Here is a 144179-nt window from a genome sequence, read left to right as displayed (position 1 = left end):
ATAAATTCTGTCACAAAAGGCAGATTGCTTAAGACCAATGTAGTTTAGAGCAAGCTTTTCGCCCAGTCGTCATCAACAGACAATTGGAATCAGCAATGCAACATACAGTTTTAAACCAATGATAAAGCAAGGAAAACAGATGTAAGAATTGAAATGCTGATGAAACCATAATCTTACCACTGGAGACGAAATTCGACACCCAGGGCAATCACAGATTGGGGGATGTACCTGTAAGATTCCTTTGGACATAAGGGTCTTTAAACTTTTCCCTGGGAGAGAGAAAGAGTGAGAGAGAGAGTTAGAACGAGTTATAATACAAAAATAAACCATACTTATACAGGACCCGTTGATATCAGCAACTTTAAATCAATGACATGTAATAACCTACACATGGAGGTGATTACAAATGACAGGACCTTCAAGAGCCTTATATAGGACAATATATTTGTCTAGCGAACATATGTTAACAGAGTCTACGCATAAACATAAATAAAACAGTTTGTGCAACACAAAACGTGGATAATTGTTGAATAATAACTCAAACATAAACATTACATTTGGAATTGCCAGTTTTTCAAACTAAATGACCTAGTTTCACCGATGAGTTCTAGTTGAGCCCCGTGTGTTAAGATACATGACAGTAGGCTATTGTCATTGTATCTAATCTCAGATATGAAGCTATCTTTTATCCGGCTAGCATGTTTTGCCTGAGGGCAACACCCTCTCCCAACAGAACTTGGGGTGAGGTGAGGTTCTAAAATAAGTGCGCACGCGGCCAGCGCAATAACCGGTAATTATTCAAATAGGCCCAAAGTTAGTCAATAATATCAATTGTTCTAGTAATAAATCAATGAATAAACATCTTCTGGTCCGTTTGTTTTGTCTGAGCCAATGTATAACTTTTGAAACCAAAATAGTAGCCAGCCAATAACATCATTATTTTGGATAGTTGCAACGCAAACATAATCTACCCAAAACCAAAAGAGTAAGGAATAGCCTACAACTTCAAGTCAAACATTTTGTTCCCTGTCTCTAACATCATTCTGGTCTTTTGAGATGTCAACACCCATTTAGCCTTCTGTTATACACAACACTCAACGGAATGATACCCGCAACGTCTATCAACTGCCATATAATGTTTAAACAATTCTGTACTCAAATATGAACGTTTTTCACCTTAGTCCACGACTCCTTACGCCCCGTTTTGCGAATGGTCGCTGCCTGTGAAGATACAGTGAGGGTATGTGCCTTTTCTCATCTCTCTTCTTACGCGCTGTAGTTGGTGTACTGCTGAGTAACCCTTTAACTACGAAACGCAGAACCAAACCAGGGAAACCGAATTTCCACTCACCAAACAATGACAAAAACCTTAAATTGGGTATCCTCCTCAAAATGAACATACTTAAAAAAAAATAATGTTTTATGTTGCCTACCTTTGTGCCGTATACTTCGTTTCCAATCTTTGGCGGTTTCCCTTCCACTGACAAACTGGAACTCATTCGGGGTGAGCCACTCGCCCCGGTATTTGATTGAGGGTCCCTTACTACCTTGGCACAGTTTGTTAATGTATAGTAAAGCCTTGTTCTCCCCGCACTCCACCTCGATGCATGGTTCCCCGTTCTCAAAAAACGGCTGAAAGTCGGGGATGGAGGAAAACCTCTCCAGCATTAAGTCGTCCGGGTGATGGTGAAGGTGCTGGTGATGCAGTGCCGAGTCGTGGAGCCCCAAGTACAAGCGGTGATGTCCGAAAATATGGTCGTACTGCGGTGGGTGCGGGGTCACCACAGTGATAGCGGTGTCATTTAAAGGGGCCAGGTATTCGGACTGGTTGAAGGCAGCCAATGCCAATACGTCCCCATCCAGTCTCTCCTTTTTGATGGCAGGCATGTTACTGGGAGCGAAGCGCCGGTAACAAGTGATTAGCAGCTAGCCCGAGCCAACTTGTGTGTCCTCTTTTCGGAGTTGGTCAGCCGTCCCAGACTTGAAGACGAGCGACTTTGTTTTAGGCAGGGCTCCGGTGTCGCTCTGTGACAGCGGTCTGTTGAACTTCCCGGACAGATTGCCATTCACTAGTTTCCAGCTCTCTGTAGTCGCCACGCTCTCTGCCGCCACACTCCACCACTCACCACTCGCATGACGGTTCTCGCCGCGCTCCTGCCTACCACCCGCGCTCCTGCCTACCACTTTTAATCGGACTTGCGCTACTAATACCTGCTACGTTGGAGTGGTCATACCTTAGCCATGGACATCACGTTATCCACAATGATCATTGACACTTCCCCACATCTCTTCAGTTTAGTATTTTCTAAACAGTAGGCCTATTGTTATGCTGTTGGTTTCTCTTATTTTACCTGCCTTTATTTATTGCAATTAACAGGTTTACAGTCATTGTGCCTTCCAATATGCTGGTATTACGCAAGACGGTCTCTACCTGAATAATAAAAAATACTTGGCTATGCAACGTCTTGTTTGATGTATTAGAAGTAGTACAAAAAGATGCAGGTATAGGCTCCTTTGCTTACATACTTTCCATATGCCATAAAACAAGAGCCTATGGCTATCTGAGCATTGCAAACTTCCCTATTTTTCAAGATATTTCAAAGTATTTGCGTGGAACAAATTCAACTGATGGGACGTTTGAAATAGTTGTGTTTTAACCCTGTGTATGCTATATCGTTAAAGTCACGGTGAAGTTCACAGACCCAGACCAAACAAGATTTGCACTCTCCGCCGCTTCTCAACTTGGCCCATTTAAACAGCCGAGGTTTTGCGAGCGCGAAAACTTGAAGGGGGGTGCGCGACGGACGTCATTATTGCGCAAAATATAGCCTAAACACAGTCACATATTCCTGACACATACTGTAGCCTACGGATTATAATAATTCCCTATTCTTAAATGATTATAATATTCATGTTCATATATCAGCAGGTCCATATAGCCTACAACAACAATACATACTGAAACAATACAATTCAATGTCAGTTGATGGTTAGACCTACCAAGGTAGGGATACATTTTTTGATAGGCTACGCTAACATAGAAGTAGACCCCATTGTCTCGCAACAACAAGCAAACGCGTACAGGCCTATAGATTATATTCCATTCAATTCAACAACAGCTTTGAGCACATATATGTTCATTCTCTTTCATTTGTATTCACTCATAGTTCTACCCTTCACAACCTCGGAGGTTCAGAATGTGGTGGGTGTTCTCTGTTGTGCCCTCAGTGCTTGAAGTCAATATTTGTCTTGTACTCTTTGTAATCATCTTCCCACTACTGTAATGGTCACTCTCCTTCGAGAAAAACCATGGTCATTTTAAATATCTGGAAGGGATATTAAAATAATAGAAGATTTTATTCACATTTGTTCAGTCAAAATATCAGCAATTTCTCAAAACCTGACTGCATTTGTGAAACTTCAAATCAAACACACCAGACTAAATGTTGTGTGTTTGACCTTACCAAACTTATATGACCTAGAAATACCAATCACATACAAATCTAATCCCACACAGGTTGTTGTGAAATGAACAAAGGCGTGAGTGCAATTAGATAATGAATAGAAAGACCTGTACATGCTGTTCGCCTTCACATAGTCCCATAGTGGTAATATCTTCCATTGAAGAGGGCAAGGGCATGATCCAATGGACCTGGAAAAAAATCAGAGTAGAAAGTCACATCAGGAACGGTACTCAAAGCTGATCTAGAATCAGGTCCCCCTGATACATATATTCTTATTGATACATATATTCTTATTCATTAGGATCTGAAAGGCAAAACTGATCCCGGATCAGCACTCCAGGCCCTGACCCGTCAACTTATCACCACCCAGGTTTCTCCATCCTCCACACCACCACATGGAATAGCCATTCCACAGCAGAGGTTGGGCCCAGAGTCCTGTGTGTCAGACGCATATAAATCACACCGAATGCCCCCTGTCACGCACAGGAAGGAGCTATGCACTGCAAAGGGGCCCGAGCGCAGAGGGCCATAGACAAAGCATTGCTGGATAGCCCTACTGCTTGGGTTATACACCTATAAGCAAAAACATGCATGCACACATACATTACCCATATACCGTATACAAACACACACACACACACACACACACACACACACTCACACACACACACACACACACACACACACACACACACACACACACACACACACACACACACACACACACACACACACACACACACACACAGATATCTCCTTCTCACACTGAAATTCTCTGGTCCCTGATTCAATCATGTCAACCAACACAACACAATAGGGTGAATGAGCAGCATGGGTGCTTACATGACATGGTAGAGGGAGACCATTCTCACCATCACCTCTGCAATACTTTATGAACCATCACCTTGTTTACTGACATTAAAGGATATACACTATATATACAAACTTATGTGGACACTCCTTCAAATGAGTGGATTCGGCTATTTCAGCCACACCCATTGCTGACACGTGTATTAAAATTGAGCACACAGCCATGCAATCTGCATAGACAAACATTCGCAGTAGAATGGCCTTACTGAAGAGTTCAGTGACTTCCAACGTGGCACCGTCATAGGATGCCACCTTTCCAACAAGTCCGTTTGTCAAATTTCTGCCCTGCTAAAGCTGCCCCAGTCAACTGTAAGTGCTGTTATTGTGAAGTGGAAATGTCTAGGCGCAACAACGGCTGAGCCATGAAGTGGTAGGTCACACAAGTTCACAGAACAGGACCATCGAGTGCTGAACCGAGTAGCGCGTAAAAAAAAAAAAGTCTGTCCTCGGTTACAACACTCACTAGCGAGTTCCAAACTGCCTGTGGAAGCAACGTCTGTACGTTCAGGAGCTTATTGAAATGAGTTTCCATGGCCAGGCAGCAGCACACAAGCCTAAGGTCAACATGCGCAATGCCAAGTGTCGTCTGGAGTGGTGTAAAGATCGCTGTCATTGGACTCTGGAGCAGTGGAAACGCATTCTCTGGAGTGATGAATTACGCTTCACCATCTGGCAGTCGACGGACAAATCTGGATTTGGCGGATGCCAGGAGAACGCTGCCCGAATGCATAGTGCCAACAGTAAAGTTTGGTGGAGGAGGAATAATGGTCTGGGGCTGTTTTTCATGGTTCGGGCTAAGCCCCTTAGTTCCAGTGAAGGGAAATATTAACACTACAGCATGCAATGACATTCTAGACAATTCTGTGCTTCCAACTTTTTTGGCAACAGTTTAGGGAAGGCCCTTTCCTGTTTCAGCATGACAATGCCCCTGTGCCAAAGCGAGGTCCACACAGAAATGGGTTGTCGAGATTGTTGTGGAAGAACTTGACTGGCCTGCGCAGAGCTATGAACTCAACCCCATCAAACACCTTTGGGATGAATTGGAACGCCGACTGTGAGCAAGGCCTAATCGCCCGTCTCACTAATGCTCTTGTGGCTGAATGGGAGTAAGTCCCCGCAGCAATGTTGTAATATCTAGCGGAAAGCCTTCCCAGAAGAGTGGAGGCTGTTATAGCAGCAAAGGAGGGACCAACTCTAAGTTAATGCCCATGATTTTGGAATGAGATGTTTGACGAGCAGGTGTCCACATACTTTTGGTCATGTTGTGTATGTCTTCTGTTAGCGGTGGGTCAAGTTATAAACCCGGGATTCAATCTGATTAGCGGTAGATATTGCGTTATTGCGCTCTTGACATTTAAAGGTATCTTCTGGTTGAGCCAACCTAATTCACATGGACTGTTCGCCATATTCCAGTCCAACAGGCGGTACCGGTGCATCAAGGCTCAGATTAAACAGCTTCTATCCCCTGGTCATAACACTGTTAAATGACTAACAACTACTGCTCTCCCTCTCCTACAGACTATCCACACGGACTCTATGCCCTTCCACGGGTCTCTACCCACTCACCCACTCACAGCATTTTTGGGAAAGACCTCTCAATGTAAGAATTTCACTGTGCTGTTTTTACACCTGTTGTATCTTGTGCATGTGGAGAATAAACGTTGAAACTTGAAATACATGCAGCCTTTCCGTGGGAGCATTGCCTTTAACAAGTAGGCCTCAATAGTCTACAAAGCGCGATCGGATTGAATCCCGGCCTAAATCAAAAGTGCTTTTTAACTAGTCTGAACCATAGATGACCGTGATGATGATATCTGATCTGTAAAAGACTGTAGATATCATTGCCTTGGTTCATAGCAATATTACAAAATGGTGTGGTAGGCTAATTTCTCCAGTGTCTCTAAATGTAGGCTACATCTAATCAAACAGGGTATTATAGTAACAGGCAGGAACAAAACCTTGCATAAGCAACAGACCTTCAAGGTAGAATGAACAACTGTTTCTAGGAAGGCGACTTAGTAGGTGAACGTTTTATTTGAATCCTCTCTTTTCGCCCCCGTCACCTCAGAAACACCTCTGTGGAAATGTGGGCTCCGGTGTCGATAAGGGTGCTGGGGCGGACCTTTAGGAGAGCCCTGGGGAACCCTGTCATCACTGTCATATCGGGGATACCCATGCCCCCTCACACCCACTCCCAGCCTGTGACTCATTGTCTCCATTGCATTACTGCACCCAGACACCCACCATGGAGGGGTTCCCCCAAACTCCGACTGACATGGCAACATCTCGGCCTCCAGCAGTTCTCTGAAGAGGGTTGGCTGTTATTGGGCGTATGATTTCGTTATTGTTCGACCACCACCACCCTCTTGTTCTTTCTCTTTCATCCTATATCCACGTGTGGACATAATTAAAACATCACCTTTGATAGCATGTGCTACTAGGCACCCTCTTTTTTTCACAGAACAAAAATGGGATTCAATTATATTTTTGTTCAAATAGAAATTACAATCAAATTCTGTGTTATTATATTCAGCGAATGGCGTTTTGTTTATTCACTCCACGTCGGCCATACAGATCCCCCCTAATGACGCCCCTGCTTCTGCGTGGTTGTTGGCAGCGGCCCCAGAGCCGCTGCGCTGCCGGCGGGGGAGAGAGGCAATAAATAACCCGGGGAGAGGAGCGGAGACCCCCGGGCGGTGCACAGCCTGACCTGACAAATACTCACTGGAAAACCATCACAGAGTGAGAGCCCACCCCTAGTGCTTAGAGCCAGCCTTTCAGACATGAGCTGCAATATAGGCCTACCCCTATTGGAAAAAGCGGCGTCTCTCCCTCCATCTCTCTCCCCAATCGATAGCCAGACACTGTCTGAGACACGGCGTCAGTAATTAACTATTTAGAGAACTGTTTTGAATTTCTTGCTTGCACAATTTTATAAGCCTCTTATCTTATTGCCCCCACCAAATAAATGTGGCCCCAGACTTTAGCACCAATTTGAGCTTGATAAGTTCTTGTCCTGGTTCAAATAGGAAAGGTCATAAGTGTTCCCACAAGGTAAACTATTAGTACAAAAATAGGTAGAATGTTTTCTGTGTGTGTTTCCTGGTTGTCCTTATAAAACATACATTTTTACCGCCTTCGCCTGAAAGCTCACTGATTCGCTCTTCCAAAGACATCCAAAATGTGGTTTCAGATTAAACTGACAGTGGCACCAAGAGAGCTCTTTGACTTCCAATATTTCAGCACAGCGAGGGGACGCTGTAACAGGACCCGCAGAGGCTCATAGAGTTTTTGCTGTCGTGCCGGCGCCTTTCGTCTCTCTCGCAGGATCTAAAGGGTCAGGATGCTGTCTGTGTGATCCCACACGGCTGCTCTTCCAAATGGATTTATTTCCTTTCTGGACGGCCAGGCAGGCAAGCAGCCCAGGAGGATACTCATTTTAGACCAGCGTCTGTAGCTGTCAACGCAAACAGAGGCAAGGACACCCAACCTTTTTCCAGTGGAACCCCCCTTCCTCCTGCAAGAACACACACTCAAGCATGCCTGTATGAACACACATACACCATCCACAAACACAAATCAAATTCAATTTTAATTGTCACATGCTTCATACACGACAGGTGTAGACTAACAGTGAAATGCTTACTTTACAGCCCTTCCCAACAACTCAGAGAGAAAGAAAATAGAGAAATAATAGAAAAGTAATAGCACATAACAATACAAATAATAATAAATACACAATGAGGAAAAATAGCTTGGCTACTGGGGTACCAGTACTAAGAAATGTACATATAACTAGGAATAAAGTGATGAGGCAACAGGATAGATAATAAACAGTAGCAGCAGCGTATATGATGAGTCAATAAAAGGTTAGTGCAAAAAGGGTCAATGTATATAGTCCAGGTATATATTTCGTAACTATTTAACAAACTATTTAGCAGTCTTATGGCTTGGAGTTAGAAGCTGTTCAGGATCCTGTTGGTTCCAGACTTGGTGCATCAGTACCACTTCCTGTGCGGTAGCAGAGAAAACATTCTATGACTTGGGTGGCTGGCATCTTTGACCATTTTTAGGGCCTTCCTCTGACACGGACTGGTATAGAGGTTCTGGATGGCAAGGAGCTCAGCACCCAGTGATGGACTGGGCCGTACGCACTACCCTCTGTAGCGCCTTGCGGTTGGATGCCAAGCAGTTGCCATACCAAGCGGCGATGCAGCCAGTCAAGATGCTCTCAGTGGTGCAACTGTATAACCTTTTGAGGCGAATCTTTTCAGCCTCCTGAGGGGGAAGACGCGTTGTCGTGCCCTCTTCAAGACTGTATTGACGTGTGTGGAGTGGACCATAATAGATCCCCAGTGATGTGGACACCGAGGAATTTGAAGCTCCCCACCCGCTCCACTACAGCCCTGTCGATGTTAATGGGGGCGTGCTCTGCCCTCCGTTGCGTGTAATCCACAATCTGCTCCTTTGGCCTGCCAACATTAAGAGGTTGACCTCCTTGCACCATACTGTCTGACCTCCTCCCCATAGGCTCTCTCATTGTCGTCGGTGACCAGGCCTACTACAGTCACTTAATGATGGTGTTGGAGTCGTGAGCAGCCATACAGTCGTGGGTGAATAGGGAGAACAGGAGGGGACGAATAACGCACGACCGAGGGGACCCCATGTTGAGGGTCAAGGTGGAGGATGTGTTGTTCCCTACCCTCACCACCTGGAGGTGGCCTCTCAGTAAATCCAGGATCCAGTTGCAGAGGGAGGTGTTCAGTCCCAGGGTCCTTAGCTTAGTGATGAGCTTGGAGCACACTATGGTGTTGAACACTGAGCTGTAGTCAATGAACAGCATTCTCACATAGGTGTTCCTCTTGTCCATGGTGTGGATGTGAGCCATGACCAGCCTTTCAAAACATTTAATGTAAGTGCTATGGGGCGATAGTCACTTAGACAGGTTACTGTGGTGTTCTTGGGCACAGGGACTACGGAAAGGGGGATACCTAGTCAGTTGACCAACTGAAATGTATTTCCCACATTTAACCCAACCCCTCTGAATCAGAGAGGTGGGGCTGCCTTAATCGACATCCACATCTTCGGCACCCGGGGAACAGTGGGTTAACTGTCTCGCTCAGGGGCAGAACGACAGATTTTTACCTTTATCAGCTCGAAGGATTCGATCCAGCAACCTTCCACTTACTTGCACTTACTTGCCCAACGCTCTAACCATGAAATATGTAGGTATTACAGACTGGGTCAGGGAGAGGTTGAAAATGTCAGATACCATATGATAGCAAAATGTGTCGAATTGCAGGAAATTAGCTTTAAAACTGCAACATTCTCTCTCAGCCTCATGGCAAAATGTTTAGAATTGCAGGAAATTCGCTCTAAAAGTGCACATTTTTCTCTTCGCCTTTGACAAAATGTGATGAAATATTATTATAAAACTACACGTTACTCTCTGCATCATGGCAAAATCAGTTTCCCTCCCCCCATTTTTTTTTTGTTGTTGCAGTTTTATAGCTAATTTCCTGCAATTCTAAACAATTTGCCATGACGGGGCCCCCTGGAGTATGGTGCCGTGGGGCCCCAAATACGGTAGTCTGGCCCTGCGCACGCACACACACTCAAGCATGCCTGCAAGAACACACATTCTGTACACACTCCCTCAAAAGCATGCAAGAACACACATTCTGTACACACTCCCTCAAAAGCATGCAAGAACACACATTCTGTACACACTCCCTCAAAAGCCTGCAAGAACACACATTCTGTACACACTCCCTCAAAAGCATGCAAGAACACACATTCTGTACACACTCCCTCAAAAGCATGCAAGAACACACATTCTGTACACACTCCCTCAAAAGCATGCAAGAACACACATTCTGTACACACTCCCTCAAAAGCATGCAAGAACACACACACCAAATGTATCGTATGAAAAGCAACCATAGAATTAAACAAGGAAGCTTAGAGGAAAACAAACATGTCAGGAGGTTAAGTGAAATCTTTGTAGATATTCTAATCAATGGTCAAAATGTCAATAGTTTGTTCTATGATTCGAAGATTTGACCTTTCCAGTCTTTATCATGCACAAATCACCATGGCCCCATGTGTCCTCCAACCAGCCCCTATTGGTATAAAACACAATGTGTTCCCTTTTCATCTCAATGGAAGCTCTGTTAATAATTTGTGCAATAAAATATAGCTTGCCTCTCTAAGTTTCTGGGAGTTATTGGCACAATATTCCCCACACAGGAGGTTGGTGGCACCTTAATTAGGGAGGACAGGCTCGTGGTAACGGCTGGAGCGGAATTAGTGGAATGGTATCAAATACAACTATGTGTTTGATGCCATTCCATTCGCTTCTTTCCGGTCATTTTTATGAGCCGTCCTCCCCTCAGCAGCCTCCTGTTATTCCCCTCCATATTTGTGCGAGGCAGTGATAGGAACATAAATTATTTCTTATCTCTTCCGCAATCCATTTTTCAAAGGGTTCACCATATTTGAAAGGTAGCAGCGCCATCAGCCAACCCCAGATAATACTAGGCTAGCATTCAAGAGATTCCATTTACAGATTTGAAATTAAATTATATTATAACCCTCATTAAAATGGTCGGTCCTTAGGACTATTCAACAACCAATAAAACCAAAATAAGGTTATGACAAGCAAACATGCATTGTCTCACTTGTTTCAAACAGCCAATGAATGGTTGCCATGATAGCCAATCAACAAGGAAATAGACATCCTTGGGCTTCTTCTAGCAAATATGTGTGGAAAGTATTAGTCTTTAAAGTCAATGTTGGTTGGCCCCCAACCAAGAATCAACATAATGTTAGGCATTTTCTTGCCTTACTAAAATGTTATAGGCTAGCCCTGGCTGTAAACAAAGAACAGCTTCAAAATATGTTAGATTTTTTTTTATGGACTGTCAGTCTTGTCCTCCATTTGGATATAAGATTGAAACAGGATTGAAACAGGAATTAAAGATATAGTTCAGAAATACAGTACCAGTCAAGTTTGGACACACCTACTCATTCAAGTGTTCTTCTTTATTTGTACTATTTTCTACATTGTAGAATAATAGTGAAGACATCAAAACTATGAAATAACACACATGGAATCATGTAGTCACCAAAAAAGTGTTAAACAGATCAAAATATATTTTACATTTGAGATTCTTCAAAGTAGCCACCCTTTGCCTTGATGACAGCCTTGCACAGTCTTGGCATTCTCTCAACCAGCTTCATGAGTTGGTCACCTGGAATGCATTTCAATTAACAGGTGTGCCTTGTTAAAAGTCCTTCCTTCTTAATGCGTTTGAGCCAATCAGTTGTGTTGTGACAAGGTAAGGGTGGTATACAGAATATAGCCCTATTTGGTAAAATACCAATTCCATATTATGGCAGGAACAGCTCAAATAAGCAAAGAGAAACAACAATCCATCATTGCTTTAAGAGATGAAGGTCAGTCAATCTGGAAAATTTCAAGTACTTTGAAAGTTTTTTCAAGTGCAGTCGCAAAAACCATCCAACGCTACGATGAAACTGGCTCTCATGAGGACCGCCACAGGAAAGGAAGACCCAGAGTTATCGCTGCTGCAGAGGATAAGTTCATTAGAGTTACCAGCCTCTGAAATCGGCAATTAACTGCACCTCAGATTGCAGCCCAAATGCTTCACAGAGTTCAAGTAACAGACACATCTCAACATCAACTGTTCAGAGGAGACTGCATGAATCAGGCCTTCATGGTCGAATTGCTGCAAAGGAACCACTACTAAAGGACACCAATAATAAGAAGAGACTTTGCTTGGGCCAAGAAACATGAGCAATATACATTAGACTGGTGGAGTCCAAATTTGAGATTTTTGGTTCCAACCGCTGTGTCCTTGTGAGACACAGAGTAGGTGAACGGATTATCTCCGCATGTGTGGTTCCCACAATGAAGCATTGATGAGGAGTGATGGTGTGGGTGTGCTTTGTCAATTTCCTGACCTCAACCCAAATTAGATGGTTTGGGACGAGTTGACCGCAGAGTGAAGGAAAAGCAGCCAACAGCTCAGCATATGTGGGAACTCCTTTGAGACTGTTGGAAAATCATTCCAGGTGACTACCTCATGAAGCTCGACCCTACACATGCTAAACATGTGTACATGTGTGCTAAACATGTGTATGTGACCAATAATATATGATTTGATTTGAGAGAATGCCAAGAGCATGAAGCAGTCATTAAGACAAAGTGTGGCAACTTTGAAGAATCTCAAATATAAAATATATTTTGATTTGTTTAACACTTTTTTGGTTACTACATGATTCCATATGTGTTATTTCATAGTTTTGATGTCTTCACTATTATTCTACAATGTAGAAAAGAGTACAAATACAGAAAAACCCTTGAATGAGTAGGTGTGTCCAATCTTTTGACTGGTACTGTACATATCTAAATACGTAAAATAATTGAACTATCCCTTTAACAAGTGTGTCTTTAAATAAGACAACACCTTTAATGTTGTTCAATGCATATGCTGCTAGTGTCACAAAGTTTGTCTTGAAGTGTTGAAGAAAGACCAATTAAATGTACTGTTCACACCTGAGTCCCTCCAACCTACAAAAAACATCAAATCGACTTTGTAAAGAGGTAATATCTGCTTGCAAAGAATACATTTCCTGATCTCCCTGCCGATATTGAGTTTTGTTCCGTGCGATTTGAAACCAGCAATCAGCACTGCGGTTTGAAATAGCCCTGAAACCGGAGCCAAGACGTCGATGAGTCGCGGACACGTTTCAATTAGAGAGCCGCCCTGGCCGATCTATCCCCCGGGGCGTCACAGCTCAGCGGTCACGCCCCACACCGACTCCACACGAAAAGGAGTTTAGGGGCTCAAGGAGTTTGGAAAGCTTTGGTAAAAGAATACCTTCTGTGTTTTTAATGGTTTTAATTACACATCATAACTGTTGTTTTCATCACGATGCTAGAGGATTAGAGATTTAGGCATAGTTGCTTGTTTGTAGTGCTTGGAATCATTTTTATTCCACAGCAAGTAATAAAAGCCTTTGAATATTCCTGTAGGCATTAAAATGAAAACACGGTTGGTTTCAATGTGAAAACTACATATTTTTTATGACATGAGTAGTCTGCTGAATTTGTGCAAACAACATTCAATCCCTTAAGAGAGTTCTATGAAAAACAAATTTTTCCATATTTTTGGGCTGAATTTGGCCTCCATAAACCATAACATTGCACAAATGACTTCTGATATGCCCAATCCTGTATGTAAAAGTACATTTAGCATGGTCACTGTCATAATGGTCAGTTTAAGGAGGAAGTTCAGTATTTTACAACTTAATATTCGATGGTTCCTCACCCTGAAAGTAGTTCTGTAGAGAAACCGTAATCCATGGTTCGGTTTTCTTGAAACAGACACTACAAACTTTGGCTAACTTTAGTCACTGCTAGTTAAGGCCATATTGGCGTTTTGAGCTGTATAATTTCCAGACCATTGAAGCAATATGTGTGGTATGAGAATTTCATCATTCTAAAACCTTTAATGTATGCTATCTAATGATAATTTCAGCTCTAGCCAGCTACTTAATTTGGTGCTGGGATCAAACGTTTTTAAATTAGACTAACGAGTAGCAGACAAGTTCAAAGCCCAGCCCATCCCCTTCTGAAAAGTCTAGTATACAATCAGCCCAGTCATACCATACCACCACCTCATCCAAATCATGACTTGCCAAAATAATCAGTGACACCAATCCACCACACTGGAATATATTTTTCTCCCATTTATGAAATGTGCATATGAGAATGGAATTTTATTCAAATTTGTATTTGTAGAATCTTCGCTGTAGTATAGATCTTAACGTTTTGGTGCGTTAATTCAATGATTCAATACATTTTTTATAGAGGAAAATTACAGCATAATTGGATCTTGTGTGTGCACTGTGTCGAGATGTGTGTGTGTGTGGATGTGTGTATGTGTGTGTGTATATGCGGTGTGCAATATGGATGCGAGGCAGCCTTGGGGTCAGCACTATCCCTGCCCCTGAGCCATGATGCACGGCTCTGACAGTCCTCATCAACAACAGTAGACTGCACATTGTGGAGGAGTGTGCAACGGGGGCTGGGGGGTTACGGGTGAGCCACGGGGGCTCAACGACAGCTCACTACCCCCATACCCCCCACTGCCCGCATCTCCTCCTCCGCCTCCTTGGCTGGATTGCAGCCCTGCATCAGGCTCACTGCAGGCGCTGCTCGCCTTCCCCACAACCCCCATACCCTCCCCGTCCCCCGACTGCCCAATCGATATGGCTCTTCGCCTTTCATCTGACCAGAGCTTTGGAGGAGCCGCACTTCCTGGAGAAAACCCAATACAGCACTCACTCTCGGAGTAGCTTACTGTTTATGTGTGTGTGTGTGCGTGTGTGTGTGTGCGCGTGTGCGCGTGTGTGTGTGTGCATGTCTGTGTTGTCTGCGCACGAGCGCATGTGTGTACAGTGTCTGTGTTTGTGTGTGTGTGCACGCAAGCATGTGTGTGTGTGTGTGTGTTCGAGAGTTATAAATCAATTAACACACAAAATCAATTAATACAACACGTTCAGATTCATACCTTTTATTACTGTCAATACTATTTTCTCTTTAAACAAAGGAACGAATGATGGAGTGCCTGATTTAAAGGGATTTTAAGACATGAAGTTCTCAGGACCAATCTAGAATCAGAACTACCACCTGGCATTATATGGTTAACATTCATCAGGATGTGTGTTATGAAAACGCCTAATGGCTATTAGAGTGACATGCTAACATGTACAATATCCTCATGTTGACGATTGGTGCCCTGATTCTGATCACACAGTACGTCTACCAGTTGTTGAGGTTTGCTTGTTGACGAGAAGTGGCTTAAGATAGGTGAGGTGTAGTGTGGTAGCTTACTAAACTAAGCTCTCACGATGAGTCACCTTGCCTTAAAGCTATAATTCACTCCTAATCTCAGCGCGCTAACTCAGTCTTTAGTCAGACAATCACACATGTGTGGTATCACTGTTAATGGTCATCATTATTGTATTTTATTATGCAATTTAATTTTATATTGTATTTTGTACTCTCTTACTGTTTCATGTTTATGTTCTGTACTCAGTTATCATTCGAAAAAGAGATCACAGATCTCAATAGAATCTCCTGAATAAAAAATAATACAAAATGATACTGGAACACCCAGAAATGTATTATGACTGGTTTCATAAAGGTGTTATGATTGTCTAATGTCTATCCTCTATAGTAAAGTGTTACCTAAAAACATACTGTTTACACACAGATGTTCCTCTGAGGTACCTTGGGTAGCTTCATACTATACTGTGTATAATAGTGTTACTTCCCGAGAGGGAAATTCACAGTCAAAGATCCTCCTCATAAATACTCAAAAAGCTGGAGAGACAGCATAATCCATCTCTCTTCCCTGCCTCTGCAGACAGTTTCCTGACTCTTGTTTGGGAATTCCTAGCTCTGCCTTCCTGTATTAAAAGACACAGGCAGTCTGTCCCAAATGGCACCCTATTCCCTATTTAGTGAACTTCTTTTGACCAGGGACCACAGGGTTCTAGTCAAAGGTAGTGCACTATGAAGGGAAAAGTGTGCCATTTGGTACGCAGGCACAGACTGATCCTCCTCACTCCACAGCAAAGTGCTAAACAGGGGGAGCTGGATTGGTCAGGTCACACAGAAGCCAGATATAAACCAACCAAGGAACGTTCTTCTGGAGAAGACAGAAAAAGTACACTTCTGCAGGCCTGCAGAACAAAACACTTGGATCCCAAATGACACCCTAGGGGTCCTGGTCAAAAGTAGTGCACTATATAGGGAATAGGGTGCCATTTAAGACTTACACTAAGAAAGTCTATTGCTCCGATGCAATAGATTCATTACAGTAATTAGCTAAGCTGTCTTCATCAGCGTTTAACATAAAACCAAGGAGCAACCACAGGGAACTAGGGTGAAGCACAATTGAAAGGGTTATATAAAATATAACTCAAATCCCATGGTGTTGAATTAACATGGTGGTCATGTATCCTGCTCTTTGTTTAGAATGAGTAGATATTCTGTGAGTCCAGGTATTAATTTATTATAAATTACCTCTAAGTGGTTCAGCCCTCTTCAGGTCTTGTGTGTCTCAATTGGTAGAGCATGGTGCTTGTAACTCGAAGGGTTGTGGGTTCAGTTCCTGCTGGGACCATTTATACAAAAATATATGCATGCACTTCTGTGAGTGGCGTTGGATAAAAGCCTCATCTAAATGACATATATCTTCACTTCCTGTTAAGCTGAATCTGGATGGGATAGGATATAAACACACACGCAGCACCTCAAGGAGAAACTACAGTCAAGACGCTGTCCAAACAGATGTTTAGTCTGCCCAAAGCGGAGCGGCCCACTGCCTTTTTATTTGCCGCCCTGAATCATCGCCTTTCGTGTAACCATAGAGGCTCTGTCGCGGGGGTCAGCTCTTTCAACCCCACATGGCAGCACAGAGATGTGGCGGCAGCATCGAGACAGGGAGGAGGAGGAGGAGGAGGAAGGGGAGGAGGGCCACAGCTGCCAGACTCATGGGGACCGACCGAGCCCTGGCCGGCCCTATAAACATGACGCAGTGTGGCCATCAGGGACTTGTCTTTAAAAACGTCCCTCTGGAAAAAGTCTGCAGCAGAGTGACTCACCGTCCGAAGAGGAGGAGGAGAGAGAACATGAGGGGGAACTGTCCCAAACATTTCCAGACAATCGAAAACAGGCACAGTTTGTCCCTGACTGATGGTAACCAAATGTTGAATTAAGGGTAACGTTTTGCTGTTGTGTTGCCATGACAGAATAGAAAACCAAAGCTTCTTTATAAGCTCACGTGACCAGGGATAATGAATACGTGACAAACATTTTTATTCAGCATTTACGTACCATGGGAGTTGGTCAAGTGACGGGATGGGATTTCATTGCAGTGTGTGTGTGTTCCCTGTGGTCAAGAAGTGGTTTGTGTGAACCACTTCTTGATCCAGATTGAATAGAACTCAAATCCTATGGAACACTATCCCCACTTTTAAAAAATATATAAATCCCAACTCACTGTTATTAAAACACATGAGGTAAAAAGTAACACATATCCAGCTCCCACATTTCACTGAAGAATTTCTCCAAACAGTATTGACAACCGGCTTCCGTTCCTAACATCCAAATTAGTACCAATAGCCTACTAATGGGGATAGAAACACATGGCTGTACGCTGCTAAACTGTTACACAGAACCAGACATTAGCCCTGCTAATTCCCAGTCGGTATACAATATGTCTGGTGTGAGTTAAGGAAGCTGGTGCTCCCTGTGGTCAAGGGGGAGAGGTCGGGGAAGCGCTACAGAAACGCTCGGTGAGGCCGCTGCCTTGGCAGGTAGATGAAGTGTGGATCACACGGGGCGGCGTAGGGGTGATTCATGCTCAAGGGAATGCACTGTAAAGAAAACAACGCCATAAATCAGCCCGCCCAGCTGCCATGCTAATTGTAATTGAAATGAATTTGTCTCACGCCCAGTGCCGGGAATTGCAATTGGTATTGACCAAAAAAAGTCCACCGATGGTTGTTGGGAAATGTAACAGTGATTTGTCTCAAATGGCACCCTATTTCCTATATAGTGCACTACCTTTGACCAGAGCCCTACGGACCCTGGTTAAAAGTAGTGTACAACATTGGTTTTGTGCAAAATGGGAGGGCTATTCCTTAAGGAGCACGCTAAGAGCGATGTGGGGCCTAGCATTTGTGACGTCAATAAAAGGAGGGAAGGAGAAAAGAAGGGGGAACATGTAACAGGTGAGTTACGGTTGTGCCTTGTTTGTGATGATGTGTTCAGTCAAAGTGTGATGTCTTTCTTTTCGAGGGATATCAGAGGTTGTGCCATGGCATAAAACGTAACATGGCTCATTGAATCTCACTTAGGCCGAGGACAGGTTGCATACTGAACATACACTATGCCTCATAACGAAGAGGTCCACTGTTACTATGTGCTTTTGGTTTAGTTTGAGATTGACCTAATACTTTGATTTTCACATGGTAGTAGCCAAATGTGGTCTATGAATTATGATTTAACACGCATCTGTTTACAAAGAATAAAAAAATATATTGATTATTAAATTATGAATATTCAAATTGCATTGGCTGTTTACCTGGCAATAATTTCACCTGATAGTATCTGATTATGTCAAGTGCAGGTCCTATGTGCATAATTTTTCTCCCCACTTCAAAAAACTAGTGCAAACAACCCCACCGTCCCCATGCCCCCTATTGGTCGGGTCAGCCCTATGGGCTCTTGTCAAAAGTGGTGCACTACCTAGGGCAAGGATGGCTGTTCAATTCCAGTCCTGGAGGGCCGAAACACTTCTGTTTTTTGCCTGGCACACGAAGTGTCCCGGGCATGAATTAGTCCCTGAATTCGGATGAACAGCCCTGACCTAAGGATTGGGGTGCTGTTTGGGATGTAAAAATTATGACTTTTTTTATGCCAATATATTGAGATTTGTCTGGTTCTGGCTCACACCACACATAGCCAGGTACTTATTCATTAAATCAATCTCTCGCTAGCTAATTGGGATGTGAACAGACCTGTGTGTGGACTGGAAATCAGCTAGAAGAGAAGAGTGAAAGGAAACATATCCTAAATAGGATAGACAAATATTTCATTGGATATTTTGGGACAAGGTTTAGAAATTTGTGGAGGAAGACAAGTCACAGATATCCAGAGATATACATTTCACTACCAAATGCATAGGACCTAGAATCAACCATTCAACAGTGTACTGTTATAGTGTTGAGAAATTGACTAGGTTTCCAGGCAGTATTTTCAGTTTTTACTTCTGTATTCAGCAGATGGGACCAACAGTATAATAAAATAGTGCATTGTTTATATGACAGATTTTTGGACAGTTCAGATTTTTGGACATTCTCTCTGTTGCAATGACTATGGATGTGATAGATAAACCAGTTGTGAAAGCTACCATGCCTCAAAATGACACAACGCTTCCAACGTGAAGCCCAGAGGACTCCACACAGTCGGAGGAGAAGACCACAGGCTTCTCTGCTCCACCGCACCCCCTCCCTCTCCGGCAGGCAATCTATATTTCATAAGCGGGCTGTGGAGCTCCAGTGCCCAATTATCAGCAGATAAGGCACAGGAAGCCCTGCAGCGGTGGCAGAGCTATTTAGACAGGGGGAAAGGAGGGAAGGCAGGCAGGGACTCAAACCCCCAGGGGCACTTCACCCTCCCTCCCTCCCTCCCTCCCTCCCTCCCTCCCTCCCTCCCTCCCTCCCTCCCTCCCTCCCTCCCTCCCTCCCTCCCTCCCTCCCTCCCTCCCTCACTCCCTCCCCCTCCCTCCCTCACTCCCTCCCTCACTCCCTCTCTTCCTTCCTTCTCTGACAGCCTCCTCCCTTACCTTACTGCAAGGGTTCAATTAGCTGCGGCGGCGGCTACACTAGCACCCCAAGCCCTCAGCCAGGGAGCAGGGAGGGAGCCATTATATCACCGCCATCACCACCACGCAACACTGAACTCAACCTCTACCCAGCAACCTCAGAGTAGGCTCTGGGTTGATCTCCCACACACACTCTTACAGGAAAGCTTTGGCTTCCTCAGCCTGGAAAACAATAAGGTCATTCGTACACACGTGAACTTAGCACTGAGGAGAATGTGTAAAAAATCAACAAAAGACGAGGATGGCTTATCTTTATGATTCCTAAATCTTTATTTTGCAGTCGACAGCAAAAACAACACTGTGACCTCATAGTGACTGACTCTGGAGTCAAATTGTATCCCGTTTTCTGAGGCTTTGACCTGTATACCTCACATTAAGTAATTCCTGTCTCTGACAAAGTGCTTCCTGTGAACTCGTTTCCTAAATATTACAGCATCATCGGCTAAGCAGCCTCGGCTATCAGTTAAGCACTTTAATGTCAGGGTTTTTCACCCAGAGTTGATTAGTTTGAGGTAAAGCTCTATGCCATGTTGGCGTCACACTTTATTTTGCCTCTGTCTGCTCAGAAGAGGAGCTCCAGGAACTAGTGCCTCGCAAGGTCGGACAAAGATCAGGCACGACTCATGGATACGAGACAGATATCGATTTGGAGGGACAAGCGACACACACACTCCGCAGGGCAGGGCAGCCCATAGATCAGCCAGGGACAGGATGCAGGCTGGGTCAGAGAGGAGGGTGTGTGTGTGTGTGTGTGTGTGTGTGTGTGTGTGTGTGTGTGTGTGTGTGTGTGTGTGTGTGTGTGTGTGTGTGTGTGTGTGTGTGTGTGTATGTGTGTGTGTGTATGAACGCACTCACATGCATGTGTATGCACGTGTGTCAGTGCGCACTCACATACAGTACCAGTCAAAAGTTTGGACACACCTACTCATTCAGGGGTTTTTCTTTATTTTTACTATTTTCTACATTGCAGAATAATAGTGAAGACATCAAAACTATGAAATAACACATTTAGAATCATACACATGTGCGTTCATACACATGTGAGTGCATTCATACACACACACATATGAACGTGTGTGTGTGTGTGTGTGTGTGTGCGTGCGTGTGTGCGTGCGTGTGTGTGTGTGTGTGTGTGTGTGTGTGAGAGAGAGAGAGAGAGAGAGAGAGGGAGAGAAAGCGAGAGGCCAAAGCGAAAGAGGCCAGGCAATGCTCACGGGCATGGAAAAGCAGGCCAACTCCACCCCCCACTACAGAGACACTCCAGACTCCCTGCTGAACGGTCATGTAGAGGTACCAGGGAGTAGAGGTATCTTTCGCTCTCTCTCTCTCTCTCTCTCGCTCCCTCTCTCTCTCTCTCTTTCTCTCTCTCTCTCTCTCTCTCTCTCTCTCTCACATTCTCGCTCTTTCTCTCTCTCTCGCTCTCTCTACCTACCTTACCTTCAAACTTTCTTCCCGCATGAAAAAATACTATAGTATACTATGGTATAAATACTATAGTATTCACAGTAGTGTTTTTGCGGATTGTAGTATACTGTACAATTTACTGTAGGGTTTTTGTAGACCATAGTATAGTGTAGTATTTACTGTTGTGTTTTTGCAGACCATAGTATAGTGTAGTATTTACTGTAGTGTTTTTGCAGACCATAGTATAGTGTAGTATTTACTGTAGTGTTTTTGTTTTGTTATATTTGACATAGAAGTGGACACCTACTGGTGAAATACTAAAAGAACAGATTTTCCACAACCACTAGGTAGGTAGGACTGGGGGCTGAAAGGATATTTCAAGGTATATTCAAATCAAATACTATAGTTTTTTCAGACATTACTGTTGTATTTACTACAGTGTTTTTTATATATACACTAACTGGACAGTTTCTTAGGTACACCACCCTGTTCATGAAATTTGACAGTGAGTCACATGGCCATGGCAGATAGGCATCGAGGCATTCAGTTACTGTTCGATTGAATGGGCAAAACAAGTGACCTAAGCAACTTTGAGCGTGGTATGATCCTCGGTGCCAGGCGCGCTGGAAACGAATGACCTTTTGGGGTTTTATTGCATGACACTGTCTAGAGTTTACCGAGAATGCTGCGACAAACCAAAAACATCGAGTCATCGGCAGTCGTGTGGGTGAAAACAGTTTGTTGATGAGAGAGGTTGAAGGAGAATGGCAAGAATCAGGCAAGTAAACAGGTGGGTCACAAATAGACAAATAACAGCACAGTACAACAGTGATGTGCAGAACGGCATCTCGGAACGCACAACTCCTCGATCCTTACCATGGATGGGCTATTGCAGCAAACCGGGTTCCACTCCTATCAGCTAAAAACAAGAGGAAACGGCTCCAGTGGGCACGCAGTCATCAACACTGGACAACTGAGGAGTGGAAAAACATTGCCTGGAACATGACAGTGAGTTCAGTTTACTTGAGAGGCCTGGTCAGTCCCCAGACCTCAACCTAATAGAGCATCTTCGGGATGAGATGAATGGGATGTTGGCAGCGCGAACGTAACACTGTCCATTCTGCAGCAACTGTGTGATGCCAATGCGTCAGCATGGACCAATATCCATGTGGAACGTTTCTGACAACTTCTAGAATGCCTTGAAGTGGGGTCCAACCCGGTACTAGAAGGTGGTAACTAATAAACTGGCCGGTGAATGTGTATAGTAAAATAAAACATTTTATAGCAAGTACTACACATGATCTTGGGATACTACAATGTGTAATATAATTCTGCAGTATACTACATTTTACTGCAAAATTCTATAGTAAGGACTGTAGTATTCTATAGTAAATTGTAGTATTGTTGTGGGTTTAGCTCTCTTTCTCAATAGATTGTCTGCCATCTCTTAACTGCCTAGTGCTCAAGCTGTAGCCTTTCACAGAGAGAGAGACTGCAAAAGAGCAAGACAGAAAGAAAGAGAGCAAGAGAGAGAAGTTTCCCTTTTTTGAAGTGCATGTTCCATTGCGAGAATACCCCGGCAGCGGCAGCCCCAGACATCTGGTTAGAGTTAACACCGTGACGTGTTTCCTGTGCCAAACCGGGCCCCGGTTCACGAATAGCTATTTATAAACCCTCCGACATAAGCTGAGGTCTTTGGCTTTGGAGACCACTTTAACACTTTCAAAACACTGTTCCAGAGTACGAGTAAAACCCATGATAACGCCATCACAGGAAACGTATCTGGAAGTACAACTAGAGATAACAGGAGATGCACCATACAGTGTCATTCTGCACTTTGAGTATGATCTTGATCAACCACTGAGAAACTGAGCACATTATCAGTGTCATACAATTCCAGTCACTCTATTCCCGGTAACGATGATACTGATAAGTCATACTACATAGAACAGTACTAATGGCATGACTCTCCATAGGTTTTTTTTTTTGTTTGTCCAGGACTAGGCTTAATCTGTGTCTGTGATACCAGACCCAAATAATCCGTTTGCAGATCAGTGTTAAGCAGATAGGTCCTGCATCATAGTCTTTATGTGAGATGGAGGAGTGGAAAAGTGTGAACCCAGAGAGTAGTGGTGGAATGTGTAACGGAGGTGAGGGTTGAACCCACACACAGCCATGCTCTACAGGGAAACCCTGTGTACTGTGTGGGCCACGCCGGGGCTTGTGGGTAACGGAAGCGAGAAACGAGGGGGAGAGACCCAAGTCTGAGAACTGAAAAAGCAAAGAAGCGGAGGTGGAGAGATGGTATAGGCCTTAGAAGGGATTTCCTGCATTGGAGGGACACCATTTAGACAGATTTTCTTTTCTAAATAACACGAATTTCAGTAACCACAAAAGTAAGGGCACTGTTGTAGGCTACTTCTCAAAAGAGAGGATGTTGTTGAATTCAGTTGGAAAGTTCATACTCCACACACTGAAAAGACAAAAACGTAAACAGAAACGTATCAGTGTCATATTGCCTACCGAAATCCTTGTGTCATAAACTTGTCATAAATTCTCATTCTAATGTAGTGTAGCCTCTGAACTTGACTCCTGAAACATCGCTTGGTTGGTAAAGGATCAGTGCAGTCAAAAATGTGATTTCTGTGTTGTATATCTATTTCCACACTATGAGGTTGGAATAATACTGTGACATTTTGAAAATCATGATAATGTCCTTTTAGTGTAAGAGCTGTTTGAAAAGGCCATCTGAAACTTCAGCTTGTTTTACAAGGATGGAGTTTTGGTCTGTCTGGCAACATCACCAGGAGGAATAAGTTAGTAGACCAATAACGAAGAGCGTTTCAAACATTTCTGCCAATAACTAGTTTTCAGGTTACATATCACTCCCGTTACTCTCCAACTAGGCTCCTGCAATTGTGCCCCTCACTCAGACCATTACCAGACAGTCCTAGCAAAATTCTTGCTCTGATTAATTGCTTTTTGCTAAGAAGCTATTTTTGTTTCTTTTTGACCATATTAATTGAAAACAATCAAAATAAGGGTACCCCAAAATAGTTTGATATTGAGATAAAAACATCTGCATTGGACCTGTCGTACCCATATACGGGTTGAAAATGGAAGATTGAGACATTGATACGTGCCTAAATTGGAACACAGTGGCTATACATGACGTCAGAGCTCAGGGTCTCTACTTCACAGCTCTGTATGGGTTTTAACTGACAGTCGTTCTGAACTTGAGCACCGCACACGACAAGGAGTTGCCCCCGGATCCTTCCTGCTAATTGGCCAACTTTTGCACATTTTCTGCTGTCTGAGTGAGAGGAATGCTGTGAATTACGAGGACTCTATGTATTTTGAAAGATGAGACACTGAGGATCACAATAAATACCGCCTGATGTCAAACAAGCAGGCCAACCACCTGGGAGTCCAAATGTGCACTTCTCATTGCCATACCATAAAACGCATGTAATATACATTGTCAACGTTTATGATCACTATGTTTGATGTACATTTACAAGATGACATGGCGTTGTACCCTGGGTTGTCCTGAACAGAATGAGCCTGTTTGTAGTATTGTGAAGAAAATGTTCCGCAGGCCGCACTTCTGAATGCACTCATGACTCCATTTTATGCGCACCAAAATGACCTTCTGCTGATCTGAATTGCCTTGTGACACTTCATACCGTAAGATCACATTCTGTCATTTATCTAGTCATGGAACAAGCTTTCAAATTATGCCCACCTCACCCAAATTGCGATTTATAATGGGCTGTTTTTGGATTGCATGAACAACAACAGTGATTGTGTGATGGCTGGGATGCAGGGCTATGTTCAAAACAACTGCAGGTGTGCTTGCTCTAATTCCTCAACGGCACAAAAGAAAAACACCTTATAGTTGAAAACTCTTGTTTGGATTGATATTACGTAGGAACTGTGCAAACTTTGGAGAGGTGTGTGGCCACTTGGAAACACCAGTTAGACCTCTCACTCAAACACACTCATGTTGCACCTATCCAAATGATCCAATAATATTATTGTCATGTTACTGAATGTATCCAAAGGATTTTCAGATTTCGTTATCAACAAATGCAGCGAAAGGTACAGTCAATGTAAAATGCACATAAAATCAACAGTTTAATGTTGGGATTCAGTCATGTGTCAGATGAGCTGTTGTGTCCTCACCTTTAGTCTAATAATTTCCCCATAATCTCCAAACGGATCCCTTTTAATTGCTGCCATAGTTATGCATTTGCTTTCCATATTTCTTCTGGAAGAAACATTTCAATTTAGCCCTATCCATATAGGCCAATTCCCACAAGCATAAGAGGTTAAGGATTCAATCATCCCACTCAAATTCCAATATTCCAATAATTGCCTAGAGATTTAAAGGATATTGAGTGGGGTAAATGGTTCTAACCAATCCAATCTGAGCTGAAAATACATGTTTAGGTGTGCAATTGAATCAGAAGACGACAAACGAGGACAAACGAGGACAAATGAAGGTTTAAGGAGAGTGTATTGATCTGTGTGAGGGTCACGGTGAGGTCAGTGCTATCTAATGATAAATGAAAGGGTCCTCGGTGTGGACAATCACCTCCTGACCCACTCTACCTTTACCAGGGTGAATGACTCACAGCTGCACCTGCCCGCCGCACAGGATGCATGTGGGTGACTAAGACATGTGACTATGACGGTGGAGCTAGCTGACGCTTTATCGCTGGAGCTAACTGATGGCACTTTTTAATCCTATATGCACTCTTGTTTGTCTCTCTCTCTCTCTCTTTCCATCTTGGTCTCTTCTTCCCACTTGAATTATCCCTCTCTCTGTCTAATTTAAAAAAAAAACATTCCTACCATTTCTCCCTCTCCACTCTCTCCATGCCCCATCTACTCCCTTCCTCCCTCTCTCCCTCCATCCCTCTCTCCCTCCATCCCTCTCTCCCAGGCAGGCGGCAGTAACCGCCCTCCAGCATAATATCCTGCAGGTGCCCTCGGGTTCTAACCTGTCAATAACCCAGCGTTTTAGTATTTTTGGCACAAATCCATTTCAAGTCATGGTACCGTTATTAGCATTTTTCGGGCCATTTGTGACAAAACAAGGGACCTCCCGTCCCTCAGCCAACCCGTAGTGCCGATTAAGGCCTGTTCTCAGTTTACTGCTGAGTTAGATACATGGTATGAGGGTCAAGTCTTGTATGGAACAGTCATAGGAATTACAGAACTGGAAATGGACCTGCAGGAATAGAGTGAAAGCTTTTGGTTGAAGTTTGAGTGAGAGCCAATTGGATCTGCAACCACGAAATGTTTATCTATATACATTTCCAGCGAGATACACAATCTATGTTGTTTATTTGATTTGGGAGTAAAAATAAACAGGAAGAATGACTGCCCCCTCTCATTGAAGCCACGGAGGTTCAAGGCCGACCACCATACTGCAGGCATTGTTTGCAGAAAACAGGATCCCCATTATAATGACTGGGAAAATGGCAATCTTCATGGTCAGTCTTCATGTAAAAACAATTATAAGAAGACAGACAAGGTACCAATAATTGCTTCTCATATACCACAATATAATCTGGAACAGATTATTGTAAAATCGCACACAGAAGAAGTTCAAAGGATAGTTGAGTTGCTAATGGCAGCCTGCTGCACCCCGGTCGGCCTTCAACTGGAGTTACTCAATGAGAGGGGGCAGCATTGAGATAGCCTGCAACGTCACTTCCTGGAGTAGCTCATACTGCGCATGTTAGAGTATGTCTCCATGACATGCCATTTTACCCAACCAACTTCATTTGTTTCAATGTGCTTTTGTTAATTTGTGGAATTTCTTTCCTTTTTAATGCATTTGAGCCAATCAGTTGTGTTGTGACAAGGTAGGGGTGGTATACAGAGGATAGCCCTATTTGGTAAAAGAACAAGTCCATATTATGGCAAGAACAGCTCAAATAAGCAAAGAGAAATGACAGTCCATCATTACTTTAAGACATGAAGGTCAATCAATGCGGAAAGTTTCAAGTACTTTGAAAGTTTATTCAAGTGCAGTCGCAAAAACCATCAAATGCTATGATGAAACTGGCTCTCATGAGGACCGCCACAGGAATGGAAGACCCAGAGTTACCTCTGCTGCAGAGGATAAGTTCATTAGAGTTACCAGCCTCAGAAATGGCCAATTAACTGCACCTCAGATTGCAGCCCAAATAAATGGTTCACGGATTTCAAGTAACAGACACACCTTAACATCAACTGTTCAGAGGAGACTGTGTGAATCAGGCCTTCATGGTCGAATTGCTGCAAAGAAACCACTACTAAAGGAAGCACTAAATGTTAGTGGTTCTTACACCAATAAGAACTTTGAATAATCTAAAATCTAAAAATATTTTGATTTGTTTAACAGTTTTTTGGTTACTACACGATTATACTTTTGTTTCAAAGTAGATTTGTTTTGAACCCTTATCGTATATAGTATTTAGTATTTATTAGGATCCCCAATTAGTTGTTGCCGAGGCAGTGGTTACTCTTCCTGGGGTCCAAACAGGAATCAAAACACAACAAATAAAATACATAAAATGCATAATATACATAGCTCTACATTTACATCACAATTTAGCCATTCAGCAGGTGCTCCCATCCCAGAGTGACCCACAGCTAATAAATTCATCCCAAGATAGCCACTTGAGACAACCCCATATCAAAGTTGTATCACAATTATACATATCACATCGCTACATAATACAATACATAACACAATGCAAAATACAATACCAAATACATAAAAATGTACTGTGTCTCTTCACAGTCCCTGTCGTGCCGTAATGTGTTCTTTTGTCTGTTTCTTGAATCTGGTTTTATTGCTAGTTTGAGTTACCCTGGGTGGCAGAGAGTTCCATGCAGTCATGGCTCTATTTAATACTGTGTGTTTCTCAGCCTCTGTTCTGGATCTGAGGACTGTGAAGGGACCTCTGGTTGCATGTCTTGTGCTGTACCGATGAGTGTCCGAACTGTGTGTTCCAACTGTTTGAACGGACAGTTCGGTACCTTCAACACATCAACACCTCGCACAAAGACCAATAGAGATGCAGTCAATCTCTCCTCAACTTTAAGCCAGGAGAGAATAACATGCATGTTACTTACATTCACCCTCTGTGTACATCTACTTGAAATACGCGCTGCTCCCTTTTGGACCGACTGTAACTTCCCTATGTCCTTCTTTGCTGCACAAGACCACACAACTGGGCATTAGTCCATGTGTGACAAAACTAGGGCCTGTAGGACCTGTCTGGTCGACTGAGATGTCAAGAAAGCAGACCAACAGCCTACCATGGGCAGACCTCTTCCAATTCTAGAGACCATTGAGTGTATACAGTTTTGACCATGACAGCTTGCTATCTAGGGTTACAGTTTAGTCTCCTCAACTTGCTCAGTTGCCACAATCTTCAATAATAGATCTAGATGAGGTTTAGGGTTGAGCGAGGGATTTGTCCCAAAAAAACGCGACTTTTTATTTAGCACCAGCCTATTGCTAGTTACCTATTCTAAAACTGACTGTGTTAAGGGTGTTAGTTCGTTATTTTACTGCCGTAGCCGATGTGTGCACCGTTGTCGTCGGCGTACACCGCAGAATGGTGAACTTACTAAACGACTGAGAGTTTGACTGTGTGATATTAGATTGCTTCTTGTGTAAATGTTTTCTGACTGGATTTTAATGATTTATTCAAGACTATATTCAAGGTCAGTGGAAGGTCATTAGTAAAAAGAAGTAAACAGTAACGGCTCAGAGCATCTACAGAGGGACTATCTGGACAATCCAAATCATGTGTGACCCAAACTGTACACACAGAGGACACACAAATGACGCATGGCACTAACAGTCTTGTGAGGGCCTCTCTCCAGTATGGGATGAGGGTCCTCCCTAGGCCACACAGTACTCTAGGTGTGCGAGGAGTTCATGTCATCTTGATCCCAGCCGTAGCATGTGGCAGCATGAATACCATCCTCTCCTAACTGGGGGGCAGCGCGTATTTCTCCTGTTACTGCGGTCAGCGGCAGAGACCTCATCTCCTCTCTACTGTCGGGTTGCCATTTTGCTAGGGGTGAGGCGGCTTGGCAGCGGCTTGATCTACAGCGTCTGCCTGCGTCATCCCCCAGGCAGCAGCATTCAGAGTAGCGCTACACCATGCCATCCACTCCAGGTACAGGTATGATTTAAACACCCGAGTACACCCCCTCCCTCTCAATCACTATACACTCAATGTAAAGGGTTTACTGTGAATTTGACAGTAGCTTATAGACAGCTCGGTGGCAAGTAAAATTCTGTATTTCATATTACAGTACACCTACTGTATCAAAGCAAGTACAGTGCAATGCCACACAGTAAAACTGACTGTATTATACTGTAAAAGTGTAAATGCTACCGTAATCGGAAACAAATGAATGAATGAAGGGGAGGGGTTTGTACTTCACAGTATTTTACTGTAATTACAAGAGATTGGTGCAAGCAGGTTGGCTGTTAGGTAAAGTGTTTACACATTACAGTATATTAATAAATATTTGGTTTGTTTGTTTTATATCACTTGCACTTCCAGAGGCCTTAATAAAGGCTTGCAAACAGGAAGCCACTACAGAGCAAAACAGAGCAAAACAACACAGCAAAATGCTCAAGTGTTTTAAGGTTTTAGACTTGCTGCCACTCCAATCTGTCACCTATGTAAATTGACGGGGCACTATGACCACATAAGAGTTAAATTAGTACAGCATTCTCACTCACAGGTGCAACAAATACAGCCTCTTACAAAGCACGCCTCAAAATATGTTAATGAGCCAGAAACAGTAATACCATTCAACCACTGTGGTCGAAAGTTTTTTTGGTGCTCCAAAGATACGATAAGGTACTGTATTCTGTGGGGTGGAATTACAGTACCATTCAAAATACAGCAATTCTTACCCTACCCACAACATTTCCCCACAATGCACAATCGTTTACAGTATGCTGCAGTAAAACGTTTCAGAGTATTTTACTGTTGATAATACCCCATATTTCTGTATAATTTACAGTTTTCCATTACAGTGCTCTCACACTCTCTTAGGTTTTGCGATTTACTTGAGATCTGTATTGAGTGAACCTGCTTCTTGCTTTACTTGCCTGAAAATGAATTAGGGCAGTTGATGGCTGCAATTAGTGGTGTTTCCATGATTCTGTTTCAATTGCATTGTTATGTAATGTTTTATAAGCTGCTGCTCTCCTTATTTTTGCCACACTTACAGACTGGTCTGCCCAATATACCACACATCTGTGCCACAATGTGTTCCCCAAACCTGCTCAGTTGTCATCACTCATTGTGTCATGGCCGCTTCTATGGAACAGATCATCCTGGGGGAGGTTGTTGTTGGGTCGTCCCATTGAGGTGAGGTGCACTCGAGGGTCAGCAAAGAGGGGACCCTCTAACCGCGGCGAGGGTGCGATGGCTCTCCCGCTCAGCGTGGAATGGAATGGCACTCATGAATGATGCATGGGGGACATCTGCCACCACTGAATTATAGATCTGTGGAGCCCAAGCATATGGGAACAGCCTAGCATGTGTTCATAGATGTGGCATGTGGCAGATATCATGTCAAACACATACAGTACATATCCACGGTGAATGGAAATAACCAAGACACCCCACATTGTAGTCTACTGTAGTATTTACTGTCGTGCTTTTGCGAATTGTAGTATTTACTGTATTGTTTTTGCGGACTGTGCTGTACTGTATTATTTACTGTAGTGTTTTTACAGACTCTAGTATACTGTAGTATTTAATGCAGTGTTTTTGCAGACATTACTTGAGTGTTTACTGCAGTGTTTTTGTTTTATAATCTTTGACATAGAAGTGTAGGAGAAATACTAATAGAGCAACCAGTATGTAAGTAGGAAGGTAGGGCTGGGGTCTGAATGGATACTTACGTATGGTCTATACTTGTTATGTGGGTTTCTCTCTGATGCGTGGCATAAATTGCGATATGGGGGAGGGGAATGGGCAGGGTATATGCAAATTAAATACTGTAGTAATCACTAGTGTTTAAAAAGTGTCGTGTTTTTTGGGGACTGTGGTGCTTTTGTGGACATTACTGTAGTATTTACTACAGTGTTTTTTTGTGGATTCTACAGTATACTACAACATAATATAGTAAGTAGTACAAATAATCTCGGGAATACTACAGTACAGTATGTAGTATAGTATTCTACTGTATAAACCAGGTCCAATGGCAAGAGCAGTGGTGTAGTGGAGGGTAAACACACTTCAACACACATAAACGAAGTAATTGCCGTGTGCGCACCTTATTTACGGGAAAATGGGACCATTATTTTCTTCACAGTGAAAGGCGGTCAGTGTAAACCCACATATATTTTTACCACTACGTCACTGGGCAGAAACATTGACAAAATATTGGATGTGCCAATGTAAAATGTACAAGTGGTGATGATGCATTGCGTTTGGTTTGACATTTGCTCAAAATCATTGACCCAATCTAAGGGATATGACTCAGTGAATACCAGGGATGGACTCAATCCCATTTCAAATTAGGAACTAAACAGAAATTACAATTACTATTTCAAATTTTCTTTTACAGAACGTTGAGAAAATTGGAAGTTGGAATTTCAGTTTGGTTCCTACAATCGGCTGAAGTCCAATGGAATTGACCCCAACTTAAAAAAATGACCTCCAATTTCCTCATGCTGGTAGTTTGTAAAGGTTAAAATGATGGAGCTAGTCTTCTAGGCATCCCTCTCGCTCCTTAACTCAGGCCTGCTTGAATAGTCTATACTCTCTGCTTACAAATCCGCCTGTCTTTTAAAGAGGGCACATTTCAACTCTATATCTGAGATGGTACAGGTGTCTTCTTTTCTTAAGCCCATAACTATTTGTGTGAGATGTATACTTTTGTTTCAAAGCAGATTTTTTTTTAACTACCAAGAAATACCTTGTCTGACCCTGATTTAGCCCACTGCAGTAAAAGGTTAATTAACCAGCACCACCACCCACATCTCACTCAGGCGTCTTTTAGCTCAGCTCTACCAGAGTAAAAGGCGAGTGATCAGAAAAGGGCAAAGTTGACATCGGTGTAGTAGATGAACTGAAAATTGCACCATACGGAACCCCCTCGCCCTCACACATATCTACACCACAGGTTTCATACGGAACCCCCTCGCCCTCACACATATCTACACCACAGGTTTCAAAGGGAATCCTCTCGCCCACCACTGTTCCATGGCGACTCCCTCTGCGTGTGCGCGCGCGTGCCTGCGTGCTCCCGTGTGCGCATGCGCATGCGTGTGAAACTGTGCTGCCACTCACTCACCAACTTTTTTCATGGCCATTGATTCCTTCTGATACCTGACAGTGGAAACAGGCGTAGGGTGTAGATGGGAGATTGGTGATAGGAAACACCAAGAATTCCTCTGAAGTTCAGAGCACGCAGAACAGAAACATTTAATAAAACTAAATACTGATGAACTTGTCTTTCTTGCACTCACACTTGTCTTTTCTTAAAGGGAGCGTCCACTCAAACAATTTTTGGGTATTTTTTTCATTAGTCCACTGTTAATACAGTCCCAAAATGTTTTCCATGTCAGCAGTCAAGTTTTTTTGACAATACATTTGGCATTTTAGTAACCTAGTAGACACTCTCATCCAGTCAGTGCATTCAACTAAAACAACCACATATTACAGTCATCGCAATAAAAGGTCAAATTCACCCCAAAATAATTGACAAAAAAATCGTTTCAGCAGTCAATTTTTCAATATATTGGACTTTCAAGAAGCAGTATCACTGGCCAAATCATCATGACGATACAAAAAAAAAGGTGTTCTCAGAGTCAGAGATGGCCCAATAGTTTTGTACACACCTACAGCGGGCTAATTATCTGGCTAATAGAATCAGCGAGCATGGGGTCAGCTGAAGGCGAGTGTGAGCTCGCTGACTGCTGCAGATGAAAAAGATGGAGGGGAGAGAGGGAGGGAGGGAATGGGCGGTGCCCTGCCCTGGCGATTGCCAAATGGCGGGGCTGGGGGGTGTGGGGTAGGCCAGAGCATTTATACATTAGCAGGCCCCAGCACACTAATTGCTTCTCACTTAGACAAATCTCCCGCAAATCTCCCGCAAATCACAGCTGCACCAGCAGCGCTGCTGAGACCCCCTGGGACTGGAGACGGCAGGCAGGCAGAGGAGGAGAAGAGGAGGGAGGAGTGTAGGAGGAGGAGGGGATGGGGGGTGGTTGCCGAGTGGAGCGTGTGCACCAGAGGCGCCTCAGAGCAGGAGGAGAGGAGGAGGGAGGAGTGGAGGGAGGAGGAGGGTTGCTCCCCTGAGAGAGTGGAGAGAAAAAAAAAAGCTCCAACACTTCAAGAGCACCTCTCTCTCTCTTCTTCTCTCTCTCTTCTTCTCTCGCTCTCCGCTCATGAACAGTCCAGGCTGCACGCGCCCCACACCCCTCAACCCCTAACCTCCCCTATCCTCAGAACCCCCACCACTTCTCCATTCCCCAACCACCCCTTCCACAAGCTCTCAGATCTCTGCCCTACCCCCATGCTTAGCCATCCTCTCTCTCTCTCTCTCTCTCTCTCTCTCTCTCTCTCTCTCTCTCTCTCTCTCTCTCTCTCTCCATCACTCCTCTGAAAAGAGCGGAGAGTGGAGGAAAGACGAAACTCTACAAAGAGGGAGAGAAAAAAAAATCAATAACACAGATGGATAGCCGGATAACAGGGTCCGGCATGCTCCGGCAGTGAGGCAATCCAGAGGGTGCCCACACAACTTCCACACAGGCGGAGAGACGAGGAGACGAGAGGAAAACAACGTGCTGTGAAGAAGGTGGTGGTGATCTGCTGAGGCCTATATAACACACACACAAACCTAAACGCACACACACACACATGCACACAGAAGCAAACACACACAGTCAGACACACACACACACACACACACACACAAGCACATAGACACACACGCGTGCGAACACACACACACAGCTTTAGTACCCATTCAACCTAATCAGTGAAAATGATGTACAGTACATTAGAGTTAACTGGTCAAATGAATGGCTACCTTACAAAATGCCAGTGAAAGAAAGAAACCATTTGGCCTGCCAACTGACTCTGGAGGTAATCTGAAATACTGAACGGCTGGTGGCAATAGCTTTCTTATCATCTGTAGTATACTGTACATTGTACACATACAGTGTACTCGCTGAGCAGTACCTATTATGACAGCGCCCACACTCATCAAACTCATTTCTGCTTTTCTGATATAATTTATATTTTTCACATTTGAAACATGCATGGCAAGCTAACGACACAAGGAAATGTATATACTGATGTGACGTCTTGTTATAATACAGTTCAAATCTTAGACCTATAACTAAAGGTAATATACTGGGAAGGGACATTTGTATGTGAACAAGTGGGAGATTAGTCTGAAGCAGGGTTTCCCAAGCTGGGTCCATAACTTTGAGGATGCTGCCCTCTTGTGGAAATACAAGATACATTCTGCTTTCTTTGGGTATTTTTCATGTCAAGGAAGGAAAGTGCAGTCATCACCTTAAAAAAGATTAAGAATGAATTTCATATGGCGCTAATAATACGACTTTCTTTAGCCTCTTTCACAAAAACACTGCTAGGGCCTAATAATATCTTAGCGTATGAGGCTGTATGGACATGTACATTTGCCTACATGTACACACTATGAAAAGAGGGTTCCCCAAGGGTTATTTAGGAAGGGTGAAGGTAGAATAGTAGAATATATATATATATATGGTTGAGCATCACCAATTTTTATCTTATGGCCGCGCTGCCTCATAGACTAGACGTAACTTAGTACATGTAAATCCACAACACTCAAATTAGTATGATATGTTATGTTTGGTGTGGTTAGTTGGGGTGGGGGGTGTATAACGTGAACGTCTAGGAACTGAAAGGTTGCAAGTTCAAATCTCATGAAGGACAACTTTAGCATTTTAGCTAATTAACAAGTTTTCAACTACTTACAACAATTTAGCTACTTTTGCAACTACTTAGCATGTTAGCTAACCCTAACCCAAACCTTAACCCTTTTAGCTAACCCTTCCCCTAACCTTAACCATTTAACCTAACTTCTAAACTTCCTAACCCCTAGCCTAGCTAACGTTAGCCAGCTAGCTAACGTTAGACACCTAGCCACCTAGCTAGATTTCATAAAATACTATATGTTGTGCATATTCATAACATATGTAACATATTGTACTTTTTGCAAATTCATAACATAAAATACAATATGTACTTTGTATCATATCATACGAAATGGGTGATTAATTAATTCATGCCACAAATGAATTCATGCCTTTCGAAAAGTAACATCTCACACTAAGTGGAGTGTCACGGATTCACGTACAGAATAACACAAAATGCTCTGAGACCAGGTTGTTCAGCAGAACAGTTGCTTACCGAGTTGCCTAGTTACAGTTTTGACTAAGTCATGATGTTTTTATAAGTTATACTAATCAAGAATCAATGGGTATATGTCATTCATTTTAAAGGATGTATCCGATTTATAGATTTTATTGGCGACAGCTATTCTTCCTGGTGTCCGACACGTGACGAAAAAAACCCCAATACAGACAAAAAGACTACAATATACATACATTTTAAAACATGAACATAGACATTACAGATTTACACACATATATATACAGTGGGGCAAAAAAGTATTTAGTCAGCCACCAATTGTGCAAGTTCTCCCACTTAAAAAGATGAGAGAGGCCTGTAATTTTCATCATAGGTACACTTCAACTATGACAGACAAAATGATTTTAAAAAATCCAGAAAATCACATTGTAGGATTTTTAATGAATTTATTTGCAAATTATGGTGGAAAATAAGTATTTGGTCAATAACAAACGTTTATCTCAATACTTTGTTATATACCATTTGTTGGCAATGACAGAGGTCAAATGTTTTCTGTAAGTCTTCACAAGATTTTCACACACTGTTGCTGGTATATTGACCCATTCCTCCATGCAGATCTCCTCTAGAGCAGTGATGTTTTGGGGCTGTTGCTGAGCAACACAGACTTTCAACACCCTCCAAAGATGTTCTATGAGGTTGAGATCTGGAGACTGGCTAGGCCACTCCAGGACCTTGAAATGCTTCTTACAAAGCCAGTCCTTCGTTGCCCGGGCGGTGTGTTTGGGATCATTGTCATGCTGAAAGACCCAGCCACATTTCATCTTCAATGCCCTTGCTGATGGAAGGAGGTTTTCACTCAAAATCTCACAATACATGGCCCCATTCATTCTTTCCTTTACACGGATCAGTCGTCCTGGTCTCTTTGCAGAAAAACAGCCCCAAAGCATGATGTTTCCACCCCCATGCTTCACAGTAGGTATGGTGTTCTTTGGATGCAACTCAGCATTCTTTGTCCTCCAAACACGACGAGTTGAGTTTTTACCAAATTTATATTTTGGTTTCATTTGACCATATGACATTCTCCCAATCTTCTTCTGGATCATCCAAATGCTCTCTAGCAAACTTCAGATGGGCCTGGACATGTACTGGCTTAAGCAGGGGACACGTCTGGCACTGCAGGATTTGAGTCCCTGGCGGCGTAGTGTGTTACTGATGGTAGGCTTTGTTACTTTGGTCCCAGCTCTCTGCAGGTCATTCACTAGGTCCCCCTGTGTGGTTTTGGGATTTTTGCTCACCGTTCTTGTGATCATTTAGACCCCACGGGGGGAGATCTTGCATGGAGCCCCAGATCGAGGGAGATTATGAGTGGTCTTGTATGTCTTCCATTTCCTAATAATTGCTCCCACAGTTGATTTCTTCAAACCAAGCTGCTTACCTATTCAGATTCAGTCTTCCCAGCCTGGTGCAGGTCTACAATTTTGTTTCTGGTGTCCTTTGACAGCTCTTTGGTCTTGGCCATAGTGGAGTTTGGAGTGTGACTGTTTGAGGTTGTGGACAGGTGTCTTTTATACTGATAACAAGTTCAAACAGGTGCCATTAATACAGGTAATGAGTGGAGGACAGAGGAGCCTCTTAAAGAAGAAGTTACAGGTCTGTGAGAGCCAGAAATCTTGCTTGTTTGTAGGTGACCAAATACTTATTTTCCACCATAATTTGCAAATAAATTCATGAAAAATCCTACAATGTGATTTTTCTGGATTTTTTTTCTCATTTTGTCTGTCATAGTTGAAGTGTACCTATGATAAAAATTACAGGCCTCTCTCATGTTTTTAAGTGGGAGAACATGCACAATTGGTGGCTGACTAAATACTTTTTTGCCCCACTGTATACATATGCCTTAACTAGGTTAACTGTGTTAGATAAGGGAGAGGCGTGTTGTGAGGTGTTGTTTTATTTGTTTTTTAAAGCTACAGTGAGCTCAAAGTATTGGGACAGTGACAAACATTTTGTTGCTCTGGTTCAGTACTCCAGCACTTTGGATTTTGAAATAATACAATGACTATGTATTTAAAGTGCAGACTGTTAGCTTTAATTTGAGGATATTTTCATCCGTTTCGGGTGAACCGTGTAGAAATGACAGCACTTTTTGTACATGGTCCCCCATTTTAGGGGGCCAAAAGTATTCACTTATATGTGTATTAAAGTAGTCAAAAGTGTACTATTGTTCCCATATTTCTAGCACTACAAACAGCATTTGCTGTCACTTCTACGGTAAATAGGAATATTATGTTTGGATAATCCTGAATGAATCGTGAATAAGGATGAGTGAGAAAGTTACAGAAACACACGAGACAGGGGGGACGGGGGACAGGGGAAGGGGTATGATTTCTTTGCCTCTGTAACATTTTTGAACCCTTATCGTAGATATATATAATATGGAGAGAAAACAACTAAGCAGGAAAATAACATTGTTCGGCTAAGGCTTTCAGTGTAATTGCACAACAAGCCTCCGTACATTTGTAACAGGTAATACTCCTCCCATTGCAACCATATACGTTTCAAATTGTTATTATAACAATATAACATATATGATTATTATTGAATGAGGGGTCCAGAGGCTTGGCAACTTAATATTTCCCCCTAACAATGAGTGAATTATCAACCAGTATATCTCCTACACTGCATAATGAAAGTCTTCACATCCTGTGCACAGTTGTCACATATTGTTGCCTTATATTTAATTCTAAAAAGGGATTAAATGGGATTTATTTTCTATTTATCTACACAACCTACTGCATATTTACAAACTAAAATAACAATTATTTACAAACTGAGAAGTGTTCGGGAACAGATCTGTTGTTTTCAACTCTTGTGAACCATTTAGTAATGTTATTTTTCGCTGCAAAATAAACTATGATGTCTAGCATGTAATTCTGTAATTCAGTGAAGTTGTACACTGACCAAAAATAGAAACGCAACATGTGAAGTGTAGGTCCCATGTTTCATGATCTGAAATAAAAGATCCCAGAAATGTCCTATATAATTTCTCTTAAATGTTGTGTCAAATTTGTTTACATTCCTGTTAGTGAGCATTTCTCCTTTGCCAAGATCATCCATCCACCTGACAGGTGTGGCATATCAAGAAGCTGATTAAACAGCATGATCATTACACAGGTGCACCTTGTGCTGGGGGCAATATTAAGGTCAATCTAAAATGTGTAATTTTGTCCCACAACACAATTCCACAGATGTCTCAAGTTTTGAGATAGTGTTTTGAGGGAGCTGACTGCAGGAATGTCCACCAGAGAATGTAATGTTAATTTCTTTACCATAAGCATCCTCCAATATCATTTTATAGAATTTGGCAGTACGTCCAACCGGCCTCACAACTGCAGACCACATGTATGGCGTCATGTGGGTGAGCAGTTTGCTTATGTCAACGTTGTGAACAGAGTGCCCCATGGTGGCGGTGGGGTTATGATATGGGCAGGCATAAGCTACGGACAACGAACACAATTGCATTTTATCGATGTCAATTTGAATGCACAGAGATACCGTGACTAGGTCCTAAGGCCCATTGTCGTATGATAATGCACGGCCCCATGTAGCAAGGACCTTCGCACAATTCCTGGAAGCTCAAAATGGCCCAGTTCATCCATGGCCTGCAAACTCACCAGACGTCCCCCATTGAGTATGTTTGGGATGCTTTGGATCGATGAGTAAGACAGCGTCTTCCAGTTCCTGCCAATATCCAGTAACTCTCAGTGCTGGTGGCGTCACTACAGACCCTGGTTGTATCACAACCGGCCGTGATCGGGAGTCCCATAGGGCAGCGCACAATTGACCAAGTGTTGTCCAGGTTAGGGGAGGGTTTGGCCTTAACTGACTTTCCTAGTTAAATAAATAAAAATGTAAATCCAGAGATTAGGGCCTAATTCATGTATTACATGTTTGATTTCCTTGAAATCACATGTGAAATGTCACATGTTGCGTTTATATTTAAGTTCAGTATAGTAATAGCCTAAACACAATCCAGTTCACTGCTTCAAGCCAAGCCCCCTCCATGTCCACCCCTTTCTCCTCTCTCCCTACTGGTGAAATCTTGTGCCTGTGCCAAATCAGACCAATCAAACATTTAAACAACTAGCGTACGTGTTCCATAGCGAGCTTATTTAGCTGTGCTAATGGGTCGAGTAAATTCATTTGCTTTTTTGTAAAAACTATGTTGATTTCACAGATTAAAAAAGAACTAAAAAGAACGATATGAACCGTTACTTTGTTGGGGTTTTAACCAGTTAATTTTCTGCTTAGAACACTGGAACACAAAAAAAAAAAAGGGTTCTGGAAAATGATTTCGATTCCAACCACAGGTGCCAACCATGGCTCAGCCTCCACTTTGAAATTCTGGGGAAAAATTGAAGTTTCTCTCTCCTCCAGAGGAGGCAATATTGTGAGAAAATTGATACAGAGAGAGGCATTTAGGATCTAAACTTTTTTTGGCTGCAAATAGTTAGATTTTTTCATTTTCAAGCCCCTCAGTTGAGCACCTGACAAGCTTTCTTTTCAACTTACTGCATTTGTCATGGTTGTACACGGTATAATAGGCAAATATATCTACCTAAAGTATCTTAATATCAGCAGATATTATGTAGGCTACAGTAAATGTATTAAACATGGCATCTTCCATTGTCATTAGAGGGATCGGTGGAGAGTATGGACAGTCTCATGATTGTGCTGCTGGAGAAGTTGGGAAGGGTGCCACAGGAAACACCATCCTGGGAAGAGAGGCGTTTACGGTGGATGTCAGTGATGGATGAGTCACCAGTGTGTGTCATAAGGGGATGTCTTAAGTCAATGGGAGACACATTACTGTGATTAACAAGCCAGGGCTGTTTGACACAGACATTGACAATGTGGAGTTCAGGAAAGAGATCTCTATGGCTGCCACAGGCCCCACATCTTCCTCCTGGTCCTAACTGTGGGAGCATGCTTCACTCAAGAGGAGAGAACAGCTGTTAAGATAATCAAGAGCATGTTGTAATACTGTTGTACTATTCACTAGAGGAGATGACCTGGAAGGAAAGAGCAACAGCATACAAACATTTGTTGAAAAAGCAGAACGCCACATAAGGTAAATAACTTTAAATGTGGGAACAGATACCATTAATTTAACAACAATTACAAAATCACTCTCAGATCAGGAAAGGGAGGAAGAGAGAATACTGAAGGAAAGGGAGGAAGAGAGAACAAGAGAAGGAAGAGTTGAAGGTCAAACAAGAGGAAGAAAATGCAAATATGAAGAGAATAAAAAAATATCCGATTTCAGTTATGACCCAGATGCAGACAGTGTCGAAAGAAACAAAAGTTTATTTCTAGTACAGAGGCAGGCAAACGACAGGTCAAGGTAGGGTGCAAAAGGTCCAGAACGGCAGGCAGTCTCAGGGGCAGGGCAGGGGTCAATAATCCAGTGAGGTGGGGCAAGTTATTGAACAGCAGGCAGGCTCAGGTTCAGGCAGAACAGTCAAAACCGGGAAGGACTAGAAAACAGGTGCAAGAACAGACAGGAGCAGGGGAACAAACGCTGGTAGGTTTCACGAAACAAAAGGAACTGGCAACAGACAAACAGAGAACACAGGTATAAATACACAAGGGATAATGAGGAAGATGGGCGACACCTGGAGGGGGGTGGTGACACGCACAAAGACAGGTGAAACAGATCAGGGTGTGACAAAAAAGAAATACGTGAAAAAGAGAAAGCTTCTCTTGAGAGGAAGACTAAGACAGAAGCAAGAAACCAAGCTGTAAATTAATTTAGTGCAAAATTAGTGTAAGAATTTGCAAAAGCTGGAGCGCAGGGGTATAAGGATGCCCAATCTAAACTATTATTAGTTGGACAAATTGTGGGATTCACTTATGGTGCTCCGGTAGCAGCTGTCGAGGAGCTGAGCAAGCAGATTTTTAGAAAAAGGAACAACAACAAAATCTGACTTGCATGCATAAGATACTAAAATTATGGATAGGATATGCGATATTTGAGTCTCTCTCTCTCACTAATTGATTGTACAATTGACACAGATATTATTTCAACTTGTGTGATATGGGGGTTGGAGACAGAGAGAGAAAAAACTTTTATTAACAATGGCAACACTGCCATGTTGATCTGTGCCTTGATTTTAGAAAACCAAATTAGTGTCTGACTTTCTTCTGTCGCAGTTGCACCTCCCCCGACATCACTCCTTGACTTTCGTCTACAGTCGGTTGCTTGAGCCTTACCACTTGAGCGCCCAATGCCTCTGAGGGTAAACATTATTTCTACTCAGAGACAATCAAATCCAAATGAATGCAACCGTTCCCATTCAAACTCGAAATCCAAATCGGAAGTTCGCCAGACTTCCAATAGTCGAGTGTACGAGACGAGAATTGGGGAGGCTGGCTACGCAAGATAGACAAATCAGTTTGCATCCACGTTTTAGAAATGTTGACTCAAAAAAGGGAAATAAGAAATACAAATATCAAGAGTCAAGCTGATAGGAGCCATGAAGATTCCTCTGAGGAAGAACTTTAAGCCAGTTGAGTAAAATGAAAGAAACCTGAACAAGAGAAACAGCAGACTGTGAAAAGCAACACATGTCTAAATAAGATGTTGCAATTTGTCACATGTACTGACATATAATCAGTGGTGGAAAAAGTACTCAATTGTCAAACTTTAATAAAAGTAAAGATACTTTGGGATTTTGGCAGAGGCCCTTTATCTAAATGGTATCCACGAGTTTGTCTGAGGAAGTAGATTAAGGGCCTCATTTCCAAAATCCTGAAGTATCCCTTTAATACAAAATGACTCAAGTAAAAGTGAGAGCCGCCCAGTAAAATACTACTTGAGTAAAAGTCTAAAAGTATCTGGTTTTAAATGTACTTAAGTACAGTGGTGGAAAAAGTACTCAATTGTCATACTTGTGTAAAAGTAAAATGTAGTCTTACTTCAAGCAAACCAGACAGCGTGATTCTCTTGTTTTCTATTATTTACGGACAGCCATTGGCACAGTCCAACACTCAGACATAATTTACAAACACAGTATTTGTGTTTAGTGAGTCTGCCAAACCTGCCGAATATCTGGTGTTTCTATGTCAAACGGTTTTCATAATTGTATAATTAATAAATAATTATCATTTATTTTAAACCCGCCGAAGATCTGGTGTTTCTATGTCAAACGGTTTTGTTATATTTCAGTCTATGAAGTGTAATATTGGGATGCACACTCAAACTTGAATATATCTGGCATGGTACAGGTGTCTTCTGTACTTTCAGCCCATAACCATGTGTGTGAGGTGTATACTGTACTTTTGTTTCAAAATAGATTTGTTGAAGACTACCATGATGCACTCTGTGTGACCCTAATTTAGCCCCCTGCACTAAAAGGTTAACTTTTGTTTCAAAGTAGATTTGTTGAAGACTACCATGATGCACTCTGTGTGACCCTGATTTAGCCCCCTGCACTAAAAGGTTAATAATGTTGGTGGAAAAAATATTTAACATTCAATATGATATCAATATGAGCCAGGCATATCGTGACTTCGGTTTATCCTTCCTGCTAACACACACTATTATGTCAACAACAACAAAAAAACACCTGGCTGTTCCTGCATGCACAAAACCCTCTCAAGGGGCTCTCAGTATAGAGAGCAGAGCAGGGAGAGAACGAAAGGAGAGGTGCTGCACTGCAACCATGCACACCACCAAGACACCCTCTATTTCCTCCCTCTTTGATCCCTCTCAGTAACGTATTGAACAAAGCTCTGTTAAAAGTCCACAGAAAAGATTTAGATTGTTATACACTCAGGCAGAGAGGACCTGACCTCTAAAAAATAAGGTGGCAAAGATCCATGTTTAATACAGTTATAATGCATTTTGTATGTGGGGTGTTAAAACAAAGAGAATTAAAAGACAACAGATACTATTCATTTTCTATGGTTGTGTTTGCCTAATGTTATTCCAGTATGGTTCGCTGAAAATGTTCATGAATCAAGAAAATCTAAGCTAACAAGTAAATTATTAAGCAATTTACTCTTTTAGGAAAAAAGTTTGGGGTTGCCATAATACATCTCTCTCCCAGTAATACTGAGAACTTTGACTCACAGTTGAAACGTTGATGTGCAGTAACAATTAACTATGTTTATAATCAGCCATGGGTAAGTCAGAGGTCAAGATTGCCCAATCCTGAATGAGTAGGATTGCTTGGCTGTCTCCTTGACTGAATATCCTTGTTTTCCTGATACTAACTGTTACCTGGTCTGGGTACCAGTTTATTTCACTACATGGAGTGGCATGTTAGCGAAACAGAACGGTACACAGGCTAGCTTTAAGCCTGTAGTCAAAGCCCCAGGAATGAACCTCATTACTGTATACAGACATGTAAGCAGAAAGACATATGGGCTATACTCTTTGCAAATTATCTTATTATAAGGGCACAAGGCGAGACCCAAATGCAGACACAGGAGGCAGATGGTAGAACTCCAATATTTATTATAACAAAGGGAGTAGGCAAAGGCAGGTCGGGAACAGGCGAGAGTTCATAAACCAGGTCCAAACAGTACCAGACGATAGGCAGTCTCGAGGTCAGTCCAGGCAGGGTTAAGAAACCAGATCAGAGTCCAAAAACAGTACAAGGGGATAGGCAGGCTGGTAGTCAGAACAGGCAGAGTGGTCAGGCAAGTGGGTTCGGAGTCAGGACAGGCAAGGGTCGAAACCAGGAGCACTAGAAACAAACAGAGACTGGGAAAAATAGGAGCAAGGAAAACCGCTGGTTGACTTGGCAAACAAGATGAACTGGCACAGAGAGACAGGAAACACAGGGATATATACACCGGAGATAATAAGCGACACCTGGAGGGGGTGGAAAAAAATCACAAGGACAGGTGAACCAGATCATGGTGTGACAGTTACAGTGCCCCTAAAACTCAACTCTTGACCTCAAAGCCACTTCCACTGTGTTTAAAAAAAATGGTTCCCCCTTTAATCAGCTATGGATTTAAACCTGGGACACCAGGTGGGTGCAATTAATGATCAGGTAGAACAGAAAACCAGCAGGCTACGGACCTCATACGATGAGAGTTGAATACCCGTTATAATGGATGGCGTGAAAATAAAGAAAATGAAGATGGATATTCTAGGGAGCTTAACTTCATTGCTTGGCATGAACAACCAGGAACACAGTTATTCTTCTACAGTATCCGTAGTTATACACCACACATGCAAGAACCGACTATTTGTGAATTATTTGCATTGACCCCCCCCCCTTTTCATGCTGCAGCTACTCACTGTTTATTATCTATTATCTATACATAGTCCCTTCACCCCTAACTACATGTACATATTACCTCAATTACCTTGACTAACCTGTACCCCTGCACATTGACTCGGTACCGGTACCCCCTGTATATAGCCTCATTATCGTTATTTTATTGTTGCTCTTTTATTTTTTACTTTAGTTTATTTTAGTAAATCTTTGTATTTATTTTTCTTAAATCTGCATTGTTGGTTAAGGGCTTGTAAGTAAGCATTTCACGGTAAGGTAACCTGTTTTATTAGGCGCATGTAACAGATACAATTTGATTTGATTTGAAATGGTATTACGCTGTAATTACATAGGTCTGTTACTGACATCTACAGGCCCAAGATGGTAAGGCAGGACAAGCAAGTATCTCTATGGCAGTTATTTCAGTTAATGTTGAAGTCTGCATATATCACAGACAATCTGAGTCAGTCGCCACATTTTAAATGTGCTCCAATCTCCAAAGACAATCTCACAACACACACACACACACACACACACACACACACACACACACACACACACACACACACACACAGAGACTTGTATAACTAACCTTGTGGGGACACACAATTCAGTCCCATTCAAAACCACTAAACCTAAACCTATTTCTTACCCTAACCCTAACATTAACCCCAAAAAATAACCTTAAACCTAACCCTGCTCCTAACCCTAAAACTAACCCTAGCTCCTAACCCTAACCCTAAACCACCTAGAAATAGCATTTGACCTTGTGGGGATGAACAAAATTGGTTTGTTTACTATTCTTGTAGGGATTTCTGGTCTCCACAAGTATAGTTAAACATGTCTACACACAGCCTGACTGACTGACTGACCGCCTGACTGACTGACAGCCTGAACTGGCCTGACTGAAAGCCTGAACTGGTGCTCAGAACCAACCATCTGCTCCACCACTGAGCCAGCTCCTTTACCAAAGGGAGAGGGATAGCAGGATAACAAGAGCAGCCACCAGAGGGGACTCTTGTTGGATAAATCTGACACACAATTCATTCTCACCAACCAGCATCAGTTTCCTAGTCACTGAAGGACTATAAACCATAACTCACCATTTACTGTATATATATATATGTCTCCCTGTCTGATCGTATCTTGTGATATACTGTATGCCCTGTGATGTAGGCTATCGGAAGTGATGTGTATGCAAATTATGTCTTATTTCCTTCCTTTTTCCCCTTCCTTCCTTCCTTATTTCCTTTCTCCTTTCCGTTCTTGCTTAATTTCTTGCTTCCTTCCTTCATTCATTGTACCACCAACTACTGAAACACTCTGCCTATATAAATAATAGGCTGTTCTAACTATGACAATTTTAAACACAAACTGAAGACATGCCTGAAAGCAAATCAACATTGTAATGATGACTAGTTTGATCCATGCATCATTTTTAGAATCTGTCTAATTTAACATGTCCAGTGGCTATATATATAAATTAGATTCCTAGAAGAAGAAAAAATAACAGTTTATTATTATTATTAGCAAGTCGTTGTTGGCGATAACTAATTACCTACGAAAAGTTAATTAAATATGTAACACGGGAACTAGTTATGTAGATTTTAAACATGTTGCCAGACTGGTGCATGGATTTGTCTTCAACGTGCTCCGGCTGGCATTGGAAGTAGTTCCGGTGGTTTAGCAAGAGAACGGAGTCAGGAGACGCGGCGGGATCCTGTTGTTGGAGAAGCAAACGCGAATAGCGGGATGAGGAAGTCTCCAATTCATGGCACACAATTGACCACAGAACCGGTCAATGTGACACGAGTATTGCATGGGGCATGCAACTTCAGTGACAGCCCTAGATGGTGAAGAAGCTCAGTCCTCGGAGGAAATGTTCAAGTGCAGCGCTGGAACCGCTGAACCTCTGTAAAATTTTAACCGGTTCATAACCATCCACCCGGGTAAGTAAACTGAAGAATTGGGGAATGTCTGTAAGCAAGGCCGGTGAGAAAATATCTCACATAGGCAAATAATTTTAATTGAGCTTTGGGGTTGCGTTGCGTACAGGCCTTGACAGGTTTTCTCTCCCTGTCTTGCATATAGACAGCCCATGTTATTTGAGGATAGCTTTGAATTAAACTTCCACAAGTTTTTTTTCCAGTGTGATCCTGGGTCGTGCTTATCTGATTGATTGTGTTGTTTAATTGCCTTGCAAGGAGCAGAATGACTATGACATTGAATTTGGAAATGGATCGAAACTGTTGCGCAAACATTCTGACATGTATGCATCAATGCATGCACTATAGGCTACTTTTTAGACATGCCTGAACTTCTGAAGTGGTGACATATGGTAGGGTCCAAAATAAAAAATCATCAGAAATTGATTGCATAAAATAAATAATTATAATTCAAATGCTGAGCTATTTTGTTTGCAAAAAATGGGAAATTATATTATTTTATACTTTTCTTTTTCTCTCAAAAAGGTAGGGGTAAAATGATTGACACCCCTGTTTTCAATACATTTCAATACCTCATCTTGTCTTCAATACCTTTCAATACCTCACCATGTTTTATGAGTTGGAAAACACATGGGGAGGGATTTTAGACAATTCCTAGATACAGAATCTTTCCAGATCCTTGACATCCTTCATCTGCGCTTATGGACTGCCCTCTTTGATTCAAACCACGGTATTTCAATGGGTTTCAAGCCCGTAGATTGTAGGAATAATCTGGCTGTAATTAATTGGTATATACAGGCAGACACATTGGGGTGTAAATGTTCCTTACAAGCCAGAATATTTAATGAAAATACATTTAAACTTACTCAAAAAAAAAAGGTCTGTGTGGTTTGTCCTTCAGACGCTCAAAATTTAAGACAAAATATCCACAGAAAAGTATTGTTTACCCAACTTTTTAGAGAGCCGGTAGGTATACGGTTCTGTCGGCTTGTATTTCCGGTTTGTATTTTCAATCTACTGACGCCTGCTTTGTGTTGTAAACACTTGCACAATATGTAAATCATAAACAATAACTGAGCATAACCAAACCATGGACCAAACGTTGCTCGCATTCAGCTGGCAGTGGCAAACCTACCGGCACTCTAAAAAGTCTGGTAAACAGTACTTTCCTGTGGATATTTTCTCTCAAATGTTGAGCGGCTGAAAGAAAAACTGCACAGACAACCAGCAGAGTAAATTTCAATGTAATTGTATTAAACATTCTTGCTTGTAAGGAAAATGTGCAAAATGTTGCACTCCAATGTGTCAGGCTGTATATACCAATTAGTTGTGTATGACAGCGTGATTAATCAGACAAGTCCGGAGACTGAGAAGGCCATGGCAAAATTTAGATTTTGTGGCCAATTAAACCATTTTCTATGTGGATTTTGATGTGTTATTGGGGTTATTGTCTTGCTGTTTCAGCCTTTTGGCAGATGCAACCATGTTTTTGACTAAAATATCCTGGTCACTGGCCTACACACAATATCCTATACTGTCAAAGTTGAATTGTGTTCTCAGAAAATTTATAAAAAAGGAAAATGAAAAGTATTAATCCCCTTTTTTATGGCAAGCGTAAATAAGTTCAGGAGTAAAGATTTCCTTAAGAAGTCACATAATATGTTTCATGGACTCATTCTGTGTGCAATAAGTGTTTAACATGATTTTTGAATGACTACCTCATCTCTGTACCCCAAACATACAATTATCTGTAAGGTCCCTCAGTCGAGCAGTACATTTCAAACACAGATTCAACCACAAAGACCAGGGAGGTTTCCCGCTGCCTCGCAAAGAAGGGCACCTATAGTTAGATAGGTAAAAAAAGAAGCAGATATTGAATATCTCTTTGAACATTGTGAAGTTATTAATTACACTTTGGATGTTATGTCAGTAAACCCAGTCACTACAACGATACAGGCGCCCTTCCTAACTGAGTTGCCGGGAGGGAGGTAAACGCTGAAGGATTTCACCATGAGGCCAGTGATGACTTTAAAACAGTTAGAGTTTAATGGCTGTGATAGGAGAAAACCGAGGATTGATCAACAACATTGTAGTTACTACACAATACTAACCTAAATGACAGAGTGAAAAGAAGGAAGCCTGTACAGAATAAAACATATTCCAAAACATGCATCCTGTTTGAAATAAGGCATTAAAGTAAAACTGCAAAGAATGTAGTAAAGAAATTAACTTTTTGTCCTGAATACAAAGCGTTATGTTTAGGGCAAATCCAACACAACACATCACTCTTCATATTTTCAAGCATGGTGGTGGCTGCATCATGTTATGTGTATGCTTGTCATCGGCAAGGACTAGTGAGTTTTTTATTTGGATAAAAATAAATGGAATAGGGCTAAGCACAGGAAAACTCCAAGAGGAAAACCTGGTTGAGTCTGCTTTCCAACAGACACTGGTAGACAAATTCACCTTTCAGCAGAACAATAACCTAAAACACAAGGCCAAATAAACACTGGAGTTGCTTACCAAGATGACATTGAATGTTCCTGTGTGACCTAGATACAGTTTGACTTAAATTGGCTTGAAAATCTAGGGCTGTCTAGCAATGATCAACAACCAACTTGACAGAGCTTGAAGAATTTTTAAAATAATAATGTGCAAATATTGTGCAATCCAGGTGTGGAAAGCTCTTAGACTTACCCAGAAATAATCACAGCTGTAATCGCTGCCAAAGGTGATTATAGCATGTATTGAATACTTATGTAAATGAGAGATTTCTTTATTTCATTTTTTCAAAAACATACATTTGAAAATGGGTGAAAAAAATAGAATTCATGCAGCAATGTGATTTTGGAGGTATGGCAACAGCAAAATGAGACTACTTATTGGACATGAAAAAACTATTTTTCAATATCAAATTCTCCAGTGGAAATGTGATTTTGGAGGTATGGCTAGGAAGTGGAAATGTCTAGGATAAACAACGGCTCAGCAGCAAAGTGGTAGGTCACACAAGCTCACAGAACTGGACCGCCAAGTGCTGAAGTGTGTAGCGCGTAAAATCATCTGTCCTCGGGTGCAACAGTTAGTATCGAGTTCCAACCTGCCTCTAGAAGTAACGTCAGCACAAGAACTGTTCGTTGGGAGCTTCATGAAATGGGTTTCTATGGCCGAGCAGCCGCACACAAGCCTGAGATCATCATGCGCAATGCCAAGAGTTGGCCGGAGTGGTGTATGGACTCAGCATTAATTGCCAATGGACTCTGCAGCAGTGGAAACCCGTTCTTTGGAGTGATGAATCATGCTTCACCATCTAGCAGTCCTGTGGACGAATCAAACAATGAAATTCTAGATGATTCTGTGCTAAAGGTCGACCGATTAATCGGAAAAAAAATATATATATATATATTTTTTTTACACCTTTTTTAACTAGGAAAGTCAGGTAAGAACACATTCTTATTTTCAATGACGGCCTAGGAACGGTGGGTTAACTGCCTTGTTCAGGGGCAGAATGACAGATTTTTACCTTGTCAGCTCGGGGATTCAATCTTGCAACCTTACAGTTAACTAGTTCAACGCTCTAACCACCTGCTTTACATTGCACTCCACGAGGAGCCTGCCTGTTATGCGAATGCAGTAAGAAGCTAAGGTAAGTTGCTAGCTAGCATTAAACTTATCTTATAAAAAACAGTCAATCAATCTTAATCACTAGTTAACTACACATGGTTGATGATATTACTAGTTTATCTAGCGTGTCCTGCGTTGCATATAATCGATGCGGTGCGGAAAAAGGACTGTCGTTGCTCCGACGTGTACCTAACCATAAACACCAATGCCTTTCTTAAAATCAATACACAGAAGTATATATTTTTAAACCTGCATATTTAGCTAAAAGAAATCCAGGGTAGCAGGTAATATTAACCAGGTGAAATTGTGTCACTTCTCTTGCGTTCATTGCACGCAGAGTCAGGGTATATGCAATAATAATAAACGTTTTGTTTTCGAAATGATAGTTTCCGGATTCGACCATATTAATGACCAAAGGCTCGTATTTCTGTGTGTTATGTTATAATTAAGTCTATGATTTTATATTTGATAGAGCAGTCTGACTGAGCGATGGTAGGCAGCAGCAGGCTTGTAAGCATTCATTCAAACAGCACTTTTGTGAGTTTTGCCAGCAGCTCTTAGTAATGCTTCAAGCATTGCGCTGTTTATGACTTCAAGCCTATGATGACTCCCGAGATTAGGCTGGTGTAACCGATGTGAAATGGCTAGCTAGTTAGCGGGGTACGCGCTAATAGCGTTTCAAACGTAACTCGCTCTGAGACATGGAGTAGTTGTTCCCCTTGCTCTGCAAGGGACACAGATTTTGTGGAGCGATGGGTAACGCTGCTTCGGTGGCTGTTGTCGATGTGTTCCTGGTTCGAGCCCAGGTCGGAGCGAGGAGAGGGACTGAAGCTATACTGTTACACTGGCAATACTAAAGTGCCTATAAGAACATCCAATAGTCAAAGGTACATGGAATACAAATGGTATAGAGAGATTTCTCAATACTATATTAACTACAACCTAAAACCTCTTACCTTGGAATATTGAAGTCTCATGTTAAAAGGAACCACCAGCTTTCATATGTTCTCATGTTCTGAGCAAGGAATTAGCTTTTTTACATGGCACATATTGCACTTTTACTTTCTTTTCCAACACTTTGTTTTTGCATTATTTAAACCAAATTGAACATGTTTCATTATTTATTTGAGGATAAATAGATTTTTATTGATGTATTATGTTAAGTTAAAATAAGTGTTCATTCAGGATTGTTGTAATTGTCATTATTACATATAAATAAATTGGCCGATTAATCGGTATCAGGGTTTTTTGGTCCTCCAATAATCGGTATCGGCGTTGAAAAATCATAATCAGTCGACCTCTATTCTCTGCTTCCAACTTTATGGCAACAGTTTGAGATGGTTTGTCAAGATCAGTGTGGAAGAACTTGAATGGCCTGCACCTTTGGGATGAATTGGAACGCCGAATGCGAGCCAGGCCTAATCACCCAACATCAGTGCCCAACCTCACTAATGCTCTTGGGCAGAATGGAAGCAAGTCCCCGCAGCAATGTTTCAACATCTAGTGGAAAGCCTTCCCAGAAAAGTGGAAGCTGTTATAGCAGCAAAGGGGGGACCAACTCCTTAATGCCTATTACATACTTTTGGTCATGTAGTGTATTTGATTTGGAATTGTAGGACCCCTATACGTACAGTTGAAGTCGGAAGTTTACATAAACTTAGGTTGGAGGCATTAAAACTCATTTTTCAACCACTCCACAAATTTCTTGTTAACAAACTATAGTTTTGGCAAGTTGGTTAGGACATCTACTTTGTGCATGACACAAGTCATTTGGTTGTTTACAGACAGATTACAGACAGATTATAATTCACTGTATCACAATTCCAGTGGGTCAGAAGTTTACATACACTAAGTTGACTGTGCCTTTAAACAGCTTGGAAAAGTCCAGAAAATGATGTGATGGCTTTAGAAGCTTCTGATAGGCTAATTGACATAATTTGAGTCAATTGGAGGTGTACCTGATGATGTATTTCAAGGCCTACCTTCAAACTTAGTACCTCTGTGCTTGACATCATGGAACATCAAAAGAAATCAGCCAAGAGCTCAGAAGAAAATTGTAGACCTCCACAAGTCTGGTTCATCCTTGGGAGCAATTTCCAAACGCCTGAAGGTACCACATTCAAATCAAAGTTTATTTGTCACGTGCACCGAATACAACAGGTGTAGACCTTACAGTGAAATGCTTACTTACAGGCTCTAACCAATAGTGCAAAAAAGGTATTAGGTGAACAATAGGTAGGTAAAGAAGTAAAACAACAGTAAAAAGACAGGATATATACAGTAGGCTATAAAAGTATCGAGGCTACATACAGACACTGGTTAGTCAGGCTGATTGAGGTAATATGTACACGTAGATATGTTTAAAGTGACTATGCATATGTAACGGATGTGAAACGGCTAGCTTAGTTAGCGGTGCGCGCTAAAAAGCGTTTCAATCGGTGACGTCACTTGCTCTGAGACCTTGAAGTAGTAGATCCCCTTGCTCTGCAAGGGCCGTGGCTTTTGTGGAGCGATGGGTAACGATGCTTCGTGGGTGACTGTTGATGATGTGTGCAGAGGGTCCCTGGTTCGCGCCCGGGTATGGGCGAGGGGACAGTCTAAAGTTATACTGTTACACTTATATGATCACCAGAGAGTAGCAGTAGCGTAAAAGAGGGGTTGGCGGGTGGTGGGTGGGACACAGTGCAGATAGCCTGGTTAGCCAATGTGCGGGAGCACTGGTTGGTCGGTCCAATTGAGGTAGTATGTACATGAATGTATAGTTAAAGTGACCATGCATATATTATAAACAGAGAGTAGTAGCAGCGTAAAAAGAGGGATGGGGGGGCGGCACACAATGCAAATAGTCCGTGTAGCCATTTGATTACCTGTTCAGGAGTCTTATGGCTTGGGGTAAAAACTGTTGAAGCCTTCTTGTCCTAGACTTGGCACTCCGGTACCGCTTGCCATGCGGACGTAGAGAGAACAGTCTATGACTGGGGTGGCTGGGGTCTTTAACAATTTTAGGGCCTTCCTCTGACACCGCCTGGTATAGAGGTCCTGGATGGCAAGCAGCTTAGCCCCAGTGATGTACTGGATCGTACGCACTACCCTCTGTAGTGCCTTGCGGTCAGAGTCAGAGCAATTGCCGTACCAGGCAGTGATGCTCCCCAGGATGCTCTCGATGTTGTAGAACCTTTTGAGGATCTCAGGACCCATGCCAAATCTTTTTCTTTTCCTGAGGGGGAATAGGCTTTGTCGTGCCCTCTTCACGACTGTCTTGGTGCGTTTGGACCATTTTAGTTTGTTGTTGATGTGGACACCAAGGAACTTGAAGCTCTCAACCTGCTCCACTACAGCCCCGCCGATGAGAATGGGGGAGTGCTTGGTCTTCCTTTTCCTGTAGTCCACAATCATCTCCTTAGTCTTTTTTTTACCCCTTTTTTCTCCCCAATTTCGTGGTATTCAATTGGTAGTCTTTAGTCTTGTCTCATCGCTGTAACTCCCATACGGACTCGGGAGAGGCGAAGAAGGTCGAGAGCCATGCGTCCTCCAAAACACAACCCAACCTAGCCGCACTGCTTCTTGACACAACGCACATCCCAAACCAGAAGCCAGCCGCACCAATGTGTCGGAGGAAACACCGTACACCTGGTGACCTGGTCAGCATGCACTGTGCACGGCCCGCCACAGGAGTCGCTATTGCGCAATGAGGCAAGGATATCCCTGCTAACCCAGACGCCGCTGTGCCAATTGTGCCGGGACTTCCCGGTCGCGGCCGGCTGCGACAGAGCCTGGGCTCGAACCCAGAATCTCTGGTGGCACAGCCACGTGTCACTGGGCAGCTCGTGGCTGTGCTTCCCTTTGTAGTCTGTAATAGTTGCAAGCCCTGCCACATAAGACGAGCGTCGGAGCCAGTGTAGTATGATTCAATCTTAGCCCTGTATTGACGCTTTGCCTGTTTGTTGGTTCAGGATTTCCTGTAAGCTTCCCGGTTAGAGTCCCGCACCTTGAAAGCGGCAGCTCTACCCTTTAGCTCAGTGCGAATGTTGCCTGTAATCCATGGCTTCTGGTTGGGGTATGTACGTACAGTCACTGTGGGGGGGACGTCCTCGATGCACTTATTGATAAAGTCAGTGACTGATGTGGTGTACTCCTCAATGCCATCGGAAGAATCCCAGAATATGTTCCAGTCTGTGATAGCAAAACAGTCCTGTAGTTTAGCACCTGCTTCATCTGACCACTTTTTTATAGACCGAGTCACTGGTGCTTCCTGCTTTAATTTTAGCTTGTAAGCAGGAATCGGGAGGATAGCGTTGTGGTCGGATTTACCAAATGGACGGCGATGGAGAGCTTTGTACGCGTCTCTGTGTGTGGAGTACAGGTGATCTAGATTATTTTCCCTTGGGTTGCACATTTAACATGTTGATGGAAATTTGGTAGAACTGATTTAAGTTTCCCTGCATTAGTCTCCGGCCACTAGGAGCGCCACTTCTGTGTGAGTGGTTTCCTGTTTGCTTATTTCCTCTGTACAAACAATAGCACGCAAGTATAAACACCATGGGACCACGCTGCCGTCATACCGCTCAGGAAGAAGACGCGCTCTGTCTCCTAGAGATGAACGTACTTTGGTGCAAAAAGTGCAAATCAATCCCAGAACAACAAGAAAGGACGTTGTGAAGATGCTAGAGGAAACAGGTACAAAATTATCTATAGCAAAGGACCTTGTGAAGATGCTGGAGGAAATCGGTAGAAAAGTATTTTTATCCATAGTAAAATGAGTCTTATATCGACATAACCTGAAAGGCCTCTCAGCAAGGAAGAAGCCACTGCTCCAAAACTGCCATAAAAAAGCTAGACTACGGTTTGCAACTGCACATGGGTACATAGATTGTACTTTTTGTAGAAATGTCCTCTGGTCTGATGAAACAGAAATGGAACTATTTGGCCATAATGACTATCGTTATGTTTGGAGGAAAAAGGGGAAGGCTTGCAAGCCGAAGAACACCATCCCAACCGTGAAGCACGGGGGTGGCAGCATCGTGTTGTGGGGGTGCTTTGCTGCAGGAGGGACTGGTGCACTTCACAAAATAGATGACATCATGAGGTAGGAAAATTATGTGGATATATATTGAAGCAACATCTCAAGACATCACTCAGGAAGTTAAAGCTTGGTCGCAAATCGGTCTTCCAAATGGACAATGAACCCAAGCATACTTCCAAAGTTGTGGCAAAATGGCTTAACAAAGCCCTGACCTCAATCCCATAGAACATTTGTGGGCAGAACTGAAAAAGCTTGTGCGAGCAAGGAGGCCTACAAACCTGACTCAGTTACACCAGCTCTGTCAGGAGGAATGGACCAAAATTCACCCAACTTATTGTGGTAAGCTTGTGGTAGGCTATCTGAAATGTTTGACCCAAATTAATCAATGCTACCAAATACTAATTGAGTGTATGTAAACTTCTGACCCACTGGGTATGTGATAAAAGAAATAAAAGCTTAAATAAATTATTCTCTACTATTATTCTGACATGTTACATTCTGAAAATAAAGTGGTGTTCCTAACTGACCTAAGACAGGGAATTTTTACTAGGATTAAATGTCAGGAATTGTGAAAAACTGAGTTTAAATGTATTTGGCTAAGGTGTATGTAAACTTCCATATACAGTATATATATATTTGATGAAATATTGAATTTTGCCTTTCTGCTATTAGCCCATAGAAACACTTTGAATAACATATTAATTCATGGAAAATGGATTTAAGTGAAATTAAGTGTTCTGAAGTGTCTGTCCTGTATCTGAGATGTAAGAAAATGCAGGATTTTTTTTTTTTTACTGTGGAATTACTTGTACACCATTGACATGGAAATGCCTTCTTCCGGGTTACCTTCAGACGAGTCCCATGACACTTGTGGGGGTCATAGAGCAAAATGGAGAACACAGTCTTTCCATAGAGGAGTCATATTAAGTTTTAGGCCAAACCGTACAGAAGTTTTCGTGAGTAGACCGATTTTCGAGATGTCTCCTGGTCTGACATATCGATGTAGCTCAGACACCTTTGATTGCAGACGAGGAAGGTCGGCATCGGCGGATGCGCTGGATTGAGACACAGCCCATGCAAAACAATATCTCTAGCTTAAACAGACAGATTTGGATGATTTTATTTATTTTTTAAATATTTTTTTTATGCGTCGAGCGGAGCATGGGAGGCCTCAAGCGGAAAATAATTTTTGTTATTATTTTTATTTTTTTATGCTCAGTTTATGAGGACCCTTGTTGATGTAATTGATGCCTGAGGCAATTGACTCTTCTACCTAATGGTATTTCCGCCAGTGGATTTATCTCGGAAGACAGCAGGAGTGGGGCAGGTCGTTTTTTTTGTTACAATTTAGCCACGTACGAACTCCATGGTTGAATGTGACATAGGCCTAGGTCCACATTATGATTTAGTCATTTTGAAAGCATCTTAAACTAAGCACAAGGAAGTTACGTGAAATACAAGAATGATGATGCAATTGTGAAGTGTAGGCTATTCACTGGTAGCCTACTCAAGTCCACGACAAGCTAACATCTGTAGCCGACAATAGCCTATATTGGCAAGTTTTTGTTTGAACAATGACCAATAGCATATTCAGTCCATGGCGTGTATGTCTGCCTTTGAATACAGACCCTACTACTGAAATCCTATTGCATTAGGCTATTTCTTTAGAAGTGCATTCGGTCTATGGGTCATAAAACGAGCCTTGTTGGGGTTTTGTATGTTAAAACATTTTTTTTTACATGTATTTAAATCTGAGAAAATCCAGTTTGCCATAGAGCAGTTGGGAATGACTCCTATCACAACACACTGCAGCTTCCAGCTACAGTACTGTGGAGACCCACATGATATATCATTGAACATAGGTCGTCTGAAAGAATGTCATGCTTAATCTTAACAGAACTTTAAGTGAGAGGTTGAAAGATGCCTGGTTCCTGATTTGGATGCGTCCCAAATTCCTATCAAGATGAGAGTTGTCTGAACAGATTTTTCTCATCATTATTTGTGCTGAGATTTACATTCTGTCTTAAATAGTGTTGATTGAGGGTAATTTGGCGTTTTAATTGCAGAACAGCTGCCACTCTCTCTCTGCTGATTGCCATTGTAGACATTCTCAATAGATCACTCATAGACCCTTAAATGCCTCATTAAAATATGTTATGCAGATTCCCATTAAACTTTCTAAAAAGGAACCTTCATAATGTTTTCTGATTTCTATTTTATTCTCAGAGGTCATTATAATCACTGTCAATGTCAGCAAATGCATCACCAAGAAATTAGGGATGCAGAATCAACCTACTTTTATTAAGTGAAATTGGAAATTATGTTTTGTCTTTGGGTAAATCCACAGTAACGGAATTGTGCTGAGACTTATATTTTGAAGTTTAAAATGTATGCTAAACAAAAATCATTGATTTTGAAGTTTACAAACCATACAACTTTAACAATTTCGACTGAACATTTTACAAAAACACATTTACAGGAAGAACTGTGCAGATACAATGTTTGCATCTGCATTGTTTTTCCAGTAAATTAATGTATATATTTTTTACTGTGTAAAGTGTTCAAAGTAGCCATTGTTCATAGTGTTGTATGGTTTGTAAAACTTTTAAAATCAGTGGTTTTTGTACGGTTTACATTTTTAAAGTGAAAACTCAGTCTGTGTAATTCCGTTACCATGGAATTTCCCCCTTTGCAGGTCTATGAATTGAAATGGCAAGTTCCTTTTTGTTTTGCTAGGCGTTGGGAAAATTATTAATGAACTGTAATTTATTATTTACTTTCTATAATCCCATTGATAGTATAGAGCTTTGAGCCCCTGACTGGGCTGAAACACAGGTTCAAAGGCAGCGCCTGTAACCATTGCTTCAATTATCAGTCTTATGAACAGCAGATTTGTTACACTATCCCCACCAAACCGGAGATCGTATCCAACACTTCTCTATGCTAAGTTCCTCGTGTCTACATGCATCGCTGATGGCTATACCAGAGTGGTATACTACAAAGCAAGCTAGATCTACCCAGGCTTTTATAAAGCTAGCCAGCTTCAGTTAGCTAGTTTCAGTTAGCTTCACATTCCAGGTCAGGCTTCATCCGTACTACGACAGTGGATATTGCTCATCCGCTAACTCTAGCAGGCTTGTAACTCCGCGTCCATGTCGCATATGCCTAATCGTACACCGAACTCTTCATTGAGATAATGCTGAAACATTAACCCATGGGCGAGTTAGTGCCACATTTTCATTTGTGCTGGAATAAAAATGAAAGAAAAGTTATCTTGAAAATTCAGCAGGCTATGGTATGAGATAGGCTTTTAGAAGTGGCGTCTTTATTTTCTGACTTTATTGTTAACGGTGTGCTTATCAATGCACAAGCACCTTTTCCCTTGCCTATTGCTCCTTTTCTGTGGAACAACTTGTTGTGACATTTACAGTGCATTCGGAAAGTATTCCGACCCCTTCACCTTTTCCACATTTTGTTACGTCACAGCCTTATTATATTTGCCTCATCAATCTACACACGATATCCCATAATGACAATGTCGAAAACAGGTTTTTAGAAATGTTTGCAAATGTATTAAACAGAAATAGAAAATACCTTATTTACATAAGTATTCAGACTCTTTGCTATGAGAATCGAAATTGAGCTCAGGTGTATCCTGTTTCCATTGATCATCCTTGAGATGTTTCTACAACTTGATTGGAGTCCACCTGTGGTAAATTCAATTGATTGGACATGATTTGGAAAGGCGCACACCTGTCTCAATAAGGTCCCACAGATGATAGTGCATGTCAGAGCAAAAACCAAGCCATGAGGTCGTAGGAATTGTCCTTAGAGCTCTGAGACAGGATTGTGTCAAGGCACAGATCTGGGGATAGGTACCAAAACATTTCTGCAGCGTTCAAGGTCGCGAAGAATACTGTGGCCTCCATCATTCTTAAATGGAAGAAGTTTGGAACCACCAAGACTTCATAGAGCTGGCCGCCCGGCCAAACTGAGCAATCGGGGGAGAAGGGCCTGGTACCAGTGCTGGTATACGCCTACATCCGCATGTTTCTGCATCACTATCTATTAAATCCGAGAGGAATAGGAAAAGCATGAATATGTTAGCTAGCATTGGCTAGCTATATGAAGTCAGGGTGGAAGAAGCGAAGCAAGAGGAATACCTGGGCCCAATATCTTTTCTTTTTTTCTCCAGCAGGTACCATGTTTTTTTTTTTTTTTTTGCTCACCAAGCGAGGAGTTTATGTATGGTCAATGAGTGTTGAATTTTAACAAAAAATGTAATGTCTTATTTGCTATGTGTGGCTTATTTGATCGAACAGAGGTTTCCTAGTGCTTAGGTGGTTATGGGTGTACTGATAAAGGTAGAACATGTGACATTCTGGCAACTTTGGAGAAAAAAAACACTATCAGTATTGTGCTTGTTGTTCATACTCATATCTGCTTTCTCATTGGCTAGAATGGTCCCAGCTGATCTTGCCTCCTCCCGACTGTCTTCCATTTTTTAAGACATTTATTTTCATTGTTAGAGCGGTCACTTGAGTATCTCTTCAATATAATGGATAATCTGTGATAAAGTAAGAGAAAACATGTCATGTAACATCTAATTAGGGTCCTCTGGGAAACACTGACCAGCAACACTTTGGTTCCTACATTGTCCCATGAATTCCTCCCTGGCTTTTTTAATTTGTTGACATATCAAACTACAGTGTGTTCAATGTGCTGCCCACTATATTCCAACTATAGAATTAGAATAATCATTCTATTTCCATGATTCCAACAGTTCACAATTATTAGGCCTCGCTGTTTTGCCCATATCATGCAGCCCTATGCCATATTAACTTTTTTATTTTTGCTAACCAAGCGAGGAGTTTATGTATGGTCAATGAGTGTCCACTAGTGTGGAGATTATAAAAAAATGAATGCAGGAAATGAAGAAATTGATTAAAGTACTTTTTTGGTTGAAGTTGGACTGAACAGTATAAAACAATCCAAATGGAGAACACCCTATTTAAATCACTTATAATTGATGTGTTACCACCCTAGGCTCATTAAGTACTCATAAAACATGTTTAGAACTTTTATTATAAAAAAACAAAAAACTGTGAAAAATATATGATATTTTGGCCATATTGCCCAGCTCTAGTGTGTGTGTGTCTCTGTCACCAGATCTCAACCCAATTGAACACTAATGGGAGATTCTGGAGCAGCGCCTGAGACAGCGTCTTCCATCACCTTCAACAAAACGCCAAATGAATGAATTTCTATTGGAAGAATGGTGTTGCGTCCCTCCAATAGAGTTCCATACACTAGTAGAATCTACGCCAAGGCACAATGAAGCTGTTTTGGTGGCTCGTTGTGGCCCAACGCCCTATCACGACACTTAATGTTGGTGTTTCCTTTATATTGGCAGTTACCTTGTGTATATGCTTAGTTCGAGTTTAGTTCTTTGATTACAGTGCCATGCATTGAAACAAGTAAGATATCCTGATAAGCTGCAGCTCTTGGTCGAACTGTAATGCTGTAATACTGACTATATTATTTGCATAGGATAATAGATGTCTGCAAATTATACATTTTAAATTACAGCTCCGTATCAGACGACATGACTATGAAATTGTGCAATCGTTTCTCCAACCACATTAATACGAGGGAATGTTCCCACCTTTGCATACCAATTTGATCATTTGGAATTCCAGTCCTTTATCCCTGAAAGCATTACTAAATGCTCCCCCTTGTTAAAACGATTATTCAAATGACCTGCCATTAGTTGAAGTAACAGACCCCTGTAGGTAAATTGACTCCAGAACAAGCTCAATGTGCTTTCAAGTCTCTATTCTGCTTGGGCTATTCCCAACATGTACTCTTATTGTGGACCTTTTCACAATCCATCCATGCCTAAAGTGCTGTACCTATCAAAACTATGAAGTAACACATATGGAATCATGTAGTAACCAAAAAAGTGATAAACAAATCAAAATATATTTTTGAGATTCTTCAAAGCAGCCACCCTTTGCCTTGATGACAGCTTTGCACATTCTTGGCATTTAACCCTAATTGCTCCTGTAAGCTCTCTGCATGAGAGCGTCTGCTAAATGATTAAAATGATGAAGAGGAAATTATATTACTAGCAGTGTGTACATTGATATTATTGTTCTGTGGGTGCTGCAGTTGAGACCAAGGACTTCTAGATGGATCTGAAAATCCATGCTGTGATTGTTGTCAGGGCCCTAACAAACTGTTGCACATCACCAGAATCCAAATTGATGAAGCGCTTTTCAACCGTGGGGTCTCCGACCTTTTCTAGCGTGAGAGCTACTCTTTCAAATAGGCACATTCTTCTCTTCTCCTCTCCCTTAAACTCATCTCCAGGTCTTTAGTATACAAGTGAAAGTAGTGCACTATGTTTTCTGTCAATATACCTGGTAAAATAATGGTTAATAAACAACTCTTAGGGGTCCTATAAAATCGTTTCTTTCTCAAATTCTGTTTTTTATTTTCCCAAATGATTGTTTTCTCAGTTTAAAATGTTCCTGGTTTTAGATTTGTTTTGTTTTTCACTCAAAATGACAATTGTTTATAGATACAACATCCTACTTCATTGTAATTATTTTGAGTCCATGTACAGTAAATGCTTTAATTACATCAGAAGACCTTCTTAGTGTAATTCCCCTTTAATTGCGCATCTGGCAAGTGAGGAATGGGCCAGTCTAACAATGGTTATGCAGGCCTACTGCTGTGCTCATTTCATGGCAAAGTTTACAAATAATATATACAAATTATATACTTATAATATACTTCTGCCAGGTAAGCCTACTTTGCAGTTAACATTTAATTAAGAAGGTTTTGGGGAAAGGATGTCTGTCAACCCACAAGGCTGTTATCACATCAGCTGGCTACACACAGAGCGATATACAAACTTGTGCACCACATAGACAGACAGATGGGCAATTTTGCTGGAAATTAATTGGCAGATATTGTGTTAAGTTTGGCTTTTTAAGCCAATAGTGGCTGAACCGGGTGGGATAATGTCAATGTTGCGTTGATTAGTTAGTAGCTGGGAGCTTGAGGGGTCTGATACTTTTTTTATGAGATTTGTTTCTGACAGTTTGCGGTGGAAAACATTAACTGTGTGTACTTTCAGAATTGTTTGGCGAGCTACATATTTGTAGGCCAGTAGCTCGCGATCGGCCTGTTGGAGACGGCTGTGTTAGAAAGACCTATTTAATGATTTATTTTGAAAAATGTGTTCTGTCATTTCAAATTTAGAGAAAGACTTCAGATAAGTGGGACTCATTAGTTTTAAATGTCTAGTGTAGAACTGGTTAAGAGGAACTGAACTGGCATTTGCAAACTTTGTGCTGCCAACACCCTATGCAACTAGTGAGAAGAACGCAGAAGCTCCACTTCTGAACTCTGTGTAAAACCTTGGGTTGACAGTAGTGTACTATTGCATTGTACTGGTTGTTTTTTAATGAGGAACAATTGTCAGCCTATTTGCATGTAAAACAATGTAATTATAAACAACCATCAAAAAGATGTAATACTTCTAAAACATGTAAATGACTCCCCATTATAAAGTGCAACAAAACCAAAGCCGTTCCTTCAAGCGAATACCTCTAGGTTTTGTGGGCTGTTCCATTATTAATGCTATCCAGAAGCCAAACTTTTAGGTTGGCGCAGTTGGGCGTTTTTAATCTATTTTTGCTGTAAATCAATGAATTTTTAAAGAGGACTTCTGAATATTGGTGGATGTGGGAATGCAGTTGATTTCCTTGGTGACGCAGTGCTGTAGCCTTTACTTTGCTGAGCCTAGGTTCATAAAGAGCGTCCTTCCCTCTCCTGGGACCTCTCATAGGGGGAGTATGCCCAAATGCTGCACTCCCATATTTTATTTATGGTAAAATACGCCTTTTTAACTTTTCCGTTCTCAGGATTTCAAGTTGCGATAGCTTTTTCTTTGGTATAGGTGGTAAGTCGATGGGTTGCAACCTCTTCTATCGTGGTATGTTTTTAGGCGTTACTGTTTATCTGTGGGGCTAGATACTTGATTCTAAGTTCTCAAAGGGCCCAGTGTGTCTTAAACTACTGGTTGAGACAATAGCACTGCCTGGATTTAGCTAAACAGCGTTGGCACTTGTATTGGAACCTGAGGTATGGTCAGATGACATGAAAATAGAGCTCTTTTGCCACACATACGAGTGGTGGGTTTGGTGTCGAAAAACTGAAGCATATGCAGAAACGTACCTTATATTTACTGTAAAATATGGTGGTGAATCTTTGATGTTATGGGGCTATTTTGCTTCCACTGGTCTTGAGGCCCTTGTTAAGGTCAACGGCATCATGAACTTTACCAAGTACCAGGACATTTTAGCCCAAAACCTGGTTGCCTTTGCCGGGAGGTTGAAACTTGACCGCATATGGATCTTCCAGCGAGACAATAACACCGAGCACACATAAAAATACCCAAATAAATGGTTAATTTACCACAAAATCTACATTTTGCAATGGCCATCTCGTTCTTCAGACTTGAACCCCATTAAAAACCTGTGGTTATAATTGGAGAGGGCAGTCCATAAGCGTAGACGAAGGATATCAAGGATCTGGAAAGATTCTGTATGGAGGAATGGTGTAAGATCCTTCCCAATGTGTTTTTGCAATCTCATAAAACATTTTAGAAAAAGGCTCATTATCCTCGCAGGGGAAGGGTGCTGGAGTATTTAAACAGAGGTGCTAATCTTTTGTAGTTTTTTTATACTAATCAAACAAAATCTCTTTCTGAGCAATTGTATTTATTGCGCATACAATATAGCTCAACATTTGTAGTATTTGTTTTAGTATTTTTTGCTGATCTTTATCAAGTGCCAATCATTTTGGACATCAGTGTACAGTACCAGTCAACAGTTTGGACACACCTACTCATTCCAGGCTTTTTCTTTATTTTCACTATTTTCGACATTGTAGAATAATAGTGAATACATAAAAATCTTGAAATAACACATTTGGAATCATGCAGTAACCAAAAAAGTGTTAAACAAATCAAAATATATTTAGAAATTCCTCAATCTCCACCCTGTGCCTCGATGACAGTTTTGCACACTCTTGGCATTCTCTCAACCACATATGTTTTGATTTCTAAGACATTCTAAGGTTTGTATCATCCACAACTAGTGATGCATTGATATTACATTTTTGTCGAATACCGATATCCAATATTTGCCTTGCCAAGAAAACCGATACCGATAACCAATATTACATTTTAAGCATTCTAGTACAGTTCAATGGTTAACACACAGGCACTGCATCTCAGTGCAAGAGGGGTCACTACAGTCCCTGGTTAGAATCCAGGCTGTATCACATCCTCTCGTGATTGGGAGTCCCATAGTGCAGCGCACAATTGGCCCAGCGTCGTCCGGGTTTGGCCAGGGAAGGCCGTTATTGTAAATAAGAATTTGTTCTTAACAGACTTGCCTAGTTAAAGGTTACACACACACACACACACTCCACATTGACCCAAAAGTTATTTTGTTGGCATTTACGTATGTCCCCATTTCCAGTAAAACACCATCAAAACCTCTTTATTTCACTTACTTGCTGTGCTGTTTTCTTCATTTGTTCAGTCGTTTCATTCTCCACCAGGATTTCTATGAAATGCTGTTTGTGTCTTTGTGTGTCAAAAAGGGTTACACTTCAAATAACACTATTTTATATGTCAATAAGCTTGTGACCAATCAGGACCTTAATATGACTGCATGTCACATAATAATTGAATGTGTTCATAAATGTTTTACGTAGCAATTACACATTGATTACACTCACTCATATTTCATATGTCACAACGATTCATTGATACGTATGCTATGATGCTGGTAAAGTTGTCTCGCGCACCTACAGTGTTGGTCTTAAAAGAAAGCTAGCTAGCTGATGGATGCAAACAATGTTCTTCCCCAAAAACATAGCAAAACGACATAATCTGTTTCAGTAGCTATAGTTAGCTAGCTAACTGTATAGATAGGTGTCATAATAAAGAATAACCCTAATTTATAAGACAGTTCTTATTTGATTAATGGTGGTCGGACCCATCTATGTGAAGCTAGCCACAATAAGGATTAGCCACAATAGTGGCCTTAGTGGTTAGCCTTTGAAATAAAAGTATGTCATTGACAGTGATGCAAATTAATACAAATAGTAGAATTATGCCATAATTGAATACATCATGCTAAATGAGGTTGGAATGTTAAGACAATAATTTGTTCATTTGACAATCTATTAATCACACTGGGTGTACTATAAACTAAGCAAAAAAAGAAATGGCCCTTTTTCAGGACTCTTGTCTTTCAAAGATAATTCGTAAAAATCCAAATAACTTCACAGATCTTCATTGTAAAGGGTTTAAACACGGTTTCCCATGCTTTTAATGAACATGCACCTGTGGAACAATGAAGGAACATGCACCTGTGGAACGGTCGTTAAGACACTAACAGCTTGCAGACGGTATGCAATTAAGGTCACAGTTATGAAAACTTGGGACACTAAAAGAGGCCTTTCTACTGACCGAAAAACACAGAAAGAAAGATGCCCAGGGTCCCTGCTCATCTGCGTAAAGTTTTTCCTACCGTCTCTTATGACTGAAAATAACTTATGGACATCAGAACAGCGATTACTCACCTCGAACTGGAAGAAGCTTTTTCCTTTAACGAGTCCGACGCAAATTATTTACTTCTTTCTCGGGAACAGTCCCAAATCCCCATCATTTGCTTCAAGAAAAGATGGAGAAAAAGGGGGCAGAGGTCGGGCTGTATTCTGAGAATTTGTAGGCGAGCGAGTAAATCCCCACTGCCATCCATTCTGTTGGCCAACGTGTAATCTTTGGAAAATGATTGCCAATGGGACATTAAAAAAACGACGGGACATTAACTGTAATATCTTATGTTTCACGACACGGATAATATAAAGCAGGCAGGATTTTCCATGCACCGACAAAACAGAGGGGGTGTGTGTCTATTTGTCAATAACAGCTGGAGTGCAATGTCTAATATTTTAAGATACTCTATCTACCAAGAAAGTTGTCATCTATATTATTCATGGCCGTCTATTTACCAGCACAAACCGATGCTGGCACACAGACTACACTCAACCAACTGAATAAGGCCTTAATTAAACTAGAAAATGCTCATCCAGAAGCTGCACTCCTAGTGGCCGGGGACTTTAATGTAGGCAAACTTAAACCAGTTTGACCTAAATTCTACCAGCATGTCACATGTGCAACCAGAGGAAAAAAAAACTCTAGACTTTACTACACACACAGAGATGCATACAAAGCTCTCCCCCATCCTCCATTTGGCAAATCTGCCCATAATTCTCCTCCTGATTCCTGCTTACAAGCAAAAACTAAAGCAGGATGTACCCGTGACTCGCTCAATACGGGAGTGGTTAGACGATGCGGACGCTACGCTACAGGACTGTTTTGCTAGCACAGACTGGAATTTATTCCGGGATTCATCCAATGGCATTGAGGAGTATACCACCTCAGTCATCGGCTTCATCAATAAGTGCATCGATGACGTCGTCCCCACGGGGACCGTGTGTACATATCCCAACCAGAAGCCATGGATTACAGGCAACATCCGCATCGAGCTAAAGGCTAGAGCTGCCTCTTTCAATGAGTGGGGCACTAATCCGGACGCTTATATGAAGTCCCGCTATGCCCTCAGACGAACCATCAAACAAGCAAAACGTCAATACAGGATTAAGATTGAATACTACTACACCGGCTCTGACACTCGTCTAATGTAGCAGGGCTTGAAAACTATTACGGATTACAAAGAGAAACCCAGATGCGAGCCAACCAGACGAGCTACACTGAAGCATGCATGAGAGCACCAACAGTTCTGGACAACTGTGTGATAGCTCTCTCGGTAGCCTATGTGAGCAAGACCTTTTAAGCAGGTCAACATTCACAAAGCCGCGGGCCAGACGGATAATCAGGACGTGTACTCGAAGCATGCGCGGACCAAGTGACTTCACTGACATTTTCAACCTCTCCCCGACCGAGTCTGTAATACCTACATGTTTCAAGCAGACCACCATAGTCCCTGTGCCCAAGGAAGCGAAGGTAACCTGACAAAATGATTACCGCCCCGTAGCACTCACATCGGTAGCCATGAAGTGCTTTGAAAGGCTGGTCATGGCTTACATCAACAGCATCCTCCCGGATACCCTAGACTCACAGATCCACAGGTGACGCAAACTCAATCACACTCCATACTGCCCTTTCCCACCTGGACAAAAGGAACACCTATGTGAGATTGCAGTTCATTGACAACAGCTCAGTGTTCAACACCATAGTGCCCACAAAGCTCATCACTAAGCTAAGGACCCTGAGACTAAACACCTCCCACTGCAACTGGATCCTGGACTTCTTGACGGGCTGCCCCCAGGTGGTAAGGGTAGGCAACAACACGTCTGCCACTGATCCACAACACTGGGGCCCCTCAGGGGTGTATACTTAGTCCCCTCCTGTACTCCCTGTTCACCCACAACTGTGTGGCCAAACACAGCTACAACACCATCATTCAGTTTGCTGTTGACACAACAGTGGTAGGCCTGATCACCGACAACAATGAGACAGCTTATAGCAAGGAGGTCAGAGACCTGTCAGTGTGGTGCCAGGACAACAACCTTTCCCTCAATGTAAGCAAGACAAAGGAGCTGATCGTGGACTACAGGAAAAGGCGGGCTGAACAGGCCCCTCGTTGAACTATTAATTGTAGAAATTCATATACAAATATTGAAGGCATTTAATGAGAGAACTAAAAGATGTGCAACATGAAAATATTGTCATTAACACTAAGTTTTTGACAGTTCTTAAATACTTGTGAGAAGATGGCCCTGCATTGGATAGAAGCCGCTTTACCGGGTTTTTTGTTGGGTTTCTTACGCTGATCCTAACTTTTTTGGTACATAATGTCTCAGCCACAATTTCCAATTACCGAACAGTGATCACTAACCTCTATTTGGATGACAATTTCTACTTCAACGAGTCGGCAGCTCTGGACGTTCTGCTTACTCCGGACAAAGCCCTAATCCCCGGACTCGAAAGAGGAAGCAAGGGCACAAAAGTGGCAGATGAGCTGGCATCCTAACGAAACTACGTTGGCGTGCAAATAAATCACCTCTACACTCTGTTTGGTTAGCGAATGTACAGTCACTAGAGAACAAACTGGAGGAGCTCCGTTCAAGACTATTCCATCAACGGGACCTAAAGAAGTGTAACATTCTGTTTCACAGAGTCGTGGCTGTACAAGGACATGGATAATATACAGTACCAGTCAAATATTTAATTGTGACTATTTTCCACATTGTGGAATAATAGTGAAGACATCAACACTATGAAATACCACATATGGAACCATGTAGTAACCAAAAAAAGTGTTTAACAAAGAAATTCACCCTACCTCAACCCAATTGAGATGGTTTGGGATGAGTTGGGCCGTAGAGTGAAAGAAAAGCAGTCAACAAGTGTTCAGCATATGTGGGAACTCCTTCAAGACTGGAGGAATAGTGTTCCAGGTGACACTGGTTGAGAGAATACCAATAGTGTGCCAGTAGTCTGTCATAAAGGTAAAGGGTGGCTACTTTGAAGAATCTCAAATCTAATTTTGATTTGTTCAACACTGTTTTGGTTACTACATGATTCCATATGTATTATTTAACTTAAGGATCAGATTTTTCTTTTCTTCCGGCTAAAATGACATACCCAAATCTATAGCTCAGGAACTGAAGCAAGGATATGCATATTCTTGATACCATTTGAAAGGAAACACTTTGAAGTTTGTGGAAATCTTAAATTAATGTAGGAGAATATAACATATTAGATCTGGTAAAAGATAATAGAATGAAAAAAACATGCGTTTTCTATTTGATTTTTTTCCATAATCTTTGAAATGCAAGTAATAGGCCCTTATACCATTGAGTCTAGGCGCAGTTTAGATTATGGCCACTAGATGGCATCAGTGTATGTGCAAAGTTTTAGACTGATCCAATGAACCATGATTGATCCAATGAACCGTATTACTGTTCAAAATGTTGTATCAAGTCTGCCCAAATGTGACGAATTGGTCAATTGATACATTTTTCAAGTACATAACTAGCTACTGTAAATGCAGTTAGATTAGCAAGAATTTAAGCTTTCGCGCATATAAGACATGTCTATGTCCTGAGAAATGTTTTTGTTGTTTACAACGTCATGCTAATTACACTAGCGCACGTTAGCTCAACCGTCCTGGGGGGGACACCGATCCCATAGAGGTAATAGTTTTGATGTCTTCACTATTATTCTACAATGTAGAAAATAGTAAAAATAATGAAAAACCCTGGAATGAGTAGATGTGTCCAAACTTTTGACTGGTACTGTACATCTGGATGGCTTTTCCATGCATCGTCAAGACCGGTTGGCAGTCTCGAGTAAGATGAGGGGGGAGGGTGTGTCTCTTTGTTAACAACAGCTGGTGTGCGATCTCTAATATAAGAAAGTGTCGAGTTTTTGCTCGCCTGAGTTAGGAATACTTCCTGATAATCTGCAGACCATACTATTTATCGAGAGAGTTTATATCAACACTGAACAAAAATATAAACACAACATGCAACTATTTCTACGATTTTACTGAGCACTCTCCTTAGTCAACTGAAATAAATAAATTAAGCCCAAATCTATTGATTTCACATGACTGGGAATACAGATATGCCTCTGTTGGTCACAGATACTTTAAAAAGGTAAGGGTGTGGATCAGAAAACCAGTCCGTATCTGGTGTGACCACCATTTACCTCATGCAGTGCGACCACATGTCCTTCACAAAGAGTTGATCAGGCTGTTGATTGGCCTGTGGAATGTTGTCCCACTCCTCTTCAATGGCTGTTCGAAGTTGCTGGATATTGGCGGTACCTGGAACACACTGTCATACACGTCAATCCAGAGCATCCCAAACATGCTCAATGGGTGACATGTCTGGTAAGTATGCAGGTCATGGAAGAGCTGGGACATTTTCCAGGAATTGTGTACAGATCCTTGCGACATGGGGCCGTGCATTATCATTCTGAAACATGATGTGATTGTGGCGGATGAATGGGACGACAATGGGCCTCAGGATTTCGTCACGGTATCTCTGTGCATTCAATTGTGTTCGTTGTCCGTAGCTTATGCCTGCCCACACCATGACCCCACGGCCACCATGGGGCACTCTGTTCACGATATTGACATCAGCAAACCGCACGCCAACATGATGCCATGTCTGCCCAGTACAGTTGAAACCAAGATTCAACCATGAACTGCACACTTCTCCAGTGTGCCAGTGGCCATCGAAGATGAATTCGGTTACAACGCTGAACTGCAGTCAGGACAAGATCCTGGTAAGGACGACGAGCACATAGATGAACTTCCCTGAGATGGTTTCTGACAGTTTGTGCAGAAATTCTTTGGTTGTGCAAACCCACAATTTCATCTGTTGTCCGGGTGGATGGTATCAAACAATCCTGCAGGTGAAGAAGCAGCATGTGGAGGTCCTGGGCTGGCATGGTTACATGTGGTTGTGAGGTCAGTTGGATGCACTGCAAAATTCTCAAAAATTACGTTGGGGGCGCTTATGGTAGAGAAATTAACATTAAATGATCTGGCAACAGCTCTGATGCCAATTGTATGCTCCCTCAAAATATGATACATCTGTTCATTGACTTGTGTGAAAAAACTGCACATTATAGAGTTGCCTTTTGTTGTCCCCGGCACAAGTTGCACCTGTGTAATGATAATTCTGTTTAATAAGCTTCTTTATATGCTACACCTGCCAGGTGGATGGATTATCTTGGCAAAGGAGAAATGCTCACTAACAGGGATTTAAACACATTTGTGCTCAACATTTTAGAGAAATACGTTTTTTTGTGCTTATGGAATATTTATGGGATCTTTCATTTCAGCTCTTGAAACCAACACTTTACATGTTGCGTTTACATTTTTGTCAGTATTTATTTTTTTGGAGCTGTCTATTTACCACCAAAGACAGATGCTTGCGCTAAGACTGCACTCAAACGAGCTGTATAGGGCCATAAGTAAACAAGAAAATTCACACCCAGATGTGGCACTTCTCGTGGCCGGTGATTTTAATGTGGTGAAGTCTGTTTTACCGCATTTTTACTACCACGTCACCTGTGCCACTAGAGGCAACAAAATTCTAGATCACCTTTAGTCCACGCACAGAAACGCATACAAAGCTCTCCCTCAACCTACATTTGGAAAATCTGACAATAGATCTATGCTCCCGATTCCTGCTTACAAGCAAAAACTCAAACAGGAAGTACCAGTGATGCGCACAATACAGAAGTCGCCCGATGAAGCGAATGCTAAGCTACAGGACTGTTTCGCTAACACAGACTGGAATATGTTCCGGGATTCATCCGACAACATTGAGGAATTCAACAAATCAGTCACTGGCTTCATTAATAAGTGCATCAACAAAGCCACCTTACGTACATATCCCAACCAGAAGCCATGGATTACAGGCAACATCTACATAGTGTTGTACTGATACCTGGTATCGATGTGTTTGACATCGATACCAGGTTTACTGGATACCATTACAATACTCAATACCAAAATGATACCACGGCAAAAAAAGAAAGCCTATTAGCCAAAGTCATAGAATGGCACTTGATCCAAACAGAAACTCAGCTATTGCTCTGTTCAATATGGGCATGTTTTGAGTTCAATATCATTACATTTGAAGTTTCTACATCAACATTTTTCCAAAGACAGCCATGTATGCATTAATGAATGAATTATACAATCATACAAGCAATTTGACTTTGTTTTTGACAGTCTAACTACATAAGTGAGTGACCATGTTAATAATTTATTTGAATGTTAAATCTCTATTGAATCTTTCTCTCCTTGTCGTAGGCCGTCATTGTAAATAAGAATTTGTTCTTAACTGACTTGCCTAGTTAAATAAATAAATATTGATAAACTGGCTAAATCATGATGCAGCCTAGGCCTGTTCACAATACAGGGGAATGCATATTCAATAGGAGTGTGTGCATGCATTGAGTTATTGATCTGGTTTTCACCGATTTCAAGGGAATACAGATAGCTTCTTTTATCTTTTAACCAGTAATGACGTCATTCACGAGGCGAGTCAGTTCGCTGAGGCAATAGAATGGATCATCTTTGGTAGAGACATGAGAGAATGGCTGATAATTAAGTGAATTAATAAAGTTTTGGTGGCAATCAGCTTTAAAATAAGAATATTTAGCATTATGGTTTACATATTATCACAAACATTAGTACTGGGGTAGTAAATTGATGTTGTCTTTAGCAGAAAGAAGGCAAGCAAAGTTAGCCTGCAAAGCTGGAAGCTACCTGTATCTTCTTGCATTGTAAAGTGTTCTAGCCTGCGTGGACATTGTTTTGCAAACACTAATTAACAGTTTCAACAATTCCACATGCCGTGTCACAACATTCAAGTGTATTAACTTCTGTGCAGCGTGAGTGTGGAGCTAACATGAAGCAGCCCAGACTCCCAATGCAGGCTAAGTGGAGCAGGTATGTGCTATATTGGCGGCATTAGCTGCGCTGATGCAGATTTGATTCATGAGACATATTTAACAAAAGTACTGAAAGTAATAACAATGGTAATACCAAACGGTTTTTGATGTTCTAGTATCGAAAAAGTTCTGATATTTTGGTATACCATTCAACACTACATCCACACTGAGCTAAAGACTAGAGCTGCCGCTTTCAAGGAGAGGGCCACTAATCCGACACTTCTAAGAAATACTGCTATGACCTTCGACGATTCATCAAACAGGCAAAGCGATACAGGACTAAAATTGAATCCTACTCCGCCCGCTCTGACACACTGTGGCAGGACAAACTATCACGGATTACAAAGGGAAACCCAGCCGCGAACTTCCCAGTGACTCGAACCTACCAGAAGAGCTAAATGCCTTCTATGCTCGCTTCGAGGCAAGCAACACTGAACCATGCATGAGAACGCCAGCTGTTCCGGACGACTGTGTGATCTCCCTCTCCGTAGCCGTTCACTGATGTCTTCATCAGCCGTTCACTGATGTTCACTGATGTCTTCACTGACATTTTCAACCTCTCATTGACCCAGTCTGTAATACTTACATGTTTCAAGCATACCACCATAGTCTCTGTGCCCAAGAACACCAACGTAACCTGTCTAAATGATTGTTGCCCCGCAGCACTCACATCTGTAGCAATGAAATTCTTTGAAAGGCTAGTCATCGCTCACATTAACACCATCATCCTAGACACTTTGGACCCACCTTAATTCGCATACCACCTGAACAGATCAGGGTTTCCGATGCCGGTATATGACGACTTTTGGCCGATTTAATGAAATAATAATACTTTAAAAAAAAATCTAATAAATATAATTGTTGCTGGCTAAATTGTCTGAGAGAAAAATAAAACCATTGCAAAATAATCATTTTTATTAATTGATGAAAATACCAGTTGATGTGCTCCAACTTCAAAGGCAAATATACTTAATACGCTTATAAATCCTCACGCTGCTTGGAAATTAGTTTTGGGTGTGTGTGTTTCCATTTTTACTCACGCAAAGGACTTGAGGTCATCATAAGGGACTTCAGCTAAGTATGCCCCTATTGGGCAAAATTGGTGAGGATTGTGTTGATTATCCCCGTTTACAGTGTGCCCGCTGAGAGAGGATTCTTTCTCCAAAACAGCATAAAGACTGCCTCAAGATTGCTCTTTCTTGAGGACAATGTAATGAGACTGATGACCATTGCAAGCTGCTCCAAGAAGTTGGACAGTTTTGACTTCCCAACAACAGAGGCTGACTTTGTTCATCGTAGTCCTGTATGGCTCAGTTGGTAGAGCATGGCGCTTGCAACACCAGGGTTGTGGGTTTGATTCCCACAGGGAACCAGTATGAAAATGTATTCCCTCGCTACTCTAAGTTGCTCTGGATAAGAGCGTCTGCTAAATGACTAAAATGTAAATAGTTAGACCGGGTAGCTACTCGGTTATCTACAATGACCCTTTTTGCACTAACTATTTCCAGTCCTCACATGCTATCAATGATCTACACAAAATACTCTAATGTCAAAGTGGAAGATTAATGAAAAATAAAACACTAATATACCTTGATTAGATAAGTATTCACCCCCTGAGTTAGTACCTATTAGAAACACCTGAAAAACTCCCAAGTCTTTGCTGATGTTATTTGTGTAGACAAACAGTGAAATGCTTACTTACGGGCCCTTCCCAAACAATTTAGAGAGAAAAATGGTAACTTACCAGAATCGAGTAGTGTTGTCATGATACCAGATTTTTGACTTTGATACCGTTACCAGGTTTATTATCACAATACACAATACCGAAACAATACGCAATACCAAAACAATACTTGATACCGCGGCAAAAAATAAATAAACGGGGAAGTTGACTGATCACATTCTCATTTACAGCAACAGCCTGTATAATAATTGGGGTGGCAGGGTAGCCTAGTGGTTGGACTAGTAACCGGAAGGTTGCAAGTTCAAACCCCCGAGCTGACAAGGTACAAATCTGTCGTTCTGCCCCTGAACAGGCAGTTAACCCACTGTTTTTAGGCCGTCATTGAAATTAAGAATTTGTTCTTAACTGACTTGCCTAGTTAAATAAAGGTAAAATAAATAAATAATAATAAATAAATAAAAATTACAGGGGAGAGGAGGGGGATGAATAAGCCAATTTGAAGCATGGGATGATTAGGTGACCATGATGGTATGAGGGCCTGATTGGGAATTTAGCAAGACACCAGGGTTAACACCCCTAACTCTTACAATAAGTGCTAAGGGATCTTTAGTGACCCGTTTTAACATCCCATCTGAAAGACGGCACCCTACACATGGCATTGTCCCCAATCACTGCCCTGCATATTGGGATACATATATTTTTTTACCAGAGGAAAGAGTGCATCCTAGTGCCTTCTGAAACCACTTCCAGCAGCATCTCGTGTCCCATCCAGGGACTGACCAGGACCAACGCTGCTTAGCTTCAGAGTTAAGCCAGCAGTGGGATACAGTGTGGTATGCTGGCAACAGCAAAAAAAAAATCATATTAGTTAAAGTCGAAGAATAAACACTGGCCTTTTATTGATTTATTTACATTGAACAATATGTTGATTACTGGTAGAACACATACAATAGAAAATATAATATATTCTATTCTATATTCAATTTCTAACAAAAATTAAACACCATATTAAATAATAGAAAAATACCTTCAATTTTCCTTATGCAAAACCATATCGGAGAAAATAATTGTACAATTACATGTAAAATGTTTTAAAATGTAATTTGATACATATCAGGGTTACTTTGCTCATCTATGGCCATAATATTGTGTCAATTGATATTCATTAGACCTATTATTCATTATAGCAAAATAATTGTATGTATTGAATGAATAGTTTAGTTCCAAAACGACAGGGACTCTACAAGGTGTCGAAAGTGCTCCACAGGGATGTTGACTCCAATGCTTCCCACAGTTGTCAAGTTGGCTGATTTTTTTTTGGGGTGTTGTACCATTCTTAATACACACAGGAAACTGTTGAATATAAAAAACCCATCAGAAAAACCCAAACTGGTGCGCCTGGCACCTACTATCATACCACGTTCAAAGACACTGAAATCTTTTGTCTTGACCATTCTCCCTCTGAATGGCACACATACACAATCCATGTCTCAAGGCTTAAAAGTGAATATTTAACCTGTCTCCTCCCCTTCATCTACACTGACTGAAGTGGATTTAACAAGTGACATCAATAAGGGGCTGACCAGGTGAATCCAGGTGAAAGCTGTCAGTGAAAGAGCCTGTTCTTAATGTTGTGTACACTCAGTGTAGCTGTGAACAGCAAAACAGCAATCAGCCTGTAGAGCAGTGGACGGGAGTTCTCACGGCCGGCAGGGCACAACCATGAAAGACGTGCCGGTGTTATATGCCGTTCCATACATTCTACTAGAATTAGTAGAGAGGAGAGAGCGATAGCAAGTGGAGAAGAAACGGCACAACATGTTAAGGGGAAATAGTAGGCCTGTGGGTTACACACCTGAAACCAAACATAAAGCCTAGACTGCAAACATGCGCTAGAGCCGTGCTAGATCAACATAAAAATGTCATAGCCCCATGATGAGTGAATATGATTGCCTAACCTGTACAAATGACAATACAATTTGATACAACAAATTCTATATTATAAAGACTGCATATGCATTGCATGCAGAACTTAAGAATGAAGTGGCAATGAATAACAATGAATATCGTCAGATAAATATAGGTGGATCATGATTTATACTCTATGCACCCTTGTCCCTGCAGAAGATAGCTACTGTATATTTTGAAAACTGTTTGCTCCCTGCAAAATAAAGTTTGACACGACAAAATGATGTTTAGCAAAGAGCCATAGTAAAAATGTATGATACTGAATATGAATCCCGGATGTAAAGAAAACCCATAGCTTAAGTGTTCCCCATGAATAGCCTTGAGACCGAGTAAAATGAGCGTTAACAATAAATCCAACCAGATCAGATAGCTGAAGTGAATGATATTATATATCAATGTGGAATGACAGCCAACCACGCCCACAGATCTTAGAGAAGTAATTATCAAGCTCTCTTCTCCAGGAGTTAAACATGGGGCTTAACTCAATTTTATTGAAAGATGAGCAAGAACCCGCAAAAAAAGGCATCGGCTTTGCTTCAGTATCTTATAATTGAACTTTTTTCAGATGGAATGTCGTCTGGCATCGAGGCGGAAAGTAATTATGAACATGGATTTGCCTTTTTGGACCTTTTTTTTCTCCCTCTTTCCAATGCCCAGTACTCCCAGACGTGACAGTTCTTGGCGTGCCGACAGGCTCCTTTTGAAACATTAGCATAGCCACACAACACAGTCCTCCTCGGAAACCCCGTCAGCTCATCACACTCGGGGGTTGTCATTACTTCGCCTTCTTCCGAAAGAAAATATTTGGATTCCTGCTTCTCTCTCACTCCATTCAGAATCCCTATTAAAATGCGTAAAGCCACTCTCGGTGTAAAGTGTAAAGCCACTCTCGGTCTAAAAGCCTGGCGAGCAGCGGGGGGCTGTTAGCGATGCAATCATCTGAGTGAGTGCATCCCAGCCACAAAAGTCTAATGGGCGAATACAATGACAATAACACACAGGCCCAAACTCTTCTAAAAATGGACAATATGCCCAGTTGTGAGTCTCATAACCAGTTCACAGGGTTGTGCTAATTTCAGGGCTGTTGAAATCATGTTTAAAGTCACTGGGGGAAAAATGTTTTTTTCATTATTTCTGTTACTACTCATGTTTTTTAGGAAGAGGCTAAAAGTTGCAAATAAAATTTAAAGGGACCTATTGCTCACTATTCCCTCTTGAAGGCACCAGACCTGTGTGGCAGCCAGGCTTTGTCACTTTATTTTGAATGGGGGAAGTAACATATTACGGGCCCTAATCTCGTTCACCAAAATATGCATATCTGTTTTAGTTTCAGGCAAATTATATAATATTGAAAGTCAGGATAATAAGGAATAATAGGAATCAATGCATTTACCAAAGTCCTGCTAATCTAATCCTCTTTGGGATCACCCCTCTTTCTCTCTGCCCAGAGTGTTTCAGTTTTGGTATTTTGGGGTATTTTATTAGGATCCCCATTAGCTGTTGCAAAAGCAGCAGCTACTCATCCTGGGGTTCACACAAAACATGAAACATAATACAGAATGACATAATACATCACATCAATTGACAAGAACAGCTCAACGACAGAAATACATAAAAAAAAATAAAGGCACACATATGGAACCCTGACCTGTTCACAGGACGTGCTACCTGTCCCAGGCCTGCTGTTTTCAAGTCTCTAGAGACAGCAGGAGCGGTAGAGATACAATGAATGATCAGCTATGAAAAGCCAACAGACATTTACTCTTGAGGTGCTGACCTGTTGCACCCTCGACAACCACTGTGATTATAAGTATTTGACCCTGCAGTTCATCTATGAACATTTGAACATCTTGGCCATGTTCTGTTATAATCTCCACCCGGCACAGCCAGAAGAGGACTGGCCACCCCTCAGCCTGGTTCCTCTCTAGGTTTCTTCCTAGTTTCTGGCCTTTCTAGGGAGTTTTTCCTAGCCACCATGCTTCTACACCTGCATTGCTTGCTGTTTGGGGTTTTAGGCTGGGTTTCTGTACAGCACTTTGTGACATCAGCTGATGTAAGAAGAGCTTTATAAATACATTTGATTTTGATTGACGTAGCCTAAATATCAATTCATACACACAAACTATCTCGGTCAAATATGGGAGAGGCGTTGTGCCGCGAGGTGTTGCTTTAACTGTTTTTTGAAACCAGGTTTGCTGTTTATTTGAGCAATATGAGATGGAAGGAGATTCCAATCTGTCTAATCAAGATTAGACAAAACTAGAGCCTATATAACTTTCTTTTTTGGAGTGTGGTGTCAAAAAAGAAGAACATCTCTTTATTGTAGCCAGACCTCTCCCCATCTTTACAACCATTTAATCTATATGTTTTGACCATGGAAGTTTACAATCTAAAGTAACGCCAAGTAATTTAGTATCGTCAACTTGTTCAACAACCACACCATTCATTACCAGATTCAGCTGATGTCTAGAACTTAAGGAATGATTTATACCAAATACAATCCTCTTAGGTTTAGAGCTGTTCAGGACCAGTTTATTACTGGCCACCCATTCCAAAACAGACTGCAACTCTTTGTTAAAGGGTTTCAGTGACTTCATTAGCTGTGGTTGCTGATGCGTATCTGGTTGAATCATCAGCATACATGGACACACATGCTTTGTTTAATGCCAGTGGCAGGTCATTGGTAAAAAATAGAAAAGAGTAGAGGGCATAGAGAGCTGCCATGCGGTACACCACACTTTACATGTTTGACATTAGAGAAGCTTCCATTAAATATACCCCTTTGAGTTCTATTAGATTGCCATATCGTGGATTCAGAGCTAAGGTTTAAAAGCCATAACACAAGTTTTTTTTCAACAACTTGTTATGGTCAATAATATCAAAGGCTGCACTGAAATATAACAGTACAGCTCCCACAATCTTCTTATCAATTTCTTTCAACCAATCATCAGTCATTTGTGTCAGTGCTGTACATGTTGAGTGCCCTTCTCTATAAGCAAGCTTAAAGTTTGCTGTTAATTTGTTTACCAAGAAATATCATTGTATTTGGTCAAACACAATTTTTTCCAACAGTTTACTTAGAGCTGGCAGCAAGCTTATAGGTCTGCTGTTAGAATCAGTAAAGGCCGCTTTACCACTCTTGGGTCGCGGAATTACTTTGGCTTCCCTCCAGTCCTGAGGACAAAGACTTTCCTCTAGGCTCAGATTAAAAATATGACAGATAGGAGTGGCTATAGAGTCAGCTACCATCCTCAGTAGTTTGTCATCTAAGTTGTCAATACCAGGAGGGTTGTCATTATTGATTGATATCAAAACATTTTCCACCTCTCCCACACTAACTTTACAAAATTCAAACTTGCAATGCTTTTTTTTTCATTATTTTTTTAAATGCATGAATACAATTGCTCACTGTTCATTGTTGGCATTTCCTGCCTAAGTTTGCCCACTTTACCAATGAAATAATCATTAAAATAATTGGCAACATCTGTCACTATCGTCAAAATAACATTCGGACCAAGGCGCAGCGTGATATGGGTTCCACATCTTTTTATTTGTGAAACTCACAAAGAATAAATGAAACGTGACGTTCTGGAGTGCTCACAGGCAACAACACAAAAACAAGATCCCACAAAAGTGGGGAAATGGCTGCCTATATATGATCCCCAATCAGAGACAACGATAAACAGCTGCCTCTGATTGGGAACCATACCAGGCCAACATAGAAATAAAACAATCTAGATTACCCACCCTAGTCACACCCGACCTAACCAAAATAGAGAATAAAAAGGATCTCTATGGTCAGGGCGTGACAACATCAAATAGTTTTGTGAGGAATAAGCTATTTGATTCAATGAAATATGGAGTCGAATTTGTCTTTCTGCCCATAATTTCCTTTAAAGTACTCAAGTTTTTCCCATCAATCTTTATATCATTGATCTTGGCTTCATAATACAGTTTCTTCTTTTTGTTGAGTTTAGTCACAATTTCTCAATTTGCAATAAGTAAGCCAGTCAGATGTGCAGCCAGACTTATTAGCCACTCCTTCCATCTCTTTCAACCATACAGTTTGTAAATTCCTCAACAATTCTTGGAGCCTAAACAGTTCTAACAGTCAGTTTCTTAACAGGTGCATGTTTATCAAAGATTGGAAGAAGCAATTTCATAAATTCATCAAGTGCAGCGTCTGGATGCTCCTCATTAATCACATCAGAACAACAAATATATTTTAAATCATCAACATAAGAGTCACAGCAAAATCTTTTGTATGATCTCTTATACACTATTTTAGGCCCAGCTGTTGGAACTTTGGCTTTCCTGGATATAGCCACTATTGTGATCACTGCGTCCAATGGGTACGGATACAGCTTTAGAACAAAGTTCTACAGTATTAGTAAAAATGTGATAGATACATGTGGATGATCTTATTCCTTTAGTGTTTGTAAACACCCTGGTAGGTTGAGTAATAATCTAAACCAGATTACAGGTTATTACATCTCTTGCGCCTCCAGAGATGCAACATCTCTCATCATCACTCAATGCCTAGGTTTACCTCCACTGTACACGCACCCTACCATACCCTTGTCTGTACATTATGCCCTGAATCTATCCTACCACTCCCAAAAATCTGCTCCTTTTATTCTCTGTTCACAACGCACTAGACGACCAGTTCTTATAGCCTTTAGCCGTACCCTCAGCCTACTCCTCCTCTGTTCCTCTGGTGATGTAGAGGTTAGCCCAGGCCCTGTGTGTCCCCAGGCACTCTCATTTGTTGACTTCTGTTGACTTCAATCTCACACAAATTATCAAGGAACCTACCAGGAACAACCCCGAATCCGTAAACATGGTCACCCTCATAGATATCATCCTGACCAACTTGCCCTCTAAATACACTGCCTTATTGCCGGCGTCCGTTATGGGTCCGCGGTCAAACGACCACCCCTCATCACTGTCAAACGCTCCCTAAAACACTTCTGCGAGCAGGCCTTTCTAATCGACCTGGCCTGGGTATCCTGGAAGGATATTGATGCCTGGTTGTTCTTTAAAAGTGCTTTCCTCAACATCTTAAATAAGCATGCCCCTTTCAAAAAATGTAGAACTAAGAACAGATATAGCCCTTGGTTCACTCCAGACTTGACTGCCCTTGACCAGCACAAAAACATCCTGTGGCATACTGCACTAGCTTCGAATAGACCCTGCGAAATGCAACTTTTCAGGGAAGTCAGGAACCAATATACACAGTCAGTTAGGAAAGCTAAGGCTAGCTTTTTTCAAACAGAAATTTGCATCCTGCAACATTAATTCCAAAAAGTTTTGGGACACTGTAAAGTCCATGGAGAACAAGAGCACCTCCTCCCAGCTGCCCACTGTGCTGAGGCTAGGAAACACTGTCACCACCGATAAATCCACGATAATCGAGAATTTCAATAAGCATTGCTCTACGGCTGGCCATGCTTTCCACCTGGCTACCCCAACCTCGGCCAACAGCTCTGCACCTCCCGGAGCAACTGGCCCAAGCCCCCCCTGCTTCTCCTTCACCCAAATCCAGACAGCTGATGTTCTGATAGAGCTGCAAAATCTGGATCCCCACAAATCAACTTGTCTAGACAATCTGGACCCTCTCTTCCTAAAATTATCCACCACCATTACTAGTCTGTTTAACCTCGCTTTCATATCGTCTGAGATTCCTAAAGATTGGAAAGCGGCCGTGGTCACCCCCCTCTTCAAAGGAGGAGACACTCTAGACCCAAACTGTTACAGACCTATATCCATCCTGCCCTGCCTTTCTAAAGTCTTCGAAAGCCAAGTTAACAAACAGGTCACCGACCATTTCGAATCCCACCGTACCTTCTCCGCTATGCAATCCGGTTTCCGAGCTGGTCACGGGTGCACCTCAGTCACACTCAAGGTCCTAAACGATATCATAACCTCCATCAATAAAAGACCGTACTGTGCAACCGTCTTCATCGACCTGGCCAAGGCTTTCGACTCTGTCAATCACCGTATTCTTATCGGCAGACTCAACAGCCTTGGTTTCTCCAATGACTGCCTCGCCTGGTTCACTAACTACTTCTCAGATAGAGTTCAGCGTGTCAAATCGGAGGGTCTGTTGTCCGGACCTCTAGCAGTCTCTATGGGGCTGACACAGGGTTAAATTCTCGGGCCGACTCTTTTCTCTGTATATATCAATGACGTTGATCTTGCTGCGGGTGATTCTTTGATCCACCTCTACGCAGACGACACCATTCTATGTACATCTTGCCCTTCTTTGGACACTGTGTTAACAAACCTCCAGACGAGCTTCAATGCCATACAACTCTCCAACTGCTCTTAAATGCAAGTAAAACTAAATGCATGCTCTTCAACCGATCGCTACCCGTCTGCCCGTCTAGCATCACTACTCTGGACGGTTCTGACTTAGAATATGTGGACAACTACAAATACCTAGGTGTCTGGTAAGATTGTAAACTCTTCTTCCAGACTCACATTAAGCATCTCCAATCCAAAATTAAATCAAGAATCGGCTTCCTATTTCGCGACAAAGCCTCCTTCACTCATGCTGCCAAACATACCCTCGTAAAACTGACTATCCTACCGATCCTTGACTTTGGCGATGTCATTTACAAAATAGCCTCAGCAAATTGGAGGCAGTCTATCACAGTGCATCTGTTTTGTCACCAAAGCCCCATATACTACCCACCACTGCGACCTAAATACTCTCTTTTTGGCTGGTAATCGCTACATATTCATCGCCAAACCCACTGGCTCCAGTTCATCTATAAGTCTTTGCTAGGTAAAGCTCCGCCTTATCTCAGCTCACTGGTCACCATAGCAACACCCACCCGTAGCACGCGTTCCAGCAGGTATATTTCACTGGTCACCCCCAAAGCCAACACCTCCTTTGGCCACCTTTCCTTCCAGTTCTCTGCTGCCAATGACTGGAACGAATTGCAAAAATCACTGAAGTTGGAGACTTATATCTCCCTCACTAACTTTAAGCATGAGCTGTCAGAGCAGCTTACCAATCGCTGCAGCTGTACACAGCCCATCTGTTATTAGCCCATCCAACCAACTACCTACCTCATCCCCATATTTGTTTTTGTTTTTCTGCTCTTCTGCACAACAGTATTTCTACTTGCACATCCTCAACTGCACATCTATCACTCCAGTGTTAATTGCTAAATTGTAATTACTTTGCCACTATGGCGTATTTATTGCCTTACCTCCTTACTTCATTTGCACACTCTGTACACATATTTTTCTAGTGTGTTATTGATTGTGTTTGTTTATCCATGTGTTACTCTGTGTTGTTTTTGTCGCATTGCTTTGCATTATCTTGGCCAGGTCGCATCTGTAAATGAGAACTTGTTCTCAACTGGCCTACCTGGTTAAATAAAGGTGAAATAAAACAACATTAAAAAAACAGCCGCTGGTTACAGTAAGAAGCTTCCTCTTGAGCGGACTGCTTGATGAAAACCAGTCAATATTCCGTTCCCCATGAAAGTAGACCTCTCTATTTACATCACATACACTATCAAGCATTTCACACATATTAATTAGATACTGACTGTTAGCACTTGGTGGTCTATAGCAACACCCCCCAAAAGAAAAGGCTTTAGATGTGCTAAGTGAACCTGCAACCACAACACTTCAATAACACTTTACATAAGATCTTCTCTAAGCATTACAGGGATATGGCTCTGAATACAGTTGAAGTCGGAAGATTACATACACTTATTACATACACTTCACACATTTCTTGTGAACAATCTATAGTTTGGGCAAGTCCGTTAGGACATCTACTTTGTGCATGACACAAGTAGTTTTTCCAACAATTGTTTACAGAGAGATTATTTCACTGTATCACAATTCCAGTAGGTCAGAAGTTTATATACACTAAGTTGACTGGGCCTTTAAACAGCTTGGAAAATTCCAGAAAATTATTCATTGCTTTAGAAGCTTCTGATAGGCTAATTGACATAATTTGAGTCAATTGGAGGTGTACCTGTGTATGTATTTCAAGGCCTACCTTCAAACTCAGTGCCTCTTTGCTTGACATCATGGGAAAATCAAAAGAAATCAGCCAAGAACCCAGAAAAACAATTGTAGACCTCCACAAGGCTGGTTCATCCTTAGGAGCAATTTCCAAATGCCTGAAGCTACCACGAATCATCTGTACAAACAATAGTACACAAGTATAAACACCATAAGACCACGCAGCCGTCATACCGCTCAGGAAGGAGACACGTTCTGCCCCCTAGTGATGAATGTACTTTGGTGCAAAAAGTGCAAATCAATCCCAGAACAAGAGCAAAGGACCTTGTGAAGATGCTGCAGGAAACAAAAGTATCAAAAGTATCTATATCCACAGTCAAACGTGTCGTATATCGACATAACCTGAAAGGCCGCTCGGCAATGAAGAATCCAATGCTCCAAAACCACCATAAAAAAGCCAAACTACGGTTTGCAACTGCACATGGGGACAAAGATCAGACTTTTTGGAGAAATGTCCTCTGGTCTGATGAAACAAAAAAATAACTGTTTGGCCATAATGGCCATCGTTATGTTTGGAGGAAAAAGGGGGATGCTTGCAAGCTGAAGAACACCATCCCAACCGTGAAGATCGGGGGTGGCCGCATCATGTTGTGGGGGTGCTTTGCTGCAGGAGGAACTGGTGCACTTCACAAAATAGATGTCATCATGAGAGGGAAAATTTTGTAGATATATTGAAGCAACATCTCAAGACATCAGTCAAGTTAAAGCTTGGTCACAATTGTGTGTTCCAAATGGACAATGACCCCAGCATACTTCCAATGTTGTGGCAGAATGGCTTAAGGACAACAAAGTCAAGGTATTGGAGAGGCCATCACAAAGCCCTCAATCCTATAGACAAGTTGTGGGCAGAACTGAAAAAGTGTGTGCGAGCAAAGAGGCAGACAAACCTGACTCAGTTACACCAGCTCTGTCAGGATGAATGAGCCAAAATTCACCCATCTTATTGTGGAAAGCTTGTGGAAGGCTACCTGAAACGTTAAACAATTTAAAGGCAATGCTACCAAATTCTAATTGAGTGTATGTAAACTTCTGACCCACTGGGATTGTGATGAAGGAAATAAAACCTAAAATAAATCATTCTCTCTACTATTATTCAGACATTTCACATTCTTAAAATAAAGTGGTGATCCTAACTGACCTAATACAGAAAATTATTGCCAGGATTAAATGTCAGGAATTGTATTTACATGTATTTGGCTAAGGTGTATGTACACTTCCAACTTCAACTGTATAGGCTTCTAGACTGGCAATAATTTGTGTATCTTTTTAAAGGGGGTCTTTAGATGTGAGTCCTGTGATCATAGCCGTGTGAATATTTGCTGAGAATTAGTTGTCGAAGGCGGGCGGCAAAACTATTTTTTTGCTACAGTCGGCTATAACAGTCAGCTAATACAAGGCTGGTAAATACCCAGGGCACTACTTTTGTGAGAACATGTTTCTTTCAAAAGCAATGCAAATAATTTTTCAGATTTTGTTCAGATTTTTCAGGGGGTGCTTCAGCACCCTCAGCACCCCTACTTCCTGTGGCTATGCTTGTGATTGTATTGGTGTCGTTGCTGTCACCACACTATTATGCATTTGAAAGGTTCCTTACTTACAGCCCAGCTGCAAGGAGAACGAGAGAATCCCTCTGATGTGAAATTCATTGGAGGCTGTTATTCGATATTTGACATTAAATATTAATGTGTTTTATTAGATGTTTGTTTACATTTTAGTCATTTTAGCAGACGCTCATATCCAGAGCGACTTACAGGCGCAATTAGGGTTAAGTGCCTTGCTCATGGGGACATGGACAGATTTTTCATGTTGTCGGCTCAGGGATTCAAACCAGCACCCTTTCGGTTACTGGCACAGTGCTCTTAACCGCTTGTCTACCCACCTGATTGCCCCTTTAAGGAATCCATTTGCAGACTTGGCATAAGCCCCTTCTATCCAAGGTATCAGGGTTCCCAAAAGTCTTCCTGTTTTTGCCTATAATTACTATGTGTCAAGTAACTCTCATGACAGGCAATTATTCTATGGATGGCTGTGGTACAAGTTGCATTCAGATATTTGATTTAGGAGCTTGCTTCATCATGGCTGAGCCGTGGTTACAGAAGCTAAATACCTCAGTGATGGTATTAACACACAACCACAAATCAGAGACTAGCTCTGAACCCTGTGTACCAATTGAGCCTGTGCTACGGAACTCAATGCTTCAAAATAGCTAGCCTATTTAACTGTTTTACTCTGGAAAGCTCAGTAAGGCGTGCCACTGCAGACTTGAAGGAAAACAAATGAACTGTAACGGCACACTTGCTTCAGATACAATAGGCAGAGCGCTTCCAGGTATATGGGTTAGGGAAGTCACTGTGGGACTCGTTGACTGGGTAATCACTGTCTTTGGGTGTTCGGTCCCCTTTTTCCCAGAAGCAGTGTCATGCCCCCTCTCTGTTCTAGCGTATTACTCATCCTAGCGCCTCTCTATGCTAACGCTATGCCATCACAACAGTCAAGCCCACGCTCTAAACTGCAACAACAACAGCAGCAGCAGCAGCAGCACAGCAGGTCGGGGCTTGTGGCAGCCTGATTTGCAGCTAAAGCCTACGCTTAATGAGGGAAAAATAATAACTTGTGTTGTTTTTTTCCCCTTCCCCATCCCCCTGCAGCAGAAAGGTGGACTAATTAAGATGGCTTCCTGGGATTGGGGGTCTGGCTCTGCTTTCTCTCACAGTGCCACTGTCAAGGGCCTTCAGGAAGAGACGGGGGTGGCGGTACAAAAGCTCACCCAGCATTTTCTCAGCATGTTTGGCTAGATGAATATGCGTTAAACATTTTTGTTTTTTCAACTTGTAATTAAACTGGTTTGCGGGCAGAGTATTGTCTTAGTTTTCCTCTCTTGTATGTTGCTCTCGAGGGGGATCTGCAGAAACTGAGAGTTTTGTATTCCTGGTAGACCGCCTTAGAAGTTTCAGGAAATGATACTGTGTGTGTGTGTGTGTGTGTGTGTGTGTGTGTGTGTGTGTGTGTGTGTGTGTGTGTGTGTGTGTGTGTGTGTGTGTGTGTGTGTGTGTGTGGGGGCTGGTGTGTTTGTCTCTGTTTAAGGACACTTGAAGGTTGTATGGGCTCAGAGATGTACAGGTATCCTTTGGAGGCTTAACTCTACTACTGACCAGGTTTTAGCCTGGAAATTTTCAGGGTTTGAGCAGGTCCACACTGAAATGATCCTATACTCTGAAATAGATATTTTAGATTTTATTAATATATGAAGTGTTATTTGTGTACAGCAACATTTAGCCCTGTTTGTGTTCTTCTACAAACCTTTGCGGATTATGGTACTGTGTGGATCTGAGTCTTATAGAAATAGCTGAAAACAAATTAAAAGTAGAGCCTTCTCTTCTGAAGCACTGTGGTTGTCTGTGGCAGAAGCTCTACTACCTTCAGGTCTGAAACTGAGAGGTGGGCCTGGACTTGACAGCAAAGTGGGGCACGTCGACAGAGAACAGTGGAGATTCTGGGTTTTCGGGTTCCTCTGGGGAGTTGGAATTCCTCCCGTGCTGTTCCCCCATTTGGCAGGCAGTTGTGAAAAAAATTCCCAAGCTTTTAGTCACTACGCAGATCGAGTTGCCGTTTCTACTTTATTGGAGGGAGAATGACAGAAGCAAGCCAGATAGACAGAACTCCGACAGTGTTGCTGTTGTGGTGGGTGGCTTTGCGATAGTCTTTTTTTTGTGTCACTAATGAGTGTTGTCAGCCAGGACTTGACAAACTCCCCTTTTGTGTGTGCTTTCTGTGTTACAGCCTCAATGAGGAGCGTATGAACATGCACCATAGAAGGACTACTCTACCTTTCGGTTCAGTACATTCCACAGATGCTTGGGCCAGAGAAGAGATGTAAAGAAACTAAAACAGTAAGAATTTGGTCAAATTAACTCAAATTACTTTGTTTGCGGATGCCTTTGTTTCTTTATGGTTAAATGTACAGCTTTAAGTGAAGTTGAAACTTAGAGGAAACACTTTCTATGTCAAATATATGTTTGATATTGAGGGAGGCTATGACAGACACAGTATTTGCTGTGCTGAAATCTGGACCATTTCATGAAAAGAATCAAGAGCACCAAATCCCTCTCCTGACCATATCTGATCACACACCTACACTATCATCTCCTGACACTTCTATTCATCCGTAGTCCAGTCAGCTGCAGTGCATACCGTTTCATATCTGTTAATTTCTTCCTAGTTTTTCTGTTGTTGAGCAAACACGCTACTTTTCTTCTAGAATTCAGCCGGTGCCGCTGTGCAACAGCAATCCAGTGAGCGAAAGGAGAGCATCTCCCCACCCTGCCCCTGAGTCCCCCAACCCCTCACCACCATCATGACCTCTGAACTAGGGAGCAGCCTGACCTCCATGGACTGGCTTCCCCAGCTTACCATGCGGGCGGCCATCCAGAAGTCCAATGCCGGGCACCAACACCACACTCACGGGTACCCCCATGGACATCATGGCCACGGGCTGGGAAAGAAGAATGCCCCACTGGACCAGGGAAACATGCTGGACCAGGAGGAGGTGGCCCAGCATAGGGATGGCAAACCACCCTACAGCTACGCCAGCCTTATCACCTTCGCTATTAACGGCTCGCCGCACAAGAGGATGACCCTCAGCGAGATCTACCAGTGGATCTGTGACAACTTCCCCTACTACCGGGAGGCAGGCAGTGGCTGGAAGGTAGGAGGTGGATATGGAAGAATGGCATTTGGTGTGTATTAACGGGATGGTTCACTTCAGATTCAGTTTGTTATTCTAATGGAATTAGGTGGTGCTCATCTTTCCTATTAGTTTGGGATTGAGTTCTGCATATTTTTCTGACTGCATGATGTGGGATCTATGTAACCCACTTTTGAGGGATACGAATGTCTGATTAACTTAGATTTTTGGTAAACTATCCCATCGGGTACGTTTATACCTGTTGCAGTAACGGGTCTTGTTGTGAGGACAGGATCTTACAAGTTCAGTTAGCAGACTTGGTCTGACATAGTCCACCGTTTATCACCTTCTAAATTCAGTATAATGTATATTATAATCTGGGTAGTTTGGGTCCTAGATGCTGATTGGCTGAAAGGTGTGGAATATTAGACAATATTACACGAGCATGACAAAAAACGAATGTTATACTGTTCTAATTCCTTTGTTAACCAGTTTATAATAGCACCTCTGGGGTTTCTGGTATATGGCCAATATACAGTACCACAGCTAAGGGCTGTATCCTGGCACTCTGCATTTTGTCGTGCATAAGAACAGCCCTAGGCCATATACCATAAATCCTCAGGCCTTACTGCTTAAATAGAGATTTCAATGTGATAAAAAAAATACATGGATTAAGTCTGAACCAGTTTTGACATTTTGTTTGATTCACATTTAATTGCTGCGCTGGTCTTGACTTTACAACTTGTCTCGGATGTATGAGGAAATATTACTGGTGATGGTCAGTCATTGCGACAGTTGTCAGATCCAACAGCAGAATGTGGAAAAGCTTTGTGGAGGAGTACAGCAGTGAGTGACCGAGTGCATGTTCCATTCAGGTTTCATTAACAAATCTTTAATGGTGCAATCTGAGATTTGTACATTAATTAAAAATGTTTTTACTTTAAATGTATTATATATAGATTGCAGCTTTCATTTAAATGGCATTGTATGAATCTAGGCAATATGACATGCTTCTTTTACTTGAGTGGTGAGTGGAATCATCTGGAATCTTTTGGTTTAGTCTAGGGAATACCTTCCATTATTAATCACATGACAGAGGCTGTGCTTTTTCTGAGGAGGCTGCCTGGCTACAATGTCCCAAGTAGATGTGTCCCAAATGGCACCCTATTCCCTACCGGCCCTGGTCAGAAGTAGCACACCATATAGGGCATAGGATGGCATTTGGAACGAATCCACAACAATCTCCATTTAATCTATTTTTTTCTCAGTGAGTGAAAATATCTTCCCTCTCCGTGCTCCGTTCACAAACCTATGTTTATTCTCAGGATTTAATCTTCCTGAGCTAAATTGCATGCCAGCAGCTCAAAATGGTTTGCGATAAAAGTCTGTTTGTTTTGGTAGGGTTCCAAGCTTGTTGGCATGGTCATGAGATATGTTCTGTAGATTTCTTCTTTCATTTGCTCACAGAAAACCAAGAAAAATAGATTTTCTAGACCTTTCAGGCATTGTGATTAGTTTTTTTCTTGAATTGTCAATGGTTTCTCTCTGTTCAGGCGGTTACCCCGTCATATGGGCAATATAACTCAGTCTTAAATAGGATAGGCATAATGCCCTCATTAATACGTGTAGTACTGCAGATGTTTAAGATCTGTAAGCTTTCTCTGATGTGCTTATAAGTATTTATTTAAGTACCAAGAGTGGTATGTCTTCCACACAACAGTAATAAGTAGGGTTGACCCCAAATATTCTATTCCTATTCTATGAGAAATAACTGAGTTTTGGTGCAGATACAGTGACGAATGCTAGCTAACGTTAGCAACCATAGCTACTTAGCTGACATTTGTAAATTGTGGATTTGAATGATACCGTATTTGTTTTTAAATGGCAAATCTGATTCAAACCTCAAAATTGGGATTCAGGGACATCCCTAGTATTAGGGACGTTAATACAGACATCAGTACTAAACTGCATCTATTGATCAAATGTCATGTGACAAATACAATTTGATTTTTTAAATTGAATTTTAGTTAGAAAAACACTTTCAGTACATTGGCCCTCTTGGTTATTTTAATTGTCCTTGCATTGACAAGCTAGATGAATCACAGGTGTACTTACATGTAGTAAAAAGGCTACCCATATTTCCACCATAAACGTAAGAACCATCCTGAGGATTTAGCCTTTAATTTCCTCAAGACCAAACCAGACATCCTAGGAATACTCCAGATGAGGAGATGCACAAAATAATCTGGCACGAGGACTGTTGAGGACTAATAGGCCCACTGCATACATGGCTCAGCCTCAAGCTGTAAACATTTAATCCCGGATGTACCTGGCCCAGTGCAGAGATGTTGTGGTTGAAACGGTGATCTGCATCAAAGGGAACGTGAACGAATTCATTACCGTCAAGGTGATTACTGTCAGCTGCAAACAGTGGGAGACAGACATGGAGCCCAAGCAGTGTCTGGATTCCTTGATTTGGAGAATATACTGTTGATGCTCAAGTAAAATAGCTTGTACAACACGCACGCACACTCACACAGACACTTACGAGCACACACACAGTCCACACACACACACACACACACACACACACACACACACACACACACACACACACAGTGAGTGTGTGTGTGAGTAAGAAAGACTCCCACTCAGGTAGGCATACGTGTGCAGTCTACAGATTACAGTAGGGCTGCTCAGCCAGAGGAGATGGGTAGTGGTGAGTTTACTACCCAGCACACGCACGCGTCTGCTCTGTATGATAATGTGGATGCACAGGCAGCAGAGAGGCCAGTTTGAAACCAGGCCAACGCTAACTCCTCTCCCATTTTGAACACAAGCGCATTAGCCACAGATGATACACTGAGTGTAATCAGATAACTCGTCAAGGTCATAACACGTCCACATGGTATGAGGGAGCAGGACATGGGATGCATCCCAAATGGCACCCTATTCTCTTTATAGTGCACTACGTTTGACGGGGGCCGACGTAAACCTCTCACTCTCATTGGTCGATAACAGCATTTCTCATATACATAGGGCTCTGGTTTAAAGTGGTGTTCTACAAAAGGAAAAGAGAATTTCTAGTCAGTTCGGAACAGGACAGGATTCCTTATTTATGGCACTTGTTAAATCCACTTCAATCAGTGTCGATGAAGGGGAGGAGAAAGGTTAAATAAGTATTTTTAAGTCTTGAGACAATTGAGACATGGATTGTGTGCGTGTGCCATTCAGAGGGTGAATGGGCAAGACAAAAGGTTTTAAGTGCCTATAAACAGGGTATGGTAGTAGGTGCCAGGTGCATCGCTTTGAGTGTGTCAAGAACTGCAACACTGCTGGGTTTTTCACGCTCAACAGTTTCCCATGTGTATGAAGAATGGTCCGCCACTCAAAGAACATCCAGCCAACGGCAGGCCAATGGTCGAAAACAGGTAATTGATGAAAGAGGACAAAGAGGCTGACACATTGTGCAGAGCAAGTTAGTCAACTGACAGTTCAGTAGAATATTGCTGCCCAAAGACCCATAAAAGAATGCACAACTCGTTGTACCTTGACTCGAATGGCAACCAACTTAAGTTCCACTTCTTTCAGCAAAAACAAGGAACTACAGTTGCAGTGGGCTAAGGAATGAAAACACTGGACACTGGAGAATTGGAAAAACATTGCCTGGTCTGACGAATTGAGGCAGTTCTGAGGGCAAAAGGGGTGTAGCTCAGTATTAGGAAGGTGTTCCGCATGTTTTGTAAACTCAGTGTAGTTTAGTTAAGAAGAAAGAAGAAAATAAATGCTAATTTCCCCCCTTCCGTCAACTCACTCTCATGCCTCGCTCCAGTTGTAGCCAGTCACTACTTTAACTTATATGCACGCGGAGACCCACCATTACACATGCCCATATATGCATGAGTTCATCCAACTCTGGGTAAGAGGAAGGGCTGCCTTCATTGCCCAAATCTCGTAATGTGGTTGATATTAGCTGTGTGTGCAGGCAATGGTCTCGTGAGTGCTGAGCAGCAGCCAAACGAAGCAGTTGCTATGGCTACTCACAACCCAAGCGGGAGACAGACGATTTCCACTAGATGGCACAGCCACAAAGTCTAAATTGCCTGTATTGTAAAAATGCATGAACACTAAAAATGACATTTTAGGTTAGAGTTAGGCAGTGTGATTAAGGTTAGGTGGGGTTTATGACTTTGTGACTGTGGTAACTAGTGATGACAGGGACAAACAAACAGCAGTTAATGGAGGAAGTTATTTCTGATTTCCGCTTGTAAAAATGGGCACCGAGGGTTTTTTATCGGGGTGGGACAGGAACATTTCCGGGGTTATAGAACTGTTGCGGGATCAGGACTGTACGGGGATTATTATTTTTTTACAAGACAAGATGGGACAGGAGTACATTTTCACTCCCGTGTCAACCTCTAATTTGACATCCCAACTGCTATTCTGATACCAGCTGTTATGGAAAGGGGTGCTCTGCTTTATAAGCAGTAGGCCTAATATAAATGTGTGTTTTATGTCACATTGAGCTATGAAATAATGTGTTTTACATGCATACCTACATACAGTGCCTTGCGAAAGTATTCGCCCCCCTTGAACTTTGCGACCTTTTGCCACATTTCAGGCTTCAAACATAAAGATATAAAACTGTATTTTTTTGTGAAGAATCAACAACAAGTGGGACACAATCATGAAGTGGAACGACATTTATTGGATATTTCAAACTTTTTTAACAAATCAAAAACTGAAAAATTGGGCGTGCAAAATTATTCAGCCCCTTTACTTTCAGTGCAGCAAACTCTCTCCAGAAGTTCAGTGAGGATCTCTGAATGATCCAATGTTGACCTAAATGACTAATGATGATAAATACAATCCACCTGTGTGTAATCAAGTCTCCGTATAAATGCACCTGCACTGTGATAGTCTCAGAGGTCCGTTAAAAGCGCAGAGAGCATCATGAAGAACAAGGAACACACCAGGCAGGTCCGAGATACTGTTGTGAAGAAGTTTAAAGCCGGATTTGGATACAAAAAGATTTCCCAAGCTTTAAACATCCCAAGGAGCACTGTGCAAGCGATAATATTGAAATGGAAGGAGTATCAGACCACTGCAAATCTACCAAGACCTGGCCGTCCCTCTAAACTTTCAGCTCATACAAGGAGAAGACTGATCAGAGATGCTGCCAAGAGGCCCATGATCACTCTGGATGAACTGCAGAGATCTACAGCTGAGGTGGGAGACTCTGTCCATAGGACAACAATCAGTCGTATATTGCACAAATCTGGCCTTTATGGAAGAGTGGCAAGAAGAAAGCCATTTCTTAAAGATATCCATAAAAAGTGTTGTTTAAAGTTTGCCACAAGCCACCTGGGAGACACACCAAACATGTGGAAGAAGGTGCTCTGGTCAGATGAAACCAAAATTGAACTTTTTGGCAACAATGCAAAATGTTATGTTTGGTGTAAAAGCAACACAGCTCATCACCCTGAACACACCATCCCCACTGTCAAACATGGTGGTGGCAGCATCATGGTTTGGGCCTGCTTTTCTTCAGCAGGGACAGGGAAGATGGTTAAAATTGATGGGAAGATGGATGGAGCCAAATACAGGACCATTCTGGAAGAAAACCTGATGGAGTCTGCAAAAGACCTGAGACTGGGACGGAGATTTGTCTTCCAACAAGACAATGATCCAAAACATAAAGCAAAATCTACAATGGAATGGTTCAAAAATAAACATATCCAGGTGTTAGAATGGCCAAGTCAAAGTCCAGACTTGAATCCAATCGAGAATCTGTGGAAAGAACTGAAAACTGCTGTTCACAAATGCTCTCCATCCAACCTCACTGAGCTCGAGCTGTTTTGCAAGGAGGAATGGGAAAAAAATTCAGTCTCTCGATGTGCAAAACTGATAGAGACATACCCCAAGCGACTTACAGCTGTAATCGCAGCAAAAGGTGGCGCTACAAAGTATTAACTTCAGGGGGCTGAATAATTTTGCACGCCCAATTTTTCAGTTTTTGATTTGTTAAAAAAGTTTGAAATATCCAATAAATGTCGTTCCACTTCATGATTGTGTCCCACTTGTTGTTGATTCTTCACAAAAAAATACAGTTTTATATCTTTATGTTTGAAGCCTGAAATGTGGCAAAAGGTCGCAAAGTTCAAGGGGGCCGAATACTTTCGCAAGGCACTGTATGTACTGTGTTTTATAGAGATTTTATAGACTTTTGGAACTGTGGCTTTGATTCATAAACGGTTGTCTGGTCTTTTCTGTTTGAAACCTTTTGTGATGTGCACATATACTCATCAGTTGAAAAGTATATGATCGGTGTTGCATCCTGGTAGAAAACCGAGAAATCGGATTTGACTATGCAATGTTTCAATCTGTGTTTTTTTATTTTTTATTTTTGTTTCTATTCAGTTGTCATTAGGTGGCATCATATGAACTGGACTTGTAGCTCCCGTGCAGAATGCCTCATATTCCTTCTAGATAACATATTGGGGCGCAGTCTTCGCCACCCGATTTCTCTCGTGTTTTTTCTCTCAACCCCGTCCTCCTTTGGATTCCATAGTGCCTGGCTCTACTTTCTCATGCCCTGTACTCTGCCCTTGCAGCCCTTTCACATCGCCGTGTCCTTCCACCCCACACAGCCTAGGCCCTCTTCACGAGAACACGTAATCAGTGCCAGTGGAATTCACCACAGGCATTTCCTCTCTTCTCACTCGTCAATATTAGTGTTTCTCTTACCATTATTATCAGCGGGCATGAAACCCTGCTGAAGGGACAAGGCTGAAAACGAAAATGCATCAAATACTAACCTTAAGTTGGAATTGAAACTGTAACAACACAAGTTTGCCTATCCTTATGTAAATCTAGATGTAATGCTGCTGTGCCTGCCCTTGTGGTCCTGCTGCCTGCCCTTACAGCCAGATAATTGGCTCTGAATTAGCGCCCCTAATGGGACAGTGCAAAAGGCTGCTCTGTGATGGCCTTTGGCCTTTCAATGGACACCACGTGTCACACGCAATGCTATAAAATGAGCAAGAGTCATGGATTTTTTTCTGGATTTTATTTTTCAACGGTTGGTCTTAGAATAATGGGGATGAATGCATCAGTGATTTTTGCGCTCATGGGACTACTTTTTGGGTCTGGGGGCAAAGGACAGTACAGTAAAAACATAATCTTTGATTGATCCTGTGTGTGTGTGTGTGTGTGACGGAGTGTCTAAAATGCATATTATATATAAATATAGTCTATATGGATATTTTATTGTGTCTTTCTCTTTCGTCTTGTTTACTCTCTGTTGCCTGGCAACGCAGACATAGCTGTAGCCTCTTGCATGCATCCCAGCATCCCCTGTTAACATGTTACGCATGTCCTGTCTGCCAGCCAGATGTGTGTGTCTCCACGCACCTGTTCCTTAGGCTCCACTGTCAACCTTTCTTGGCTATTACAGACTACTACACATGGTCTCCTGTATAGTAGAAACATTTGCACACATTATTAGAACTCAGATAAGATTTTTATTTGAAAGATTTTTGTTTTATTGTGGATGAGGATGAATTTGTGTTGGCTGCTGATTTACATATGTTACGTTTATGTGCTTGACAGACATGCGGCACAACGTATTATCATTGCGGCTGTTATGACCACCGTAACTCTTGTTGAACAGCGGCCTTAAAAGCACTGTTTGTTAAGTCTGCCCCTCTGTGCCCAGATTTCATTCCCAAATATTTCATACTAATCAGTATTATCAGTCTGTATTTATGTTGTAATTAAATGTGTGAGGTATTTCCCTGGTTCTATTCACAGGAGGATAGGCATACGTCCAATGTCATATTTCCTTCATTATTCACCTAGGGTTGTTATTCTCTGATCTGTCTAATAATAGGGGTGGTGTTGATTTCAAAAGGGGCTGGAATGCAACAATTACAAGGCTGCATCTGGGATTTGGCATAGTTGACAGAGTATGCAGTATGTCATACCTGTGCAATGTTAACGACCCTCTGCATTGCAAGGTGAATAAGGGTTTTTAATGTAATTATATTGCATTAAATGTAATATTATTCCGGTGACAGTGGCATCAGTAAGTTGGGTCCTCATTTTGTTAGGAGGTAGGGAGGATATGTTTGTCTGGATGTGACGTTAGGGTGTTGAAATACTCGATGCAGCACAGAGGAGTTTAGGCAGTAGGATCTGATTCATTAAAACATGTATGTACAACCACTGGTAGGTGAGACGACTGGATAGACAAATTCACTTGGGAAAAGAGACAAGGAGTTAATGAAAATATACTATTTAGGCATTCCATATTTAGGGCCCAATAAAATCTGTTGTATTTTTTGACCAATTCTGTATTTTCTTTCTTTAAAAATTCAGTTTACTCCATTTAGTTTTTCCAGGTTTCAGATACTTCCCAGTAGTACAGGATTTCGCTCTCAAAATTACACTTAAAAAAAATAGAAGAACAACTACATTTGATGTGCTAAGTCCACAACCATTGCCTAAACCACATCAGGAGACCACTTTTGAGGTCTAGGAATTTTGGGGGCAATGTTTGGGTGTAGATAACCTTTAATTCAAGTGTGTACCAGCAAGAGACTTTAAGTAGAACACAGGTGATGGCAGAGTTTGCTTAACAAATCCCCACTGGATTGATGCAAATAATAATATCATTCTGACAGGTAGAGATAGACTACTTTTGTAGTTAACATTTAATTGAGGAGTTTTTGGGAAAGCCTTTCCATCTACCAGAAAATGGTTGTCATTCGCATCATTGCTAACGACTACACAAAGTGGTAGACAAACCCTGTGTCATTGCCTCTTGAGAAAGTTTAAGGAAAATACAAATCACTTAAGCATTTTGTCTTATCATATCTTAAGAAAATGTTATACATGTTCTAATAAGTTCACTGTCCTTAACGTCTTTGTATTTTCTTTAAAGAACACCTGGAAAATTATGTTTTTGGGTTGGCTAAAACTATGAAACAGTAAATTCCTGCAATCAAACTAGTGTTTGCTCTGCCCCTGCCTCGCTGCCCCTGTACCTGTTTCGCTGCCCCTGTACCTGTTTCGCTGCCCCTGTACCTGTTTCGCTGTACCCCTGTACCTTTTTCGCTGCCCCGTACCTGTTTCGCTGCCCCGTACCTGCTTCGCTGCCCCCCTGTACCTGTTTCGCTGCCCCCCTGTACCTGTTTCGCTGCCCCCCCGTACCTGTTTCGCTGCCCCTGCCTGTACCTGTTTCGCTGCCCCTGTACCTGTTTTGCGCTGCCCCCCCTGTACCTGTTTCGGCCCCCGCACCTGTTTCGCTGCCCCCGCCCCTGTACCTGTTTCACTGCCCCTGTACCTGTTTTGCTGCCCCTGTACCTGTTTCGCTGCCCCCCTGTTTCGCACCTGTTTCGCTGTCTATCAAGTATAGTTGAAACCAGTGTTAAAAACAATTGGGTTAAATTGACTCTACTGGGAGTTATCTTAACGCTCGAGAGTGATATGCTCCCTCAAGTCAGTGTTGATAACTGGAGTTCATTGGGATGGAGGACGTTTAACTCCATTAAAAGTAACCAGAGACAGGGAGTTAAATCTATGGAGTTATCCACAGATGTGGGAGGAGTTTCATTATTATATTTCCCTGCATGCTCCTTTGCAGGCAGATTTTTTTTGTTTGTTTCAATGTCTGTGTTTTTGCATTAACATTGATTGGTTTTGATCTTATGCTACACAAAAATAAGAAACTTAGATTTTTCTATACTAATCCAGTCTGTAAATAGTTGGATTTATAGCAACCATTAGTGAGATAGTTGTTCCAATTTACATGATGTTGGTAGTCTTCATGTATTGTAAGTTTTTCCCTACTCTTACACACATTCTAAATGCACATTGTGAGCAATAATTTAAAAGTGCTAGGTATTTTCCTGCAAGTTGGCATCCAACATAGTTTGTATATCACATTGAAAACCACCAAAAGTAAAACCTTAACAAATATTCAAATAAGGCTTTACTGTCACGGCCGTCGTTGGAAGTAGACCAAAGTGTGCGTGGTGAGCGTACATTTTATTTTATTTTGGAATGACGGCAACAAAACAAACAACCGTGAAGCTCACGAGGGCAAAGTGCCACGAGCACAAGTCAACTACCCACAATGAAATGAGGGAAAAAGGGCGACCTAAGTATGATTCCCAATCAGAGACAACGATAGACAGCTGTCTCTGATTGAGAACCATACCCGGCCAAAACATAGAAATAAAGAAACCTAGAAAACAAAACAGAATGCTTACCCCACATCACACCATGACCTAACCAAATAGAGAAATAAAACAGCTCTCTAAGGTCAGGGCCTGACATTTACACCCTTATAACTCAAAATAAGTAAACTGAAAGAGAAATGTACTCTGCTGTAGTTGATTCTTAATTCAAAACAACACAGAAAATACTAAAATTGCACAGGAGTGGGTTAAAAACGACATTGAAAAGTGTAGAAAGGCAATTTGAGTTAAATTTAAGCAACTCTCTTAGAGTTGAATATTTACTCCATTTAGTGTCGTTTTAACTCCAAAATATCAACACCATGACCAGAGTAGTTTTAACACAAAATGAGGGTGGGACCATATAAAACCTAAAATAGTGTGACATTTGACTTCATAGGAGGTGATTTAACTCTTGCGATTTTACTGCACATTTAAAAAAAAAAATCTCAACTCTCAATTTTGAGCGTTCTACCACAGTTTTACAACCAGTCATTTGTAAGGCTTTGAGATACGGAGCACAGGAAGCACGAGACTGCCATTGGCAGTGATTTCATAGGCCTATATAGTCATCATCGGGTAATGGCAAAGTTTTTTTAGGACATTCAATTTAGTGTCAAATAAATCAATTACACTGCTAACTAGCAGTATATTATATTTAGGGATTTAGCTAGAGAGTTTTGCGTTTTCACTTCGTCAGATGGTGAATTAGCCCGTTTGTGTTATTAGTACACACAAAAATATGTAAACAAATTAATCTGTATTGAACTGAAGGATTTTGGAGCCATATTTTGATTATAGCAACAACAGCCTGATTGTCAATCCAAAATGTATGACAATCACTGGTTTAGGTTACAAATATCTTGAATTATCCATTTCTGCTGCATATTATATGAAACAACTTATTTATTGAACCATACTATCTCAGTAGCACTGTGAATGAAGATGATTGCACATTTGTTCTATTGCGTGACGCCATGGCAAAATGTTGGTGTGGCCAAATCATGGGCTGGTGTCACCAAATTAAAATGTTAGTCTGGCGCCCTACCCTTACCTTAAGTTTCCGTTCTGCCGGTTGAATATACACCTCCTACTATTTTAGACTGTTGGGACACAGCATGTGCTTTGGCAACACTTCGTGCTCCTGTCCCCATTCTCCACAGAGAAACTCGATACTGACAAGACCAGTCACTTTGCTGCAGCACGGGGTCTGATATGCACTGGAAGGAGCCAGTCGCCATGGCCTACCACTGGCCCCTTTCCCTATTCAATTTCTAGTTTCTACTATCTTGGAAAAACCATAGTTGGGATCAATTTCCTACAAATCCAAGTCAGGTTAATCCAGCAGATACGTTCAAATTAAACCAACAAACTGAAAGATTTCCACTGAAAAACGGCACATGCTTTGCTGCACTATAGTGTCTGTTTTGTCTGTATATAGATGTATGCAGCGTGCGCACGGATCCTCGCCAGGTCCCCAGGGACACTGGCAGCTCTGGCAGCTCAGTCTCCTGAAATCTCTTTGTGCCCATCACTCACACAGTGGGCTCCAGTTACAGCAGACTTCCCATTCTGCACTAAGAGGGTGGGGTGGTGCTCCATCAAATGGAATGATAATGTATTTGGTTGCATTTGAAGCAGTGAGTCGTATTCAACCCCCTCCTCATACAGGATGTGTCGATCACTGTCTCTGCTTAGACCTGTAGTTAAGGTGTCCCGGTGTTGTCTCTAGATCCCGTGAGATATTTAGATGTGACAATGCATCTCCCCGTCCCCAGACTCCCTACCCTTCTCTCTTCCAACACTATCCTTATCTCTCTGCCTGTGTTCTCATCCTCTCTCGTAACCATTTGTTTACCATCTCTCTCGCTCTCTCTTTGTTTCTCTCGCTCTGTTTCTCTCAATCTCACTCTGTTTCATCCTCTCGCTCTCTCGCCCTGTGACAGTGTTGCAGCGACCTCTAGGAGCCCCAGGACAAACATGCTGAAACTCCAGGAGAGTTAGTGGAACAACAAACACTCAGTATTGCTTCTGACTAGGGCCGTCTGTGTGAGAGCCCAGCAGTTCCCTATACTGTACACACCCTATCACACCACCCCCCAGTCCCCTCTTTCTCAGCAGACCTCACCTTCTGACCTCAAGTAATTTCTGTTGCACCCATAGCTTTAACATTATCCACACATGTTACTCTGGCATATATCTACTTCAACATTAACCATTACTCTGTCCCATATCTTCCTCAACATCCTTATGTCTTACCCTGTCCTATATCTTCCTCAACATGATCCATATGTCTTACCCTGTCCTAGATCTTCCTCAACATTATCCATGTGTCTTACCCTGTCCTAGATCTTCCTCAACATTATCCACGTGTCTTACAATGTCCTAGATCTTCCTCAACATTATCCACGTGTCTTACTCTGTCCTATATCTTTCTCAACATTATCTATATTTCTTACCCTGTCCTAAATCTTCCTCAACATTAACCACCATCTCACTGACTATTTCAGTCTGACCTTTATCCTCTGTATTTGCTAGGCTACATCTCCCTATAATCTCACTATCTCATCTAGACCCTTTATCTTCACCATAGCCAACACATCACACTCTCTGACCTATATATCCAGTGCTCATACTCACGTTAAACGCTCTCCATCCCCAACAGCACTCTCACAGATTGCACTATGAGCTAATATCTCCAGCACGGTTATGTCACCTTCCGGCCTATATCCTCTAGTGATCTGCACACATAACCTCTATCTCTCTCATTCTCTTTTTCTATGCATTTCTGAAACCCCAGATTTTGGCTCATGTCATGCTTATTCAGCGTAAGCCTGTGCGATTTTACTAAAGCAGCGTGCTTACTAATAATAGCCACAATGATTATATAAAAAATGCCTGCCTCCTTAAGGCAAAGTAAACCGTCTAATTTCAAATCCCCCAAATCGTCTAAGAACAAGGAAGTAGGAAGTCAAATTTGACAACCTCCTTTCCACCGTATGCCGCCTTCCAATGAGATGAATTTAGCGCTGGGCAGCAGCAAAGCCCCAGCTGTGCCCAATAAGCTTGTTAATCATCCAACGCCATCAAACGAGTGGGCGGACGCGGGAGCGAATCGCATTAGCTCCGTTCACGTCGCAACCACTCAGTGCATTATTGTCAATGCCATCGCATCGAGCTATGACAAATTCAGCCCATTCAGTGAGAAAGGCACTATCTCTCGCCGTGGTAACGGCTCTCCGTTGGTTTATGGCCATATACAGCTGGCAGGGCTTACTATAGTAACTGGTAAAGAGTCGTCATTGTGGAGCGATGTTCTCAGTCTTCAGCCGTCTACATCTCTCTTCTGGGGGACCCATGGTAGCACCACTGGGAGTACTAGACAAAGACGTGGTCTTGTGAGTGAGAGGCCTGGTGGTTTTTATACAGGGATATCTGTCTCTCTCTGTGTGTGTGTGTGTGTGTGTGGCATCTGCCTGCAACTGTTCTGTGTTTTGGTTTATGGTTTGACCTCTTTGAAAAAATAGTGCAGCAGGATGCCATGGGCATAAATTAATTATTCATGTATTTGTCAGGTAATGACTCTTTGCATTAGCTTGCTGTATTTTCCTCTGCCATATTCTGACCATGGGCTATGAGAGATTGAAAAGTAGGAGAGAGGATGGAGAGGGTGAGGAGCAAATGAAGAGATCCTTTTGAAGAAAGGGATATTGAGAGAAGGGTATGGATAGAGAGAGAAAAGGGGATAGAGAGGGGGGAAAGGGATAGAGAGTAAAAAGGGGATAGAGAGGGGGGAAAGGGATAGAGAGTAAGGGATAGAGAGGGATAGAGAAAGGGAGAGAGAGGAGGACTCTCTTCTCCGCTCCCCAGTGGTATTAATTAGGAGCTCCAGATGAGTGGAGGAGCCCTGAGGGGGAACACAGTTCATGTCAGGCCAGGTGTACTGGAGCTTTACTGTATGGTATAGGTAGAGGAGCTACAGTCAGACAGACTGATAGAGGCTCTTATCTCCATGGATTTCCACTATACAATTACTTAGGGCTGCTAGCCATGGAATTACTTTTGTTTAAGACTGCTAAATCACAAATGTCTCCATTGCATAATTAACCACCTAATACAGTTCTGGATAGTTTTTTCCAGACCCAGATTAAGCCGAGTCTTAGACTTAAATGCCGTTTTAAATGAAGGCATACTCTGCATCCGGCAAACTGGCCATTCAACTTTTCTTGAACTGTAAAACAATAGAGCATGGTGAATTAATAGATAATGCAGGTACTGACTGTATCTTCTTCTTACTTCCAGGTGCCTGGGAGGGTGTGGTTGTCTGGTAGTTTGCGCAAGAGTATAATATTTAATCTTACTCATGCAGACCAAGTGAAATGCTACTGGTCCTCTACTTTTTATGTATTGAAAAATGTATTATTTACTATGCTGTTATGATTGTGTTAATGAAAACATGTCTATCTCCCCTCTTCTCTCTCTTTTCTCCCAGAACTCAATACGGCATAATCTGTCCCTGAACAAGTGTTTTCTCAAAGTGCCTCGCTCTAAAGACGACCCTGGGAAAGTAAGTATTTCCTGACCATTATAGTCTGAATACATATTTAACACGAGAACCGCTTGGCCTTGAGGGACCCCCCTTCAAGCTAAAGAGCAGTCATTCTGACAGTGTAATTAATACATTCCATACATATATGCTACACAAAAATGATTGTTTGGTTGGGTTGATGAAGGTAACATTTAGAATATGAAAAATATATTTCAAATAACAATAGAATTTTCATTAGTTTATGTAAAAAAAACAAGAATAATTCAAGTGTTGAATTTTATTTGTGGAGTGCCTTTGTTACAACTATGAAACAGAAAGCATATGTGTAGGAATGCGGGTATAGCTTATTTTTATAAAGACAAAATAAATAAAAACTAACCACCTAGACACACTGTCAAATGATGAAAACCCCAGTAGCCTAAAAATCAAGCGCCGAGTGTGCTTGTTAAACAGTGAAAATCAGCACACAATCAATAATGGTGGCATAATGAACATACAATAAGTGTGAATATGACAGTACTCAAAAATAGTCCATTACTGTCAGCTCGTGCGTACATGGTGTGCATCTTCACGTAATGGCATCAGATGGAGCATGTCCATGTCACATAATGAAAGCTGGTGAGTACGTCGCTGATGTTGTTTTTTGCTTTGGGTCTGCTCTCTCAGTGATAGGATTTTGTGCTGATAATCGGCCGCAGCATTGTCACTGGCTTGTTCTATCTAAACAGTGCCATGCCTTCCTCGCCCCCATCTCACCGTTTCATTTGGTGGTGACGCTGGCACCTGCACAGTGCGCACCATTCTGACTTTGTTGCCCTAAGGTCTCGGGGCTGTACAGTGCCTTCAGAAAGTATTTTTACCTCATTTGCACACACTGTATATAGATGTTTCTATTGTGTTATTGACTGTGCGTTTGTTTATTCCATGTATTACTATGTGTTGTTTCTGTCACACTGCTTTTACTTTATCTTGGCCAGGTTGCAGCTGTATATGAGAACTTGTTCTCAACTGGCCTACCTGGTTAAATAAAGGTGAAATAAATGTAAAAAAACATTCATACCCCTTGACTTATTCCACATTTTGTTTCTTTACAGTCCGAATTCAAAATTGATTAAAATGAAAAAAATTGCTCACCCATCTACACATAATGACAAAGTGAAAACAGGTTTTTAGAATTTTGGCATATTTATTGAAAATTACAAAGAAATATCAAATTTACATAAGTATTCACACCCCTTTCCTATGACACTACAAATTGAGCTCAGGTGCATCCAATTTCCTTTGATTTTCCTTGAGATGTCACGACAAATTCATTGGAGTCCACTTGTGTCCAATTGTTTGGACATGATTTAGAAAGATACACCTTTCCATATAAGGTCCCACAGTGCATGTCAGAGCAGAAACTATACCATGAAGTCCAAGGAACTGTTCATAGGTCATATATCTGGGGAAGAGTTTAAAACAATTTCTACTATGTAGAAAGTTTCCAAGAGCACAGTGGTCTCCATCATTGGGACATTTAAAAAATATGTAACTACCCAGACTCTGCCTAGAGCTGGCAGTCCGACCAAACTGAGCAAATGGGCAAGAAAGACCTTGGTCAGGGAGGTGACCTAGACCCCAATGACCACTGATAGAACTACAGAGTTCCTTGGCTGAGATGGGAGAACCTGCCAGAAGGACAACAGTCTCTACAGCACTTCATCAATCTGGGCTTTATGGGAGAGCGGCCAGACGGAAGGCACTCCTGAGAAAAAAAATCACATGACAGCACGCCTGGAGTTGACAAAAAGTCACGTGAAAAACTCAGAGCATAAGGCAAAAGATTGTGTGGTCTGATGAGAAAAATATAACTCCTTGGTCTGAATGCAAAGTGTTATGTCTGTAGAAAACCAGGCTCATCACCCACCTAACACATCCCTACTGTGAAGCATGTGGCAGCATCATGCTATGGGGATGCTTTACAGCGGCAGGGACTGGGAGACTGGTAAGTATAGAGGGAACAGTGAATGGAGACAAATTCAGGAAAATCTTGATGAGAACCTATTTCAGAGTGCAAACGAGCTTAGACTGGTGCAGAGATTTACTTTCCAACAGAACAATGACTCCAAGCATACAGCCAAAGTAATGCTGGAAAGCTTTAAAACAAGAATGTGAAACTCCATGAGTGGCCTAGACAAAGCCCAGACTTGAAACCCATTGAAAATCTGTGGAAAGACTTGAATATTGCTGTTCACTGCCTCTCCCCATCTAACTTTACAGAGCTTGAGAAAATATGCAAGAAAGAATGGGAGAACATTTTCAAATCCAGATGTGCAAAGCTGACACAGTACAGACATGCCCAAGAAGACTCAAAGCTGTAATCGCTGTCAAAGGTGCTTCTACAAAGTATTGACTCAGGGGTGTGAATACATTTGCAAACATTTCTAAAAATGTGGTTTCACTTTGTCATTATGGGATATTTAACAGTGGTGTAAAGTACTTAAGTAAAACTACTTTAAAGTACTACTTAAGTAGTTATTTGGGGTATCTGTACTTTACTATTCATGTTTTTGACAGCTTTTACTTCAGCCTCACTTCAGCCTTTAGAAAATACTTTTTTTTACTTTTTTAACAATTAGTATTTTTTTACTGGGTTATCAAGAAGATATACCTGTTTACTTGAGTCATTTTCCCCTGGCTATTAAATTAAAAAAATAAAACGGTATCTTTACTTTTACTCAAGTATGGGTACTTTTTCCACCACTGGTATTTAATCCATTTTGAATTCAGGCTGTAACACAACAAAATGTGGAATAAGTCAAGGGGTATGAATACTTTCTGAAGGCACTGTAGATTCAGGCTGAGGCTCAGAATCAGAAGAATAATCATCATAGATGTCATGATTAATTTCTTTCCGACCATTTGAATTGTTTTCATTCAGATTTTGTAGCATCACTAACACAGTATGTGCATCCAATCATCTTGATCTTCTTGCCATTGTAAATTACGCACGTTCTCACTGTTGTACTCCGAGATGGGCAGAGTAGACAGATAGGACTGCTTGGATTCGGTCGACTGATATAGGGTTTACCATTTTGAGATTATAATTAGAATAGATCAATACAATATAATGGGTCACCCTGTTCTTCATTCACAATTGGTGATTACCCAATTATGCATCGTTCACCTCCCCTCGCTCATCAACTCACCCACTTTCCCCCTTTTTCCCCCTCTTTCTCCCCCATCATACTTTCCTTAATTTATTTCATCTGTTATATGTGTGAAATTAGTTTTGGTATAGTTTAGGTTCAGTTGAGGCAATTATCGGGGTGATTATCAAATGTGCACGGCACCTTTGGGGTGATTATCAACTGGGCATGGCACCGGGGCAACCGTGGAAAACCATTCAAAAAATGACATGCCCTCCTAAAACTCATTAAAACACTGTCAAGGACAGAGTGGGGCATGACTTAAAAATGTGCAGAGTAATATTATTTATTTTTTAAATTCATGAGCTGTCCAAATGGCAGTTTTTCATGGTTGCAATTTTAACTTTGAATAGCCACCTGTTTTGGTATGAGAAAGCAGAGTCTGTGTTTCAGTGTGTTTCATATCAAATTGCCTACCAATGAGGTTGAAAATTATTGATTAGACTTAATGTAAAAACAAACAATTGATGAAACCCTTTTTTACATGAACATAATTTTGTAATATTATTAAGTGTACTGTATCTGTGTCGAGTGAATGTAATAATATTGCAAAAAAAAAATCTACCTCCGATTTAGCCCCAAATCCCATGTGGTCAATTGCTGATTTATTAATTATGCCTAAAGTCTTGGTCATCTGGTTGGTTGAAGGTGGTGCAATTGCTGACACATTTTGCATAATGCCCCTCATTAAACATATACGCAAAAATTGTTTCAATGAATGCATGGCCAGACTGAATCAGTGAAGTGTAACAATGGTGAAACAAAAATGATATGTTCAATTGGATTCCAGGCTACCCTTCTTTTTCGGTTTTACCAATATTGTTTTGACCAAGGAGTGTTGAGCTCCGCCATAGGGATATGAACTGTTTGAAAAACGAATCAACTTAATAATTCAACTGGAATCCTCGGCCGAGGCCTGTAGTTTGACACAGAGGTTTTCACCTGATTTAGCTCTACTTGGACCTGGCCAGAGCCTAAACTCGGGGGGGTAACCACTGTGTAAAACAAGGTTAGCAATACATCTCTCTTGTTACTGTGATTGGCCACCTTAGAGACATTAATATAGCTAAATCATGTATGTATTCACATTATCAACTTGTTTTGGGTTATGAGACTGAGAGCGGATAATCCATGTGTGTGTTCCTATTAGGGCTGTCAGAGTTAATCAGTTAACTCAACTTTTTGTCATTTTAGTGCACCATTTTTTTTTTCTCAGAAAGTGTTCAAAACACACTGAAAACATCAAAAATACACTGCTCAAAAAAATTAAGGGAACACTAAAATAACACATCCTAGATCTGAATGAATGAAATATTCTTATTAAATACTTTTTTCTTTACATAGTTGAATGTGCTGACAACAAAATCACACAAAAATTATCAATGGAAATCAAATTTATCAACCCATGGATTGAGGTCTGGATTCACACTCAAAATTAAAGTGGAAAACCACACTACAGGCTGATCCAACTTTGATGTAATGTCCTTAAAACAAGTCAAAATGAGGCTCAGTAGTGTGTGTGGCCTCCACATGCCTGTATGACCTCTCTACAATGCCTTGGCATGCTCCTGATGGTCTCCTGAGGGATCTCCTCCCAGATCTGGACTAAAGCATCCGCCAACTCCTGGACAGTCTGTGGTGCAACGTAGGTAGGTGTAGGTGGCGTAGGTGGATGGAGCGAGACATGATGTCCCAGATGTGCTCAATTGGATTCAGGTCTGGGGAACGGGCGGGCTGACACACTCCAGCCACATGAGGTCTAGCATTGTCTTGCATTAGGAGGAACCCAGGGCCAACCGCACCAGCATATGGTCTCACAAGGGGTCTGAGGATCTCATCTCGGTACCTAATGGCAGTCAGGCTACCTCTGGCGAGCACATGGAGGGCTGTGCGGCCCCCAAAGAAATGCCACCCCCACACCATGACTGACCCACCGCCAAACCGGTCATGCTGGAGGATGTTGCAGGCAGCAGAACGTTCTCCACGGCGTCTCCAGACTCTGTCAGGTCTGTCACATGTGCTCAGTGTGAACCTGCTTTCATCTGTGAAGAGCACAGGGCGCCAGTGGCGAATTTGCCAATCTTTGTGTTCTCTGGCAAATGCCAAACGTCCTGCACGGTGTTGGGCTGTAAGCACAACCCCCACCTGTGGACGTCGGGCCTTCATACCACCCTCATGGAGTCTGTTTCTGACTGTTTCTGACCGTTTGAGCAGACACATGCACATTTGTGGCCTCCTGGAGGTCATTTTGCTGGGCTCTGGCAGTGCTCCTCCTTGCACAAAGGCGGAGGTAGTGGTCCTGCTGCTGGGTTGTTGCCCTCCTACGGCCTCCTCCACGTCTCCTAATGTACTGGCCTGTCTCCTGGTAGCGCCTCCATGCTCTGGACTACGCTGACAGACACAGCAAACCTTCTTGCCACAGCTCGCATTGATGTGCCATCCTGGATGAGCTGCACTACCTGAGCCACTTGTGTGGGTTGTAGACTCCGTCTCATGCTACCACTAGAGTGAAAGCACCGCCAGCATTCAAAAGTGACCAAAACATCAGCCAGGAAGCATAGGAACTGAGAAGTGGTCTGTGGTCGCCACCTGCAGAACCACTCCTTTATTGGGGGTGTCTTGCTAATTGCCTATAATTTCCACCTGTTGTCTATTCCATTTGCACAAGAGCATGTGAAATGTATTGTCAATCAGTGTTGCTTCCTAAGTGGACAGTTTGATTTCACAGAAGTGTGATTGACTTGGAGTTATATTGTGTTGTTTAAGTGTTCCCTTTATTTTTTTGAACAGTGTACATAATCAATACAGCTAAAAACAACGCAATGTCAAAATAAGATGTCATTGAAGTTAGAGTGCTTTATCAAGTTACCAGATTTTGCATAAGTGATAACTTATAAATGCCGCATGAGCTCAGTTCAACCCCATCAAAACCCAAAATGGAGGTTTTGTTTTCCTCTAAACTTTGTAAACCATGTAAATGTAAACAAACACTCTATAGCCTCAAAACATGGTTAAAACCATAATTTAGATTTTTTTTTTAATATACAGCATGGTCAGTCCCTGCATCCGTAGCTCTGTGTATGAATTTGAGAATGATTACATTTCTCCAGGCCCATCTCAGCTTTTTACCAAAACAGAGGCGGGTTGCCTGCTTTGTTATTGTTTCAATTAAGGACTAGCTTTAATTGTAAATCATGCCATTGTTTATGAGATGCTTTTTTCAATAAAGCTTTAATTGAAAATAATGCCATTGTTGATGAGATGCTTTTGTAATTAATTAGGCTATTTTCTCTTGAACCATATGGTTTATCCACTAGACTAGACTATTGTAGTGTAATATAGAAGATCACCATCAACTGGATGTCACAATTTTGTTTGGTGGAAATTATCTAACCATTATGTAGGTTGGCGGAAATCCACATCAACTGAGGATGAGGGGTCTCCATTATGTAGATGTGTAAAAATGATGTTGAATACTTTAATAATAAACTACATTCATCAATCTGACTCCATTACTATGTGAATGCGATAGGCCCATAATCGTATCCAGTGCGCATAGTTGCGAGCCTTGCATCACCCCTCGGAATACTATGAGATGCACATGACTAGGTTAACCGTTATGCAAGTATTAAGAGGCTAAGGAACAAGGAGATAATATCTTGCAATCATTGTCTTAGCATTCAATTATTGCGTTAACCTTAGCTCAGATATGCACAGAGAGACTGAGTATACAGTGCATTTGGAAACCATTCAGACCCCTTTCCACATTTTGTTACGTTACAGCCTTATTCTAAAATGGATAAGAAAATGTTTTATCAATCAAGACACAAATCTACATGACAAAGCAAAAACAGGTGTTGTATACATTTTTACAAATGTATAAAAAAATGGATTTAAGTGTTCAGACCTTTTACTCAGTACTTTGTTGAAGCACCTTTGGCAGCGATTCTTCTTGGGTATGACACTACAAGCTTGGCAAACCTGTATTTGGGGAGTTTTTCCCATTCTTCTCTGCAGATCCTCTCAAGATCTGTCAGGTTGGATGGGGAGTGTTGCCGCACAGCTATTTTCAGGTCTCTCCAGAGATGTTCGATCTGATTCAAGTCCGTGCTCTGGCTGGGCCACTCAAGGACATTGAGACATGTCCCAAAGCCACTCCTGCGTTGTCTTGGCTGTGTGCTTCGGGTTATTGACCTGTAGGAAGGTGAACTTTCGCCGCAGTCTGAAGTCCTGTTTCTCATGGTCAGAGTCCTTTGGGTGCCTTTTGGCAAACTCCAAGCGGGCTGTCATGTACCTTTCACTGAGGAGTGGCTGGTTGTCCTTCTGGAAGGTTCTCCCATCTCCCCAGAGGAACTCTGGAGCTCTGTCTCCCCCGATTACTCAGTTTGGCCGGGGCGGCCAGCTCTAGGAAGGGTCTTGGCGGTTCCAAACTTCTTCCATTTAAGAATGATGGAGGCCACTGTTCTTGGTGACCTTCAATGCTGCAGACATTTTTCGAATACTCTTCCCCAGATCTGTGCCTCGACACAATCCTGTCTCGGAGCTCTACTGACAATTCCTTCGACCTTATGGCTTGGTTTTTGCTCTGACATGCACTGTCAACTGTGGGAACTTATATAGACAGGTGTGTGCCTTTCAATGGAAACAGGATGCACCTGAGCTCAATTTCAAGTCACATAGCAAAGGGTCTGAATACGTATGTACAGTGCCTTGCGAAAGTATTCGGCCCCCTTGAACTTTGTGACCTTTTGCCACATTTCAGGCTTCAAACATAAAGATATAAAACTGTATTTTTTTGTGAAGAATCAACAACAAGTGGGACACAATCATGAAGTGGAACGACATTTATTGGATATTTCAAACTTTTTTAACAAATCAAAAACTGAAAAATTGGGCGTGCAAAATTATTCAGCCCCTTTACTTTCAGTGCAGCAAACTCTCTCCAGAAGTTCAGTGAGGATCTCTGAATGATCCAATGTTGACCTAAATGACTAATGATGATAAATACAATCCACCTGTGTGTAATCAAGTCTCCGTATAAATGCACCTGCACTGTGATAGTCTCAGAGGTCCGTTAAAAGCGCAGAGAGCATCATGAAGAACAAGGAACACACCAGGCAGGTCCGAGATACTGTTGTGAAGACGTTTAAAGCCGGATTTGGATACAAAAAAGATTTCCCAAGCTTTAAAGATCCCAAGGAGCACTGTGCAAGCGATAATATTGAAATGGAAGGAGTATCAGACCACTGCAAATCTACCAAGACCTGGCCGTCCCTCTAAACTTTCAGCTCATACAAGGAGAAGACTGATCAGAGATGCAGCCAAGAGGCCCATGATCACTCTGGATGAACTGCAGAGATCTACAGCTGAGGTGGGAGACTCTGTCCATAGGACAACAATCAGTCGTATATTGCACAAATCTGGCCTTTATGGAAGAGTGGCAAGAAGAAAGCCATTTCTTAAAGATATCCATAAAAAGTGTCGTTTAAAGTTTGCCACAAGCCACCTGGGAGACACACCAAACATGTGGAAGAAGGTGCTCTGGTCAGATGAAACCAAAATTGAACTTTTTGGCAACAATGCAAAACGTTATGTTTGGCGTAAAAGCAACACAGCTCATCACAATGAACACACCATCCTCACTGTCAAACATGGTGGTGGCAGCATCATGGTTTGGGCCTGCTTTTCTTCAGCAGGGACAGTGAAGATGGTTAAAATTGATGGGAAGATGGATGGAGCCAAATACAGGACCATTCTGGAAGAAAACCTGATGGAGTCTGCAAAAGACCTGAGACTGGGACGGAGATTTGTCTTCCAACAAGACAATGATCCAAAACATAAAGCAACATCTACAATGGAATGGTTCAAAAATAAACATATCCAGGTGTTAGAATGGCCAAGTCAAAGTCCAGACCTGAATCCAATTGAGAATCTGTGGAAAGAACTGAAAACTGCTGTTCACAAATGCTCTCCATCCAACCTCACTGAGCTCGAGCTGTTTTGCAAGGAGGAATGGGAAAAAATGTCAGTCTCTCGATGTGCAAAACTGATAGAGACATACCCCAAGCGACTTACAGCTGTAATCGCAGCAAAAGGTGGCGCTACAAAGTATTAACTTAAGGGGGCTGAATAATTTTGCACGCCCAATTTGTCAGTTTTTGATTTGTTAAAAAAGTTTGAAATATCCAATAAATGTCGTTCCACTTCATGATTGTGTCCCACTTGTTGTTGATTCTTCACAAAAAAATACAGTTTTATATCTTTATGTTTGAAGCCTGAAATGTGGCAAAAGGTCGCAAAGTTCAAGGGGGCTGAATACTTTCGCAAGGCACTGTAAATAAGGTATTTCTGTTTTTAACATTTTTATACATTTGCTATTATGTAAAAAAAAAACTGTTTGCTTTTCATTATGGGGTATAATGTGTAGATCGAGGGATTTAAAAAAATCTATTTTAGAATAAGGCTTTAACGTTACAAAATGTGGAAAAAGTGAAGGTGTCGTGTTACAGCCTGAATTCAAAATGGATTTTGAATTATAAAAAAAATAAAAATCCACTTCGACTTTATGGGATATTGTGTATAGGAGAGTGATACAAAATCTCAATTTAATCCATTTTGAATTCAGACTAAAACAAACAATGGAAAAGGTATGTGAATACTTTTTGAAGGCACTGTACAAGTGATTTTTTAAATTTCACCTTTATTTAACTAGGCAAGTCAATTAAGAACAAATTCTTATTTACAATGACAGCCTAACGGGGAACAGTGGGTTAACTGCCTTGTTCAGGGGCAGAACGAAACCTATCCTTTGGTGTGACTTTGATAGTGAATCTATTTAGTTTTCTAAGTGGAGATCTCGCAAAACAGTAATTTTCACGATAGCAGGTTGGTAATAGTCAGTGACAAATATCAAAGCTAAGCAGGGCTGGGCTTGGTAAAAACCCTGGATACGATACCAAAGGGTAGCTGTACGTAGATCACTGCTCCAGTAGGAGGTGCTGCCCAGCCTATTGTTTTTTTTCTGTGCTGGATATAACATTGAAGATCTGACGTTTTATAGGTACAAATTCAACATATCGAGTGCTTGGAATATAAGGTTCTATCAGCAAAAAGATTATTCTGAGATAATTGGCTTTAATGTTCTAAACCCTAATTGGTTTTAATGGTGTCATCTATTTTTATATTGTTTTTTTACTTAAGAACATGAATTGGGGTAGTTGGAGTAATATAAAGGTAGGAAACATTGACATTTGGTTACTGTAATCAGGTCCAACCTTTTTATGTGCGTAAAGTACATAAAAAATTTAACTAGAGGCCTTTTAACTAGAGGCCTGATGGAAAATTTGTCTGTAAATTTACCAAATATCGACTAACAAAATACACTAGACAAGGTGGGATCGTTTTTGTGTTGGTTAAATTCATTATGTGAGAGATGGCGGTGGAAATGCATTTATGCAAATATTGATATAATAACCATCACGTAAAAGTAAACTTGGAGTCACACGATGATATATGTTGTGTGGTCCCGCGATAATGTGATGACTTGGAAAGCATGCAGTTATTTACTCTACAGATTAAATAAATGATGAACTTCACATGGTGGTGAAAGTGCACAGTGATGAGCTTGAGGCTCTTTCCAATAAATATTGATGGTCTTATTCTGGTGACATGATGATCGATTCTTGGCTGCCGTTTGACAAAAATAATCCATAATAATGTCATCATGTAGGCTAGCCTACCCGCATTGTATACAGTATCTGCCAGCTGTTGGCTAGAGTGCACATGCCAAGACCAGAGTGGCACATTCGTTATGTAACGCACACATTTTTTTGTGACAAAACCATCAGTAGAGTTGAAAATGGCTGCAAACCTATTTAACTTGTATTCATTATTTGATACATGAATTTAACCACAAAAGTTATATTTAGTTGCACTACATCATCACACAAAGCCTATTATCCACAACCAATCAATTTGATGGAAACACATCTCTGTTGGGAAAATATTATTTTTATGCAGATTTTATAATATTCACATGAAACCCTGTCGCCGATTTCACCCTCAAAACAACATTTGATGACTTTTTTCAAATCCAATGTATTTTCCATGTAAATACAACATTGATTCAACCAGTTTCTACCCAGTGGGTAGTGTTAATATCTTGTTTGTTTTGGTTTCCAGGGGTCCTACTGGGCTATAGACACCAACCCTAAAGAGGACACACTGCCCACCAGGCCAAAGAAGAGGCCGCGCTCTGGAGAAATGGTGAGTACTGGATTTCAAATTAGAGTGGACCAGGTGATCCCAAAAGACCGGTCATCAGGAGTCAGGACGAAAGCAACAGCTTCCGACACCGCTGAATTTTCCTCACATACAATTTACACTGGTCCTGTTAACGGTCATCTGCGGCTTGCACAAATGTAGCATATATACACTACCAGTCAAAAGTTTGGACACACCAACTCATTCAAGGTTATTTTTTAAATATATTTTTTTACTATTTTCTACACCGTAGAATAATAGTGAAGACATCAAAACTATGAATAACACATGGAATCATGTAGTAACCAAAAAAGTGTTAAAACAAATTCTTCAAAGTAGACACCCTTTGCCTTGATGACCGCTTTGCACATTCTTGGCATTCTCTCTCAACCAGCTTCACCTGGAATGCTCTTCCAGCAGTCTTGAAGGAGTTCCCACATATGCTGAGCACTTGTTGGCTGCTTTTCCTTCACTCTGCAGTCCCAACTCATCCCAAACCATCTATATTTGGTTGAGATCAGTTGATTGTGGAGGCCAGGTCATCTGATGCAGCAATCCATCACTCTCCTTCTTGGTCAAATAGCCCTTACACAGCCTAGAGGGGTGTTGGGTCATTGTCCTGTTGAAAAACAAATGAATGTCCCACTAAGCGCAAACCAGATGGGATGGCGTACCACTGCAGAATGCTGTGGTAGCCATGCTGGTTAAGTGTGCATTGAATTCTAAATAAATATCCAACAGTGTCATCAGAAAAGCACCCCACACAATCATTAAAAAAAATACAGATTTCCACCAGTCTAATGTCCATTGCTCGTGTTTCTTGGCCCAAGCAAGTCTCTTCTTATTATTGGCATCCTTTAGTAGTGATTTCTTTGCAGCAATTTGACCATGAAGACCTTATTCATGAAGTCTCCTCTGAACAGTTGATGTTGAGATGTGTCTGTTACTTGAACTCTGAACCATTTATTTGGGCTGCAATCTGAGGTGCAGTTAATTCTAATGAACTTATCCTCTGTAGCAGAGGTAACTCTGGGTCTTCCATTCCTGTGGCGGTCCTCATGAGAGCCAGTTTCATCATAGCGTTTGATGGTTTTCGCGACAGCACTTGAAGAAACTTTCAAAGTTCTTGAAATTTTCCGAATTAACTGACTTCCATGTCTTAAAGTAATGATGGATCTTTGCTTATTTCAGCTCTTCTTGCCATAATGTGTTTTTTTTAACCAAATAGGGCTATCTCCTGTATACCACCCCTACCTTGTCACAACACAACTGATTGGCTCAAATACATTAAGAAGGAAAGAAATTCCACAAATTACCTTTTAACAAGGCACACCTGTTAATTGAAATGTATTCCAGGTGACTACCTCAAAGCTGGCTGAGAATGCCAAGAGTGTGCAAAACGGTCATCAAGGCAAAAGGTTTCTACTTTGAACAATCTCAAATATAAAATATATTTTGATTTATTTAACACTTTTTTTTGGTTGCTATATGATTCCATATGTGTTATTCCATAGTTTTGACATCTTCACTATTATTCTAGAATGTAGAAAATAGTAAAAATAAAGAAACACTGGAATGAGTAGTTGTGTCCAAACTTGACTGGTACTGTATACTGAACAAAACTATAAACGCAACATGTAAAGTGTTGGTCCCATGTTTCATGAGCTGAAATAAAAGATCACAGAAATGTTCCATATGCACAAAAAGCTTATTTCTCTCAAATGTTGTGCGCACATTTGTTTACATCGCTGTTAGTGAGCATTTCTCATTTGCCAAGATAATCCATCCACCTGACAGGTGTCAAGAAGCTATTTTATATCAAGAAGCTATTTTATATCAAGAAGCTATTTTATTTCAGCTCATGAAACATGGGACCAATACTTTACATTTTGCATTTATATTTTTGTTCAGTGTATATAAGAGACGATAATCAATTGTTCCTCGTCAGATCAATATAAATGTAACAAATTCCTAAACAAATTCTAGGCTACCGTGTATGGACATTGAGTTTTGCATTCTATGCTTAATGTAAAACGTCTCATGATCCTGTCTCATTTCGGCCAACAGTTATCACCTATCTACTTTGAGATGGTGATATCATGCTGTGAAAAATCACGTCTCTTCTGCCCCTATAGAATTATCACTATACCACTGGCATTCAGTGACCTGAGTGCCTGAATGAACACGGCGCTGCAGCTCACTGAGCCCTGAGCAGCAGCAAGCCTACTCTCCCCCTTCGCATCTACCACTGCCCTACCCATCACCACGGAAACAAAGCAGGCATAGAGCGCCAAAGTGCACAATCATCACAGCCCAATGAGAAGAGGGGAGGGCAAGCAGAAGAGAGATGGAGGGGAAGAACGGAAGGGAGAGGGTGAGAGTGACAGGAAGGGGGAAAGAAAGCAAAAGAGTGAATGAGAGGGAGAGAGAATGGAAAGGGGAAAGAGCAGGAAGGAAGAGAACAAGAGAGAGAGGACGAGCGAGAGGGAGTGGAGAGAAAAGAGGTAGAGTATTCTAGGCTTCTTTTCCAGTTAATTAACACAAGGCCCTAGGCTTCCGTTAAACATATTTTCTTCTGGTTTTTTTTTTTAATCACAAACATTAATTCAGAACCTAGTCATTTTTTATTACGCGTAAGCCCTATGACCCTTTTAGTACGCTTCGGTAGCATTGCTGGCAGATTTGCAAGAGTTGTCAGATTGGCTCACAGAAATATAGCCGTCTTTCACTGTCAAAAGAGTGTGTGTTCCATATTATTTCTCTAGATCTATTGGCAACAGACAAAGCATTTTAGTATGTGGTTTTCAATGCAGTATAGTGCATTTGGAAAGTATTCAGACCCCATGTCTTTTTCCACATTTTGTTACATTACATCCTTATTCTAAAATGGATTAAAAAAAAAAAAATTCCCCTCAATCTACACACAATACCCCATAATGACAAACAAAAAACAGATTTGTAGACATTTTTGCAAACAAAAAATGTAATATTACATTTACATAAGTATTCAGACCCTTTACTCAGTACTTTGTTGGAGCACCTTTGGCAGCGATTACAGCCTTGAGTCTTCTTGGGTATGATGCTACAAGCTTGGCACATCTGTGTTTGGGGATTTTATCCCAATCTTTTCTGCAAATCCTCTCAATCTCTGTCAGGTTGGATGGGGAGCGTCGCTGCACAGCTATTTATAGGTCTCTCCAGAAATGTTCGATCCAGTTCAGGTCCGGGCCTTGGATGGACGACTCAAGGACATTCAGACTTGTCCCGAGCCAATCCTGCCTTGTCTTGGCTGTGTGCTTAGGGTTGTTGACCTGTTGGAAGGTGAACCGTCGCCCCAGTCTGAAGTCCTGAGTGCTCTGAAGCAGGTTTTCATAAAAGATCTCTCTGTATTTTGCTCTGTTATTTTTTCCCTCAACCTGACTGGTCTCCCAGGTCTCACATGCTTCACCGTAGGGATGGTGCCAGTGGCATTCAGGCCAACGAGTTCACTCTTGGTTTCATCAGACCAGGGAATCTTCATTCTCATGGTCTGAGAGTCTTAAGGTGGCTTTTGGTAAACTCCAAACGGGCTGTCATGTGCCTTTTCCTGAGGAGTGGCTTCCATCTGGCCACTACCATAAAGGCCTGATTGGTAGAGTGCTGCAGAGATGGTAGTCCTTCTGGAAGGTTTTCCAATCTCCACAGAGGAACTCTGGAGCTCTGTCAGAGTGACCATCGGCTTCTTGGTCACCTCCCTGACCAAGGACCTTCTCCCCCAATTGCTCAATTTGGCAAGGCGGTCAGCTCTAGGAAGAGTCTTGGTGGTTCCAAAGTTCTTCCATTTTAGAATGATGGAGGCCACTGTGTTCTTGGGGACCTTCAATGCTGCAGACATTTTTAGGCTACTCTTCCCCAGATCTGTGCCATGACACTATCCTGTCATGGAGCTCTTTGAACAATTCCTTCGACCTCATGGCTTATTTTTTGCTCTGACATACACTGTCAACTGTGGGACCTTGTATAGACAGGTGTGTGCCTTCCCAAATCATGTCCAATCAATTGAATGTACCACAGGTGGACTCCAATCAAGTTGTAGAAACATCTCAAGGATGATCAATGGAAACAGGATGCACCTGAGCTCAATTTCGAGTCTCATAGCAAAGTGTCTGAATACTTGTGTAATAAGGTATTTCTGTTTTTGATGCACATATCATAGCCATTGTTTGTCTGTAAGGTGAGTAGTCCATCTAACTGTTCTTCTGTGGTATATAAAGTGGTCAAATAGCAAGTAAAATGTTGTTAGGGCCGAGGCACCAACTATTCTTTCTTGTAGGCATACAGGAGGACTAATTCATCTCTCCTCATACACTCTTGAATCAAGCCATTCTTCCCAAATACACAGACCCCTGTCATGGATCTTGCAACTGTCTCCCCTCCTTTGGAGTTTATCATAAATTAAAGTTGCATTGTTGCAAACCAATCCTCTTTCAGTAAGCAGTTTTGGGAGCCAGGCAAGTGAGGGTAGACAAAATGGTGAAAGATACATTTTGTGTCTGTAATAATTATTAATATTATGTTATGGTTTACTGTAGACTATACCAGCTCAATATTATATGCTATCTATCCCATCAATGTTCTGTGGAGCAGTGTTGTAAAGTACTTAAGTAAAAATACTTAAATACTTTACAGTTTTTGGGGTTATCTGTACTTTACTATTTATATTTTTGACAAGTTTTACTTCGATACATTCCTAAAGAAAATAATGTACTTTTTATTCCGTACATTTCCCTGACAACCAAAAGTACTTGTTATATTTTGAATGCTTAGCAGGACAGGAAAATTGTCAAATTCACACTTATCAAGAGAACATCCCTGGTCATCCTTACTGCCGCTGATCTGGCGGACTCACTAAACACACATGCTTTGTTTGTAAATGATGTCTGAGTATTGGAGTGTTCCCCTGGCTAAAAAACAAGAAAATAGTGTGGTCTCGTTTACTTTATGTAAGGAATTTTAAATGATTTATACTTTTACTTTTGATATTTAAGTATATTTTAGCAATTACATTTGATATTTAAAACCAAATACTTTTACTCAAATGGTATTTTACTGGTTGACTTTCACTTGAGTAATTTTCTATTAAGTTATCTTTACTTTTACTCAAGTATGACAATTGGGTACTTTTTCCACCACTGCTGTAGAGAGAGACCAAGAGACAGCCCTCTCCCATCCCTCCCTTATATTACTCTGTCCTATTCTCCAGGCCTCCACCCCCTACAGCCTGGAATCGGAGTCCCTGCGAATGGACTGTATCATGTACGGAGATGCCTCTCCCACTCTGGCAATCAACACTGTGACTAACAAGGTAGTTGTCTGTCGTAATGACATGCAAACCCATACACCTCTGGGGCAATATTGTAACACTGGTCATCTTTGTTCAAGGTAGTGATATTAATGGCGCCCATCTTTATTACCGACCTGCCAACCCGCACACAATTTGAAGTCAACGTATGCTGGTACGAAAAACTACCTTAAAATAGGCAAAAAATAGGTTTCCAGTTGGCACATTGTGGGCGAGGAGAGAATCTCTATAGTCGTAATAGCCTACTATTTTCCTCCTTCTGGTAGCGCTCCACTTTTTCCTTTGATACCAACGGTGAGGAAAAGGGGTAGGGAAAATGGAGAACAAGCTGTTTGCCAAATACATTTCCCCAAATTGTATGTGTTAGTCAAGCACATAACTACGTGTTATTTTGTAGTTAGCTCCTTAGCTACGTCGTCATTACGACGAAGGTAGTTAGCTACAGTGTTTAGTCAACTAAGCAAGAACACTTTGTTGCCCGCACATACTTTGATCTCCACAGCAGTAGAAGGCGCGAGTGCATTGACGAGCAGGGAAACGTGCGGCGTTGCGTAAATGGAAACAGACCAGGCATACAGAGATGTTACGCTAATACCGTCCTTCACAGAAAGTTATGATAAACTATTACTTTGGTCCCAGCTCTCTGCAGGTCATTCACTAGGTCCCCCTGTGTGGTTCTGGGATTGTTGCTCACCGTTCTTGTGATCATTTTGACCCCACGGGGTGAGATCTTGCGTGGAGCCCCAGATCAAGGGAGATTATCAGTGGTCTTGTATGTCTTCCATTTCCTAATAATTGCTCCCACAGTTTATTTCTTCAAACCAAGCTGCTTACCTATTACAGATTCAGTCTTCCCAGCCTGGTGCAGGTCTACAATTTTGTTTCTGGTGTCCTTTGACAGCTCTTTGGTCTTGCCCATAGTGGAGTTTGGAGTGTGACTGTTTGAGGTTGTGGACAGGTGTCTTTTATACTGATAACAAGTTCAAACAGGTGCTATTAATACAGGTAACGAGTGGAGGACAGAGGAGCCTCTTAAAGAAGAAGTTACAGGTCTGTGAGAGCCAGAAATCTTGCTTGTTTGTAGGTGACCAAATACTTATTTTCCACCATAATTTGCAAATAAATTCATTAAAAATCCTACAATGTGATTGTCTGGATTTTTTTTCTCATTTTGTCTGTCATAGTTGAAGTGTACCTATGATGAAAATTACAGGCCTCTCTCATCTTTTTAAGTGGGAGAACTTGCACAATTGGTGGTTGACTAAATACTTTTTTGCCCCACTGTATATGGGCTGCGTCGCAATCTATGTCGCTAGTGTCGGCCTTCCGCACCTGCGTTGTCAGTCCAAGAGACATCCCTAAATTTGCTCTTCTCAGGAAAACATTTGTAGCGGGCGAACTGTTTGGCCTACACGTTGGTTTTCTCTGTTTGTTCCACAAACCCCACAAGCACCACGGGACTCGTTTGAAGTTGTTTCCACTGATGTGCCAACTTCTGTCTGGAGCATCAAACCGTTTGGGCAACAAACTAATATGACCCCACTGTGGAAAGGGGAGACTCACAAACACAATGATTAGAATAATCATTACCCCTAAGTTTAACTTAGAAACATTTGAAAGTTTCATAGAGACCACCTCAATTTAATGTAGAATCAAATACTTCTGTGTTGGCTACATTGTTTGCTATAATTTCAATGGATACTTAGGGACTTCCCCAGAGTCAGATGAACTCATGGATACCATGTTCATGTCTCTGCATGTAGTGTGAAAGAAGTTGCTAACTAGCGCTAGGGAAATTGCTAACTAGCTTTAGTACAATGACTGGAAATAGCATGCTAGCAGATACCCATAGACTTCGCAAATACCCATAGACTTCCAGTCATTGTGCTAACGCTAGTTAGAATTGGCTCGCAAAACTACCTCTATCTTCCTTCATACTGTACACAGAGACATACAAATGGTATCCATGTGTTCATCTGACTCTGGGAAGTAGATAAATCCCAAAGTATCCCTTTTAGACTCTAGGTTTTTAGAAATGGCATTTACAGGTTTTTCAAATGCATAATGCTCCAACCTCCTGAGGGGGGAGTTGACTGACCCCCTCCGTACCTCCCCCTACCCAACCTTAGACCAGCACCACTTTGTCAGAAAATCCTAGGGAGAACCCTGATTTGTACATTTAAATGTATTTCTAGTTAGCTACTGAAGAGCAGAAAATTACCACGTACCTATAAGTCTTCTGCCAACATCAATATTAGGCCAAAAAAGTGCATTTGCCTTTGATTTGAGCAGTGTGGGTGCCCCCGCCGCACTGAAGTGGTACTCATAACAATTCTTCAAACTTGGCAGGTCTGTTATTCCAGTAAGTGATATAAACATTGGCCATCTTTGTTCCAGTTGGGGATATTAACAACCACCATCTTTGTTCCAGGTAGTGTTGTACAAGACGGAGCAGGAGGACAGCGACAGCCCCAGGAGCAGCCTCAATAACAGCCTCTCTGACCAGAGCCTGGCCTCAGTCAACCTCAACAGCATCGTGCACAGCTACACGCCGGTACGTCACGCACCTCACTTAATAACACCGCTAACACTGCCGCAACAGGATGTTTCATGTCCAACGGCTTGAGGAGAACGAAAGCTATACTAAGACTGTGACCCATGGGGCACTTTATTCCCTTTTATATTGCTACTTTTAACCAGGACCCATATGACTGGTCAAGAGTAATGCACTATATGTAATAGGGTGCCATTTGGGGCAGAGAATAAGTTTTGTGTCAAATGGTAGAGGTAGGGAACATCTATATAGATTTGAGTGACCTTTGCTTGAAAAATTATATTTATTTTATTTGTCATTAGAAGTCTTAGTTGGAATCTGCCATTGTTGCTTTTGGTCGACCTTTACTGCTGTACACAACTTCAGTCTTGGATCAGAGTGGACTTTTCCCAGCCAGTGTTTGCTGGCTCATTACTTCAGTGGTTATTGGGGCAATGCTGCTCATGTGTGAAGTAGGATGTCCCTTGGGGGTTATTTTAGATCATACTACATGGTGTCAGAAGTGGTTTTAAAATTCACATAAACGTGAAGGACGTACCAAGTAAATCATACATTCAGGCTGTTTCAAAGCAGGGAGGGAACAGTGTTGGAGATAAAACAGCGCATATCATTATTGTGCTAGCTAACGAGCAAGGACTAAGTTACTGCTAAGCAACATGTTGTAAGAGGAAGAAGCTGGCGGGATTTCAGGGTTTGCGACTCCAAGTTCAACGGGCTCTGGCGCAGACACGGACAGGCCAGTGGCTAGTGCTGACGGATTTCGCATTAGTCCCCCGGAGAATTTAGTTTGTATGGACATTCAAAACTGGCCGAAATGGATCAGGCGCTTTGAAAGGTACAGGGTAGCATCAGGCTTAAACGTGAAAAATGAGGCATTTCAAGTTAATACACTGATCTACTCTATGGGTGATGAAGCCGAGGATATATTAAATGCTTCAACGTTGACCGAGGAAGAGAAACTTAACTACAGTGACGTTAAAGACTGTTTTGAAACGCATTTTGTAGGGAGACACAACATTATTTTTGAGAGAGCTAGGTTTAATATGTGCAAACAGGAGCAGGGTGAAACCACTGACAGTTTTATTACAGCTGTTCACAAACTAGCAGACCATTGTCAGTTTGGCGCGCTCAGGGAAGAGCTGATCCGAGATCGGATTGTAGTCGGAATAAGAAATATATCACTTTCTGAAAAGTTACAGTTGGATTCCCAGCTTACCTTGTCCAAAGTTGTAAACCAGGTTATGCAGAGTGAGACAGTAAAAAGACAGCAGACGATACTGCGCGACAGCAGCTCCTTGCAGAACGAAGAGTGGGGAAATACATGCATTTTCATACAGAGCTAAAACAACGGAGGGGAACACAGAACAGAGACAAGACGGAGAAAACAACCACAGACAGCACCAGTAGCTAGTTCAAGTGTTTTTCGCAAATGTGGGAAATCCCCTTTCTACAGATGGAAAGATTGCCCAGCAAAGGATGCTGAATGCAGGAAATGTCACAGGAGAGGAGACTTTTCAGCTGTCTGTCGATTAAAGCAAATGCATGAGGTTTCAGAGGAGGTACAGCAGGACAGCATCTTGCTGGGAGAAGTAAAGGGAAACAATACTGGCTGGCATTCAGACATTAAACTCAATGTGGAGGTTGTGTCATTTAAACTAGTGACAGCTATCCCAACTAGGCTGTATAGCTATAGCAGAGATGGCCCTTTGCTCTCTACAAACAAAAAACTGTATGGGCCCAGTAATAACATTTTACCAGTGGTAGGGCACTTGGTGATTAAACTGGAGAGTAAAGACAAAAGTGCCATCCAGCCTGTCTTCGTCATTGACACTCTAGCCAGACCGTTGCTGGGGCTGCCAGCAATTGAAGCATTGCAACTCATTGAGAGAGTGAGCGAACTGGAGGACCCAGGTGAGGTTTTCAAAAATAAATTCCCAAAAGTGTTTTCTGGTCTAGGAAGGATAGAAGGTGACTACAAAATCCGCCTGAAAGAGGATGCTGTCGCCTATGCCCTTACCACCCCCTGCCGGGTGCCTATCCCTTTATTGGCCAGAGTAAAGGAAGAGTTGGGGAGGATGGAAGAAATTGGGGCGGTGTCTAAAATAGAGAGTCCCACAGACTGGTGTGCAGGGATGGTAGTGGTGCCAAAAGCCAATGGGGAAATAGGGATCTGTGTGGACATGACTAAATTGAATGAGGCACTCTGCAGAGAGAGACACATCTTACCATCTGTTGAGTAGTCACTGGCTCAGTTGGATGGCTCACAAGTCTTTACAAAGCTGGATACCCGCTCAGGTTTCTGGCAGATACCGCTGTCATCAGAGAGTAGGGCACTCACAACGTCTATAACACCGTTTGGCCGTTACTGTTGTAATGTTTTGCCATTTGGAATCGCTTCCGGTCCTGAGCATTTCCAAAGACGCATGTCCCAGCTGTTGGATGGGCTGAGTGGCGTCATAGTCCACGTGGACGATGAGCTCGTGTGAGGAAGGGACAGGGCAGAACATGATGTAAGGCTCACAGCAGTTCTGACCCGAGTCCAGAAGACTGGCCGGACACTCAATGAAAAATGCACTTTTGCACAATCAGAGGTCTTGTTCTTGGGACACAAAATCAGTGCAGCTGGAATAGAGCCGGACCCAGAGAAGATCAGCGCCATCACAGATATGCCCAGACCCCAGAATGTGGCTGAAGTCAGGACCTTCTTAGGCATGGCCACATATGTGGGTAAGTTCCTCCCACAGTTCTCAGATACAACCAAACCTCTGAGAGTCTTACTAGCCAAAGAGAATGACTGGTCATGGGGTCACATGCAACAGGTAGCGTTTGACAAAATCAAAGGAGATCTGGCCTCACAGAGAGTGCTGGCCCAGTACCGTCCCCACGCTAAGACAAAAGTATCAGCAGATGCATCATCCTTTGGGCTAGGGGCGGTCCTCACACAGATGCAGGACAACATGGAGTGGCATCCAATAGCATACATCTCCTGAAGCTTATCCGACACAGAGCAAAGATATGCTCAATTGGAGAAGGAGGCGTTGGCTTTCACATGGGCATGTGAAAGGCTCAGCCAATACCTTATTGGCCTGCAGTTTACAGCAGAGACTGATCACAAGCCACTGTTGGCTCTGTTAGGGACAAAAGCACTGGACGACTTGCCTCTCAGAGTTCTGCGCTTCTGCCTCAGATTACTGAGGTTCACCTACAAGATGGTGTATGTGCCAGGGAAGGCACTGATCATAGCAGATGCACTCTCCAGGGCCCCAATTAAACGTCCATTATCAGAGGAGGAGCAATGTCTAGAGGGTGAGGTACAGGTGTCCATTAATGCAATAAGGGACAGTCTACCTGCATCTCAGACCAAACTGCAGCAGATTGCAGAGGAGCAACAACGAGACCACATCTGCCAACAGAGTACAGCAGTGCAAAAAGGGATGGCCCAGGCAGGAGGAACTGCCTCAGCTGCTGAAGCCCTATTGGGTGCACCAACGTGACTTCTACTGTAATGGAGACCTTCTCATGAAAGGACAACGGATAGTTATCCCAGAGACTCTACAACCAGAAATGCTAGACAGAGTGCATGATGGACACATGGGGATAACCAAATGCAGACTGAGGGCTCAACAGTCAGTGTGGTGGCTTGGTCTGAGTACCCAGATTGCCAAACTAGTGGCCCAGTGTGAGGTCTGTACAAAATGTCAACCTTCTCATCCGGAGCCAATGATGGCAATGGAGCTGCCAAAACGGCCATGGCAAAAGGTAGGGGCGGATATGTTCTTTTGGAAAAATGACACTTATCCGCTAGTGGTAGATTACTACTCAAGATACATTGAAATAGCAAAGACACCCATAACCACATCAGCTGGTGTTATCAATGGATTAAAGTCAATTTTTTTCCAGGCAAGGGGTCTCTGAGATCCTGGTTACAGATAACGCTCCCCAGTTCTCTGCAAGCTCCTTTTCTGCTTTTGCCGCAGAATATGACTTCATACATGTGTCCAGTAGCCCCTACCATGCACGGAGTAATGGTGAGGCAGAGAGAGCTGTGAAAACAGTCAAGGGACTGCTGAAAAAGAACAAGGATCCATACAGGGCTCTGTTAGCTTACAGAGTTACACCACTGCATCATGGGCCGTCGCCTGCCGAGCTGATGGGAAGGAGGCTGTGTTCCCCATTGCCTGTCTCGCCGGCTCAGCTTAAACCCCGATGGCCTAACAGGAAGGCCTTCGCTGAGAGGGACAAACGTCTCAAACAAACGCAAACTGGAGACTTTAATCGGAGACAACGTGCTAAGGAGAGGCCAGAGCTGACCGAAGGTCAACGTGTGTGGATTACAAACTCAAAGACACCAGCAATAGTGCTGAGGAAAGCAGATGCCCCACGCTCCTATGTGGTGGACACAGGCTCAGAAGAGGTACGAAGGAACAAAACACACCTCACAGCTCTTCCAGATCTACCAGCCACACAGACTGAGGCCACAGAAAATGCACAAAAAGAGGGTGAAGAAGAGAGAGAATGCTCACAGAGCCACAAGCGCGCCCAAAAAGGGGTGTGAAGCCACCAGAGTGGCTGAAAGACTATGTTACGTGAAGAGAAAACATACTGCTGGGGAACATACCCAGCAAAAAGAGACTGTACCTAAGTTAATGTTCATACTGTGTGATTTAATGCTTTCATACTGTTTCAGGATGGGAAGTAGCATGTTAGAGAATAATACTGGTTTCCAAATTACATTTCAGTTATGCTTCAGTGGTTATGCATGTTGAGTTCTTGTTCATGGGAGAGGGGAAGATGTAGTCCCTTGGGGGTGTCCGTACCTACAGTCGGGCAAAAAAGTATTTAGTCAGCCACCAATTGTGCAAGTTCTCCCACTTAAAAAGATGAGAGGCCTGTAATTTTCATCATAGGTGCACTTCAACTATGACAGACTAAATGAGAAAAAAAATCCAGAAAATCACATTGTAGGATTTTTTAATGAATTTATTTGCAAATAAATACCTATGATGAAAATTACAGGCCTCTCGTCTTTTTAAGTGGGAGAACTTGCACAATTGGTGGCTGATTAAATACTTTTTTGCCCCACTGTATGTAGGACATGCGAGGGTTAGGTTAATAAACAGGCTGGAGCTAGAACCTCGTTGTCGCGTGTCCTTATTTTAGATCATACTACAATGTGAGGCTGTGTTATTGTTTGTGTCTGAGGCCACGGCTGTGTAACACAGTCACTACTCACACACAGCCCCTTAACTATTCCAGGTCTACCACAAATACTGTGGAAATACCTGGAGTAGGGTGGTGTGCATGAACACACTACTGAAGCGAGGGTTAAATTCGTACCTAAAGGGTTGTTTCTTTGGGGAATTAAGGGGTAGAGTAGAAACAAAACTGAACATTTGCTTTGTAAGAGCCTGTGTCTTACTGATCATCACAGGGCATTTGGTTTGTTCTCCAGTGGAAACTAGAAACCACCTGTTTTCTCAACCTAATCCTTACCGGGCACCTAGGATTGCCACAAACGGTTTATTTAAACCAAGGCACTCCTGTGGCGTTGTAGCGTCTACTTTTTCATGGTCTGTAGTGTTGGCCAAAGCAAAGAACCCCAAAGACTTAGTCCACTATGTGCAATGGGTCAAATGTGGGTGCAGTGTGGGAACCAATACGGGCCTCTGTGACTGTGAGTAGACAATGTGGTCCTAACTGAATTTTATGCTTTAGTATCATCGGAAGAAAGTGCTAAAATGGACATAGAAAGGTATCTGCTAAAATAAAGGAAACACCAACATAAGTCTTAATTGGGTTTGGCAACGACGAGCCAGAACAGCTTCAATGCACTTTAGCATAGATTCTACAAGTGTCTGGAACTCTGTTGGAAGGATGTGACACCATTCTTCCATGACAAATTCCATAATTTGGTGTTTTGTTATGATGGTAGAAAAAGCTTTTTCAGGCGCCGCTCCAGAATCTCAAATAAGTGTTCAATTTGGTTGAGATCTGGTGACTGAGATAGCCGTGACATATGGTTTACATTGTTTTCATGCTCATCAAACCATTCAGTGACCACTCGTGTCCATTGTCATCCTATGGGGGCATAGCCATGGTAGACAAAATAATGGCCTGCCCAGCATTTTTATAAATGACCCTAAGCACAATGGGATGTTAATTGCTTAATTAACTCCGGAACCAAACCTGCGTGGAAGGACCTAAACTCAACAAAAAAAGAAACGTCCTCTCACTGTCAACTGCGTTTATTTTCAGCAAACTTAACGTGTAAATATTTGTATGAACATAACAAGATTCAACAACTGAGACATAAACTAAACAAGTTCCACAGACACGTGACTAACAGAATTGGAATAATGTGTCCCTGAACAAAGGGGGGGATCAAAAGTAACAGTCAGTATCTGGTGTGGCCACCAGCTGCATTAAGTACTGCAGTGCATCTCCTCCTCATGGACTGCACCAGATTTGCCAGTTCTTGCTGTGAGATGTTACCCCACCAAGGCACCTGCAAGTTCCCGGACATTTCTGGGGGGAATGGCCCTAGCACTCACCCTCCGATCCAACAGGTCCCAGACGTGCTCAATGGAATTGAGATCCGGGCTCTTCACTGGCCATGGAAGAACACTGACATTTCTGTCTTGCAGGAAATCACGCACAGAATGAGCAGCATGGCTGGTGGCATTGTCATGCTGGTGGGTCATGTCAGGATGAGCCTGCAGGAAGGGTACCATTTGAGGGAGGAGGATGCCTTCCCTGTAACGCACAGCATTGAGATTTCCTGCAATTACAACAAGCTCAGTCCGATGATGCTGTGACACACCGCCCCAGACCATGACGGACCCTCCACTTCCATATCGATCCCGCTCCAGAGTACAGGCCTCGGTGTAACCCTCATTCGTTCAACGATAAGCACGAATCCGAAGATAAACACGAATCCGACCATCACCCCTGGGGAGACAAAACCACGACTCGTCAGTGAAGAGCACTTTTTGCAAGTCCTGTCTGGTCCAGCGACGGTGGGTTTGTGCCCATAGGTGGCGTTGTTGCCGGTGATGTCTGGTGAGGACCTGCCTTACAACAGGCCTACAAGCCCTCAGTCCAGCATCTCTAAGCCTATTGCGGACAGTCTGAGCACTGATGGAGTGATTGTGCGTTCCTGGTGTAACCCGGGCAGTTGTTGTTGCCATCCTGTACTTGTCCCGCAGGTGTGATGTTCGGATGTACCGATCCTGTGCAGGTGTTGTTACACGTGGTCTGCCACTACGAGGACGATCAGCTGTCCGTCCTGTCTCCCTGTAGCTCTGTCTTAGGCGTCTCACAGTACGGACATTGCAATTTATTGCCCTGGTCACATCTGCAGTCCTCATGCCTCCTTGCAGCATGCCTAAGGCACGTTCATGCAGAGGAGCAGACACCATTTGTTTTTGTTTTCAGAGTCAGTAGAGAAAGGCCTCTTTTAGTGTCCGAAGTTTTCATAACTGTGACCTTGATTGCCTACCGTCTGTAAGCTGTTAGTGTCTTAACGACCATTCCACAGGTGCATGTTCATTAATTGTTTATGGTTCATGGGAAACGGTGTTTAAACCCTTTACAATGAAGATCTGTGAAGCTATTTGGATTTTTACCAATTAACTTTGAAAGACAGGGTCCTGAAAAGGGGCCATTTCTTTTTTTGCTGAGTTTCTATACTTTTTATCCCTCATTTACATTTTTTATCAGTTACCTATAGTTGGACATATTTTTGGGGTAGATGAGGATGAACTGTTTGCCATTTGTTTATCAATCACTCACCCCCCCCTCCCTGCACCTGCATTATACAAAAGGTCAACACAATTTCATCAAATTAATCTATCTATTCTCGAGGCCATCCTCTGTTTTCCTCCCATCCCCTCATCCCTCGTTCCAGGGGTAATCCCCAGACCTAATTTATGGCCAGTCATGTGGGATCAGGGTTAGTTCTGCTTCGTTAGTCCACCCAGGTGACACCTCCTCATTGAAGGTGATTACTCCTGGCGTCTCCTGCTGAAGTCTCAAGTGCCAGCACTGCCAAGATCGCTGGATAGAAAGGCCACGTCGGCAGGGATGAATGTGTCGCTTTCAGTTGGATCAACTTCAGGGAGGTGCCACGCCGATTGGACTTCTAATTGTATATTTGAGGCCAATGCACATGGCAGAGCCACAATTAGGATGGTGAAAGGGTGAAAATATTATACATGCAGGGCCTTCAGAAAGTATTTACACCTCTTGACTTTGTCCACATTTTGTTGTGTTATAGCCTGAATTTAAAATGGATTACATCTAGATCTCCTACTGGCCTACACATAATACCCCAGAATGTCAGTGGAATTATGCTAATAAAAAATAAAAGCTGAAATGTCTTGAGTCAATAAGTAATCAACCCCTTTGTTATGGCAAGCCTAAATACATTCAGGAGTAAAAATGTGCTTAACAAGTCACTTAATAAGTTGCATGTGCTCATTCTGTGTGCAATAATAGTGTTTGACATGATTTTTTAAATGACTACCTCATATCTGTACACCACACATACAAGTATCTACAAGGTTCCTCTATTGAGCAGTGAATTTCAGACACAAATTCAACCACAGGGAGGTTTTCCAATGCCTTGCAAAGAAGGGCACCTATTGGTAGATTAATTTTTTTTTTTTAAAGCTGACATTGAATATCCCTTTAATCATGGTGAAGTTATACACTTTGTATGGTGTATCACTACACCCAATCAATACCAAGATACAAGCGTCGCTCCTAACTCAGTTGCCAGATAGGAAGGAAACCACTCAGGTATTTCACCATGAGGCCAATGGTGACTTTAAAACAGTTACAGAGTTTACTGGCTGCGAAAGGAGAACATTGAGGATGAATCAACAACGTTGTAGATACTCCATAGTACTGACTTAATTGACAGAGTGAAAAGAATGAAGCCTGTATAGAATAAAATATTCCAAAACATGCATCCTGTTTGCAACAAGGCACTAAAGTAAGTCTGCAAAGAACATGGCAATGCAATTAAAACTTTGTATTTAGGACATAAAGTTCTGTTTGGGGCAAATCCAATGCAACACATTACTGAGTACCACTCTCCATATTTTCAAGCATAGTGGAGGCAGCATCATATTATGGGTATGCTTGCAATCGTTAAGGACTGGGGAGTTTTTCAGGATAAAAAATGTATGGAATCAAGCTAAGCACAAGTAAAATCTGACAGGAAAACCTGGTTCAGTCTGTTTCCACCAGACACTGAGAGATGAATGAACCTTTCTGCAGGACAATAACCTGAGAAACAAGGCCAAATCTACACTGGAGTTGCTTACCAAGAAGACAGTGAATGTTCCTGAATGGCCGAGATACAGTTTTGACTTAAATCAAAAATCTATGGCAAGACCTGAAAATGGTTGTCTAGCCAATGATCCACAACCAATTTGACAGAGCTTGAACAATTTTGCCAAGAATAATGGGCAAATGTTGCGCAATCCAGGTGTGGAATGCTCTTAGAGACTCACCTCAAGACTCACAGCTGTAATCACTGCTAAAGGTGCTTCTACAAAGTATTGACTCAAGGGTGTGAATAATGTAAATGAGTTATTTCTGTATTTCATTTTCAATACATTTACAAAAAACATGTTTTCACCTTGTCATTATGGGTTATTGTTTGTATATGGGTGATTTAAAAAAAATAACAACAGAAAAAAACAATTGAATCCAGACTATAATTCAACAAAATGTGGAAAAAGTCAAGGGGTATGAATACTTTCTGAAGGCACTGTATATGATGGACTTTATAGAAGTAGAATGACTGTATTGTATAAAACACTGTAGTGTTATGTGTTATTCCCTCAGTAAATTGCCTTGAAGGTAATTAGGGCAGAATCCTAACATGAGAATTTTCGTAACGCAAAAAATGTTGTTGGTTGTCGTGGTCTCCGAAAGAGGTGCTGGCTTAGTATAGATACAATCGGCCTGGGCTCTCGGGTTAGAAGGGGGAATGACCAGCAGAAGACAGGGATATAGAAAACATGTTTACTACCATGCCTTAAACAGGCACAGTGTGGATACCTCAAGTTAGCATCCAGCCTTTTTAACCAAAGTAATGAAAATACCCTTTGCCTCTCTCTCTCTCTGTAGGTCAGTAGTCACTCAGAACCCTCCTCCCAGTCTCTGAGTTTAAAGCTGCATCCTCCCCCTCCACTTCCTCCTCCTCCCCAGCCCCAGTACAACGTGGCCGAGGGGGACAAGCAGCTCCTCTTCTCCGACTTCGAGGACCTCAGTGCCTCCTTCCGCAGCCTCTACAAGTCTGTCTTTGAGCAGTCCTTCAGCCAGCATGGTGAGTCATGGGCAGAAGCACTCTGATGCAGACCTGGGTTCATATAATGTTTTGTTTTCTATCAAAATACTTTGGGGCATTTGATTGAGCCTGCCTGTAGTCACGCTGCGGTTTGCAGCAGGCTAGCTAAATCGAACACAGCTGAAGTATTTGAAAGAAAACAAGCTACCGTCATACCCGGTTGATGAGAGAACAGAGGAAGAGCTGCATGGGGAACACAAGTGGGAATGAAACATGCTTTTTCTACTGATTATTTTACTGGTTAGCTAAAAGCACACACCACAACATCATGGCGATCTCCTACACCAAAGTTTGGATGGTTAATTACGTTAACCAGTAATACGATTTTTTATTTGTATTCCTCTATTGAACTCGCATAAACAAATAATCAATTGTGCTAAAGATCTAAAATCTTTGCGTCACTTAGTCAAACGAGCCAGGCAATCAAGGGGAATTCTCATAAAAAACTAAACATTGTATTCACACATGATTGGAGCAAAGTGCAGGGCTGTGTGACTAGCTTTGATACTTGCTAATTAGATTGTGAAGCTTCTCGCTAATTGCTTCCTGTAGCTTCCTATTGGGTCAACAGGGCCTCTTCCTGCTTGTTATACCATCCACCTTCTCTAACCCCAGACATGGATGCGCTCTGTCGGTCTGTTGCTTGAAATCAATTCTTTAATGACAGTTTCTTTTTATTGTTAAAAAAATATTGTACAAGGAGGAGCAAACGAGCTGAATTGTGTACAATGAAATATAAAAAAGTAAGAAATATACATCACTACGAGAATAAATAACAATGACAAAGCCTAGGGCATTGAAAGTCAATGGCTATGATTGCTGCTTTTTAGCAGGTGTACAATGGCTGGAGTGGCACTGTAACCATAGCACTTAATCCCACAGTGTATGAGGTCCCAACACCTCTTTTATGAGTTGGCAGTTTTTTGTACTCCCACCGTACAGTATGGGCAAAGTTTTCGTCACGCAAAACCCCCACATCTGTGCATAAAATACTGTACCATTTTTTTTTTTTCAATGTGCGTTCATTTAAGAAGGCGACTATTTATGCCTTGCTCAGTTTGGGGAACTCTAGACTAGTTAAATAATCGCCTTCATATAACGTACATTGTTATATGTCATTAAATCACGCTGCCATATTATAGTGATGTTTACGGGTATTTTTTGCACCAATCGGTGCTCTCCTGCATTGTGAAAATGCCATCCTACAATATGTGTTCCATTCTATTTCTATGGCCCCCACAGCCTAGGCAAAGTGAGGCTCACTGCCTTGCATGCTTGGGGCTCCCGAGTGGCATAGCGGTCTAAGGCACTGCATCTCAGTGCAAGAGGCGTCACTACAGTCCCTGGTTCAAATCCAGGCTGTATCACATCTGGCCGTGATTGGGTGTCTCATAGGGTGGCGCACAATTGGCCCAGCGTCGTCTGGGTTTGGCCGGGGTAGGCCATCATTGTAAATAAGAATTTGTTCTTAACTGACTTGCCTAGTTAAATAAAGAAAACAAATATATATTTTTTAAATGCTTCTACCAAAGGAATGGCGTCAGTAGTCATTGCCTTTGAGGGGCTGAAATGCTGTGAGTCACCCAAGCAGCCAAGCTCCTCACCCTCCCTATAAAACCAAAGCGTGTCTAAACCACATGGACTGACTCAGTCAGGGTGCATCTCAATAGACTAAAGTGGCTTCTCCTCTCCCGTCTCCTTTCCTTCATCTGTGTTGTGAAAGACTGATGAAAGCCTGCCAGTGCAAATGAAGGTGAATGACACAAGGAGAGTAGAGGAAGCCACTTTAGACTATTGAAATGCACCCTCGGAGCTTCAGTGAGGATTCCTGATGTAGTAAGGCAGATATCAGTTTAAATAACACACATGCATCAAGAGAGTCAAATTCATCAAACCCATCAGAATGAAATCCCTCCAGGTTTGCGTGAGTATTTTTTTAATGAGAAAACATCTCTGTATCAATAGCAGTCGCATGCTGCACTGTAGTGGCATAGGTGTAGTGCTTCTAACCTTTCCTGTCCTGTCTGACTGTCTGTCTGTGATTGTGGTTGGCCCTGCAGGTCTCATGGGTATGCCCAGCGAATCGAGCCAGCAGCCACGGACGTTGTGCTCCTACCAGCACTCCCCTGTCCGGGGCAGCAGCAGGGGCATCAACGCCCACAACCACCAACACGCACACAACCACGGTCACCGCCATAATCACCACCCGCCCCACTCGCAGCACCTCTCTCCCCACGCCACACACAACCAACACCAACCTCATCAACACACTCAGCACAGGCAGCACTCACAGCACCCTCAACACCGCCAGCACCCCAACAGTGGGCAGCAGCAGTCACAGCACCTCCAGAGCCATACTGGCCAGCCAGCACAGATGCCCTGCACCAACACTGGTAAGACCCACTAGTGTACTGTCTGAGACAAAACACACCTAAACAATGGATGGCCGAGTGCCTCTGACTAGAATATCGTCTGTCATTTTCTGTTAATTTCCCGACGATTCCACATGCTGAATCCGCACAAACAGCAACCGCTCGGCGACACCCAGCGGGCGGTCACTTTAACACACTGCGGCGACAACAAACGATAGGACGGCCACCCGCTGCTTTTAGCCATTCGTTGTGGTGGTGTGTCTGAAGCTTAAGGCAGGACTCGGGTTCAGCTGCTATCCATAAATACTACTCCCTACATGCTCAGCAAGGACTCATGGATTGCATTGTATTAGCTATGTAGTTTGTTTTCCCACTACTCCTCAAAGCGTGTTACACCGTGTGAAGCAGACTTAAACTCATAGAGACAGGCATTTCTGAACCTCGCCGAGGTCTCTCATTTGCCTGGGCTACTCTTTGTTTTTCCTGTGTCTCTGCACTGGGCTCTAGGCTCAGAGAAAAGCCCTGTACAAATAGATGCTGTATTATCTAGGTTATTTCCCTCTCTACAGCGCCTGGGATGAATGAAAGCAATCCCCTGTCTTTGATCCACAGCTTCAAATGTGTTGCCGTTTGTGGTTTAAGGCAGAAAATCATTCCTCTTCACTAGCGTCTGTGACTTGAATTTACTCTGTGAAAAAAATGACATCTTGTGGTCAAAAGCGTCACTGCATCCTACTCAAACTACATGACTTCTGTTGGTGCTTGGCTGTCACTCTGTTGATTGCAGCACTGTGCTCTTGTGTCAACGTTTCCCTAATCGTGTTCCCGGGCTAACAAGACCAACATTTCTCCTACCGTTACTTAGTTGTGCCTTCCTCCCTAGCACTGACCCTGCCTCGCTCTATTGCCCACTCCCCCTACCTAAAATAATTGTTTTTTAGGTTTGTTTCAATAGAATTATTAGATGCCTAACTGGTTTTGGGGCCCTGGTGCTACACCAGGAAGAAGTCTAGGGGGAAAACTTCTGTGTGTCTGTGCAGGTCTGTCAGCCGACTGGTACCCCAACTTGGACTGGCTGAAGGAGAGCTGTCGCATCGCCGGCAGCTACAACTGGGCTGACGTGGACCTCTCTCCATTCCAAGGTAAGAAGAAGGAATACGGACCAAACCACTGATTACACGCACACATACACATTAGGTTGGAGAGGCTGGAGCAGTGGGAGCCACAACAGTGTTGTTCCTTGCACAACAGCAGGTGAGGTTATCTTTCTTGGATTTGTCACGAACACTCAAATCCCATCCGATTTTCTTCCAGGATTTGAATCGGAAACCTTCTGGTAGCAAGCCCACCCCTCTAACCTCTAGGCCGCCAAAACCACCGACTAGCATATCCTAAATGTAAAAAATGGTGGTAACATGACGTGTATAATGCTATTATAAAACCTTCTGTCACAATCATCTCCTAGCTCCTTATTGTAGCCTTATTACTGAATTTAAATTCATTTTATGCGTTCATCATTATGCACAGGTTATTCATTTGGAAACTATACTGAAATGTACAAAAATGTCACTTACCGTCAAATAATTTTTCTCGCGAGTCTCCCTTTGACACAAAACTCTTTCATGACATAGAATGACCAGGTGAATCCAGGTGACAGCTATGACCCCTTAATGTCACCTGTTAAGTCCACTTCAATCAGTGTAGATGAAGGGGAGGAGACAGGTTAAAGAAGGATTTTTAAGCCTTGAGATAATTTAGCCGTGGATTGTGTATGTGTGCCATTCAGAGGGTGAATGGGCAAGACAAAAGATGTACGTGCTTTTGAACAGGGTATGGTAGTAGGTGCCAGGCTCACCGGTTTGTGTCAAGAGCTGCAACGTTTCTTGGTTTTTCAACTATCAACAGTTTCCTGTGTCTATCAAGAACGGGCCAACACCCAAAGGACATCCAGCCAAATTGACAACAACTGTGGGAAGCATTGGAGTCAACATAGGCCAGCATTCCTGTGGAGGATGCAATTCAATATTAGGAAGGTGTTCTTAATGTTTTGTATGCAAAAGTGACATCACAATATGTTAGACCCTATGTGTTAGTTGTAAGTCACTTTGGATACAGAGCATCTGTTAAATGGATGTAGCCCAATGTCAATGATAGTTTCCGAGGTAGAAAAGGCCTATCCTAGGATGCATATGAAATGGCACCCTATTACCAATGAAGTGCACTATATGCATCTGAAATGGCACCTTATTCCCAATGTAGTGCACTACTTTTTGACCAGAGGCCCCTAGTCAAAAGTAGTGGACAACGTAGGGAACAGGGTTGCAGCGGTAACTGCAGCCCTAGTCTCTGGTCTGCTTGGCCACTGCCTCAGTGTGAATAATCTAATTATCCCTGGCTGTGGAGCACTCTTATCAGGGTCATTGCACAAAGCTGCACATCTATGTATGATTGATGACAGTGCTGAATGTTTAGATGCAACTCGCCCCCACAGCACTTGACCTCCTTCACAGTCGAGCAGCAATGGTGGAAGCCAATCCTCATTCTACCCTAATTAGCATACTGCTTTCATCCATCTTGTGTTTTCAGTAGGGTTGCAAAATTACGTTAACTTTCCCAAAATTCCCAGGTTTTCCAGAAATTCCAGCTTTAGTATGTTTGAATTTCCTGCTTTTTCCCTCCTGTTTCTTGAAATCTTCTGGGAAAGTTACCATAACTTTGCAACACCAGTTTTCAGACCAGTGCAGGTAAGGGAAAAGAAGACTAGAACAAGAGGAAGGCACCTAGGACTAGTGAAACTAAAATGACCCCGTCTGTGTGTGTCTGACAGGACTAAAGGAAAGCATGAGGCAGGCGGAGCTGAACAACTGGTCCCTGGACCCGGCCCAGATAGCCGACCTGTGCTCCTCCATCAACCAGTTCTTCACCCGCACTGGGGTCATCCCACCACAAGGCCCATTGCAACCACAGCCACCCCCGTCTGCCTGTCACGGCCCCATGCACACCAGCAAGCCCAGTCAGCACATCAACACAGGTCAGTGGCCAGTAGGATGCATTTTGTTACATTACAGCCTTAATCTAAAATGTATTAAATAGTTAATTCCCCATCAATAATCTACACACAATACACCATAATGACAAAGCAAAAACATTTTTTTTACATTTTTGCAAATTTATAAAAAATGTAAAACTGATATCACATTTACACAAGCATTCCGACCCTTTACTCAGTACTTTATTAAAGCACCTTTGGCAGCAATTAAAGCATAGATTCTTCCTGGGTATGACGTTACAAGCTTGGCACTCCTGTATTTGGGGAGTTTCTCCCATTCTTCTCTGCAGATCCTCTCAAGCTCTTTCAGGTTGGATGGTGAGCATTGCTGCACAGCTATTTTCAGGTCTCTCCAGAGATGTTAGATCGGGTTCAATTCCAGGCTCTGGCTGGGCCACTCAAGGACATTCAGAGACTTGTCCCAAAGCCACTCCTGCGTTGTCTTGGCTGTGTGCTTAAAGTCATTCTCCTGTTGGAAGGTGAATCTCTGCTCCAGAGGTCCTGAGCGCTCTGGAACAGGTTTTCATCAAGGATCTCTCAGCCTTTTTTAAATTTGATTTATTTTACCTTTATTTAACTAGGCAAGTCTGTTAAGAACAAATTCCTATTTTCAATGACTGCTTAGGAACAGTGGGTTAACTGCCTTGTTCAGGGGCAGAACGACAGACTTTTACCTTTTCAGCTCGGGGATTCAATCTTGCAACCTTTCAGTTACTAGTCCAATTCTCTAACCACTAGGCTACCTTTGCTCCATTCATCTTTGCCTCAATCCTGACTAGTCTCCCAGTCCCCTGCCACTGAAAAACATCCCCACAGCATGATGCTGCCACCACCATGCTTCACTGTAGGGATGGTGCCAGGTTTCCTCGCTTGGCATTCATGCCAAATAGTTCAATCTTGGTTTCATCAGACAAGAGAATCTGGTTTCTCATGGTCTGAGAGTCCTTTAGGTGCCTTTTGGCAAACTCCCAAGTGGGCTGTAATGTGCCTTTTATTAAGGAGAGGGGTGTTGGCTTTTGTCTGGCCACTCTACCATAAAGGCCTGATTGGTGGAGTGCTGCAGAGATGGTTGTCCTTCTGGATGGTTTTCCCATCTCCACAGAGGAACTCTGAAGCTCTGTCAGAGTGACCATCAGGTTCTTGGTCACGTCCCTAACCAAGGCCCTTCTCGCCCGATTGCTCAGTTTGGTCTGGCGGCCAGCTCTAGGAAGAGTCTTGGTGGTTCCAAACCTCTTCCATTTAAGAATGATGGAGGCCACTGTGTTCTTGGACCTTCATTGCTGCAGAATTATTTTTTGGTACCCTTCCCCAGATCTGTGCCTCGACACAATCCCGTCTCGGAGCTCTAAGCACAATTCCTTCGACCACATGGCTTGGTTTTTGCTCTGACATGCACTATCAACTGTGGGACATTATATACAGTGGGGCAAAAAAGTATTTAGTCAGCCACCAATTGTGCAAGTTCTCCCACTTAAAAAGATGAGAGGCCTGTAATTTTCATCATAGGTACACTTCAACTATGACAGACAAAATGAGAGAAAAAATCCAGAAAATCACATTGTAGGATTTTTAATGAATTTATTTGCAAATTATGGTGGAAAATAAGTATTTGGTCAATAACAAAAGTTTATAACAAGGGAGAACTTGCACAATTGGTGGCTGACTAAATACTTTTTTGCCCCACTGTAGACAGGTGTGTGCCTTTCCAAATCATGTCCAATCAATTGAAGTTACCACAGGTGGACTCCAAGTTGTAGAAACATCTCAAGGATGATCAATGGAAACAGGATGCACCTGAGCTCTATTTCGAGTCTCAAAGCAAGGGTCTGAATACTTATGTAAATATTTCTAAAATCCTGTTTTCACTTTGTCATGATGGGGTATTGTGTGCAGATTGCTGAGGATTTTTTATTTATTGAATCAATTTTAGAACAAGGCTGTAACGTAACAAAATGTAAAGGGGTCTGAATACTTTCCTAAGGCACTATACTGTATGTAACAGGACAGATGATAAATGGGAGCATCAGTGTGTGATGAGTCAAAAGAGTTAGTGTAGGTAACTGAATGACTGTTGCTTCCTGTTGGTTGGCTCCATCTCCTGTAGGTAATCCGTATATGGACTCCAGACAGAACATGTCTTCAATGATGGGACCCCCGGGTTACCCCCACATGACCCCCATGAGCACCGCAGGCTCCACGATGACAGGTACTAATGCTAACTACTCGCCCCCTTGTGTGTGTGTGTGTGTGTGTGTGTGTGTGTGTGTTTGTGTGTGTACACATTATTCTTAGTAATGTCATGCAGTATTGTAATGTAATAATGGTGCATTTGTATAATGCACAATGTTTTGTTTGATGTCATTTTGGACCCCAGGAAGAGTCTTGGCAATAGCTAATGGGGATCCTGCTAAAATAATAGTACTGTTTATATGTCTGTGTACAGCTGCCTTACACTTTTACCTCCATCTTCAGGGCACCATGGCCAGATGAACCAGCAGCACATGATGCCGCCTGGGCACTACCAGATGAGGAGGCTGCCTACCGAAGACATCCAGGATGACTTTGACTGGGACTCCATCGTTTAGAACTGCCCCAAGGAGAGGAAGAAAGAGGGATAGGGAAAGAGGATCAGAAGAGTGGAAGAGGATTGGGACCGGCCACATGCCCTTTGGAGAAAGAGAGACATTACAGAAGAGGAGTGTCAATCACCTGATTTTGGTCTTTTTATACAAGAGTGTAGAGTGACTTTGAAGACAATCAAATGTAGAGGGAGACTAGTCAACGTTTACCACTGGACAAGTTATGGTCATTTTGTCGGGAAAAAAATGACATTTGGAACGGTCTCGTCTCAATGTTCCAAGTGCCAACAGGTTTAGAAGTCGCCATAAATTGTGACAAGCAATGGTGAAGTATTTTGTTTAATACATGCTTCGATTCTCGTTTCTTTCCACTGAAGACTCAGAGTGGAAAGTAGCATTTTGTGTTTTCCGACAGCTTTTTTTCAAGACACGTCCACCTGCCACTGAACTGAAAGGACTGGGCGTGGATGAAAAAGATAGTGCCATTATACGTCGGAACAAACAACCGGCATCATGCCAATTAGTCCACAAAGTATTGTGACTTTTCCTCCCCGTAGCACCACTCCCCTATCTGGCAGAAGTGATAAGAAATCCACAGAATTATATTTGCGCCACTTCCAAGAAATACAGGTAGTTAGGAATGTGACAATAGGGGTAGACTAGATAAGAATGCTCACGCTAATAAGGGAATGACATTGGGGTACGGTGGCCTATCTCTTTGACTGACTCAGATGCCATCTTGTTGGTGTAGGCTTATATTGCAAAGAGAAGTGACCGTATGTTGACAGAGGAGAAATCACATGATACCACACCTGGATTCAAATGCTATTTGAAATCTTTCCCACCTTGAGTGCGAGATTAATGGGGTTTGCACTTTTGAGATGTTTCTATTGGTTAAAAAAGTCTTAATCAAGCACAGCTGAATTTTTTTGAAATTCAAAATTCAAAAAAATATATTTTGTACTTTTTACCCCTTTTTTTCCCCAATTTCGTGATATCCAATTGGTAGTTAGTCTTGTCCCATCGCTGCAACTCCCGTACGGACTCGGGAGAGGCGAAGTTTGAGAGCCATGCGTCCTCCGAAACATGACCATGCCAAGCCGCACTGCTTCTTGACACATTGCTCGCTTAACCCGGAAGCCAGCCACACCAATGTGTCGGAGGAAACCTCATACAACTGACAACCGAAGTCAGCGTGCATGTGCCCGGCCCGCCACAAGGAGTCGCAAGAGTGCGATGGGACAAGAACATCCCGGGCCAGTCAAGCCCTCCCCTAACCCGGACAACGCTGGGCCAGTTGTGCGCCTCCTCATGGGTCTCCCGGTCGCGGACGGCTGCGACACAGCCTGGGATCGAACCCGGGTCTTTAGTGTAGCCACTCGGGAGACCTTTGAAATTAATTCTCATAGTATTTGCATTGCACACTTAAATTTCTATTTGAAATCTATGTAACTTGCTTTAACATTCAATGGTTTGATGAGAACAAAAATCTTCCAGTGTAACAAGTTTCGTGTTTAGTACTTCGCCACTTTCTTAACTCTGTGATCATGAAAAAATGGTGGTGCTGGGCCAATGTTCTGTATGTATTTCCTGTTAATCCCTATCTGGTATTGTTGTGGTGTCTACAGTTATTTTGTTCTCGCTATCTCTGTGTTTTTTTCTGAGTGTGTGTGTGTGCGTGCGTGCGTGTCTGTGCGTGTGTGAGTGCATGCGCCTATGTGTGATAGCGCACGTGTGTGTTAGCGTTCATCAGGACTGTCCTGTTAGAAAGTCCATGGTACCAAGTCCTCAGGGTCCCTGTTTCCTCTTTTTTTATTTCCGAATAACCCCTATTTCCTTTTGTACGTTACTGGAAGGTCAAATGGGTTTGTGTCTCGTTTACTGTACCTGTTTGGCGGGTGTTTCGACCACTGTGGTCGAAATATGCGCCTAATGTACCACATTATAATCTACAGTGCCTTCAGAAAGTGTTCACACCCATTGACGTATTCCACATTTTGTGTTACAGCCTGAATTCAAAATGAAGTCTATAGATTTTTTTTCTCACCCATTCTACACACAATACCCGACAATGACAGAGTGAACACATGTTTTTAGAATTGTTTGCAAATTTATTGAAAATGAAATACAGAAATATCTCATTTACATTAGTATTCACACCCCTGAGTCAATACTTT

The 144179-nt window shown here is 42.1% G+C and overlaps 2 protein-coding genes across 7 annotated transcripts in view; one reads left to right on the top strand and one right to left on the bottom strand.

Annotated features, from left to right (window-relative positions):
* LOC112215975 (sterile alpha motif domain-containing protein 11) overlaps positions 1 to 2310 on the bottom strand; it is an 89316-nt gene extending 87006 nt beyond the window's left edge. The window contains exons 1-2 of one of the 5 annotated variants that reach the window (XM_042299397.1): positions 1434 to 2310; positions 178 to 269 (exon numbers count right to left, since the gene is read on the bottom strand). In XM_042299397.1, the coding sequence (XP_042155331.1) occupies positions 178 to 269; positions 1434 to 1887 (546 nt within the window). In that variant the 5' untranslated portion in view covers positions 1888 to 2310. Of the gene's footprint in view, positions 1 to 177; positions 270 to 1176; positions 1287 to 1433 lie in introns of those variants that run through there. The other 4 variants (XM_042299396.1, XM_042299395.1, XM_042299399.1 and 1 more) reach the window with 4 other exon arrangements.
* A 44318-nt stretch (positions 2311 to 46628) lies between these two features.
* LOC112215974 (forkhead box protein J3) lies at positions 46629 to 143034 on the top strand. Of its 2 annotated transcripts, none has more exons than XM_024375503.2 (13): positions 46629 to 46882; positions 88601 to 88710; positions 89079 to 89525; positions 104238 to 104312; positions 115667 to 115750; positions 120990 to 121091; positions 123520 to 123642; positions 133783 to 133981; positions 136063 to 136395; positions 137415 to 137516; positions 139202 to 139405; positions 141528 to 141629; positions 141896 to 143034. In XM_024375503.2, exons 3-13 carry the CDS (start codon positions 89175 to 89177, stop codon positions 142006 to 142008), a joined length of 1788 nt encoding a protein of 595 aa, XP_024231271.1. In that variant the 5' UTR covers positions 46629 to 46882; positions 88601 to 88710; positions 89079 to 89174; the 3' UTR covers positions 142009 to 143034. The 2 variants fall into 2 exon arrangements, with proteins under 2 accessions (XP_024231271.1, XP_024231272.1); XM_024375504.2 differs by lacking the exon at positions 46629 to 46882 and adding an exon at positions 88413 to 88501.
* The last annotated feature ends 1145 nt before the right edge of the window (positions 143035 to 144179 follow it).

Source organism: Oncorhynchus tshawytscha, linkage group LG16, assembly GCF_018296145.1.
Source record: "Oncorhynchus tshawytscha isolate Ot180627B linkage group LG16, Otsh_v2.0, whole genome shotgun sequence".
Classification (NCBI taxonomy): Eukaryota; Metazoa; Chordata; class Actinopteri; order Salmoniformes; family Salmonidae; genus Oncorhynchus; species Oncorhynchus tshawytscha.
Note: the sequence above shows the minus strand (reverse complement) of the source record. Positions and strands in the feature narration are given on the sequence as shown.

What these genes read in the sequence shown, in the direction of transcription:
- LOC112215974 (XM_024375503.2), top strand. Translation starts at nt 89,175, where the DNA reads ATGACCTCTGAACTAGGGAGCAGCCTGACCTCCATGGACTGGCTTCCC. An exon ending in AGGCAGGCAGTGGCTGGAAG is followed by an intron (nt 89,526 to 104,237) that starts GTAGGAGGTGGA and finishes CTTTTCTCCCAG; the next exon opens with AACTCAATACGGCATAATCT. An exon ending in TCAACACTGTGACTAACAAG is followed by an intron (nt 121,092 to 123,519) that starts GTAGTTGTCTGT and finishes TCTTTGTTCCAG; the next exon opens with GTAGTGTTGTACAAGACGGA.